This window comes from Oryx dammah, unplaced genomic scaffold (assembly GCF_014754425.2).
Source record: "Oryx dammah isolate SB20612 unplaced genomic scaffold, SCBI_Odam_1.1 HiC_scaffold_20, whole genome shotgun sequence".
Taxonomy (NCBI): Eukaryota; Metazoa; Chordata; class Mammalia; order Artiodactyla; family Bovidae; genus Oryx; species Oryx dammah.
In genome coordinates, this window is record NW_024070204.1 from 40,143,327 (window position 1) to 40,287,505 (window position 144,179).

The 144,179-nt window shown below is 39.7% G+C and overlaps 1 protein-coding gene, 1 long non-coding RNA gene and 1 other non-coding gene across 6 annotated transcripts; 1 reads left to right on the top strand and 2 right to left on the bottom strand.

Annotated features, from left to right (window-relative positions):
* Positions 1 to 11,825: 11,825 nt before the first annotated feature.
* On the bottom strand, positions 11,826 to 22,474 carry LOC120879446. The gene is made up of 3 exons (XR_005724792.1): positions 22,391 to 22,474; positions 22,066 to 22,306; positions 11,826 to 11,861 (listed from the first exon to the last, which is right to left on the bottom strand). It is a non-coding gene; the product is annotated as an uncharacterized LOC120879446 (long non-coding RNA).
* Positions 22,236 to 117,123, top strand: NNT (nicotinamide nucleotide transhydrogenase). Of its 4 annotated transcripts, none has more exons than XM_040262461.1 (22): positions 22,236 to 22,329; positions 27,482 to 27,686; positions 35,287 to 35,516; positions 38,326 to 38,543; positions 42,492 to 42,579; positions 47,717 to 47,805; positions 50,499 to 50,686; positions 69,943 to 70,076; positions 70,347 to 70,538; positions 71,561 to 71,714; positions 74,692 to 74,853; positions 75,974 to 76,084; positions 76,972 to 77,117; positions 78,333 to 78,528; positions 81,692 to 81,925; positions 83,032 to 83,192; positions 84,785 to 84,964; positions 91,872 to 92,031; positions 94,445 to 94,526; positions 111,770 to 111,888; positions 113,357 to 113,472; positions 115,897 to 117,123. In XM_040262461.1, the coding sequence occupies exons 2-22, from the start codon at positions 27,536 to 27,538 to the stop codon at positions 116,044 to 116,046; spliced, it is 3,261 nt and encodes a 1,086-aa protein (XP_040118395.1). In that variant the 5' UTR covers positions 22,236 to 22,329; positions 27,482 to 27,535; the 3' UTR covers positions 116,047 to 117,123. The 4 variants fall into 4 exon arrangements, with proteins under 4 accessions (XP_040118395.1, XP_040118396.1, XP_040118394.1 ...); XM_040262462.1 differs by lacking the exon at positions 22,236 to 22,329 and adding an exon at positions 22,482 to 22,563; XM_040262460.1 differs by lacking the exon at positions 22,236 to 22,329 and adding an exon at positions 22,490 to 22,579.
* Positions 108,582 to 108,654, bottom strand: TRNAG-UCC. The gene has a single exon. It is a non-coding gene; the product is annotated as a tRNA-Gly (tRNA).
* Positions 117,124 to 144,179: the final 27,056 nt, after the last annotated feature.

A 144,179-nucleotide genomic window follows, 5' to 3' on the forward strand; every position in this document is an offset into this window, starting at 1 on the left:
GTCCAGGTCTAACTGTTGCTTCTTGACCTGCATACAGATTCCTCAGCAGACAGGTCAGATAGTCTGGTATTCCCATCTCTTTAAGAATTTCCCACAGTTTGTTGTGATCCACACAGTCAAAGGGTTTGGTTTGGCATTGTCTTTTGCCTTCTGCCTATTTACTGTTATGTAACTTTAGCCCTGTTACGGTATAGGAAAAGGGGACCTGGGGACAAACATGAATGAATTTTCGACATAGCTGTTGCTCCGATTCTTAGTCTTTCAGACTTGGGCTGGAATTACACTACTAACTTTCCTTGGTTTCCAGGTTGTGGACAGTAAATCATGAGACTCCTTAGCCTCCATAATCACATAAGCCAATTCGCATTATAAATTGTAGCCATCTCTATATCTATCTTCTGTACTTATATTTCTCTGAAAAGTCCTGAGACAGAAATTGATGCTGAGAAGTGTGGAGCAGCTATAACAAATACCAAAAAAATGTGGTAGTGGCTTGTGAACTGGTTAATGGGTAGAGGCTGCTTTTGATTTTTTTTCTTTTCTTTTTTTTCGCTGCATGAAATGTGTGGGGTCTTAGTTCCCAGAACAAGGAACTTGCCCCCTGCAACGGTAGCAGTTCAGTTCAGTTGCTCAGTCATGTCCGACACTTTGCGACCCCATGAATTGCAGCATGCCAGGCCTCCCTGTCCATCACCATCTCCCGGAGTTCACTCAGACTCTCGTCCATCAAGTCCGTGATGCCATCCAGCCATCTCATCCTGGGTCGTCCCCTTCTCCTCCTGCACCCAATCTCTCCCAGCATCAGAGTCTTTTCCAATGAGTCAACTCTTCGCATGAGGTGGCCAAAGTACTGGAGCTTCAGCTTTAGCATCATTCCTTCCAAAGAAATCCCAGGGTTAATCTCCTTCAGAATGGCCTGGTTGGATCTCCTTGCAGTCCAAGGGACCCTCAAGAGTCTTCTCCAACACCACATTCAAAAGCATCAATTCTTCGGTGCTCAGCCTTCTTCAGAGTCCAACTCTCACATCCATTCATGACCACAGGAAAAACCATAACCTTGACTAGACGGAACTTAGTTGGCAAAGTAATGGCTCTGCTTTTGAATATACTATCTAGGTTGGTCATAACTTTTCTTCCAAGGAGTAAGTGTCTTTTAATTTCATGGCTGTAGTCACCATCTGCGGTGACTTTGGAGCCCCCAAAAATAAAGTTAGCCACTGTTTCCACTGTTTCCCCATCTATTTCCCATGAAGTGATGGGACAAGATGCCATGATCTTCGTTTTCTGAATGTTGAGCTTTAGGCCAACTTTTTCACTCTCCTCTTTCACTTTCATCAAGAGGCTTTTTAGTTCCTCTTCACGTTCTGCCATAAGGGTGGTGTCATCTGCATATCTGAGGTTATTGATATTTCTCCTGGCAATCTTGAGTCCAGCTTGTGTTTCTTCCAGTCCAATGTTTCTTATGATGTACTCTGCATAGAAGTTAAATAAGCAGGGTGACAATATACAGCCTTGACGTACTCCTTTTCCTATTTGGAACCAGTCTGTTGTTCCATGTCCAGTTCTAACTGTTGCTTCCTGACCTGCATACAGATTTCTCAAGAGACAGGTTAAGTGGTCTGGTATTCCCATCTCTCTCAGAATTTTCCACAGTTTATTGTGATCCACATAGTCAAAGGCTTTGGCATAGTCAATAAAGCAGAAATAGATGTTTTTCTGGAACTCTCTTGCTTTTTCCATGATCCAGCGGATGTTGGCAATTTGATCTCTTGTTCCTCTGCCTTTTCTAAAACCAGCTTGAACATCAGGAAGTTCACGGTTCACGTATTGCTGAAGCCGGGCTTGGAGAATTTTGAGCATTGCTTTACTAGCATGTGAGATGAGTCAATTGTGCGGTAGTTTGAGCATTCTTTGGTATTGCCTTTCTTTGGAATTGGAATGAACATTGACCTTTTCCAGTCCTGTGGCCACTGCTGAGTGTTCCAAATTTGCTGGCATATTGAGTGCAGCACTTTCACAGCATCATCTTTCAGGATTTGAAACAGCTCAACTGGAATTCCATCACCTCCACTAGCTTTGTTCGTAGTGATGCTTTCTAAGGCCCACTTGACTTCCCATTCCAGGATGTCTGGCTCTAGGTGAGTGATCACACCATCATGATTATCCGGGTTGTGAAGCTCTTTTTTGTACAGTTCTTCTGTGTATTCTTGCCACCTCTTCTTAATATCTTCTGCTTCTCTTAGGTCCAGACCATTTCTGTCCTTTATTGAGCCCATCTTTGCATGAAATGTTCCTTTGGTATCTCTGATTTTTTTGAAGAGATCTCTAGTCTTTCCCATTCTGTTGTTTTCCTCTATTTCTTTGCACTGATCTCTGAAGAAGGCTTTCTTATCTCTTCTTGCTACTCTTTGGAACTCTGCATTCAGATGCTTTTATCTTTCCTTTTCTCCTTTGCTTTTCTCCTCTCTTCTTTTCACAGCTATTTGTAAGGCCTCCCCAGACAGCCATTTTGCTTTTTTGCATTTCTTTTCCATGGGGATGGTCTTGATCCCTGTCTCCTGCACAATGTCACTAACCTCATTCCACAGTTCATCAGGCACTCTATCTATCAGATCTAGACCCTTAAATTTATTTCTCACTTCCACTGTATAATCATAAGGGATTTGATTTAGGTCATACCTGAACGGTCTAGTGGTTTTCCCTACTTTCTTCAATTTCAGTCTGAATTTGGCAATAAGGAGTTCATGATCTGAGCCACAGTCAGCTCCCGGTCTTGTTTTTGTTGACTGTATACAGCTTCTCCATCTTTGGCTGCAAAAAATATAATCAATTTGATTTCGGTGTTGACTGTCTGGTGATGTCCATGTGTAGAGTCTTCTCTTGTGTTTTTGGAAGAGGGTGTTTGCTATGACCAGTGCATTTTCTTGGCAAAACTCTATTAGTCTTTGCCCTGCTTCATTCCGCATTCCAAGGCCAAATTTGCCTGTTACTCCAGGAGTTTCTTGACTTCCTACTTTTGCATTCCAGTCCCCTGTAATGAAAAGGACATCTTTTTTGGGTGTTAGTTCTAAATGATCTTGTAGGTCTTCATAAAACTGTTCAACTTCAGTTTCTTCGGCATTACTGGTTGGGGCATAGACTTGGATAACTGTGATATTGAATGGTTTGCCTTGGAGACGAACAGAGATCATTCTGTCGTTTTTGAGATTGCATCCAAGTACTGCATTTTGGACTCTTTTGCTGACCATGATGGCTACTCCATTTCTTCTGAGGGATTCTTGCCCGCAGTAGTAGATGTAATGGTTATCTGAGTTAAATTCACCCATTCCAGTCCATTTTAGTTCGCTGATTCCTAGAATGTTGACGTTCACCCTTGCCATCTCTCGTTTGACCACTTCCAATTTGCCTTGATTCATGGACCTGACATTCCAAGTTCCTGTGTGATATTGCTCTTTACAGCATCGGATCTTGCTTCTATCACCAGTCACATCCACAACTGGGTATTGTTTTTGCTTTGGCTCCATCCCTTCATTCTTTCTGGAGTTATTTCTCCACTGATCTCCAGTAGCATACTGGGCACCTAATGACCTGGGGAGTTCCTCTTTTGGTATCCTACCATTTTGCCTTTTCCTACTGGAGTCTTAATCACTGGGCTGCCAGGGTAGTCCCTGGTAGTGATTTTATACAGGCAAGAAAAAGTTGATATTGCCATGAAGGGACTGTTAAAGGTAATTCTGATGACAGCTCAGAAAGGAAAGAGGAGCATTGTAGAGAAAGCTTCCATCTTCTTAGCAAATACAAATAATCACATACAGAGTGTTGGTAGAAATATGGATACTAAACATGATTCCAATGATGTCTCAGAGAGAAGTAAAGATGTCATCGGACAATAGCAAAAAGGCGTTCCGTATTACAAAGTGGCAAAGATCCTCTCCAGCTGTGAACCTGTGAAACCAGTTCAGTGATGTTTCCACCTAGTCTATGGTATTTTGTTAAAGCAGCCCAAATTAAGCCTTTACCCAGAGAAATGAAGATTTATGTCCACACAATAACTGGTACCCAAGCTTTTATAATAGCTCATAATAGTCCCACACTGGGAATAATATAAATCCTTAAACACATGAATGGCTGAACTGTGATATTCATACCATAAAATACGACTCAACAAGAAAAAGGAAAAACCCCTGATAAATAGAACTTTGATGGCTCTTGAGGGATTATGCTGAGTTTAAAAAAGAAAGTAATCTTCAGAGGTTATTGTATGATTCCATTTGTACAACTTCTCTCAGTGAGGCAGCAGTGAGCAGTGACTAGAAGTGAGACCTTAATTCTCTGCCCAGGAACTGAACGTGGGCAACCTGTGTGAAAGCCAGGAATTCTAGCCACCAGTTCAGCAAGGGCTAGAGGCTAGAAGCTAATTTTCCTGGGATCTTTGTGCCCCAGTGAAAAATGCATTTATCACGGAGGCAGAAAATGTAAATGCAGGTACGAAGCTTATTATTAGAAACATAGCACAGCAACAAGTGGGAGAGCACAGAGAGAAATGGTTTGTTTAGTTAAGACAGCAGCAAGGAGAGATACACACCCAGGGAGAAAGGCTGTGGGTGTCCCCTCTCGTGAGATGGAGCACAGTGAGGAGACAGTTAAGTCACTTATTTAGGGCAGTTCTTCTGGGTCTTTGTCTTGCCTCAGACCAATTATCTGGTCTCTTTTTTCATACCTGACCTATCCTAGGACATGCACCTGAGTGCACATGCACCCCTCAGCCAAGGTGGATCTTGAAACGAAGGCTTCTAGAAGGAGCAAGACTTATTATGGCCTGGCATTATTCCTTGACTTGTGACCCACAAGGAGACTTTCTGCCCATGTGTAGTATCTCCCTCTTCCCAAAAGAAGGGGGAGCTGAGATCCCTTAATCCCTTACTCAGAAAGCGTTTTGCCCCTCTTTGTCCTTACCATGACTATTACCTTGACTATTGCCATGACTATTACCCTATGGTGTTTATAAGGACAAACACTGACTATTTACCCTCTTTCTGGTGTTACTTCCATTTGGAGGGCAAACAGGAGCGTGAGTGTAAATGCCTTCACTGGAGGCCACCTGTCTCTTGTCTCAAGAAATGCTAACAGTTATTAAGTACCCAACCTGAAGGCCACTTCTTCATGACCCATGAAATAAAAACAGGAGGCCAGTTGTAAATGTCTAACCTGAAGGCCATCTATCTCTTACACCACCAGTATTATCAAATCTCTTACTATTATATAGTAGAAGTGAGAAATAGATTCAAGGGATTAGATCTGATAGAGTGCCTGAAGAACTATGGAAGGAGGTTCATAACATTACAGGAGGCAGTGACCAAAACCATCCCAGAGAAAAAGAAATGCAAGAAGGCAAACTGGTTGTCTGAGGAGGCCTGACAAATAGCTGAGAAAAGAAGAGAAGTGAAAGGCAAAAGAGAAAAGGAAAGATAGGCCTATCTGAATGCAGATTTACAAAGAAGAGCAAAGAGAGATAAGAAAGACTTCTCAAGTGACTAGTGCAAAGAAACAGAGGAAAACGATAGAATGGGAAAGATTATAGATCTCTTCAAGAAAATTAGAGATACCAAGGGAACTTTTCATGCAAAGGTGGGCACATTAAAGGACAGAAACAGCAAGGACCTAATAGAAGCATAAGAGATTAAGAGGTGACAAGAATACACAGAAGAACAGTACAAAAAAAGATATTAATGACCCAGATAACCATGATGGTGTGGTCACTCACCTAGAGTCAGACATCCTGGAGTGTGAAGTCAAGTGGCCCTGAGGAAGCATCACTATCAACAAAGCTAGTGGAGGTGATGGACTTCCAGCTGAACTATGTCAAATCCTAAAAGATGATGCTGTTAAAATGCTGCACTAAATATTCCAGAAATTTGGAAAATTCAGCAATGGCTACATGACTGGAAAAGATCAGTTTTCATTCCAATAAAGAAGGGTAGTGCCAAAGAATGCTCAAACTACCGCACAATTGCACTCATCTCACACACTAGCAAGGTAATGCTCAAAATTCTCCAAGTGAGGCTTCAAAAGTACGTGAACCAAGATCTTCCAGATGTATAAGTTACATTTGGAAAAGGCAGAGGAACTAGAGATCAAATTGCCAAAATCCGCTAGATCATAGAAAAAGCAAGAGAATTCCAGAAAAACATCTGCTTCACTGATTATGCTAAAACCTTTGACTGTGTGGATTACAACAAACTGGAAAATTCTTAAAGAGATGGGAATAACAGGCTACCTTACCTGCCTCCTGAGAAATCTGTATGCAGGTCAAGAAACAACAGTTAGAACCGGACATGGAACAACAGACTGGCTCCAAATTGGGAAAGGAGTACATCAAGGCTGTATACTCTCACCCTTCTTATTTAACTTATATACAAAGTACATCATGCGAAATGCCAGGCTGGATGAAGCACAAGCTGGAATTGAGATTGCCGGAAGAAATATCAACAACCTCAGATATGCAGTTGATACCACTCTAATGGCAGAACGTGAAGATAAAACCTCTTGATGAGGGTGAAAGAGGAGAGTGAAAAATCTGGCTTAAAATTCAACATTCAAAAAACTAAGAGCATGGCATCCGGGCCCATTACTTCATGGCAGATAGATGGGGAAACAATGAAAACAGTGACAGATTTTATTTTCTTGGACTTCAAAATCACTGCAGATCATGCCGCATGAAATTAAAAGACGCTTGCTCCTTGGAAGAAATGCTATGAACAACCTAGGCAGCATATTAAAAAGCAGAGACATCACTTTGCTGACAAAGTAAAAGCTTTGCCATATAGTCAAAGCTATGGTTTTTCCAGTAGTCAAGTATGGATGTGAGAGCTGGACCACAAAGAAAGCTGGGCACTGAAGAATTGATGCTTTTGAAGTGAGGTGTTAGAGAAGACTCTTGAGAGTCCCTTGGACTGCAAGGAGATCAAACCAGTCCATCCTAAAGGAGACCAACCCTGATTATCCATTGGAAAGACTGATGCTGCAGCTGAAGCTCCAACACTTTGGCCCCCTGATGCCAAGAAGAGACTCCTTGGAAAAGACCCTGACTCTGGGAAAGATTGAAGGCAGGAGGAGAGGGGGGCGACAGAGGACAAGATGGTTGGATGGCATCACCAACTCAAGGGACATGAGTCTGAGCAAGCTCCAGGAGTTGGTGATGGACAGGGAAGCTTGGTATGCTGCAGTCCATGGGATCGCAAAGAGTCAGATAGGACTGAGCAACTGAACAACAACAGCAACTATGTTCAGAGGATGACCAGAGTAGAAGTTTAGTGACTGAACAACAAAAACAATAAAGATGGAGAATGGCTCAGTGATTGCCAGGGGTTAAGTGGGGGATGGCATTTGGAGAGAAGTAGGTGTGGTTATTAAAAAGGTGACATATGTAATTAAATTGCATAAAACATGGACTGTAGCCCACCAGCTTCCTCTGTTCATGGGATTCTCCAGGCAAGAGTACTGAAGTGGTTAGCCATTCCCTTCTGCAGGGAATCTTCCCGAACCATGGAACAGATCCGGGTCTCTGGCATTGCAGGCAGATTCTTTATTGTCTGAGCCATCAAGGAAGCCCACTTAAGTGTGGCAATTAAAAAGGTGACATGTGATTAAATTGCATAGAATTAAATACATGTGCACACACACACACACACACACACACAAATGAATGCATGTAAAACTAAGGTAAGTGGATTATTACAGTTTCATGGATGTGATACTGTATTATTTGTTGTTGTTTTAGTCACCACATTGTCCGACTCCTCCTACAGTCCTTTGCAGCCTCAAGGACTGTAGCCCACCAGGTTCCTCTGTCCATGGGATTCTCCAGGATTCTACTGGAGTGGGTTGCCATTTCCGACCCAGGGATTGAACCTACCTCTCCTGCATTGACAGGTGAATTCTTTACCAACGAGCCACCTGGGAAACCCTTTAGTATTATAGTTCTGCATATTTATGCATGATATCACTATCAGGGGAAATTGAATAAAGGAGAAATAAAATCTCTTATTTCTCATAACTGTATGTATCTACAATTATGTCTAAGTAAAAAAGTTTAAAAAACTGAAGACATAAATAAATCTTGTTTCATTTTGTTCCATCACTCCCAACTCTTTCCTATCTAATTCTGTTCACTCTTTCCTGCCCAAATCATCATGACAAGTTATATATCATGGCAACATTATAAATTATTGGTGGTCTCGTCAACAGAGAGAAGAATTAGCTGATGTGTTGGTTCTCTTGGGTCTCATTTCTGTAAATTTTCTTCCTCTCCTAGTCTCTTGGGCCATCTAAGAGATGTAGCTCCAGCCAGGCAGCACTCGACTCCAATCCAGATCAGGGCTCCAATCCATCTTCAAGAGTCAGAATGCTGTCTGGAATCTCCCCCAACATTTAGCTAAGTCACTTGTTTAAGTGAAGTGAAGTCGCTCAGTCGTATCTGACTCTTTGCAACCCCATGGACTGTAGCCTACCAGGCTCCTCTGTCCATGAGATTTTCCAGGCAATAGTACTGGAGTGGATCACCATTTCCTTCTCCAGGGGATCTTCCCAACCCAGGGATCGAACCCAGGTCTCCTGCATTGTAGACAGACGCTTTACCGTCTGAGCCACCAGGGAAGTCACCAGTCACTTGTTTAATGATGATCTATTAGCTGGACTGTAAATTCCATGAGGATAGGAATTCATTCATTTATTTGTTCATTCATTCAGTAAATATTGCATGTCTACTAAGTGCCAGGCTGTTCTAGGTGCTGAGGGTACTCAGAGGTGTGAGATTAGTGGGTATGATGTGTATGAAACTAGTAGCAGGAAGAGCAGTTGGGTGGGAGCAGCAGAAACTCTGGTGAGAAATGATAGTGGCTACTGAGAAAGTGGCTGTGGGGTTGAAGAGAGGAGCCAAATGCAAGAGATGCTAGGAAGAAGCTGACAGGTGCACGTAAGGCATTAAGGAAAAACGAGAGATAAATATGACTCCAGGATTCCAACTTTGGTGCCTTAGTCCCTAAGAGTGAGAATACCAGCCGGAAGCAGACTTTCACTGAACAGTGGCCTCTCACTAATTCCATTTCGGAAATTTCATTTGGCACCTGGAGTGTCAAAGTAGAATTGTTAATTCAACAGTTAAGTCATGAACTTGGAGTTCAAAGGAATGTTGCCTAGAGTTATATATCTTATAGCTGAAGTCATAGGAAGAAATGAGATTACTTAAGTACCGTTGTGGTTCAGTCGCTAAGTTGTGTCTGACTTGTTGTGACTTCGTGGGCTGTAACACACCAGGCTCCTCTGTCCTCTACTCCCAGAGTTTGCTCAAATTCATGTCCTTTGAGTCAATGATGCTACCTGGTGATGGGTAGGTAGCATCACTTAAGGAAAGCATTGAATACATAGAGGCAGGAAAGACAAGCATTAAGTTGAATGGCGAGGTTGAGGAAGAGGAATCTCTTTACTCTATCTGCATGCATTCTCAAGTCACTTCAGTCGTGTTGGACTCTGTGACCCCATGGATTGTAGCCTGCCAATTTCCTCCGACCATGGGAATTTCCTGGCAAGGATACTGGAGTGGGTTTCCATGCCCTCCTTCAGGGGATCATCTGGACCCAGGGATTGAACCTGCCTCTCTTAAGTCTCCTGCAACTCAGGCAAATTCTTTTCTGTGGAGCCACAAGAGAAGCCTGTTTACTCTGCTTCAGTTCAGTTCAGTTCAGTCGCTCAGTCGTGTCCCACTCTTTGCGACCCCATGAATCAAAGCACGCCAGGCCTCCCTGTCCATCACCAACTCCCAGAGTTCACTCAGATTCATGTCCATCAAGTCAGTGATGACATCCAGCCATCTCATCCTCTGTCGTCCCCTTCTCCTCCTGCCCCCAATCCCTCCCAGCATCAGAGTCTTTTCCAATGAGTCAACTCTTCACATGAGGTGGCCATTGTACTGGAGTTTCAGCTTTAGCATCATCCTTCCAAAGAAATCCCAGCGCTCATCTCCTTGAGAATGGACTGGTTGGATCTCCTCGCAGTCCAAGGGACTCTCAAGAGTCTTCTCCAACACCACAGTTCAAACGCATCATTCTTCGACACTCAGCCTTCTTCACAGTCCAACTGTCACATCCATACATGACCACAGGAAAAACCATAGCCTTGACTAGACGGGTCTTAGTTGGCAAAGTAATGTCTCTGCTTTTGAATATGCTATCTAGGTTGGTCATAACTTTTCTTCCAAGGAGTAAGCATCTTTTAATTTCATGGCTGCAATCACCATCTGCAGTGATTTTGGAGCCCCAAAAAATAAAGTCTGACACTGTTTCCACTGTTTCCCCATCTATTTCCCATGAAGTGATGGGACAAGATGCCATGATCTTCGTTTTCTGAATGTTGAGCTTTAAGCCAACTTTTTCACTCTCCTCTTTCACTTTCATCAAGAGGTTTTTTAGTTCCTCTTCACTTTCTGCCATAAGGGTGGTGTCATCTGCATATCTGAGGTTATTGATATTTCTCCCGGCAATCTTGATTCCAGCTGGTTTACTCTGCTTACGTAGAACTAAAACTGAGAATGTCAAATTGTGCCAGAATGTCAAGTAAAAGTAGGATTCCTAAGAATCCAGGAAAGCACACCCATTCCCTGAACTTGCGCACCTCTTCACAGGTGGCTGTGTGCTTATCTGAGGTCATTTACACAGCTGAATGAGCAACCGCCTGTGGGAACCATGCCCTTCTTCCCCAAGAGATCTTCTGATTATAATTTGACTTTCTAGCTAAATTTGCATTTGAAGAACAATAGCAACAATAATAACTAATATTTAGCAACTGCTCTGTTCCAGGTAAACACTTTACATGTATTATTCATTTAAATTATTCATCTTCTAAATCCTATGAGGTAGATACTATTATTGATACTTACCCGACTTTATAGATAAAAACACTAAGATTCAGAGATGTTAATTTGCCTAAGATCACATAGTTAATGAGTAACTCAGTTTTATTAAGTCCAGAGTCCACATACTGAGCCAGTAGGCTATACTTTATCCCCAGAATAAGTGGATGACACTGATGCAAACATTCTGTTTTGCTTGGGTTATATTTCTCACTGTAAATGAACAAATAGACATTCCAATGATATTCTCCATGGGAATAACAAAGATTTGTGAGTATTTGGGTGCAAGCAGTTGTCAAGATTAGGAAGTACAGACAGATCTAAACCTGACTATAAACGAGAGAGATATGGGAAGTTTGCAAGGCAAGTGTATTAAAAACATTTTTGTTGCTTTTATTTTTCTTTTAAAGATGGGAGAAAGATTAGTTTGTTAGCTAAAAATAATGAGGTAAGGGAACACATTAGGGAAAGGGGGAAAATTGAGAGATTAAAGGACCAGAAGAGATAGTAGGTCACAAACTCAAAGTACAGTTCAGTTCAGTCGCTCAGCTGTGTCCAGCTCTTTGTGACCCCATGAATCGCATCACGCCAGGCCTCCCTGTCCATCACCAACTCCAGGAGTTCACTCAAACTCATGTCCATCGAGTCGGTGATGTCATCCAGCCATCTCATCCTGGGTCGTCCCCTTCTCCTCCTGCCCCCAATCCCTCCCAGCATCGGAGTGTTTTCCAATGAGTCAACTCTTTGCATCAGGTGGCCAAAGTACTGGAGCTTCAGCTTTAGCATCAGTACTTCCAATGAACACCCAGGACTGATCTCCTTTAGGATGTACTGGTTGGATCTCCTTGCAGTCCAAGGGACTCTCAAGAGTCTTCTCAACACCACAGTTCAAAAGCATCAATTCTTTGGCACTCAGCTTTCTTCACAGTCCAACTCTCACATCCATACTTGACCACTGGAAAAGCAAGGAGAGATAAGAAAGCCTTCCTCAGAGATTAATGCAAAGAAATAGAGGAAAACAACAGAATGGGAAAGACTAGAGATCTCTTCAAGAAAATTAGAGATACCAAGGGAACATTTCATGCAAAGATGGGCTCAAGAAAGGACAGAAATGGTATGGACCTAACAGAAGCAAAAGATATTAAGAAGAGGTGGCAAGAATACACAGAAGAACTGTACAAAAAAGAGCTTCACAACCCGGATAATCACGATGGTGTGATCACTCACCTAGAGCCAGACATCCTGGAATGGGAAGTCAAGTGGGCCTTAGAAAGCATCACTACGAACAAAGCTAGTGGAGGAGATGGAATTCTAGTAGAGCTATTTCAAATCCTGAAAGATGATGCTGTGAAAGTGCTGTACTCAATATGCCAGCAAATTTGGAAAACTCAGCAGTGGCCACAGGACTGGAAAAGGTCAGTGTTCATTCCAATTCCAAAGAAAGGCAATACCAAAGAATGCTCAAACTATCGCACAATTGCACTCATCTCACATGCTAGTAAAGTAATGCTCAAAATTCTCCAAGCCAGGCTTCAGCAGTACGTGAACCGTGAACTCCCTGATGTTCAAGCTGGTTTTAGAAAAGGCAGAGGAACCAGAGATCAAATTGCCAACATCCGCTGGATCATGGAAAAAGCAAGAGAGTTCCAGAAAAACATCTATTTCTGCTTTATTGACTATGCCAAAGCCTTTGACTGTGTGGATCACAATAAACTGTGGAAAATTCTGAGAGAGATGGGAATACCAGACCACCTAACCTGTCTCTTGAGAAATCTGTATGCAGGTCAGGAAGCAACAGTTAGAACTGGACATGGAACAACAGACTGGTTCCAAATAGGAAAAGGAGTGCGTCAAGGCTGTATATTGTCACCCTGCTTATTTAACTTCTATGCAGAGTACATCATGAGAAACGCTGAGCTGGAAGAAGCACAAGCTGGAATCAAGATTGCCAGGAGAAATATCAATAACCTCAGATATGCAGATGACACCACCCTTATGGCAGAAAGTGAAGAGGAACTAAAAAGCCTCTTGATGAAAGTGAAAGTAAAGAGTGAAAAAGTTGGCTTAAAGCTCAACATTCAGAAAACGAAGATCATGGCATCTTGTCCCATCACTTCATGGGAAATAGATGGGGAAACAGTGGAAACAGTGTCAGACTTTATTTTCTGGGGCTCCAAAATCACTGCAGATGGTGATTGCAGCCATGAAATTAAAAGACCCTTACTTCTTGGAAGGAAAGTTATGACCAAAGTACAGACAACAGGAATATTAATAACTTTGGATGGGAGAAAAGCTATGTCACTAAGAAATGGAACCACGTGCCGATGAATTACAGAAAAAGGGAGGGTCTGGAAACTTCGAATGATCTCTATGTTCTCAGTAAAAAAGGGGGAAATATCTTTACTGTGAGAATGGGAGACTTAAAAGTAGGGCTTAAGGAGGGTGGCGACAGTTGCAAAAGCTGCTGTGGGAGAAGAAGCTGAAGTTGAAGCGGTCATGCTCACAGGAGGACTGCCGGGTGGTTCAGAAAATCCAGCTGAGGCTGAAGACTAGGGACTTGTAAGGACAACACTGAAATATTTTGTAATTTTTCTCGAGCAACTCTTCCCAACCTGATCTGAGATCTGAGAAACCTGTTAGTGGGAGTCTAATTTCGTTAAGGCAGTTAAGGCAGTAGGGTAAAAGACAGAAGGGGCTGTTCATGGTTTAAGCTAGCTAGAGGAAGGATTGAAAATAAAAGACAGGTGATAGATGGAAAGGGAAAGGGGGATCAAAAGAAAGAAATGAGGGGAGTTGGAAAGAAAGAAAGTGGTTGTCCGAGCATGAGATGTGAGAGTTAAAAATTTTAGAGGAAGTTTTGGCAGACAGTTATAACATACAATATTGTACTAACTGCATGATTCAACTAATTGAACTGAAGTGCTTGCTGGCCAGCAGCAAGGTAATATAATAACTGGAGGTGCTATTTTCAGAATTGAAATTTGGCATTCCAAAGACCGTTTGGAACATCATTTTTTTTTTTTTTTTAAGGAACACCAATGTTTATAAATGTCACGTAAAAGGCATGTTCTGCTTCCCTGGTATTCACTGCCCTCTCTGTTGGCACGAGTTCAAAAGCCAGTGTGTTCTTTCTGTTTCAACTCCTAGAGGATGCTAACGCGATTTTCTTTTTACGTATGGCTGCGTCAAGTCTTAGTTGTAGCAGGTGGGATCTCTGTTGTGGGCAGTTGGGCTCCAGAGTGTGTGGGCTCTGTAGTTGGAACATGTGGACTCAGTAGTTGTGGCGTGCAAAATTAGTTGCCCCATGGCATATGGGATCTTAGTTCCCCAATCAGGGATCAAACCCGCATCCCCTGCATTGGGAGGGGGATTCTTAACCACTGGACCACCAGGAAAGTCCCAAGGTTTTCTTTCTTTTGACCAATATTTGTTGCCTGCCTAATAAAGCCAGACAGTCTGTTAGGTGTTGATGACTCATCAACAAGTAAGAAGAAATATCCATCCTCAAGAATTTTAAATGCAGCAATCAATAGGCAAAAATAATGCAGAATGATAAACACTATGATTATGTTAAAAGTTGGGTGTCAATGAGAGACCACCTAACTCAACCTTGAGTAGTCCAAAGAGGCTTCTGTGAGAAGGTGTCATCTAAAATGAAATAAAGGAGTAGTAGGTATAATCCCAGAGAAGGCCATGACACTCCACTCCAGTACTCTTGCCAGGAAAATCCCGTGGATGGAGGAGCCTGGTGGGCTGCAGTCCATGGGGTCTTGAAGAGTCGAACACGACTGAGTGACTTCACTTTCACTTTTCACTTTCATGCTTTGGAGAAGGAAATGGCAACCCACTCCAGTATTCTTGCCTGGACAATCCCAGGGATGGGGGAGCCTGGTGGGCTGCCGTCTATGGGGTCACACAGAGTCGGACATGACTGAAGCGACTTAGCAGCAGCAGCAGCAGGTATAATCCAGGCAGATGAATGGGGAGGGGGAAATAAGAGGGACTCAATGTTCACAGAGACATCTCTGTCTCTGAAGGAGCCTCTGGGTCCCTTGCATCTTTTTGGTATCTTCATTCTCACAGGCCAGTTATCTTAACATCCCCATACCCAGGGGATACTTCTACCAGGGATCATTGAACCAGGAGATTTATATTAAACTGTCAGTAATATTTCTTATTTATGTGTCTTTAGATATGTCAGCTGATCTCAAGTTAGTTTCTTCATCTTAAAACAGGAATAACGATACCTACTCCAAGAGTCGGGCACGACTGAGCGACTTCACTTTCACTTTCACTTCAGAGTTATTAAGATGATCAAATGAAGTGATACATGTGAAAGCACTATGTAAACTGTTAAATGTTACATAGATCTTAACTGTTCTTAGTGTCCTAAGATGTCATGCCCTGTGCTTTTATATTCATTATGGGGATTAAGAAACCAAAAGTCCTGTATCATTGCTACAGATTTACTGGTCCTTTTGAGGTCTGCCAAGTTTAAGCTCTGAAATAAATTGTTCTCTGAAGCTACTTAAAATGTTTGAGTTAATGCCATAAATTATTGTCATTGGTCCTCTACTCAAAAGCCACTGCAGAGAAGATATGGCAGCTAAAGTATCATCTAGCAGTAGAGTGAGCAAGGCCATCCTTAGAGTACATGGGCCGTTCTATGGTAAAAAAGATCAATAGAGAGGAAAATCTGAAAATTAACAGGCCTAATAAATATTGCAGAATAAAGGTGAGATGGTGTGGTGGGAGGATGAAAAAGATCTTTACCTCCAAATTTAGGATGGCCTCTTGAACCATCAACATCTGCTTCACTCTACTTCAGAAAAGCCCCTCTAATGAAAAATCGTTTCATAGAATTGGTTTCTTGTCTGGTGGGCAAATTCATTTGACAAACTCATGCCACAGGGGTGGAACAAGTGAATCTCTGCCACTTTTATATTAATTTTTCCCCTAATTTTACTAAGAAAAATTTAAAAAAATACATACAGCTAATTTGAGAAAATTTTACATACTCATCTATGTGTGCTGTGTGCTTAGTCACTCAGTTGTGTCTGACTCTTTGCACCCTCATGGGCTGTAGCCCACCAGGTTCCTCTGTTCATGGGATTTTCCAGGCAAGAATATTGGAGTGGGTTGCCATTTCTTACACCAGGGGAATCTTCCCAACCCAGGGAGCAAACCCACTTCCCTTGTGTCTCCTGCATTGGCGGGCAGATTCTTTATCATTTTGCCACCTGGGAAGCCCCCACCTGAGGACTTACCACCTATTAATCGATTCTGTCATTAACATTTTACTACACCTGCCAGGATAATTCTTTAGGTTGAATATTTTATTTTGAGATAATTGTTGATGCACATGCAATTGTAAAGAATAATACAAAGAGAATATTTGTTCTTTACCCAGTTTTTCTCAGTGTTAACATCTTGCAAAACTATAGTCCAATGGCACAACCAGGATATTGATGTTGATACAGTCAAGATACAGAACATTTTCATCATCTTAAGGATTCCTTCCTGTTGCCCTTGTATAGTCACATCCATTCTCACCTCTTCCTTAACTCTAGAAACTACTAATCTGTTCTCTATTTCCATAATTTTGTTATTTCAAGAATGTGTGGCATCATTCAGAATATAATCTTTTGGGACTGGCCTTTTTCTCTCAGCATAATTCTCTGTTGATTCATCCAAGCTGCTATGTGTATCAATACTTTATTCTTTTTCATTGCTGAAAAGCCTTCCACTGTAAGAATGTACAACAGTCTGTTCAACTGTTCACCTGTTGATGAACATCTGGGTTGTTTCCAGTCTTGGATTATTATGAATAAGGCTACTATAAACATTGGTGTACAGGTTTTTATTTTTTATTTTTGCCACACTATGTGGCTTATTGGATCTTAGGTCCTCAATCAGAGATTGAACATGGGCCCTTGGCAGTGAGAGTATCAAGTTTGAACCACTGGACCGCCAGGAGATTACCAGTGTACAGGTTTTTGCAGAAACATAAATTTTCATTTCTCTGGGATAGATGTCCAGGAGTGTAAACACGGTTTAGTCTTTTAAAATTTTTTTATTTATTTTTAATTGAAGGATAATTGCTTTATAATATTGCTTTGGTTTCTTTCTGGAGGTTTCTGTTGTCATTTAGAAGTTGCTCTGTAGGAGCTGTTCCATATTCTAATGAGTTTTTGATGTATTTGTAGGGAGGTAGGTGATCTCCTTGTCTTACTCCTCTGCCATCTTCTTTTGTTCACAAGTTTAGTTTTTAAAGAAATCACCAAACTCTTTCCACTGACGGGTACAATTTTACATCATTATTAGTAATGTTAGTGATCTAGCCTCTCCCCTTCATTGCCAGCATTGGGTATTGTCACTATTGTTTTATATTAGACATCCATAGAGATGTGTAGTGATGTCTCATTGTGGTTTTAATTTTCATATCCTTAATGGCTATTGACATTGATTATATTTTCATATGCTTATATTGCTCTTTGGTGAAATATCTTTTTATGCGTTTTGCCCATTTTCTATGTGGATTTTTTTTAATTGTTGAGTTTTGGAAGTTCTTATATTTTCTAGATACAAGTCCTTTGTAGAGCAGGAGGGAATTTTCTCAAGTCAAGTTTAAGACATCTGTGGATATCCCGGTGGAAATGGCCAGCTTGCAGTTGGCTGCATGTGTCTGGAGGAGAGGAGAGAGATTGAAGCAGAACATGAAGCTTTGAGAGTTGTGATAACACAATCGACATTACACTGGAAGGAAGACAATATTAGAGATGAAGGGAAAGAAGGTCAAGAGAACATTTGTACATTTAAATGGTGTAAGAACTGAGAACAAATGGTTAAAGAAATAGGAGGAGATAGGAGAGTGGTGAGATGAAAACCAGAACCTGGTTTTTGCTTTACTGTAATGGGTATCACCTAGAATTAAAAAAAAAAAAAAAAACTACAAAGAGATGATATCACAAAACTGCTTAAAAAGCAAGCAAACTAGAGTTTTCATCAACTGCAATATTTAAAAGTCAAGTAGAAACATGTTAACTGCTATTACGGAGTTTTGTAATAATGTAGTTGGATAAAAGTAGCTATGTAATATATAGTTATATATTTTTTTAATAAAGTGAAGGAAAAGATTCAATTAGGTTGAGTATTATAAAAGTAAACAAGTGTATAGGAAAATTCTTTTAATTATTAATACAAAACAACTTTTACCTGGATTTCCCCCAAATAGTTTGAACTTTCACCTTAAACTCAAGAACTGGCAAATCTACCCATGTTAAAACCAATAAGACTTTACTTTGTAGTAGCCTTAAACACACAGACTGCTCCTGTAGTGGGTTGAACAGTGTCTCCCCCAAATTTGTGATCACGCTTATTTGATACCGTCTTTGCAGATTTAATTTTAGTTAAGGATCCTGAGATGAATTCAGGATTTAGGGAGGACCTTAAATCCACTGGTTGATGTCTTCATAAGGGAAAGGAGAGGGAGATTTGGGCACAGAGAGATATATAGAAGGGGTAGAAATATGAAGAGGAAGCAGAGACTGGAGTCATGTGTCTACAAGCCAAAGAACACCAGCGACTGCTGACAACTAGAAGTGACTGCCGATAACCAGAAGCTTTCTCTACGTGCTAGGAGAGAGGTATGGGACATATTCTCCCTCAGAGCCCCCAGAGGAATCAACCCTGCTGACACTCTGATTTCAGACTTTTGGCCTCCAGAACTGTGCGCGAGTACATTTCTGTCATTTTAAGCTACCTAGGTTGCAGTAATTTGTTACAGCAGCCTTAGGATGCTAATGCAGCTCCTCAGTTCAATTCAGTCGCTCAGTCGTGTCCGACTCTTCACGACCCCATGGACTGCTGCACACCAGGCCTCCCTGTCCATCGCCAACTCCTGGAGCTTGCTAAAACTCATGTCCATCGAGTCAGTGATGGCACCTAACCATCTCACCCTCTGTCATCCCCTTCTCCTCCTGCCTTCAATTTTTCCCAGCATCAGTGAGTAAGTTTTCCAATGAGTCAATTCTTCGCATCAGGGGGCCAAAGTATTGGAGCTTCAGCTTCAGCATCAGTCCTTCCAATGAATATTCAGGACTGATTTCCTTTAGGATGGACTGGTTGGATCTCCTTGTAGTCCAACGGACTCTAGTCTTCTCCAACACCACAGTTCAAAAGTATCAATTCTTCAGCACTCAACTTTTTTTATGGTCCAGCTCTCACATCCATACATGACTGCTGGAAAAACCATAGCTTTGACTAGGCAGACCTTTGTTGGTAAAGTAATGTCTCTGCTTTTTAGTATGCTATCTAGGTTGGTCATAGCTTTTCTTCCAAGGAGCAAGCGTCTTTTAATTTTCTGGCTGCAGTCACCATCTGCAGTGATTTTGGAGCCCAGGAAAATAAAGTCTGCCACTGTTTCTATTGTTTCCCCGTCTATCTCCCATGAAGTGATGGGACCAGATGCTATGATTTTCATTTTTCGAATGTTGAGTTTTAAGCCAACTTCTTCACTCTCCTCTTTCACTCTTATCAGCTCCTATCCCTCACCATTTTCCCAGGCCCCCAAAGATACCACTACAGATTTTTTGTTATTCGTTAAAAAAAAGCATAGATTTTTATCACTGGCACTTACTGCATAGAGACAAAAAAAGTATGCTTAGAGCTGGTGTTTTATTTTATTTATTTTTGACTGTGCTGGGTCTTTGTTGATACGCACGGGCTCTCTCTAGTTGCGGTGAGCGTAAGCTACTCTCTGTTGTGGTGCATGGGCTTCTTATTTCGGTGGCCTCTCTTGTTGTGGTGCGCAGGTCTAGGCACATGGCTTCAGTAGCTGCAGCACGCGGACTCAGTAGTTGTGGCATGTGTGCTCAGTAGTTGCAACCCCTGGGGTCTAGAGCATGGACTTGGTAATAGTGGCTCCTTGGGTTGAGTTGCTCTGGGGTACTTGGGATCCTCCTGGACCAGTGATAGAACACATGTCCCCTGTGTTGGCAGACAGATTTTTATCCACTGTGAAGTGAAGTGAAAGTTGCTCAGTTGTGTCTGACTCTTTGCGACTCCGTGGACTGCAGAGTCCATAGAATTCTCCAGGCCAAAATACTGGAGTTGGTAGCCTTTCCCTTCTCCAAGGGATTCTCCCAACCCAGGGATTGAACCCAGTAATACGAGGGAAGTCCTAGTTGATGTTTTTGATGCTTATAAAACTAATGGCCAATTACTTAACTTTGTGCTCTCTGTTTAAAGTCAGTTTGCCTGTATCCTCTTCCAATTAATGTTGATTAGTATAAATTCATTTAGCTGGTTATTATTTGCTTCCTACAATCAAACACACTCTGTTTTTTTTTTTTTTTTGGCTGCCAACGTCTGTGATGTGCTAGTTAGTGATGGATGTTAGTTCCCAGAACAGGGATAAACCTGCTCTCCCTGCATTGGAAGCACAGAGTCTTAAACACTGGACTTCCAGGAAAGTCTGCAAACACACTCTTGCTTGGTCTACCTGAGAGAAGAGGGCTGAGACTGAGGTTATCTGGTGTCTGCATTATTAAAAATCCCCATAATTGAAGTATATGAGCTCATTGAAGTTATTTACTTTGCTAATAATTATTAACAATAAGGAAGTTTGAAAAAACAAACTACTGATAACTATTTGAGGTAATAACCACAACGAAAACATTAAATTGACCTGTTCTCTGTCCAACACTAGAGGTAGTGTTTTGGTGGCTTCCCAGTTAGCTCAGTGGTAAAGAATCTGCCTGCCAATTCAGGTAGATGCAGGAGACGTGGGTTTGATCCCTGGGTCAGGAAGATCCCCTGGAGTAGGAAATGGCAACCTACTCCAGTATTCTTACCTGGGAAATCCCATGGACAGAGAAGTCTCATGGGCTACAGCCCATGGGGTTGCAAAGAGTCAGATAGAACTGAGCAACTAACACTTTTCACTTTCAGACTTAGGACTATTGACATTTGGGGCCAGGCAATTCTTTGCTGTATGGGGCTACCTAGTGTAATACAGGATGTTTAGCAGCATCCCTGGTCTCTATCCATTAGATGCCTCCCTTTTCCAGTTGTGATGACCAAAGATCTCCAGACACTGTGGGAAAAATTTTCCCCAGCTGGGAACCAACCATTGTTCTAAGTCTTGGGAGAGAAAGAAGCAAACCTCCGCTCCACTCCCCCACCTACACATGTGTTTTAAGCCAACCTTAGGTTTTTCCCCAGTTTTATTGATATGATTGACATATGTGTGCTCAGTTGCTCAGTTGTGTCATATTGATATATAGTACTGCATATGTTTAAGGAGTATAGCATAATAATGTGACTTACATTTATTGGGAAAGGAGCTTAGTTTTTAATCCTTATCAAATACTCCTACCTCACTGTACTCGCAGTATCTTGAACCTGTTTCTGCTGCTGCTGCTGCTAAGTCGCTTCAGTTGTGTCCGACTCTGTGCGACCCCATATATGGCAGCCCACTAGGCTCCTCTGTTCCTGGAATTCTCCAGGCAAGAGTACTGGAGTGGGTTGCCATTTCCTTCTCCAATGCATGAAAGTGAAAAGTGAAAGTGAAGCCGCTCAGTTGTGCCCGACTTTAGCGACCCCATGGACTGCAGCCTACCAGGCTCCTCTGTCCATGGGATTTTCCAGGCAAGAGTACTGGAGTGGGTTGCCATTGCCTTCTCCGGAACTTGTTTCTAGGGTTGCACTTATCATGGTTCATTATTATTTTAAAGCATGGAGCTGTGTCCTTTCCCGTCTGTGAACTCCTCCACGACAAGAACAGTGCTTTTACTTTGTCTGGATGCAGTAGAAGTCCTCAAGTTGAATGACCTTCTGTATTGCTTAAACACAATAAATGTTCGCAAAGTAAGGGCTTCCCTGTAGTTTATTTCTTTTTAAGGATATGGAATATCTGTCTTGTCTCATGTCTTTGAGTTTCATAATTTTTAAACTCATCTTAAATATTTCAATTAAAGAAGCAGTGACCATCTTGACACTTCATGATGATTCAGCTTTGGATAAGTGGACCAATGTGTATCTTATTTCTCCCACTTTCAATCAGAAGACACCTGCAGACTAAGTAACAGGAGTCATCGCCTTGCAAAGCCGTTTGGCAGTTTTGCCGAAACCAGCCTAGGCCTGGTCAGGACACTTACCGTCCACCAAGGGCGCCCCGCCGCCCTGGCTATTAATACTCAAAGAAGCACACGGCTTTCCGTGGGCGGGCCGTTGGAAGACCAGTCCGCAGATGTGTGTTAATTTTCGGGCCTTGACATCGTTTCGGAAGCATTTAACTCCACCTCTCCATCCGGAATTAAAAACATTCCCGCCCGTCACCACCTCCTGGCCTCCTCTCACTTTCTTTTTGGTCTTCTGTTTCAGAAGTTCTGATTTTTCCTAGAGAGCGAGAGGAAAGTCAGGTATCAAAAGTGGAGTTCTATTAATTTATTTGCTCTGCTGGGACAATACAGGTAGTCTCACTTTGTTCCTGGCTCTCCAGGAGAGGACAAATGTGGCCGTTGGCAACTTCGGCGCCCGCGCTGGGCTCCAGGTTTGATTGACAAAGACGGGAGGAGGGATCGCACGGAGGCGGGGCCGAGGAGCAGCAGGTCGAGCCCGAGACAAAGAGGGTTTTGGCAGCCCCGGGAGAAGAGGCAAGGGTTCCTTGGGGTAACTGGTCTTTGCGTTCTAAGGGGCATTTCGTGGGGTCGCTTTTTCATTTGAAGAGAGGGCGGGCGGGCGGGCTCGGGGAGGGGGCCGGGCGGGAAGAAGGGCCTGGCGGGGAGGCGAAGAGGGGGGGACTGGGAACCGGGGTGGGGGCTGCGCCGCGGTCACGTGGTCTCCGCAGCCACGGGGTTGGGGCTGTTCTTCCGGGTTGCTGGAGCCGCGGGGCTGGAGCCCGGGTCTGCCAGCGCGGCGTCCGCTCGCGGCCCGCGGACGCCTGGCCTCCCCGCCAAGGTGAGCGTCCATGCAGCCCGGGCACGCGCCTGGGGCGGAGCGGGGGAAGGGGCGTGGGGCTTGTACGGAAGGTCGAGATCCCCCAGCTGGGAAGACCTGTCAAGGAGCTGCTGGGGGCGGGGTCGACAGTGACCGGGGCGCCGGGTGCACCCGGGAGCCTGGGGCCGTGCCTGGAGGGCCCTCTTTCTGGTCTCAAGCTGGGGCGACGTGGAAGCGAGTCGGGGGTGGTGGATTCGAGAACCGGGTTTCCGCCGCAGAAGGCAGGGAACGAGGTATCAGCTGTGCAGATGCAGATTTTGGAGCTTTGGGGGGATGGGGCTGGAGCTACGGGGTCCTTTCAGCTTCAAGGATGAGAGGACATAGGGGACTTTCGATAAGTGGTGCATCCAGAAAGGTGGCACCTGGACGCCCCGAAACTGTGCTAGAACCCGGAGAGATTTGGGGTGGGTGACCGGCTGGAAACACAGGTGGTGCTGTTGAAAGTTTTAAGTGTATGGGGGGGGGTGGGGCAGGCTGGTGTTGGTCTGGGCGAGCCTGTATTGGGCTGAGAGTAGGGTCTCGGCTGGCGATGGGGGAAAGATCGTGTAGTGGGGCTGAGCTGATTCGAACTCCGGAGGCGGAATGACTATTAATGCCGCCAGTCTCCACCAATCGGCTTCCGAGGAAGGTTATAAATAGCGGTCCCTGGCAGATGCTAGCCGGGTGGCAGTTTAGCTGCCGAGGGAGGAGCTTGAACCTGTGGGTTTGAGCGAGGTCACACTGCCTGCTAGTCTAAGCTTTGGTAGGGTATTGTGTCCTTGGTTGGCATGTCTCGCTTTTAAAAGCGTGACTTGTTTATTACAGTTGCAGGTGCCCTTTATTCGCCCTCTGGTGCAAGGAAGTCCTTAAGGAATCTGTAAGGAGTCTTGTAGGATAGGATGTATTCGGAACAGTGAGGGTTGTGTGCTTTTATTTAAAATGTTTTCCTCTTCTGCAAACTGTGGCCGTTTAAAAATTAAAAAAAAAATTGAATTGGCAGTTTAGGATTGCTTTCTTATCAGCAAGTGTGCTCAGGCTGCTTACCTCTGCTGATGGAGTCACTTTTCCACAAAGCTACATAGCCTTTAATTTTTAAAGGAAATTTCCTGAAACTCCCTGGAGAATATATTCATAGAACTCCAGGCTTCAGGTTATCTAACTCTAGTTATTCATTCACTCAATCAAACAATATTTGTTGATTTCCTCTATTTTGTGCAAGGCACTGGGCCAGAGGTAATACTAAAGTGAATACTGATAGCAGTAAAGATAACTGTCCTTTTAATCTTCACAGTGACCCTACAAGGTACTGTTGTTATTTCCCCCATTTTAAAGGTGATGAAATCCGATACAAAGAAGTTCAGTGACTTGCCAAGGTGACACAGCTAATGCGTTGCAGGTGGGGCTTCCAATTAAGAGTTCACACTCAGCCTCTGTGTTATCCTCTCTCAGGTTCTTGCCTCCAAAGATTTTAATCTATTAGGGGAGATACCAAAATGCCTTACATTAACTGGTGGTGTGAATGCCCCAATTTTCAGTTGTAAAGTTGCTGTCCATTTCTTAATAGCCATAGAAGCACATGGATAATAAAATAGCAGAGAGCTTTCAAGTGAAGTTAGGGGAAGATGTGACAATTAAGATAACGGCTCTTGAATAACGGCTCTCCGTGTCTGCAGTTCCTCCCCATCTGAGGATTTAGCTAACTGCACACTGTGTATATTGTACTATTGATATTTACTATTGAAAAGTAGCCGCCTAGGAGCAGACCCGTGAAGTTCAAACCCTGTTGTTCAAGGGTCACCTCTACTGTCTTTGCTGTAAACAAGTATTCGGCTGTGGTAACATGGTTCAGATATCTCTGAATATCTTTCAGGATCATTTTTATTTGATTTAGGCTTAGTGACAGTTTCTTGACACTAAACTACTTCCTTATCAACTGTCTTATATGCTCATAACTTGAATCAAGTAGAATTTGGAGGAGCACTTGGTCTCTGAAGGCCTTGGCTATGTTGATGTCTGATGCCAGGGCTCTGTTCAACATCAAATTATACTTTTTTAAGTAGTCTGCAAATTGTGCAGACTCCAGGCCATGAAACAGGACTTCAGCTTTAGAGCATTGCAAAATCTCCATCTAATGATAAAACTTCTAGAGCCTGATTGTGCCCTTCAAGGGAGCTTTCCTGTACTCCTTTTATGGAAGAGCAAACTGAGGTGCTGAGAAATTCAAGCCAAACAGCGAGTGAGTAGCAGGTTTAGACAATACCCCGGCTGCATTATAACTAGCTTTGTTATTTTGCTGATGAGGTCTGGGTAAGCCTGACTGGTGAGAATGGTGGTTGTTGGGGATATGGGATGATCCAGGAGGAGAAACTAGGGTAAATGAGGAGATTGCGCTAGGACTAGGTCCTTGGTAGTGGTAGGAAAAAATTTCCCTTTCGACCTGAATTGTCTTTTGTATATCTTTGGATATCCCTCAGTTCTTGGCGTAGATTCAGTGAATGTTTTCAGTGGGTGGCGGAATTTTGAACTTGTTTGTTCTCCATTCTCAGCCATGAATAACTCTAGAAGTGACCTCTGAATGAACGAGGAGAGTATTTATTGATTCAGGGATGCTTTAGAAAGACTGAGATGAAATGACATATATGGAAATACTCTGAAATTATAAAATCTTTTGTCAGCATGTAAAGAATTATTCACATTTTTGGTTGCATGCCTGGACACATCTTATATGCTCCCTTTTCCTTAGCTTTGTTCATAGTATTCTCTCCTTCTCAAGTGCCTTTTCCTTCCTTTTCTTAGCCCTGTAGGAGGATATGATCTTTTTTGATGCCTCAAAGAACTTTGGACTTGTGTTACTCTGCTTTCTCTGTTATTGCTTGTTGACTTTTCTTATCTCCAAGTCTGTAACTGATTCCAGTTTAATTCTACAGATGCTGCTAATGGCTGTGCCTCTGAGACTCAGCCCTCCATGTGTTTATTGAATTAAAGAACATCAAGAATAAGCACTACCTGGATTGAGCATTTCTGTTCCCAGTGTTGCTTTCTGGTATTTGCAGGAAGTGGCTTCAAGGGTTTGTGGCAGTAGTTATGACATGAAAAATGAGTTAGACCCTTCTTCCTCTGGAGGCTGGAAGTATGTTTTTGGAGGCTGCTGAGTTTGGGTGCGGGGTCCCAGAAGGGCCTGCATCATGGGGCAGAGCCTAAAGGCATAGTAAGTGGAGTTAGTTGTGGTTGACTGAGAAGAGTTCTAGGTCCTCCGCTTCTTCACATTTTTGAAGGAAAGAGAGCATTGGGAATCAGGGGGATGGTGGGAGAGCCTTTTGTGTACTCTCCGGGATCTGCCAGGGAGGTTGGAGAAAATAGCCACTGAAATCTCCAAAACAGCAAAGGTCAATGCCATTTCACCTAGCTCATTTAGAGCTGGCAAAAATGGGCCTTGAGTGGTGAGAACCACTCACGGAATTCCTAGTTATGTCCACATATGCAAGCACAAACCTATGTGGTAAAGTTAACTATCGAAGTTTTTTTTTTTTTTTTTTTTTTTTTAAATTGGAGTTGTATTTTGTGCATGTTAAATTTTCTTGAGATGTACACCTGGCAAACATGAATCTCACTCAGTCAAGCTGGGTTTGGGGTGGGGTGTGTATGTCTCTCAGGATGTATAGCCTGCTGCACTGAAAAGGATGGTGGTGTTTTCTGTATTGTATAGTGGCCAAACAAGTACTACTGTACTATTTAGACAGTCTCAAGCAACCAGTATGAAATCATCACTGAATGAAGAATTGGGAAGAAGTGTACAAACTTGGCTCTTTAAGTTGGCTCTATCACATTGTTAAATAAAATGTACTTGAAAGTTGACTAAAGAGACTTTTAAGTACTGATATTTCTTAATTTATCCTTTCTTATACTGTGGTTCAGAGAAGGCAGTGGCAACCCAGTCTATTACTCTTTCCTGGAAAATCCCATGGACAGAGGAGCCTGGTAAGCTGCAGTCCATGAGGTCTCTTAAGAGTCGGACACAACTGAGCGACTTCACTTTCACTTTTCACTTTCATGCACTGGAGAAGGAAGTGGCAACCCACTCCAGGGTTCTTGCCTGGAGAATCCCAGGGACAGGGGAGCCTGGTGATCTGCTGTCTATGGGGTCGTACAGAGTCGGACACGACTGAAGTGACTTAGCAGCAGCAAGGAAAGTTAAGGGGAATTTTGATTTTGTGCAGTTTTTGCTGGACAAACTGAGATGATAACTTTCATATATGATGTGACTGGACTTTATAGCAACTTTTCTTAACTTTTCAGCTACATTAAAGCTCACTTAAACTTAAGTGACCTAGCTTGGAATTGAGTAATGAGTTTATAACTACAATTTTAAGTGGGAAAACAGATTCCAAATTTTAAATACCTGAATTGGAAACAACCTTTTGAAGCATCTTCTTTAAGTAAAGGAGTTGGCAAATAAATTCTTTGTAGATGCCCACGTTTAACTGTTATTTTCCAACCTCTCTCAATTCGCTTTTTTTTTTTAAAAAAAGGTTTTTGATATCCAAAAGGCAAAGAAGGTTATTCTCAGCACATACATTTTTGCTTTCTTTCCTTTAGTGATTTACCTTGAAGGAAATTGGGGATCCAGAAAATCGGGAACTTCCTGTGATCATGGCGAACCTGCTGAAAACAGTGGTGACTGGCTGTTCATGCCCTTTCCTCAGCAATTTGGGGTCCTGTAAGGTTCTTCCAGGGAAGAAGAATTTTTCACGAACATTTCATACTCATCGGATTCTGTGGTGTAAAGCCCCTGTAAAACCAGGTAAAGTCTCTCTTTGAGTCGTAGAAACAATAGATCTGATGATGATAGATAAACCACACAGTTTTACAGCCTAGTGCTTGTGAGCGGTCATTTTGAGTAAAAAACTGAATGAGTGCTTTCTTATATTTTCCACGTACGGAAGTTCTTGGCTGTCAGTGCTAACAGAGAAGAAAATACAATAGAAAAAGAAAAATGTTAAATAAATTGAGTTTATACCCAGGAAACCATTGCTCATAGTAACCATTTCTCCTAGTAGCTCTTCCTCTTTCCTAGTTGGTATTGGGGAATCATACCATACATGGCTTAACGATGCCTAAGAATTAGGAACTAAGCAGATTGATTGATCTGCATTAATGTTTCTTGATTTAGTAAGTGGCAGCTTCATCTCAGTTGCTCAGGGCAGAAACCTCAGAGTCATTCCCGATGCTTATGATCGGTATAGATCAGCTCTACATTGTATCTCGAATCTGTTCTTTTCTCACCATCGCCACTTTTATCATCCTGGTCCAAGCCACCATCACCCATCACCTGGACTATTGCATTAGTCTTTTAAGTGGTCTCTGTGCTCTTTACCTCTGTCCCTGCCAACAGTCTGTTCTGTACAAGACAATGAGTATAATCTTTTAAAAATGAAAGATCATGTTACTCTTCGTTCAGAATTTGCCACCAGCTTCCTCGCTCACACAGAGTAATACTTGAAGTCTTACAGTGGCCTACAGGCTTTCTCTGCTAGGACTCCCACACACTTCTGTTCTGTGGTACGAGCCAGAAGGAGAGGCTAAAAGGGGAACCTTCTAAGCTGTGTCAGATCCCTTTAAGCATCTTGCCCAAAGACCCTTCTAGTGCTCTATCTATACCTCATTGGCCAGAACTCAGGTGGCAATACGTTGCTCTAAGGGAGACTTGAACATTTAGCTTTTTATTCTAGATGGCAACATACTTAAATAAAAATAGTATTCTGTTATTTTTAGGGGAGGAACAGCATGGATATTTGGGAAGAATCAGAAGTCTTTGCCATGTAGAATATTCTCTTTTTGTTTGTAGGACTGTTACGGGCATTCAGCATGCCTAAATTGCCAAGTGTTTTCAGTTCTTATGTCTGCCTTTAGTAGATTTCATAGCCTCTTTTCTTATTCTCACGTGACAAGTCACTATTGGCAGGGTACCTGCCTCTGAGAGCCCTCAGCCTTATCTTCAGATTAAGTGTTCTGGAAGGCCAGATTATCCAGTGTGATAAGAATGTGTATAAAGCAAAAGTCAGTAACTACACTGAGTACATGGGAATTGTCCTTGTAAGTGAAAGCCTGTATTTCAAGGTCTCTATTATCAGTTATGAGTAAGGCTTTTTTTGTTTGCTTAATTTCTGTTCTTGACTATTTCCTAGATAATTATTTTTTTAATCTCTAAAAGATGAGGATTCTGTTTATCCCTTAATATAGCCACAATTTCATTAACACATTGAAAAGCTTGAAAAGTAACTTCAGTCAGTTTTAATATTTTCTCAATTTTTTTTTAACAGATGCCTTGTTCAAATTAGGATCCAAACAGAGTCCATGTGTTGTATTTACTTGCTTGTCTCTTAGGTCTCTTCCAGTCTGTATGTTCCTCTTCTCTCTTTTCTTTTTATTTGTTGAAGAATTTAGTTGTCCTGTAGAATTTCCCACATGATTCCCTTGGTGTGATTTAACTAGGTTTCTTGTATTTTCTGTAATATTTAGCTGGATCTCAAGGCTTGATCAGAGTCCGGTTTGCCTTTTTCAGCTAGTGTACTTCATGGGTGATATTGTGCACTGTCTGTTGTATTCCATCAGGAAGATTGATCAGTGAGTTTAGATGTTGTCAGTGTGATCTATCTATTGTGAAGTTCCCATTGATTTTTCACTCAGAGGCGCTAGCAGCCGTTTAATTTATTGTTAACTAAATGTGTGATTTTATCAGTAGCTTTAATATCCTATCATTTTATCTTCATTTATTAGGTAGAATTTTTTTTTTTCCCTGATTTCTTTCTTTCTTTATTTTTTATTTTACTTTACAATTCTGTATTGGTTTTGCCATACATTGACATGAATCCACCACGGGTGTACATGCGTTCCCAAACATGAACCCCCCTCCCACCCCCCTCCCCACAACATCTCTCTGGGTCATCCCCGAGTACCAGCCCCAAGCGTGCCGTATCCTGCATCGGACATAGACTGGCAGTTTGATTCTTACATAATATTATACATGTTTCAATGCCATTCTCCCAAATCATCTCACCCTCTCCCTCTCCCTCTGAGTCCAAAAGTCTGCTATACACATCTGTGTCTTTTTTGCTGTCCTGCATACAGGGTCATCATTGCCATCTTTCTAAATTCCATATATATGTGTTAGTATACTGTATTGGTGTTTTTCTTTCTGGCTTACTTCACTCTGTATAATCGGCTCCAGTTTCATCCATCTCATCAGAACTGATTCAAATGTATTCTTTTTAACGGCTGAGTAATACTCCATTGTGTATATGTACCACAGCTTTCTTATCCATTCATCTGCTGATGGACGTCTAGGTTGTTTCCATGTCCTGGCTATTATAAACAGTGCTGCGATGAACATTGGGGTACATGTGTCTCTTTCTATTCTGGTTTCCTCAGTGTGTAAAAAACTTTCCTTCTGTTACAGTCATCCTGTGGTATCCATGGGGGATTGGTTCCAGACCTCCCGTGAATACCAGAATCTTCGGATGCTCAAGTTCCTCATATAAAATGGTGTAGTATTTGCATATAACCTACACAGATCCTCCTGTATACTTTAAAGCACCTTTAGGTTACTTGTCTTTAGGTTAAACCATCTTTAGGTTGACTTCCCTGGTGGCTCAGATGGTAAAGCATCTGCCTACAATGCGGGAGACCCAGGTTCCATCCCTGGGCTGGGAAGATTCTCTGGAGAAGGAAATGGCAACCCACTCCAGTACTCTTGCCTGGAAAGTCCCATGGATGGAGGAGCGTGGTAGGCTACAGTCCATGGGGTGGCAAACAGTTGGACACGACTGAACGACTTCACTTTCTTTCTTAGGTTACTCATGATGCCTGTGTGTGTTAAGTCACCTCAGTCGTGTCTGACTCTGTGTGACCCTATGGACTGTAGCCCGCCAGCCTCCTCTGTCCATGGGTTTCTCCAGGCAAGAATACTGGAGTGGGTTGCCATGCCTCCCTCCGGGGATCTTCCTGACCCAGGGATCGAACCTGCATCTCTTATGTCTCCTGCGTTGGCAGGCGGGTTCTTTACCGCTTGTGCCACAATACAATGTAAAAAATCCAAGGTTTGCTTTCAGAACTTTCAGAATTTATTTTTAATATTTTTGATCTGCATTTGGTTGAATCTGTGGATACAGAGTGCGTGCATGCTAAGTCACTTCAGCCGTGTCTGACCCTTCTGCATTGGCAGGTGGGTTCTTTACCACTAGCACCACCTGGGAAGTCCGTGGATAAAGGGGGCCAACTGTATTTAGTTACTCTGAGGTTGTATGGAAAAGGTGGGTAGATGTTTGATCATTGTTCAGTATTTACTAGTTTTGCTCATCAGTTGGTTCTCTTATGTATTCATTTTCTACTTTTGCTGTATTAGGTGATTGCAAAGTGGCTTCATATGACGCATTTATTTTATTATCTTTTACTTCTGGAGGCCAAAGCCTGAGATGGTTCTCACTGGTGTCAGCAGGATGCATTCCTTCCAGAGGCTCTAGGGGAGAATCTGTCTCCTTGCCTTTTCCAGTTTCTGGAGACTGTCTGCGTTCCTTGGCTCATGGCCTGTTTCTCTGTCTTCAAAGCCAGCAGGATAGCATCTCCAAATTTTTCTTTGACTCTGACTCTTCTGCTCCCTTCTTTCACATTTAAGGATCCATGTGATATATTGAGCCCACCCACATAATTTAGAATATTCTCCCTGTTTCAAGGTCAGCTGATTAATAACCTTAATTCCATCTGTTACCATAATTCTCCTTTGCCATGTACTGGAATGTATTCACTGATTCTGAGGATTAAGACATGGATATATTTGGGAGACTCTTATTCATCTTATCACACATTACTTTCTCCAAAGTTGAGAAGCTTTTAGCAAATATTTATTTTTTGAATATTTTTGAATTTTGAAATATTTATTATGAATTCTTGGATTTTAACATCTTTATATGTATTTTATGACATTTATAATTAATTATTTTTCTTTTTGATGCTCAAATTGTCTCATATCTGGCCAGTGGAAGCCCTTCTAGGTTGGTTCCTAAATCCTTTTGATGTGACTTCATCTGTCTTTGGTAACTTCCTTGGCATATGATATGTAGGACCTAGAGAATTTGAGGTTGTCCAATGAGTGAACTCTAGATAAGTTTATATAATTAATTTTTCACCTTAATCCAAAATATTTGCTATCTTTCAGTTATTTTCCTCTCTTTTAAGTAGAGAGGAAGATTCAGCATGTGTTTGCCTTTGGCTTACTATCAATTACTACTGCTTAAATAGTATGAGATCTAAGACTGCATGTCCAAATGCAGCTATTTTTAGGTTGATTTAGTCTCTGTAAAGTTTCACTTAATAAGTTACTCTGTAGAGATATTTTGATTTACCTTTTTATTATATAAGAGGAGAGTGAAAAAGTTGGCTTAAAGCTCAACATTCAGAAAACTAAGATCATGGCATCTGGTCCCATCACTTCATGGGAAATGGATGGGGAAACAGTGGAAACAGTGTCGGACTTTATTTTTTTGGGCTCCAAAATCACTGCAGATGGTGATTGCAGCCATGAAATTAAAAAATACTTACTCCTTGGAAGGAAAGTTATGACCAACCTAGAAGGCAATGGCACCCCACTCCAGTACTCTTGCCTGGAAAATCCCATGGACGGAGGACCCTGGTAGGCTGCAGTCCATGGGGTCGCTAAGTCTGACATGATTGAGCAACTTCACTTTCACTTTTCACTCTCATGCATTGGAGAAGGAAATGGCAACCCACTCCAGTGTTCTTGCCTGGAGAATCCCAGGGATGGGGGAGCCTGGTGGGCTGCCATCTATGGGGTCGCACAGAGTCGGACACGACTGAAGCGACTTAGCAGCAGCAGCAGCAGATAGCATATTGAAAAGCAGGGACATTACTTTGCCAACAAAGGTCCGTCTAGTCAAGGCTATGATTTTTCCAGTGGTCATGTGTGGATGTGAGAGTTGGACTGTGAAGAAAGCTGAGCACTGAAGAATTGATGCTTTTGAAAACTGTGGTGTTGGAGAAGACTCTTGAGAGTCCCTTGGACTGCAAGGAGATCCAACCAGTCCATTCTAAAGGAGATCAGTCCTGGGTGTTCTTTGGAAGGAATGATGCTGAAGCTGAAACTCCAATCTTTGGCTACCTCATGTGAAGAGTTGACTCATTGGAAAAGACTCTGATCCTGGGAGGGATTGGGGGCAGGAGGAGAAGGGGATGACCGAGGATGAGATGGCTGGATGGCATCACCGACTTGATGGACGTGAGTTTGAGTGAACTCCGGGGGAGTTGGTGATGGACAGGGAGGCCTGGCGTGCTGCAATTCATGGGGTCACAAAGAGTCGGACGCGACTGAGCGGCTGAACTGAACTGAAAGTTTAGATTGCTAGAGTAAGTTTTCTAAACTTTAATAAGACATATAGAAGCAGATGCTCTTCATTAAAAATAATGTTTATGCCCATATATTGAGTAAAACAACAGAAAAAGAAAAACTAGTGTATTTTAGCTAAGGCTGGTCTGAAATGTATATAAGTAATTTGTTGCTGTTCAGTTGCTGAGTTGTATCTGACTCCTTGCAACTACATGGACGCAGCATGCTAGTTTTCTCTGATTGTGAGATTTTCCAGAGAAGAATACTGGAGTGAGTTGCCATTTTCTTCTTCAGGGATAAATAATTTAACTGTGTTATATGGGTTCTTCTGTGTTGCAGGGAACAGAATCACAGCAGGTTATATTTTGTGATGAGGTTTTATTTTTATTGTATGGATTTTTGGGAAGTATGGAGCACAGGGAACTGTTCTCCTTCTTGGAGAAGTGGGGTGTCATTCTGGATTTCATTGCTGTCACTCCTCTTTTCCATCTGCATGCCCACTACCAACGTTTCTACTGCTGTGGCTGCTGACCACCTCCCTTCGATTACCTTGTGGCTCTGTTCACAAATAGTTGCTGCATCATTCTATTCTCCTGGTCCTTTTTGGTGGGTCTCATGTCCCAGTTCTCTGAGAGACCCTGATTGGGTTGAATAGTCATTGGCCAACATGGAGTATCCACAGGGCAGAGTTCTTCTATAAGTTGTCTCATGTGCTACTGGTTTTCCTTCTGTCTGGCCTGTAGACTGTCACCTTTAACCCAGCTGCTGACCCCCTGGTCTAATCAGTTGTGACCAAGAATAGATGATGCACAAACTGGAATCAAGATTGTGGGGAGAAATATTAATAACCTCAGACAGGCAGATGACACCACCCTTATGGCAGAAAGTGAAGAGGCATTAAAGAGCCTCTTAATGAAAATGAGAGAGGAAAGTGAAAAGCTGGCTTAAAACTCAACATTCAGAAAATGAAGATCATGGCATCCGGTCCCATCACTTCATGGCAAATAGATGGGGAAACAATGGAAACAGTGACAGACTTTATTTTCTTGGGCTCCAAAATCACTGTGGATGGTGACTGCAACCATGAAATTAAAAGACACCTGCTCTTTGGAAGAAAAGCAATGACAAACCTAGATAGTGTATTAAAAAGCAAAGGCATTACTTTGTTTGCAAAGATCCATGTAGTCAAAGCTATGGTTTTTCCAGTAGTCATATATAGATGTGAGAGCTGAACAATAAAAAAGGCTGAGCGCCGAAGAATTGTTGCCTTCAAACTGTGGTGCTGGAGAAGACTGTTGAGAGTCTCTTGGATAGCAGGGAGATCAAACCAGTCAATCCTGGAGGAAATCAACCCTGAATATTCATTGGAAGGACTGATACTGAAGCTGAAACTCCAGTACTTCGGCTACCTGATGCAAAGAGCCGACTCATTGGAAAAGACCCTGATTCTGAGAAAGATTGAAGGCAGGAGGAGAAGGGGATGACAGAGGATGAGATGGTTGGATGGCATCACTGACTCAATGGATATGAGTTTTAGCAAGCTCCGGGAGATGTTGAGGGATAGGGATGCATTGTGTGCTGCATTCCATGGGGTCGCAAAGAGTCAAAACACGACTAAGCGACTGAGCAACAATTACTTCTGTCTTTCTTAAAGATAAGGATCAGGGGACCATAAACCACAGTGGGTTAGTTTGATGAGTGGAGTTAGTGTGTTGAGTGGCCTTTCAACCCATTTCTTCCCTAAGAATAAGCTAAACTAGTCATATGCCTTGAAGAAAGCTATTTGGTTAAATATTTAGGATTTTCAGGAGAGTGGGTATAAGAATTTCCCATCATCTATCAAAAAAAGTTAAAAAATTATGAATCAGGAACATCACTTTGAACAGCAGCCTGTACATGTAGTGTATTTTGAACAAATTTCCCGTTTCCATTTTCTGAACTACATTATTAAAACATTGACTGTTGGTGTTGTTTCTTACCAATTTTTTTTTTGTCTTTGTTGTAGGAATTCCATATAAGCAACTAACTGTTGGGGTCCCCAAAGAGATTTTCCAAAATGAGAAGCGAGTGGCGTTGTCTCCTGCTGGCGTTCAGGCCTTGGTCAAGCAGGGGTTTAATGTTGTTGTGGAATCTGGCGCAGGTGAAGCTTCCAAGTTCTCAGATGATCACTACAGAGCAGCAGGTGCCCAGATCCAAGGGGCGAAGGAAGTGCTGGCTTCTGATTTGGTGGTCAAAGTAATTATTCCTTTCCCCCTTCCATTTATGGCTTGCTGACTTTTCTAAATCTTCTTGTAGAAAGATTACTTCTTGTACAAAGATTAAAGTACCTTCTCTTTTGTTATAGTTTTCATACTTTCAAATGATGCTTTTTTCCTCAAAGAAACGATTGCGTATTGTGACTATTCTTCATGTTTCAGTAGAACATTTATGAAAGTGCAAGAGTTGGGCACTCAGTCATGTCTGACTCTTTGTGACCCGTGGACTGTAGCCTATCAGGCTCCTCTGTCCCTGGAATTCTGTAGGCAAGAATACTAGAGTGGGTTGTCATGCCCTCCTCCAGAGGATCTTCCCAACCCAGGCATCAAACCTGGGTCTCCCACATTGCAGGTAGATTCTTTACTGTCTGAGCCATCAGGGAACTCAGAACTTTTATGAGGCAGTGTGAACAATATTACTATATTTAAGCATGAGGAAAGAAATGATCTTCTTTCTTACATTTGCTGTGTGGAATTTCCTTCTTATTGGCTAGGGAACATTTGTACCATATGGTTCATATATGTCCATAGTACCGCTGGGTGAGTATTTAACTCCTACTAGAATGGTAAAGAGGCAAATAACTCCTTGGACTGAATGCACAGTGATATTCTGATATTTTGAAGGATCTTAGGTCAGTGATTTAACTGATGTAAGTGTTATTTCTAGAGGGCAGGACTATTCTGGAAAAAGTAACGGGCTTAGAATAGACTTACCTACTTTAATAAAAGGTCTTAAGGTCATGTGTAATAGAGAGCTGTAAGCTAAAGAACTTTACAAATAAAATCTGAAGTAAAAAATTGTGTAGAGAAAGGGAAACTGTATCAAGAGTATAACATAGATGAGCTGAATAGTAACTTAAATCTTAAGTCTTCTGTAACCAAGGCAGGTGGGGCTTCCCAGGTGGCTCAGTGATGCACGTTCAGTCCCTACATCAGGAAGATCCCTTGGAGGAGGGCATGGCAACCCATTCCAGTATTCTTGCCTGGAGAATCCTGTGGACAGAGGAGCCTGCTGGGCTATAGTCTATATGGTTGCAAAGAGTCAGACATGACTGAAATGTCTTACCACGCAACCAAGGCAAGTAGTGAGGTATGGATTAAATAAGCATGTTTATCAGGTTAAAATAGTCTCACTTTTCTAGGATAGACCAGCTTTTTTCCTACATTAATTTCTAAAGGGGAATCAATACATAGGATTTTTTTACATATAGTCAACTGAATAACTTGATAGGGTCTTACATAGTATTTTTTGCAGGAGACACAAAACTTTTTCTATAGAAAATTAATAACAAATTTATGATATGGAAATAGTAATTTAAGTGTTTAGGTATACTGATACTTGAGATAACAGTATAATAAAGGCTTAGGGGAAAATTGGAAAGTAAGTATAATCCATTTTAATGTATGTTTTAGGGATCGAAAACCTTTTGAGATACCCCACGAAAAGGGGTTCCTAGGGTGCACGTAAGCTTTAGAAATGTTACATATAGATTCACAGTGTGTATGAGCCATGTTAGAGACACTGAGGACTCCTATAATAGGAAAACTTAATAATTTTATATTTGTAGTAATAACTACTTGACCTTGGGTCTCTCTTTTGAGTCAAGCCTGTTAATATTCTGAGGAATTCGGGACCCCAAAAAGCATCTTCAGGAAGACATTCTGTTGGCTTCACTCACTCAGATGTCAACAGTTTCAGCTAAGCATTTGATAGGGGCCAGGAGAATTCAGTTGTCCTCTAATGTTTATTAAATCTATATTATAGATTCTCACTGAGGAAAAAAATAGACCTTGTCAGAGAGTCTTAATTAAAGTCCAGAGCCTAAAATCACACGCATCACCACAGCAACAACTGAAATGGGAATGACAGATAAAGGTGTTTCATAGGTAAATTGAGATGAAATGCTGTTAAATGAAAGTATTGACCAAGTGTTTGTGTTTCTGTTTCTTTTTAAAACAGAAGTCCCAGAGCTGTTATTGTTCTGTGCTTTCTAGCCTAAGAGCACTGCTGCTGCAGATTGGGAGCTAATGAAATGATACACTTTAATTGTAGGTTGACTTTGAACAAGGATGTAAAACAAAAACACCTTTTTAAATGGAAGTTTTAAAAATTTAGCTTGAAGAAGTAGACAGTTGAAACTTTCAGGCATGGACAGTGTGTGTTCATTGATTTGATTCAACATAACAGAGTACATTGTAGCTTTTTGCTTAAACCCAACTCAGCAAGGCTACTCCTTTGAGTTGTGTTCATCTATAGATTTTTCTGGAACTTTAAGGTGACGTAAATCTATACACATGACATGGAGATTTTAGTTTATGATGTTCTTAACTTCTAACCACTCCAAATGTTTATGCTTACAAATTAACACGAATTGAATCTTTGAACATTCAACAAAAGCTTACTGTCTGTTTATTTTAACGTTTCTTAATTTTACCAGAGTAGTAGATTTTGGGACAACAGATTTGTTGTAGAACCTGTTTCCCCCAAAAAACAGGTTGTTGTTTTTTTTAATTCCTCTACCTGTCATTGTCAAACCTGTCCTGACACTATTTCCAGGTATGTGTGCTTGTTACTCAAGACTAGGTCATAAGTTCAGTCAGATAATCAGTGGCATAAATTTATATGTGCTTTATTTTGTTTAGGAATTGAGTAAGAAATTTTTTTGTGAGAGATTATTTCTGGAGTGTTATTTCAATAATGGCATATTATTTTAGTTGTCATGTTTACTTAAAAATAAGATAAAGTTGTTTACATTTTTAATCAGTGACTTGACTTTTTTTTTTTCCAGGTGCGAGCCCCTATGCTTAACCCAACATTAGGTATTCATGAAGCTGATCTTTTAAAGACATCGGGTACACTGATCAGTTTTATTTACCCGGCCCAAAATCCAGACTTGCTAAATAAACTGTCCAAAAGGAATACGACAGTTCTGGCAATGGACCAGGTTCCAAGAGTCACAATTGCTCAGGGATACGATGCGCTAAGCTCCATGGCCAACATTGCTGGGTAGGTTGATTGTTTTCCAGTTGAACAAAAGCACAGTGGTGCTACAAAAACATGCTCACTATAGCTCTTCTCTCTTAGAATGATTTTGCTTGTAGTGGCTAGGAGATTGCAGCCTTCCAAGAGTGTACTTCAGTTAGTTTTAAGATTCGTATTGTTTCACAGTCATCAGTAGGAAATGGCTATTCACTTTGCATGCTATTGTACATTACTTTTTAATCTTCATGGGCAGAAGCGAAGTAGTGTTTCTTTCTACCAAAGGAAATGACTTTTTTTTGAAATGTGTGGTTATTTTTCTTAATATCTGTTTTCATGAAAAACTGCATGGTAAGTAAACCATAGTCTTAGCAATTAATAATTATCCAAGAGCTTTAATGTAGTAAACTCATATTTTACTAAAGTCAATAGCAGGGGTAGTGATAACAATTTAGAACAAATGGTTTAAAATTTACATAAGTCTAGTACTGTTTTTAAAACTATTATTTATATAGAATGAGAAAGGGTGCAATGTAGAAAGTCTTATTTTAGTTTACTAATTATGAGGCTTCTGAATCTATGCTTAAAAGTACTTCTGGTTTCTGAATACATAATGTTCCAATTTTTTCCCTTTGGAACTTATTTGTACTTTAATGATGATATACTGTATTTCATATGTGTGTATGTGTGTGTTTATTTATGTATGTATTAGTTGAAATTACAGTTTTATTGCAGTATAATTGACATAGAACATTGTTTCCACCTTAAAATTTATACAATGATTTGATATATGTATATATTGTGAAATTATTACCAGACTAAGTTTAGTTGACATAAATTACTGTTGTTATAGGGTCAAAACTGGTAGAACATTAGCAGTTTCATATGGTCCCATCTAATATATACATATTGATAGATTGATCACTTTAATTAGATTTTGCCTAGGGAAATTTATAAATTATTTAATTAATAGGGAAAATGTCTGCACTTGAGGAAGTTTCATCTTAGGTCAAAACCCATGATAACTGAAGGCTAACTATGGCCAAGATGGCAATAAACTTCATTTGCCTGCTGGCCTGAATGCATGCCCCATCTAGTGCCTGGACTGCTGCGTTGAGAATTCTAGGACCCATTCAGCTCAGAGGAATGTGTCTCTGACTAACAGTCATGTGTGCCTATGCCTGCCACAGAGCAGGGACAGGCATAACTATGTAAGTGCAGTATATTGCTGACTCTGCCTGGAGAGTGGGAAAAATCTGGAAATCAGATGATGTTTATGAAATCAGCTTATCTAAGGAACGAATTGAATTAGATTTTAAGCAGAAAACTATTAATAGTGACAACTTGTTAATATGAGTGAGGCACCAACAAATGAAAAAATTTTTAAATAAAATGGTGCAGAAAGAAAGATAACCTGAATAAAGACTTTTACAGCTGACCCAGGAGCCAAAAGTTTTCTTAGGTTTCATATTTTAGATATAGCATATCACATGTGCTACAGATTCTACTCTGGATTCCAGCTGTTCATTTTTGATGCAAAAGAGAAGCACTAAATAAATGATAAATAGAACACAGTTTGTTTCCTTATGTAATATGACAAATGTTTTGAAGATTTTTTTGTGATGTGAATTAATGCAGAGAGACAAAGTAAACTTTTGTCCCATTTATTTAGTTTCTGAAAGAGTTAGGTTATGCAGTGTGGGACTTAAAATTTTATGTAGGAAAGAGTCACTCAGTTGTGTCTGAATGGCCTGTAGTCTGCCAGGTTCCTCTGTCCATGGAATTTTCCGGGCAAGAATACTGGAGTGGGTAGATATTCTCTTCTCCAGGGTATCTTCCTGACCCAGGGATTGAACCCCAGTTTCCTGCATTGTAGTCAGATTCTTTACCATCTGAGCCTTCAGGGAAACCTTTATGTAGGAAATGAACAATGTGAAGTTTTAAGGATGGTGTTCCTTTGCACATGTGAGAAAGGTTATCCTAGTCAGTGGTTTTCAGCTGCAGAATCTTTTGAGCAAATGAAACAGGAGGGAATGTAGACAAATCCAATAATTCAAGTGGCCTTAGTTGAATTAGTGCTTTCTTGGTGGCTCAGACAGTAAAAGAATCTGCCTGCAATGTAGGAGACCTGGGGTTGATCCCTGGGTCAGGAAGATTCCCCTGGAGAGGGAAATGGCAACCCACTCCAGTATTCTTGACTGGTGAATCCCATGGACAGAGGAGCCTGGAGGGCTATAGTCTATGGGGTCGCAAAGAGTCGGACATGACTGAGCGACTAACACTTCACTTCAGTTGAATTAAGGGACAGTAGGGTGTCCAGAAATACTGTCTCTGTTTTCCTTCCCATCCACAATGCTCTAAGAGTTGGCTGAAGTGTGAGCTTTTGGAGATCCAGGGACACAGTTTTAAAGAATCACTGTCTTATGTCCTGAGCTGATATATGCTAAAGGCGTAGTTAGAGATGAATCATCTAGTATATTTACCCGTACAATATGTGATAAATCATTATCTAACTCACACACACAGGCGTGTTGCTGTGATGACATGCTCCTTCTAGTTCACTGTGTTCATCTGAGTCTTTCTGCTCTCCTCCAAAAAAGGCCCACTTTTATCACTTTTTCCCCACTACCAACGTTTTCTTATACATTTCCTGTGTAATCTATCTCATTTTTGTTTTTTTTCCAATACAGCAACTGAATCTTTTAATCAAAGTTAATTTCTTCCAGTGGCCTTTGAGTCTTTATCATCTTTGCTCTCTGAAACTTTTTATCACTTGGATTCAGAACTAACAAGTAATATAATCATTAAAATATTTTTTTCTTGCTATAAGTAATAGTAGTAACTATTATATGCTTTTGCATTAATCATTATATAATTTTTTTACAAAAATATGACCAGGTAAAGGTTTTTTTGTCAGCTAGTAGGTGGTTACTTGCATTATGATTATGATCTTTGTATTATATAATGTTAAGATAGAGTGTTTGTTACTGAGTGTGCAAAAGCACCTTTTAAGTATAAAATAATGTGAAAATGAAATTAATGTAATAGGTAATTTAGTGTGATAAAAATACTCTATGAAGGAAAACTTGGTATAAATTGCTAGTTTTTGATGTACAGAATGTTTCTTTAGCTAAAAACATTCTTGCCAAGCACTTATTGTGACAGGTTTTATGGTAAGGGCTTTACTGAATTATCTTATTCAATCCTTACAACAACTCTGAGAGACCCTTATTGTCCCCAGTTTAGAGATGAGGAAACCAAGGATTAGAGAATTAAAGAAATTTGCCCGGGGTCGCAAAACTAGTTAGTGATAGAACTCAGATTTGAATTCAGATCATGCTGTCTCAAAATAGGACACTTCCAACCATTAGAGATCAGGGGAAGTGTTTTTGGTTATGAGGTTGGAATTTTGTTATGTATGAACAGATAGCCAACCTCATTTTTTAATTTTAAAGATGTTTTCCCCATATTATATAAATACTACACAATCATCAAAGAAAATTTGGATGATAAAGTAAAACAAAGTTTAAAGTACCTAGAGTCCTAGCTGCCAAAGCAAACTGTTATTAGCATTTTCTCTCTTCCTTTTACTTCTCCTTTTATCTGAGCTAATTTTCTGTAGTGCTCATCATGAAGTCAGAGAGCATCATGGGTAAGAGTGTGTCTCTGCAGGCAGGATGGTAGGGTCAGACGTCTGGCTCTGCCATTTAATAGCTGAGGGAGCTCGGTCAAGTCTCTCTGTCTCTCCATGCCTCAATTTCGTCACCTATAAAATGAAGATTGTAGTTATATTTACCCATAGGGTTGCTGTGAAGATTAAAGGAGTAAGTATATATGCAGTACCTAGAGCTGTTTTTGACAGATAGTACTTACTATATAAATTTTAGTTGTTATTCTCTAATAATTTTGACACATAAGCTTAAGTTCTTTAATTTTATAGAATTATTTATCCACTTATTTGTCTGTTTTCCTAAGTTACAAGGCGGTTGTACTAGCAGCAAATCATTTTGGACGGTTTTTTACTGGTCAGATCACAGCTGCTGGAAAAGTTCCTCCAGCTAAGGTAGGTTAAACTTTTAATGTTTCTTCATACTATGAATTAATTAAAGGCAAGGATATATACAGTTATTTAAAAATTTTTGTTCTCTGTTAATGTCACAGGGATGACTTTTGTGTCACGTATAATATATGGTGGCGCCTCAAAGTTGCTTAAGATTACTTGGGAAAAAAAGGATTTTTGACATTTCTGGAAGTTCTAAGGTTTTTTTTTTCCCTTTCTGTTTTTTACTTTCTAACTTGAATTCTTAAAGGGATTTGGGTGACTTATTACTAGTTTTTTTTAAAACTTTGTGATACCATTTAGCAAACTCTCAACTTCCTAGTGATTGTGACATTTTGGCTTGGGAAAGACTTGGTTTTCTCACTTTTTGCCAAATTTTAGGTCAAGAGGACAGGAAATAGTAGGTAGTGTAGTCAGGGTATTTGGCAGGGGGAGAGGCTGCAGTTTCTTTAATCTATATTTAGAGCAGAGAGGAGCAGGAGATAAGAGGTCAGGGTGGCTAAGTGAAAGAATCGATTATGCTGTGACCTTCAAGGCCATATATCCTAAACGTATAAGCACTTTGGCAAAGTATAGGAAACATTGTCATCTATCTGCAGAGTACACTTTGTGGGGTATAGGTCTACTTGGTGCTTCCTGCTCTTAAGTACTTTGTAATATCAATCCAGAGCTCTCACGCAGAAGAAATCTGAAAAAAATGAAAAAAAGACAATAGCAGCTTTGAGAACTCTAGTATATATGCTCGGAGAAGGCAATGGCAACCCACTCTAGTACTCTTGCCTGGAAAATCCCATGGGGGAAGGAGCCTGGTAGGCTGCAGTCTATGGGGTCTCTAAGAGTCAGACACGACTGAGCAACTTCACTTTCACTTTTCACTTTTATGCATTGGAGAAGGAAATGGCAACCCACTCCAGTGTTCTTGCCTGGAGAATCCCAGGGACGGCGGAGCCTGGCGGGCTGCCGTCTATGGGGTCGCACAGAGTCGGACACGACTGCAGCGACTTAGCAGCAGCAGCAGCAGCAGTATATATGCTAGTGTGTATATAGTCTCTCTCTATATCTATCTAGTATATTATATAAATTATATACTGGATTATATACTATATAGTATATATACACACTGTATAGTTACATACTAGATTTCTAGTATATATACTAGTAGATATATATATCTAATATATAGCATAGTATACCTAGTATATAGCTTCCCAGGTGGTGGAAGTGGTAAAGAACCCACCTGCCAATGCAGGTTGACTTAAGAGATGCCAGTTCAACCCCTGGGTTGAGAAGATCCTCTGGAGGAGGGCATGGCAAGCCACTCTAGTGTTCTTGCCTGAAGAATCCCATGGACAGAGGACCCTGGCAGGCTGCAGTCCATAGGGTCACACAGAGTCAGACATGACTGAAGTGACTTAGCACGCACACATGTTTAGTATGTAGGATGTATATCTAGTAGATATATGTATATATCTACTAGGATATATACTAGAAATCTAGTATATAACTATGTAGTATATGTATTATATAGTATATAATCTAGTATATAGTATATTACTTTAAAAACAGACCAGGTGGGACTTCCCTGGAGGTCCTGTGGTTAAAGCATCATGCTTCCACTGTAGGGTTTGATGATTGGTCAGGAACTAAGATCCCTCATGCCTTGTGGTGCGGCCACAGAAATCAACCCCCCTTGCCAAAAAAAATCCCCCAAAACAGACCAGGTGAAGCAGGTGAAGATGATGGCAAGTGGTCCAAGTGGAGGCCAGAATACTTAACAAGAAGGTACAAAGAGACAACACAGAGGTCTAATATGTAAAGTGATTACATCCGGACTTCTTTCTTAGGATCATAAGTAAAGATCTAGCCCTCATGGTGGTCAGAAGTTGGCTGCTCTTCTTAAACTGGCTGAATGCTTTGATGCACAATCCACTACTCAGTTTTGGTTAGAACCTTTCTAGAATTATATGAAAGTTGAGAGGAAAGCTGTGGTTATAAAAGATTAAAAAGTGAAACAGAAGATGAGGAGTAAAGGAAGGAGAATCAGTCAGCTTTTAAAAGGTGGAAAAGTGACTGTCTTTACTGAGAATTTAAACTGCAGCATAAGAGATTTTAGTTACATGTCACAAACACTTTCCTGATATCAAAGAATTAGATAATAGATGGCCTTTTCAGGGTAGAATGAATATTTTGAGTTTCCTTTAAACATGGAGTGTTCTTACTTGTCTAGAATGAGCTAAAATCAATTGGTTGATGGCTATGACATGCTGGGCACTGTTGAAGGAGCTGGGAATATGGCATGAACAAGACAAACAAAATTCCTCCCATATGTAACTTACATTCTAGTAGGGCCCACAGAGAGGAAGTAAATAAACCATCAAACAAATATAGGAGTTTTTTTTATATAGAGAGGAAATGAACAGGATGGTATGGTGGGTGGGTAATGGGAGCAGGCTACTTTAGTTAGGGTGATGGGGAAAGTGCCTGTAGCATTTAAGTTGGGACCTCAAGGGTGGGAAGAAAGAGGGGTTCAGGCTTCTGGGTTAAGGGAGCAGTGTGCTCGAGGAGACTGAAGGAGGCCTCTGGTCTTGGGGTGTGGTGAGTGAGGTGCAGTGTGATCTGAGATGATGTTGGAAAGGTGGGTCAGGGCTGGATGACGTGGGTCCTCTCTTCTTGGTCTTGTTTCAGAATTCACATTGTCTTGCAGTTGAGGGAAAATCTCATTTAGGACTGTTTTGGAAGAACTCCACTCTTGCTCATGTTTCTGATACTTCCTGTTACCAAATTTGTGGGGATTTTCCCCACTCTAGGCAATCCTCCGGCACCAACTGGGCACCCTATGGTTTCACTGAATTCTCACAGTCTACTTGGAGGTAGCGTCACATCTCACAGGTTAAGGGCTCAGGCCCATAGGACTGCCCTCACCTCTCAGATGCCAGTCACAAGTCTAAGTTGCTACCTATGCTTCTGACAGATGGGCTGTGAACCAGAGGTTCCCAACCCCCTCCTTGGGTTTGATTAATTTCTAGAGCTGCTCACAGAACTCAGGAAAACAGTTTACTTCCTGTTAACCAGTTTATTATGAAAGAATATGATAAAGGATGAGATGAAAATCCTGTTGGGAGAGGTGAGCAGGGCGGGTATGGGGCCTCAGTGCCTTCTTTGGGCCCTACTCTTGGAAGCTCCCAGAACCCTGTAATTTGGGGATTTTTATGAGGCTTCATAAGTAGGTATTTACTCCATTTCCAGCCCCTGTTCCCTCTCTGGAGAACGGATTCTGTCTTTTAAATTATGGGATCGTTTGTTATTTCTTGATTCAGGATAACTTGGCCTAGTCTTCTTTTTTTCTTTTTCTTTCTCTCTCTCTCCCTTCCTTCCTCCTTCCTTCTTTGTTTCTCCTTCCCTTCCTTTCCAGTGATTGGGCTTTGGTGTGTGGAGTGGGATGGTGCCTTGGGGCCCAGTAGCATCTTATTCCCTCTGGTCCCTCTTTGTCTCCCTTCCTGTAAATCCCCTCTGCTCCTTAAACAAAGCATTCCCATTAAGATTGATAAATGAGATCTCTAAAACACTGCCCAGAGGTCACTGGAGCACAGTTCCACTAGCCTAGTCTTCTTGAAGAGGCACAAGAAGTGGGCATGATGGGTGGGTGGGAATTTATAAACTTTTCTCTATCTGTGGGTCTCTCTCTCTCTCTCTCTTTCTTTTTTTTAGCAGGAACAAGGAGTTGCTTTCAGTTGACTGAGAAGTATAATAGGGACTTTTCTCTGGAAGGCCCATTCTAGTCTAGAGACAACATTGTTCTTAGCTTGTTTCTTAGAACGAGGAGACTCTTTCTGAGGAATTCTTTGATTTACTTGGCTCCAGTTCTGCCTTGGTTAGAGGGATTAGTTACATTGGTTTGGATTTCAGGTACAGATCATTCACAATGGATCAAAGTTAGGCACCTGGTTCCCTCTCTTCCTTGTAGAAGCATTTGAGCTCAAAATAGGATTAGATGCTTCACAAAGTTGTACCCATCTCTGAAACTTATTTTGATGTTTTATGAGCATAAAGAAATAGTACACTGGGGATTCTATTAGAAGTAGCTTTGATATTGTGGGGAAGAACCTGCCAGTCTTTAACATTCCCAACACTGCTGACACTGTATATAGCTTTTACAGTGAGATGCTGGGTATCACACTATTTTAGTGAAGTTGTTTTAAACTTTACTTTTTCAAGATTTATTTAATTTTTTTAATTTTTTATTTAAAAATTTTTAAAAATTTTTATTTTTACTTCATTTTGCTTTACAATACTGTATTGGTTTTGCCATACATTGACATGAATCAGCCATGGGTGTACATGAGTTCCCAATCCTGAACCCCCCTCCCACCTTCCACCCTATATCATCTCTCTGGATCATCCCCGTGCACCAGTCCCAAGCATCCTGTATCCTGTATCGAACATAGACTGGCGATTCGTTTCTTACATGATAGTATACATGTTTCAATGCCATTCTCCCAAATCATCCCACCCTCTCCCTCTCCCACAGAGTCCAAAAGTCTGTTCTAAACATCTGTGTCTCTTTTGCTGTCTTGCATACAGGGTTATCGTTACCATCTTTCTAAATTCCATATGTATGTGTTAGTATACTGTATTGGTGTTTTTTAAGATTTATTTAATTTTGACTGTATTGAGTCTTCATTACTCTGCATGGGCTTTCTTTAGTTGTGAGCTGGAGCTGTTTCTCTTTGCGGTGTGTGGGCTTCTCATTGCAGTGGCTTCTCTTGCTGCAGAGCACGGGCTATGGGGCTCGTGGCCTTCAGTAGTTGGGGCTCAAGGGCTTGGTTGTTCCTTGGCACGTGGACTCTTCCTGGACTAGGGATCAAACCCATGTCTCCTGCATTGGCAGGTGGATTCTTAACCACTAGACCACCAGGGAAACCCTATTTTAAACTTTTTAAAAACAGTGGTGGTCCAGTTAAAGGATAGTCTATCCACTCAGTACATTTTTTGAGGACTGAATATCATCACCAGCACCACTGGGTGTAATAGTGGATGCCAAGTGTGATACCTGGCCCTGAGAGTTACTGGCTGATGATTCTAGATAATCAGTTGATCATGAACTTTATTTAAAACATGCGGGTTCTATTTTCTCTCCTAGATTCTGATAGTTGGTGGTGGTGTTGCTGGGCTGGCTTCTGCAGGTGCAGCCAAGTCCATGGGTGCCATTGTTAGGGGATTTGATACAAGGTGAGTGCTATACTAGTGATTGCTTTAAGGTAAAAACATTTTGCTTCAGGTGAATATTATGTTTTCCTTAGAATTTATAAACTGAAGTAGTACACTGAAACTGTTGTATGACTTCTTTCCATTTAAAAATATTTCCACTTTTTCACAGTTTACTCAAAGTGAAAATGTATTACTTAGTGGGGGAAAAATTTAAGGACCCAGACCCAGTACAGCACAGATTATTTAAAAAAAAAAACAACAACAAAAAAACAACTCACACTCAGACTTGTATTTTCACATAGATTAGCAATGGGACCAGATTAGCAGGGTTTGCTAATCTCTCTCCTGACTTTTCTAACGTGTTTCTCCACTGTGTTTTATTTCTGCTTGAAATGTGTTTAGGCACTAGGTAGGGTTTGCAAAAAGGTGTTGTGAGTTTGAAGAAGGGGAGTAGTATGGGCAACATCTTGGAGAGCAATAGGGGGAGTGAAGGGCGGGGGGTTGAGAGGCATGCTCTGCATTGAAGGATGGAAGCAGGTGAAGTTGATTGGGCAGCAGTAGAGCCCCCAGATGAAAGTACTTGATTATGTCCATTGCATATTTCTTTAAAGTAGACACATCACCATTTTCCTAGGATTTCTTTAAAAGAGAAGTTTGATTAAAATTGTTCTTCATTTCAGGCTGCTATATAGCACAGGGAGCTCGGCTTGGAGCTCTGTGATGACCTAGAGGGCTGGGATGTGGTGGGAGTAGGGAGGGAGGTCCAACAGGGAAGGAATACATGTATATATATAGCTGGTTCACTTCAGTGTAGAGCAGAAACTGACACAACATTGTAAAGCAATTATACTCCAATAAAAAAATAAACGAAAAAAAATGTTCATTTCAGAACACACTTTTTTGTTGTTGTTTAGTCACTAAGTCATGTTTGACTCTATTGCAATCCTATGGACTATAGCCTGCCAGGCTCCTTCTGTCCATGGAATTTTCCAGGTAAGAATACTGGAGTGGGTTGCCCTTGCCTCCTCCAGGGGATCTTCTTGAACCAGGGACTGAACCCTCGTTTCCTGCTTGGCAGGTGGATTCTTTACCACTGAGCCACCTGGGAAGCTCTGTCACTTTCTTAAAGTGTAAGAAAATGGATTATTGGGACTTCCCTGTGGTCCAGTGGTTAAGACTCCACACTTCCACTGCAGGGGGCTTGGGTTTGATCCCTATTGGGGAATTAAGATCCTGCATGCTGCTTGGCCAAAAGTAATTCAAAAGATATTGTATTTTATCTCCGAAGTGAAAATTTGGGGTAAGGACTCCCTTTTCACACTAGAGGCAGCAGCTTATCACCCATCAGGGCCATCCAGGACCAGGGTCTTTCTGTCTCTCCTCTCTGCCGTCCTCAGCTTTGGCTGAGGTATGAGCATCTTTGTTCAAGCTGGCAGAAATGGAGAGAAGCTCACGTCCACCCATGCCGTACCTTTTCTGCCCTGCCTTCTACATCCTACTTTTGTGTCCTCTTCCTGACCATGGTGGTTATCATGGGGCTGAAGGGCTTAGACCGCTACTGTTTCCCAAATTTCCCTGATGATAAGAATGACCTGCAGCTCTTGCTAAAAAATAGAGATTCTGGTACCTCTGCTGGAGATTGTAATTTCAGTGGGTCTGGAGAGGAGCTTGGCAATTTGAATTTTTAACAAGTACTTGGAGTGATTGTTGTCATTAGGGAGATTGGGATTCACTGTAGTGGACTGGATGTGGTGAGTTAAACACACTAGAGCTGAGAGCTTTATTGGCTTTGGTTTTCCAGCTAGTACATAGACCTTGACTAGTGTTTATTTATTTTTAACCTGAATATATTTTTACATAAGTTAATTGTGTTGGTTCTTCACATTACCATTTATGCCATTTATAGATTGCTTTTCTCAAACACAGTTTAGTGAGGACTAGGGGCAAAAATCACTTTGTAACAATATTTCTAAGTAAAAGAGTCCTTTATGTGGTCAAAGTCCCCATAAGTTGGAATGTTTACAAGTGATTTGACTGATGTCAAATCTGAATGTTGGTCAGATCTCACTTTATCATTGACAGTGGGACCTCTGTTAAGAAACAAAATTGATGACTAGAGTTGGCAATAGTGAAATTCCTTTTGTGACTTAACTAAGTGATTTAGTTAACTAAGTTAGTAGAATTTCCTATAGTTTTTTTTTCCCTAGGAAAAAATATCATAAAAGTGTTACCTGTCTTTAGAAAAAAATGGAAACAGGTCAGAGATCTCAAAAGAAGGGGTGTCCACTTTTGAATTTATAGTTGTCTTAACAATGCTTATATAAATGATCTTTTTTTCTTAACAGTTTATTTTGTATTGGAGTATAGTCTGTTAACAATGTGTTAGTATCAGGTGGACAGCAAAGGGACTCAGCCATAGGTATACATGTATTCGTTCTCCCCAAACTCCCCTCCCATCCAGGTTGCCACATAACATTGAGCAGAGTCCCCTGTGTTATACAGTAGGACCTTGTTGGTTATCCATCTTAAATATAGCGGTGTATACATGTCCATCCCAAACTCCCTAACTACCCCTTCCCTGCTGGCAATCATAAGTTTGTTCTCTTGAGTCTGTGAGTCTGTTTCTGTTTTGTAAATAAGTTCTGTAAATGATGATCTTAATTTCTGTATTAAGGACCTGAAGTAACTGCTGCTTCCCCTTCAATAATCACCAGGGCCGCAGCTTTGGAGCAGTTTAAGTCTTTGGGTGCTGAGCCCTTGGAGGTGGATTTGAAGGAATCTGGTGAGGGACAAGGAGGATACGCAAAGGAGATGTCCAAAGAGTTCATTGAGGCCGAAATGAAGCTCTTTGCTCAACAGTGTAAGGAGGTGGACATCCTTATCAGCACAGCTCTTATTCCAGGTGTGTCATTACATCAGGAGTTATTGGTAAAGCACCTTTATGAACGGTATTTTAAAATGAGAATGAGTTTAACATCAGGATTCAAGTAAAGACTGATTTACTTCTAGAAAATAAGAAAGCACATGAAAGGCAGAAAAGGCAAAATCACTGTGGCCCCTGGAGAAAAATGGTCATTCATGATGTGATGTATTTTATATTTTTATCTGTGTTTACAGATTATGTACAATATTAGATTTATAAGCAGTTTCCTCTGTTTATATCCTTGAAATATTGGTTTTTAATTTACTTCTGTTCTCTTTGTTAAGATACTATATTCCTATTATAGGAAATCCGAACAGTACTAAAAAATATGAAGGAAAAAAGCATAGATTGAAAGTTCTTCCAGAGATGACCATTATTAATATCTTGATGATTGTTTTTCTATACATGAGAGAAAAAGAAAGAGAGGGGGCTTTGTGTGTATTATTTATGGAATTTCCAGTATATATTTTTTTTACTGAAGGATATGATACTTTGTCATGTTCTAATTACTTCCTTTGAAGTGTTTGGTCTTTGCACCCAAATTGTGAGCTCTTAAGGAATCACTTAAGTCCTTTACAGTATCTTCTTCTAAAGAATGTTTTTCACTCAATAGATGATTGATATCAAAGCAGCCAGCGTTTATCAGTAGTAAATAGTACACAGTAGCTTGATCTAGCAAGATTTGGGTATGAAGAGACTCCCTCTTTTTTATTGCTACTTCCTCTCCTGTCCTTTCCTTCTGTTATTGAATAATGAATACCAAGCTGACTCTAATTTTTTTCTCTTTCCAAAAGAAAGTGGGCCAGATAATGAGAGCTCACAGGTTCAGGTTACTTGTGTTTGAACCTACTAAAGCTTGCTCTAGGGGACTGTGGAGGATTAGGGGAAGCTGCTTTGTCATGAGGTTATAGGAAATGGGAAGTTCTTTTCTGGCACTCCTCCCCGTGCCCCTGCCAAATCTGGCTAGTATACACCTAACCGCAGGAGATTGATTGGCGTCATATCTATGAGCTTGTGGGGGAAATTGTGCCTCCCAGGCTCTCCGTTATGTCCTCTGTTTACCCACGTGGTACCTGATAGGTGAGCCTCTCTCTCCAGGTACCTCCATCTCCCTGGAGCTGGCTAGATGAAGCAGATAGCGGGAAGGTGATCTGGGCTCAGACCCTGGAGGAATCTGTGTGTGGAAATGAGACTCGGGTTGGTTAGTGGAGATAGGAACAGACCAAACAAGACAGGAGCTCCGGCTGCTATTTGTGAAATCTGCTAGCAACAGTAGGACTCATGGACAGGCCATGTCAGGAGAGCACTTTAGGATTTGCCCTTTCCTTTGGTGGCGGTGGCCGCCGGCTCAGCTCTTACACAGTTGGTTTTGAAGGAGGTGAGGTAGCCTTTGCTGTAGCCACCATGTGACCTTTGAAAGGTTAGCAGCCTACTGGCCAGAGGAGTTAGGAGCTGATTAGATATAACAAGTGGCCAGTAGAGGGTGCTAAAGCATTTACTCATGCAGTAAAATGGGGAGGCTTTGAAGCTGGTAGTTTAGTGAAGCCATATTCTTTATAAAGAACTGAGGATAATTTGGGCATAGTGTATAGAATTATCATTATTATTTTTAAAAACTTTTGTTGGAGTATGGTTGCTTTACAATGTTATGTTAGTTTCTACTGCACAACATAGAATTATTATTGATTGTAAAGCTTTAAGTAAGTGATAGATCTCAAGACTTCACACATTTGGACTTTCCGGGCCTACCCTACATAGGGTATTTTTTTTTTAACCTAAAAAAGGGCGATATGAAGAGGTGACTTGACTTTAACCTCTCATTTAAAAAAAAATCAATAGTTAGTAGTAAGTGTACTTTAGCAACAGGTCAAATTATATGATAGTGTAATATAATATAACTATACTATACAAAAAGAAGTTGTTGAGGAAGTTTTATGAGTCTGTTTTGCTGAGCCTTCCCTGTTTTCAGTCTTTTCTGAAGCAACCTGCTCAGAGCACTTTAAACCTGTACAGTGTCCTTGACCAGTGCCACTGACCTGAGCTTGCACTCATAAGACTGATCTGAAAAGGACTTTTCTGTTACTTTTTTTGGTAAGCCCTCCAAAAGAGAAAAGCTATTCAACTATTATAAGGAAGATAGTCTTTTACAGATCTTTCACATCCCTAGGGGACTGAAACTTGAAAGTATGAGCATTAAAAAAAAAAAAAAAAAGATTGAAGAGGTTATATAAAGGTCCACGTGCCCTTTGAAAAACAGTGTCCTTGGCATTATACCCTTATTGATGTTTGTCCCAAGCCTTTGCATGGGTCACCTGACGGTGTGTGTCTCGCTCCTGAAAGACTGCTGGAGCATAAGTTGTTCTGAAGTTTTCCTTGAGTGGATCCAAAGGGGATTAAGTCAAATGTCAGAAGTTCCCCAAGTAGCAGTTCCTTAGACAGAGATCCTCGCGGCTGTGCTGAAGACCTGGCCAGGATAAGAACATTAAGAAAGGAGCATGGGCAGTTAGCTTGCTTCAGGCAGCAATCATGCCGAGTGGGTAAATTTTCATTCTTCCTAGGCACACATCAGTCAGTGGGCTTGGACACACAATTACATTGTAGTTAGGAGGATCGTAGGTAGAATGAGATGTTTCTATAGCTAGCTGCTTATTATGCTGCCTGCTAGCTTTTATTTGTTTAGTTTATTTTTAATTGAAGGATAATTGCTTTACAATATAGGTTTCATTTCTGGCATACATCAACATGAATTAGCCACAGGTACACATATGTCCCCTCCCTCTTGAATCTTCCTCTCACCCCCGACTCTTTCCCACCTCTCTAGGTTGTTAGAGAGCTTCGGTTTGAATTCCCTGATTCATACTGCAAGTTTTCATTGGCTATTTTACATATGATAGTGTATATACTTCCACGCTACTTTCTCCATTCATCTCATCCTCTCCTTCCTCCCCTCCACCCATGTCCATAGTCTTTTCTCTGTGTCTGCATCTCCACTACTGCCCTACGAATAGATTATCAGTCTTTCTAGATTCCATGCTGTGTTGTGCTTAGTTGCTCAGTCGTGTCCGACTCTTTGCGACCCCATGGACTGACTGTATCCTGCCAGGCTCCTCTGTCCATGAGGATTCTCCAGGCAAGAATACTGGAGAGGGTTTGATGCCCTCCTCTAGGGGATCTTCGCAACCCAGGGATTGAACCCAGGTCTCTTGCATTGCAGGTGGATTCTTTACTATCTGAGCCACCAGGGAAGCCAAGGAATACTGGAGTGGGTAGCCTATCCCTTCTCCAGGGGAACTTCCCAACTCAGGAATCAGCCTCAGTCTCCTGCATGGCAGGCAGATTCTTTATCAGCTGAGCTTCCAGGGAAGCCTCTAGGTTCTCTATATATGTGTTAATATACGATATTTGTTTTTCTATTTCTGACTTCACTTTGAAGTTCATCCATCTCATTAGAACTGACTCAAATGCATTCCTTTTTATGGCTAAGTAGCATGCCATTGTATTTATGTGCACAGCTTCTTTATCTATTCATCTGTCAATGGACATCTGGTTTATGCTGTCTGGTATCTTATACCATCCTCTAGATCCTCTCAGTTGGGTTGGGCGATGGATGAGGGCCAGCATTTAACTTAATGGCAGGTAACTTCAAGAGAGGGCCTAGTGGAGAGTGCCAGGTTGTGGTTCTGTACCCACCAGGGAGTGCTCCCAACCTTCTTGTGACCTTTAGGGTCATCATTAAAAAGTACCTAGAGAGACTCTTCATAGACTTGGAATGTTTAATCAGGAAGAGACTGAATCAGATTGAAAATCTGATTGGTAAGTTAGGACTTATGGGGCCAGGTGAGGAGGAATCGCAGTGGTTTAGCACTGACTGTTTAAGCAGATTTTGCCTAAATTCCTGAGACACTTAGGAGTGCCATGGGGCACCCAGTAAATCCACCCTGATGGAAATAGCCGTCTCCACTTAGGACCTTTCCTGATGGGCACCCGCTTACAAAGCGTGAGCATCGTAGGGTCGCTTGACATGCCCGTTCTCCCTTTCCCCACCTCAGGCCCTGTCCTCATTTTGTAGCGGCACCGGAAAGCCTGGATTTTGTTTTATAAGGACAGTGACTTGGACTGCTCATGTTAGATAAAGGCATCTGAAGTTGCCAGGACTGGAGTGCATCCCCTCCCGCCCCACCCCCACCCTTAACTGTGCTCTAAATTTTGCCCCCCTTGGTAAAGTGTGTGTTGCCTTTCAGTTTCTAGTCCCGGTTTAGCTTTGGGGCCTCATGTTAGACTAATTTCGCACTCCCTGGGCCTGATTTCAGTCATGCTGGCTGTTGTGATCTGCACCAAGAGGCCAAGGCCTTAAACATATTGTTCCTTCTCTTGAGAATGCTGTCCCTGCCCTTCTCTGCCTTTTGAAGTCCTACTGAGCTCAGTAGTTAAACTCCATAGTTTCTGCTGTACCCTACTCTGGAGTAAACGCTTTTTTTTTTTTACCCCTGCGTTTGTAGCATTTGCCTGTGGCTTGAATGCCAGCAGTGCTCAGCTCACTGCCCTGTCGTTGTCCCATCTAGCTGTGCTGCCAGAGTGCCTAGCTTATCTCTGCCATGGACGGTGCTTACCACGGAGCCTTGTATACAACAGTAGCTCAGCAGATGTTCCTGAGCTAATGTGAGTTTCTTCTTTATTCTCAGTTGGTACTGCTGCTGCTGCTAAGTCGCTGCAGTCGTGTCCAACTCTGTGCGACCCCATAGACGGCAGCCCACCAGGCTCCCCCGTCCCTGGGATTCTCCAGGCAAGAATACTGGAGTGGGTTGCCATTTCCTTCTGCAATGCATGAAAGTGAAAATTGAAAGTGAAGTCGCTCAGTCGTGTCGGACTCTTAGCGACCCCATGGACTGCAGCCCACCAGGCTCCTCCGTCCATGGGATTTTCCAGGCAAGAGTACTGGAGTGGGGTGCCATTGCCTTCTCCATCAGTTGGTACAACCCCTTTCATTTTACCAGTGCTATCCAAGGAAAGATAGAATACTCTTGGGTAGGAATACTGCAGAGGCTAGTCTTAAACTAAGAAAGGAAGCTAGCTTTCTTAAATTTTCGAAACTATTACTCTTGCCATATTTGCAGTTTGAGGTGATTAGCTAGGCCTCTCAGAAGAAAGACTTAAGAAGTAGTGGGATGGTCTGTTCAGGAGTTAGAAGTATCCTGTCAGCCAGGAAGGAGGCTATTCATTAGTTGATTATAAATTATAATGGCTTAGGCCGTATACGCTTGGACCTTTTTAAGGCACAATGAAGATTAGGGTAACGGTACTTTTTATTTTTGGGCTTCCCCAGGGGCTCAGTAGTAAAGAATCCGCCTGCAAAGGACTTCTGTGGTAGTTTTTCATGACTCTGGGGAATTGGGAGGGGATGTTGTCCCTGGATATGCAAGGGCCTTACACATAGGAGACCTAACCTGAGGGCTGTCACAGTCTCCTGGAAAATCAACACTGGTTCTCCATCAGATCTCCATCTGTCTCTTGGAATCCGTCTTTCATATAGAGTAGAAATATAGTACAAAAGAGTAACTTTCCACAGTAATTTTCAAACTTGTTCTTTTAGGCAGGAGCATAATTGATTCAGCAATATACGTATCTTCATTTATGAAATATCACAAAGATATTATTGTTTCGATAACTACTCAAGGTTATTCTCTAAAGTGAAGCTTTATTTTTCAGATTTATTCTTTTCATTCTGTAAGCATTGTGGTCCAATAGGACAGAACTGTACAGATCAGTGATTTCCAACTTTTTTTGAAGAATGGTTTAACTTTCTTTTACTGACTAATCTGACTCATATACTAGCCTCCTCTCCAATAAATGCATTGTATGATTGTATGGAATTTTTAAAATATTACTTGTATGAAGTTTCATTTGTTTTGAGAATTTTGAAGGACAGAGAGAAATACTTAAATGTTGCAACATCAAGGGTTGGTAACCATAGGCTGTCGACACGCCTCTTTGTAACTTTCAGCAGAGCAGGACAACTTGTCATCAAGAAGAAGGTGCCAAAGTTGTGAAGTTTTCTTGACTGTTTAGAATATGTTTGAGTGCATTTAGTGAGAGACTGGGCCTAATTTAACAGATATCCATTAGGAAGATTTATGGCATGGAATCTTCTTTGGTCTGTTGTTTCTCCCAAAGTGTGTTGCAAGATTGGGAAGCATTGTGTTCCCCTCCCTGGCAGTCCTTGAGATGAAAAGAATTGGGAGACTGATGCTGCTGTGGTGAGGAGCACCCAACAGAGTCACAGCTACAACCTGCACCTTCCGTGTGCATTTCTGTTCTTCCTTCTTTCCTCTGTCTCAGTATTAGTTAGGGTGGTCTAGCTGCCTAACAAATTAACCCCAGAGCTCAGACATTATAGACATTTATTTCCTGCTCAGTTAACAGTAATAGGGTGATTGACACATTGGAGGGCAGCTCTCCTTGCAGTGTTCTGGGATTCAAGTACAACAGTATCACCGTAATGGTGATAAGGCTCTGAAAGTCACTCAGGATACTGTGTCTGTTCCACTGACTAGTAGCAAAAGGCCATGGAGGAGTGTGCATGGGATGCCCAGAAGTGGCAAATACCACCTCTGCTAACAGTTGTCTTGCTAAAGACCTAGTCACGTGGTCAGACCTAACTGTGACGGAAGCTGGGAATTGTAGTCTAACAGTGCCTGCAGGAATAAGGGAACACTGTGGTAGTTTGCTAAGGCTGCCATAACAAAATCTCACAGACTGAGGGGAGAGTGTGTGGTGGTGTTGCTTAAATGATTGAAATTTATTTTGTTACTGTCTGGAGCCTAGAAGTCCAAGATCAAGGTGTTGGCAGGTTTGGTTTCTTCTGAGGCTTCTTTCCTGGGCTCTCAGAGAGCCTCTTCTGGTGCGTCCTCATATAGCCTGGCTGTCTTTTTTTGTGTGTGCGTGTCCTCATATTCTCTTGTTTTAAGGATACCAGTCATACTGGACTGGAGCCCACCCTGATGGCCTCATTTAATATAATCATCTCTTTAAAGGTTCTGCCTCTAAATATAGTCATATTCTGAGTTATTGTGGGTTAGGGCTTCAACATATGAATTTTTCTGGGGACACAATTCAGCCCATAGCAAATGTGGACTTTGGTGAGGAGCTGAAAGCTGCTTTCCTCTTCCCTTGTACTGTGTGTGTGCTCAGTCACTTCAGTTGTGTCTGACTCTTGGCGACCCTACGGACTGTAGCCCGCCTGACTCCTCTGCCCATGGAATTTTCCAGGCAAGAGTACTGAAGTGGGGTGCCATTTCCTTCTCCAGAGGATCTTCCTGACCCAGGGATTGAACCTGCATCTCCTGTATTATAGGCGGATTCTTTACCACTGAGCCACTGGGGACGTCCCTTATAACTGCTTATGTTTAATCCATTCATTGGTGATCAGATCATGGATTTAGAACCAGACAGAGTACATTCAAATTCTAGTTCCACTACTTAACAGCTGATGTGTCTCTCTTAACTTCAGATTTCTCATCTCTGAAAAGGAGGTAAACATTTTCATCTTACAGAGCTGTTCTGAGGACTTGTTAAGGGAAAAAGCCCAGCGTAGGGCCTGACACGTAGAGTATTAGCATAATCTCCTTTCTTCCATTGGTGATGCTTGTCTTGCAGATGGTACCCAGACTGAACAGCTCATTGAATTTTGCAGTAGAAGGTCTGGACATTCTTGAGCATTTTGTGGTATGTCAGAGATAGTCTCTGAAATCTTTAAGCTTATGGGCATAACTCATGAAGTTACAAAACCATTGCCATTAGATGGCAATCTAGCATGGATTTCACTGTGGAAAACCATGACTTAACTTGCTTTTCATCTGACTTTTCTGAAGATACCTGTTTCATTAAGACTTTTTCGTCCATCTCATTCTAAGTTTTCTGACATGGAAAAGAAAATAAACAGTATTATTTCTATTAAAAAATAACTTCCTAATTGTTTTATAAATTAGTGTATAATAAATATTCATTAATCTTTTTAGGGATTTTGGTAGCTGAGGTACACCTAAATGGGCTTCCCAGGTGGTGCTAGTGGTAAAGAACCTGCCTGCCAGTGCAGAAGACATCCATCCCTGGGTGGGGAAGATCCTGTGGAGAAGGGAATGGCAACCCACTCCAGTACTCTTGTCTGGAGAATTCCATGGACAGAGGAGCTGGGCAGGTTACAGTTCATGGGATTGCAAAGAGTCAGACACAACTGTGCAACTAACTATTGCCTAATGTAATATATATTTACATATATGTTATATAATATACATTTCCTTTTCATGTTACCATTTAAGTTTGGTAGGTTGTTTTCCTTTTTTTGAGAATTCCCATAGATTATGATTCCATGGTAAAGCCTTGACTAATTTTAATTTTTATCTATACAGACTTTTATAGCTATAACAGGTAAATTATTAAGATAATCCTGGGAAAATTTTTATAAATGTGTTCTCTAGTTATTGGGTAAAGGCTTGTTTTTAGGTTTCTTCTTTAAATAAATCTTTAGGGATTTCTCTAATCTGCTAAAACATGCTGTTGACGTACCCTTTTTGCTAAGTATTACATTTAGAAATATCTTGAGGCATCCAATTTGTAAAAGTCAAATTTTTGCCAGCCTGACTTTCTCTCTGGTTCCTTATACAAATAATTAATTAGGCAGAGAAAATTTTTGTCTAGTTCCAAGAACAGCATTCACATGTGACATACTCTGCTTGACTATTTAAGCTTAGGTCAGGATCGTTCCATACTCCCTGGTGGCTCAGATGATGAAGACTCTGCCTGCAATGTGGGAGACTCTGATGGGTCAGGAAGATCCCCTGGAGGAGGGCATGGCAACCCACTCCAGTGTTCTTGCCTGAAGAATCCCATGGTAGAGGAGCCTGGAGGGCTACAGTCCATGGGGTTGCAAAGAGCTGGACATGACTGAGCGAACAGCACTTTCACTCTCAGAATCTCTTTCTGTTCACAAACACAGCTATCTGTAGCCTCTCCAGTGATAACAGAGCTGGAGGGGGTTGGATCTATCTGTTGCTCTGTCTACCACACTTGGCAGAATCAGAGACTCATTAAATCAGTGGTTCAAAACGTTCAGCAGTTTTTTGCCACATCCAATCTATTACATAACCAATGATCTCTTTTTTCCTTATGTATACATATATTTGTATAAAATGCCTTTTGTCCTGATCTGTAACATTTTTATATTTTAAGATTCAATATTTGAACCCTATATGTGATTTTGAAATTCTAAAAGAGCCTTTGGTGTGTATAAGTTAGAATGCCTTTGGCTGCCAGAAGCAGACGTTCCAGCACAATCTGCCTTAAACCAGAAAGGAGATTTGTTGGGTCTTGCAACTGAAAAAACCGGGCTTCCTTTGTGGCTCAGCTGGTAAAGAATCTGCCTGCAATGTGAGAGATCTCAGTTTGATTCCTGGGTTGGGAAGATCCCCTGGAGAAGGGAAAGGCTACACACTCCAGTATTCTGGCATGGAGAATTCCATTGACTATAGCCCGTGGGGTCACAAAGAGTCAGACATGACTGGGTGACTTTCACTTGTCACTTGTAATGGAAAAAAGTCCAGTTATAACTGGAGACGTGTGCTCTGGGGAACCCTGCTGGGCTCCTTTGTCCTCTCAGCTCGGTCCTCTCTGATTGGTTTCATCCTCAGGGGTAGAGGCAGAAGTAGCTTCAGGCCTCAGTGTGCACAGCACATTACACCACCAGAGGACAAGGCAAGCCGAGTCTGATGACTCCCTCTTGAAGAGAAAGGAAACTTCTTTTTCAGAAGCCCTTAGCACACTTTCCCTCATTCTTATTTACTTTGATTGGGTAATGTCTTCACTTTTTAAAAAATTTATTTTTACTTATTTATCTGGGTCTTAGTTGGAGCATGTTGGATCTAGTTCTCTGACCAGGGATTGAACCTGTGGCCCCTGCATTGGGAGCTGAGAGTCTTAGCCACCAAAGAAGTCCCAACATCACCACTTTTGAGCCAATCAGTGTAGGCTGGGCCCCTCAGCTTACACCTGGATTTCTGAACAGGTCATCAATAAGTTATCTTTGGGCCAGCCAGGCCTGCCTTTAGAGTAGTTTCAGGTCATTTCTCCTTAAAGCTCATGGACTATGTTGAGAAAACGAAAGTCAGAGTAGTGACAAGAGGATGCTGGATAAACACGAGTGCTCAATGTAAAATTGTGTTCTTGAATAATATTCCTTAATGCATAAATACTACAGTTCAGAACATCTTTACATGCTCTGTTTTGCATGTAGTCAATATAGTAGTGTGTTATATTAAAATTATCCTTGTGTTTATAGTACTTGTTCACAAGAAATCTATTTTGGTTTGTATAAATATATTTAATAAGTTATATTATTAATCTCTTTGTTACTGTATTGTTAAATATACTATGATCTTGTTAAAGCAGAAAATTTTTCTTGAGCCTGCTTAATTTGATGCCTTACAGGCCAGGAAGTTAGGAATTTCCCCATCTGATTAAATGCCATTGAATAATTCCAGTAAGTAATGCTAAATGTTCTTTGGAATTATTATAAAACTTTGTGGTAAACCTTTTTCATCTTGGTGTCTTGTTGTTCTTAATATTTTTAGTGGTTTCCTCTGAATTTTCCTCTTTTTTTTTTTTTTTTTGTGTCATTAAAGTTGTCTGTGAGGGCTTGATTCTTTTTCTGCTAAGACAGAGTCTGAAAATTATTTCAGATGATCATGTTAGACCTGATTTACTCAGAGAGGTATAAATAACATTTTGTAGAACTTTCCAGTAAAGCTTTAGCTGTTGGTGTTTAGTTTAAGCTAAATCTTTCTATTTGAATTTAGTGTTGTAGAGGCCAGTGGTATATTCTTTTGCCACATAGCAGTAAGTTGTTAAAGCTATTTTTAGAAACCCAGGTGGTGCCAGTGCAGGACACTTAAGAGACACGGGTTTGATCCCTGGGTTAGGAAAATTCCCTAGAGGAGGGCACAGCTACCCATGCCAGTATTTTTGTCTGGAGAATCTATGGACAGAGGAGCCTGGAGGGCTACAATCCGTAAGGTTGCAAAGAGTCGGACACAAGCGACTTAGCATGCAATCTTTTCTAGAAGTTTTTGTATTTGCCATTTTAACAACTAGATCTTAGTATTCATTTAATAAGAAAACACAAGAGTATGAAAGCTACTATTAATTCAGTCACATTTCAGAATAAATATGTGTGACGCACTGCCATGTAGGCACACATCAAGAAACAGTGCACGTGTGTGAGGCATTTTTTCAGCCTGCACTCAGTTCTGCGTGTACACAAAGATTCAAGAATACCTTGTATTAATCTATGGCACCTCTTGTCTGTTGTTACTGTTTAGTCACTAAGTCGTTCTGACTCTTTTGTGACCCCATGGACTGTAGCCCACCAGGCTTCTCTGTCCATGGAATTACCCAGGCAAGAATACTGGAGTGGGTTGTCATTTCCTTCAGGGGATCTTCCTGTTCCAGGGATTGAACTCCTGTCTCCTGCATTGGCAGGCAGGTTCTTTACCACTGAGCTACCAGGGAAGCCCATGGCACCTCTACTTACCCCAAGTAATGGCCATCCAATTGGGAAACTCTATAATTAAAATTTTTAGATGAGTGTTATAAATATCTCAGTTATTCTCCTAATTAAAATGTTCCCTGATCTTTGAATGCAACCTCCTTCAGTCCTAAACTGTTAGACCTCAGAGCTATAAGTACAGCTTTCCTTCCCCATTTAGCCTGTACATGGTAGGCACTGAATGGGTATCAGTTGAGTCAGTGCATAGATGCATACTTGAATGATGACTATGAGTGCATGATGTTCTACGATTGTTTTGGCAAAAGTACGAAAGTAAACTCCCAACTGGGAAGGAGGAATCTTACCAGGAACTTAATGTTCATGAACCAAAAGAAACCAAGAAATAGTTCATGAAGTTGGACATCTTCCCAAACCTTTAACCCACAGTTAGTTTTGTGCCAGGAAATATATTAATATTTTTTTCTCCTTGTTGAGTTTTTTCAATCATAGTGATTCTTTTTTTGAGGGGGGTGGTTTGAAGAGATGTACGTTTTGATCTTTTTGTGTTTCTCATCTTCTGCAAATAAATGATAAAATCAACAGAAATGAGGAGTCAAAAGGGGAAAGCCCAAGCATGCCTCTAAAAAAACCCTTGTATCTGCCTCCTTTTATTAATCTTTCTGCCTCCTTATACAGTCCTGTCCTGAAACACCTGATATGCTTATTTGATCTTTTATCCATGTGTCTAGGATCTGTACTGGGCTGTCACTGGGGTATTAGTTCAGTTCAGTCGCTCAGTTGTGTCCAACTCTTTGTGACCCCATGAATCACAGCATGCCAGGCCTCCCTGTCCATCACCATCTCCTGGAGTTCACTCAAACTCACGTCCATCGAGTTGGTGATGCCATCCAGCCATCTCAACCTCTGTCGTCCCTTTCTCCTCCTGCTCCCAATCCCTCCCAGCATCAGTCTTTTCCAGTGAGTCAACTCTTTGTATGAGGTGGCCAATGTACTGGAGTTTTAGCTTTAGCATCAGTCCTTCCAAAGAACATCCAGGGCTGATCTCCTTTAGAATGGACTGGTTGGATCTCATTGCAGTCCAAGGGACTCTCAAGAGTCTTCTCCAACACCACAGTTCAAAAGCAATTCTTCCGCACTCAGCTTTCTTCACAGTCCAACTCTCACATCCATACATGACCACTGGAAAAACCATAGTAACAGGCAAATTTGGCCTTGGAATACAGAATGAAGCAGGGCAGAGGCTAATAGAATTTTGCCAAAAGAACGCACTGGTCATAGCAAACACCCTCTTCCAACAACACAAGAGAAGACTCTACACATGGACATCACCACATGGTCAACACCGAAACCAGATTGATTATATTCTTTGCAGCCAAAGATGGAGAAGCTCTATACAGTCAGCAAAAACAAGACTGGAGCTGACTGTGGCTCAGATCATGAGCTCCTTATTGCCAAATTCAGACTTAAATTGAAGAAAGTAGGGAAAACCACTAGACCATTCAGGTATGACCTAAATCAAATTCCTTATGATTATACGGTGGAAGTGAAAAATAGATTTAAGGGCCTAGATCTGATAGATCTAGAGTCTGGATGAACTGATGTTCATCTAGAGTGCCTGATGAACTATGGAATGAGGTTCGTGACATTGTACAGGAGACAGGGATCAAGACCATCCCCATGGAAAAGAAATGCAAAAATGAAAGCAAAATGGCTGTCTGGGGAGGCCTTACAAATAGCTGTGAAAAGAAGAGAAGCGGAAAGCAAAAGAGAAAAGGAAAGATAAAAGCATCTGAATGCAGAGTTCCAAAGAATAGCAAGAAGAGATAAGAAAGCCTTCAGCGATCAATGCAAAGAAATAGAGGAAAACAACAGAATGGGAAAGACTAGGGATCTCTTCAAGAAAATTAGAGATACCAAGGGAACATTTCATGCAAAGATGGGCTCAATAAAGGACAGAAATGGTATAGGGTATTATGGGACATCTCCAAAAGTTGGATTTATTCTTTTCTATGTTATATAAAAAAAACTCTGTGTGCATCTTCCTGTTTGCTATCCATCCTTAGTTATGATTCTGTCTCCCTGTGTAAGTATTTGGGTTCACTCTTTGAAAGGCTTTCCTAACTGTATAGCTTCCTTTGCTGTAGCAGGGAGGGCAGAGGATTTTGAGTGAAGTGTTTTCTGTTGGTAAGTAAACAGACTGGGTAAGGGTTATTTCTTAATTATTTTAATTCTTCTAGTACAACTCTTTAATCTGTCCTCTACTTAAAGGGGAAACTGGTTGTGATTATGCTTTGTTTATTTATTTTTATAAAAATAGTGTGTGACTTTTGTTGGAAATACAGTAGAGTACAAAGTAGAAAATGAAGATCATTTGTGATCCTTCTACTCAGTGAAAAATACTATTAACATTTTACCATTTCCTCTCAGCCTTTTTCCCATGCATTTTTATCACATTGCTGCTGCTGCTGCTAAGTCACTTCAGTCGTGTCCGACTCTGTGCGACTCCATAGACGGCAGCCCATCAGGCTCCCCCGTCCCTGGGATTCTCCAGGCGAGAGCACTGGAGTGGGTTGCCATTCCCTTCTCCAGTGCATGAAAGTGAAAAGTGAAAGGAAAGTCGCTCAGTTGTGTCTGACTCTTAGCGACCCCATGGACTGCAGCCTACTAGGCTCCTCCAGCCATGGGATTTTCCAGGCAAGAGTGCTGGAGTGGGGTGCCATTGCCTTCTCCACACATTAGATAAAGATAAAATAGCTTTCTTACTTACCCCACTAATACTCTTTTAAGTTTCCCCCTTAATATAATAAGTCATTAAGAACTCCCTATTAATATATTTTAACAGTTTTGTTAGAATTTTCTTGTTTGAATGTTCTGTATTTTATTTAACTGTTCTCCCAAAGTTAAGCTTTTTATGTATTTCCAGTTTTTGTCAATTAAAAATGATATACTAATAATTTTTTCTGCTTTATTCCTGTATCTGTATTTTCAGTTATTTCCCCAGGATTAATCAAATCTGGGAAGTAGAATTAGTAGATGAATATTAGTATTTTTGGCAGTTTGGTAAACACTTGATAAACCATGCTTTCCTGGAAGATTATGTAGTTTATAATCTCATCAATAGATCATCCAATTAATTGTTTCATTTCATCAGTATTCAAGATTTTGTTGACTCTTTCAGTTTGAGGGCAAAAATATATCTCATTCTTTGTACTCACATTTCTTTTTCTTTCTTTTTTTAATATATTATTTTTTAAAATTGGATTATAATTGCTTTACAATGTTGTGTTAGTTTCTGCTATGCAACAGCATAAATCAGTTATATGTGTACATTTATGCCTTCCCTCTTGAGCCTCACTTCCACCCCAACTCCCATCCTTCCCCTTTAGGTCATCACAGAACACCCAGCTGAGCTCTCTGTGCAATATAGGAGCTTCCAACTAGCTATCTGTTTTACACGTGGTAGTATATATATATATGTGTGTTCTCACATTTCTTTGGTTCTTACTGAGGGTGAACTGTTTTCATTGGGTTGTTACCTTTCTCTTTGAATTAGCCATTTGCATTTGCTGTTCATTTATCCGTTAGGATCTTAGTGTAGTGTTTTGTTTCTATTTGAATTTCCGTGAACTTTTTATTGCATTAATTTTTTGTCATGTTTATGTTCTTCTGAGGATAGTAATATATACCTTTTCATATTTAAATTTCTTGATGTTTTCCTTTGTAATTTTTCCCATTGCTGAAATTGAAGAAGTACTTTTCAGTCTAAAGACAAGAGAGAGATTTACCAAGGATATCTTTTCTTCTATTTGTGGGGTGGTTTTTTTTATAATTAATTCTAACCTATAGAGTTCAGAGTTTAATTTGAAATAAATGTTAGGTTTGGGTAGATTTCCCCCTGAAAAGCTAACTAATCATCTTATTATTACTTTTTTCTTTCTTGCCACACTTGGCATTTATAACATTTTTGTCACAGTAGGCCATCAGGGTAAGATAGTATTTTGAAATTTCCTTCTCAGTCTTTCCCTCTCTTGACCTAATCTTTGGAGGATTTGCTCATTTGGAATTTTTATGTACTATTCTGCTCCTCTTTTGGCTCTGTTTTTTCCCTTCTGTTTTTAATATGCATTTCTGCACTTTTCAGAATTTTCAAAAAATTAGTCCACATGTGAGTTCTTAAAGACAGCTGCACTGTTACATTCATCATTGTATTCCCTGTAGCCCTTATTGAATTTTTAAAGCAATAACATTAAAGCAAGTTCTTTTAGAAAACTTGGGAGATAAGAAAAAGCATAAAGAAGAAAATAAATTAGTCTTACCACTCAAAGATATCCTGATGCTGTTAAACATACTCTATAAAATTTGCTAGGAACTATATGCATGTGTACTTAGTTACTCAGTCGTGTCTGACTGTTTATGACCCCATGGACTACAGCCCGCCAGGCTATTCTGTCCACAGAATTCTCCAGGCAATACTAGAGTGGGTTGCCATGCCCTCCTCCAGGGGATCTTCCCAACCAAGGATCGAACCCAGGTCTCCCACATTGCAGCCCACATCTGAGCCACTAGGGAAGCCCAAGAATACTGGAGTGGGTAGTCTATCCCTTCTCCAGGGGATCATCCTAACCCAGGAATTAAACTGGGGTCTCCTGCATTGCAGGTGAATTCTTTGCCAGCTGAGTTAGCAGGGAACCCAGGAACTATATAGTATTTGTAGTATTTTTTTTTTTGTGTGTGGGTGTATGCTTGAAACATTCATATATATGTGTATAATTTTATTTTTTACTAAATGGGAGCATCCTATACATACTGTTTTGTTGTGTACTTTTTACTTGTAATAATTCCATGTTTTTTAAACATTCCTCTATGACTTTAAATATATTTTTTTGACTTAACATTCCCATTATTTGGCTATATACTAAATAAAATATTTTATGTGAAAGAAAATGCTATTCTTTCAAAGAGATTGAATTTCAGAGTGCTAATATGGCCAGAACACCTGTTATCTCTGTTGCAGCGAAAATATATGTGTGTGTGAGCCATTGTAGAATTGCTTTGTGTAGGTTGAATAAGTAAAATCAAAGAAGAGAAATAGGTGGTACATTAGATGTATTCTAGGGAGCCTAAATGGTTTTGGCCACTTGACATCTTATAAAGTGGGCAGCATTACAGATCCAGGGTCTGAGCTGTAGCTATAGTTATCTCAGAAGAAAGAAGGAATTCAGAATTTTGGGGGCAGAAGATGTTAGTCAGATGCCAAATCAAATTTGTGAGGTCAATGGTTGTAAAGTTGGTGCAGTTAGAAGTCAAAGGGGGTAGACCTGTATCTAAATTGGTTATAGTCAAAAGAGTAGTTTAAGGCATGTCAACCTCAGACCAGAGAGCACAAGACAGGTGGGAGGAAAAACTGTGAGTCTGGTTAATAGAGATGAGATTCTATTAGATGAGGCTTAGTAGAGATGAGGCACCAGAGGTGGGTAGTGATGACAATCAAATTTACCCCTTTAAATTTGCTCCCTTATATGGAAGCAACTCTATCACCCATAGCTTTAAATAACTGCAGAACAGAGCAGCATGACCTTTATTTTGAAGAGTCCTCAGATGTGTGTGGTTTGCATCCCCAAATTCCCATGCTCGAGTAAAGGTTAAAATATTGAAGGTGCCTTTATTGGACTGTAGCGTGGGAGCCTAGAGGAAAGGAATGCAAAATTCCAGAGAATTTTGAGAAGTAGTGAAGCTACCAGGACTTCTGGGAGTTGTCTTTGGGAAAATGAAGTGAAATTCACTCAGTCAAGCCCGACTCTTTGCGACCCCCATGGACTTCTCCAGGCCAGAATACTGGAATGGGTAGCCTTTCTCTTCTCCAGGGGATCTTCCCAACCCAGGAATCGAACCCAGGTCTCCTGCATTGCAGGCAGATTCTTTACCATCTATCTGAGCCACCAAGGAAGCCCAAGAATACTGGAGTGGGTAGCCTATCCCTTCTCTAGGGGATCATCCCAACCCAGGAACCGAACAGGGGTCTCCAGCATTGCAGGTCGATTCTTTACCAACTGAGGTATCAGGGAAGCAAAGACCTCCTCATTCTTGCTCCTTTCCATGGGGACTCAGAAGAGAGCCTCAGATCTTCCCTAACAAACCAGTATGGTTGGAGCAGACAGTCCACTGGAGCAGTAATGAGAAGGAATCAGAGTGCTTCAGCTGGGGGAGAAAGGCCTTCAGTCATAGGAGTCTTAGGAGTTGGGCTTGATCTTGGAAGTGTTAAGTTTGCATTGAGAAAGGAGGTTCACCCACTTGTATCTTTATAACTTTTTTTATCACATGTGCTACAAAGAAAGGTTATTTTTCTTTTTCAAATCACATGTATTCCAGTCAAATAGTCTGAAAAACAGATTATTATAATGAAAATTTTACTTTTAGTTGATTTCCATTTATAAAATTGACAGTGTTTTTACTAAAATTCACTCAGAGTTGAAAACTTTCAGAAGAAGAAATAATTAGCCTTTTAGCTCTCTGCTTTCCGATAGTCAGTGTCACAAGTTCATGCCCTTTTTCTTTTGGCTTAGATATTTACATTGTTTTGTGAAACTTGAACAAGATATTATACCCACCATATGAGCCCCTGTTGAACATACTGATTGATGTATGTTAGCTTGAAAAATCCTTGTGTTCGGTGCTTTATCCTCTATGTAAGAATTAGTGTATGATTTAAAATGTGAAATATCTCGTGAAGAGTATGCTCCATGAGAACAGGGATCTTTTTTGTTTATCTACCAGTAAATTCCCAGCACCAGTCATGGAACTCAACTCAACAGAGGTACAGAATAAATGCTTGTTGAGTGGGAATAAAAATATATGGGTGATTTCTAAGATTTTTTCGAGTTCTGGTATTCTGTCATTTCCATATCATGGTACTCCTCTGTTTCTCCTCAAAGTTATCCTGTATTAAATTAAGGTTCCCAAGTGGTGCTAGTAGTAAAGAACCTGTCTGCCAACGCAGGAGACATAAGAGATGTGGGGTTTGATCCTTGGGTTGGGAAGATCACCTGGAGGAGGGCAACCCACTCCAATATACTTGCCTGGAGAAACCCCTTGGACAGAGGAGCCTGGCGGGCTACAGTCCATGGCGTCACAAAGAGTTGGACACGACTGAGGCAACTTGGCATGCACAGCACAATATAGTATGTGGGAAAATCTGGCGACATTGGTTCAGATGACTGGAAATACTAACTATGTTGGAATTCATAGATTACTACTGAATATTCCCTTGACATTTGTGATGTTTATGAATTGTCCAATTCTCATGCACACAGTTTTCTTACTAGCTTATTTATTATGCATTTACAAAAAACAGGCAAAATGTTGATTTTTTTTTTTTTCACAAGTGGAGCTGGGTGTAAACCAGCTGGAAAGAGCAGTGCTAATTGAGGTTTCTGTGGTTAGCAGATGGCAAGAGTTGTTTGCTAGTTCAGTGGCTCCTTCCTGCCCACTGGCTTTGCGGTTCATGCTCATCCCATTTCTTCCTTAGGTGACCAGCCTTACCTTTGTTATGGGCTTTAAGGGGTTTCTTGAAAAGGTTCAATTTGTGAGTACTCAGAGACTACCATAATAATTAGAATATAGAGTTTTAAAAACTGACCATGTGCTTTATACTGTTTTCTGTTTTCTTTGGTTTTACTAGGTAAAAAAGCTCCCATTTTGTTTAATAAAGAAATGATCGAGTCCATGAAGGAAGGTTCAGTTGTTGTGGATTTAGCTGCTGAGGCTGGCGGAAACTTTGAAACCACCAAGCCAGGAGAACTTTATGTTCATAAGGTATAGCTCAGAGCTTCCTCTTGCTATGATCCTGATCTTTCATCTTCAGTGATTTGTGAGAGGGTGTTTGTTGCTTTAAATATTTAGAGAAACTGAGGCCGGTAATTTTCTAAAATTAAAAATAATCACATTTAAAGCTCTTTCTGAAATTTGTATTCGTGTGTATATAGAGATGTATAATTTCAAAACTTAGCCTTGGCTGAGAATTATCCTGGAAAGAATGTGAGCATTTAGTAATAGACTTTTCTGACTGTATTTTTATTCATTTAGGGAATTACTCACATAGGCTACACAGACCTTCCCAGCCGAATGGCCACTCAGGCCAGCACCCTGTATTCCAACAACATCACCAAGCTTCTGAAGGCCATCAGCCCGGACAAAGATAATTTTCACTTTGAAGTGAAAGATGACTTTGACTTTGGTACAATGGGTCACGTCATTAGAGGAACTGTGGTGATGAAGGTGAGTAAAGAGATCTATTCCTTCCTGTGTTTTCATTTTGCATTTGTTCTAGGATTTTTGTTTATGGAAGAATCCTATCTTGGAATTCAGGTATATTCTAATAAAGTATCAATGTGTTGGGTTTATGCCAATAAAAATTATTTAAAAATCCAGAACAACTTAAAGAAAAATATTGCAGATATACATGTGACTCACCTAAAAAAATAGAAGAAGGCGATGGCAACCCACTCCAGTACTCTTGCCTGGAAAATCCCATGGGCGGAGGAGCCTGGTAGGCTGCAGTCCATGGAATCGCTAAGAGTCGGACACGACTGAACGACTTCACTTTCACTTTTCACTTTCATGCACTGGAGAAGGAAATGGCAACTCACTCCAGTGTTCTTGCCTGGAGAATCCCAGGGATGGGGGAGCCTGGTGGGCTGCCATCTATGGGGTCGCACAGAGTCGGACACAAACGACTTAGCAGCAGCAGCACCTAAAATATGTATTGCTTTTGAAAAACAGAAAACAAACAAAACCCCCAGAACTGAATAAAGTAAAAATTAAACATTCCCCCACCTATCTTCTTTTAAGTTCTATTTTCTTCCTTATATGTTCTATACACAGACTAATTGTACATCTATGTGTGTTTTCGTGACACAGCCATTATATATTTATGTACATGTATGTGGTGCTGATGGTAAAGAACCTACCTGCCAATACAGGAGACATAAGAGAAGTGGGTTCAGTCCCTGGGTCAGGAAGATCCTCTGGAGGAGGGCATGGCAACTCACTTTGCCTGGAGAATCCCACGGACAGGGGATCCTGATGGGCTATAGTCTGTAGGGTCACAGAGAGTTGGACACGACTGATGGAAGTGACTTAACATGCATGTACATGTTATATATTTATATAAAGTGATGTTATAAATTATATGAACTTCTATATTTATTTAAAATTGTTTTTCAATGAGTTTTTCTGCAACACTGAATTGACTGAATGCTGGATGGTTTAAAAAGTGCTGTTCTTCTAATTTCTGTTAGGATGGCCAAGTGATTTTCCCTGCTCCCACACCGAAAAATATTCCTCAAGGTGCCCCAGTAAAACAGAAGACAGTGGCAGAGCTGGAGGCTGAAAAAGCAGCTACTATCACGCCCTTCAGGAAGACAATGACATCGGCTTCTGTCTATACAGCAGGTAAGGGTTCCTTCTATGAAGATTTAGACTTCTTTGAATTATGACTGTATTATGTGAGTAATATATTAACTGTCAAAGTTAGTAAATGAAATGCAGTTGTCATTCACTGGATTCTCAGGACTTAACCTTGTTAGAAGCAGTTTTCACATGTGACATGTCACCTGTCCCACCTCTGTGGACTTGCAGACTGCATTGTCCACTCTCAGAGATGTAGGCACTGGGGTAAATGCTGGAATGAACAAGTGAGAAATAATACATAGGCGGTTAATGCTTTTCTTTTATAAAAAACATTTAAAATATAATTGTTAATGTTTTTATATATACACCAAATAGTAATGATGTATGTCAGATTGTGTTATAAAGTTCATCTAAATGTGATTATTGATTTATTTTTTGTGGTTTATAAAACATCACTTGTGATTATCTGCATCTCTGGGTAAGATGGGGGGCCAAATATTTGCTTTTAAGAATAAACAGTAAGTTATTCATCTAGTAAAAAAAATTCAGTTTTTAAGTTTTCAATCTCTTTCTATACAGTTTAACATAGATTCTTCATTTTCCAGTTAATCTTCATGAAGACACTAAAGAATTGTCATAAAATAGTGATAAATATTCATTCTGGCTATGAATTGTTAGATTTTGAAATATGGAGATTTGATTTTAAGTCGGTTTCTGTCTCATAGAATGAATTAAAAATGTTTAGATTTGTGAGAGCCAAAATACAAACAAAAGCAAACTATAAAGAATTAAGGACCGGTACGAAGCACACAGAATTCTTGTAGCCTCAGCATTCTTCAAATTCCCATGTGAGGCCAGATGTTTTAAGCTAAATATGTAACTCTCCTTGAATAAAGAGCAAGTCTCAGCAAAATGACTGAAAAAGCCTTTAGTTGTGAACATTGTGAATAGATGGAGCAGTGTCCCTATTTGCACCTACTTATTAAAAAGAAGGAACCATATTATTGTGTTGTACAAGGAGAATATGGTCAGTAGGTTGTAAATTTCCATTTCTCTTTGGGATTCATAAGGAAATGTAGTGAGATATAACAATGATTTATTTTTCTAGGTTTCTCTTATTATTATTGAGTCAAAGTTTATTGCGTTTTAATAGATGTGACGGTGGCATATCCCAGTGAATAAAGGGATGGCCTTCTGTTTGTTTTTCTGTACCCTAAAATTTCCTCCTTTATAATAAAGCCAAGTGTTTTTCTGGAACACTTCTACCATATGTTAGAATCTATTTAACTAGCTTTCTTCAAAAAAAGTGATTTGCTTTTTTTCCTTTTTTTCCCCTGTTTTTCTTTTCTTTTTCCTTTATCATAGAAACTAAATGTAGCATATTTGACATAAATGAATGTCAAATGAAAAGACTTTAGTTTATTAAATAGTTAATAAGAAACCTTCAGCTGAGGAGTTTCTGTCTTAGATGGCCAACACAGTTGATTGCAGAGGATGATAACTTACTGCTTCATAACTAATGTGGGCATTTAGTGAGTGCTAGGCATCATGTTAAACACGTCACATGCCTTAGCTCATTTAGTCCTTATAAGAACTCAATGAGTTGGGCATATTATTATTTTCTTTTTCCAAATGAAGACAGAAAGGATTAATAATGTTACAGAGAATACTGGAGCACAGAGAAGTTAAGTAAGTTGCCTAAGATCACACAGTTAGCAAGCAGTAGAGCCAGAATTTGAACCAGGCAGCCTGGCTTAAGAAAACATATCCTTAAATATAACCCTGCACAGATTCTCTGATGTTTAACTGAAGCTCAAAACAATATTCTGTCTAACTCTCCTTCCAGATGGTTAACAGGCCATTCATGGGAGTCCTGGAAGTCTTATATGTGGGTAGGGAAATAAAACTGCATAAACTTCGCTAGTGGTCCAGTGGTTAAGACTCCACACTTCTACTGAAGGGAACACTGGTTCAGTCCCTGGTTGGGGAGCTAAAATCATGGGGAACTGTGCCATGTGGGGTGTCCAATAAACAAAATAAAAAAATTTAAAACTACAGTCTTACTGAATAGTTTAAAGTAACTTGTCAGTTGCTGATGTTTCAGCTATGCCACTTGTAAAGAAATAATCCATATCAAGGGGAAAAAGTACCTTATTCAAGGAAGTTAAATTCCAGCATCCTGGTCATCCATTATGATTTGGTTTTCACTGACCGCTAGGTAACCCTTTCTTCTGTTGCAGAACAGCCATCCACATGTTTGCTGTTAGGAAAGGTGATAATTAAAGATGTATGTTGAGAGCTGAGTGTTTGTATTCTGCACATTCTTAATTTAATTTGTATTTTTTTTCCCTTTTTCTTTGTAAAATCCTGTTTGCTGACTTGGTATTGAGGCTGGAGCTGACTGCCCTGGCCAGCAGTCCAGTCCAGATTCAGGAGCAATTGCAAAACTTCTGTCCCGGGTGGGTGGAAGCCATATGTTTTGGGGAGGTGCTGGAGTGAATGAAACCCTTCCTACTCTTTTAAAATCCCTCTTCCCAGCTAAAATCTGAGAGTGATATGAAATAGGCCTCCCTAAAGTCTGTCTTATAAAGGTTGTGTCTTGCCCAAGTAGAAAATGTTTTGGTAGATCCTTTATAGGCCTATAATTCTGGAATAAAAACACTTGTATAAACACATGTGGCATCGTCAATGAAAGTTAAAGCAGAGAAGAGGACAAGTTATGCAGAGGAAAATGTGCAAATTATTATTAAGGTGACTCATAAATTTTACTAGATGTTTACAGTTTATTTTAGGGGATGGTGGTCAGGAAGTTAAGTTTTGCTCACAATACCTTTAACTCACTTTCACCTCCCTTCCCAATAATGAAATGTCTTAAGAAAAAAACAACTCATTATTTGCAAGGGTGTGAAGTTTTAAAGCCTTAACCATGCCACATGTTTGTGTGTGTGGGGGTGTGCGTGTGCTTTTAATTCTCCTGAGATAATTGGATGTGAGCTCACATTCTTTCCTGTTTCTCCAGGTCTCACTGGGATACTAGGTTTGGGCATTGTGGCTCCCAATTTAGCCTTTTCCCAGATGGTGACCACTTTCGGCTTGGCTGGCATCGTGGGCTATCATACTGTCTGGGGAGTGACTCCTGCTCTCCACTCACCACTGATGTCTGTGACTAATGCAATCTCAGGTTTGTTCCCCTCTTGTTTTCCCTCATCTTAGGTTTTCAAGGGCTTGTTCAACTCACAGAGTGCTTTCCATGAGGTTGATAAAGTCTGTGTTTCCGAATTTTAGGGCTTGGCATCGTGGTGTTGGTTGTGGTGACTTGGGCTCCCAGAGGTGGAGGGGTGGGGTTGGAAGTAAGAAGCCAGGGCAGTGTGTCAAGCCTTTGGGCTGCCCCCATTTCAAGCAGGGCAGAGCCACTGTTTCTTCTTTCAGTTATGATTTCCTTTGAAGAAACGATTCCTCCAAAGAAATTTGGAAGCAATGTTTCCCAGGAGCATGATGGTTCACGCAGTAGTGCACACGGCTCTTCCCAAGACTGTTCTCTGTTGTCCCTAGCGATGGCTCAGATCTGAGGGATGAGACCCACATTGGACAGCTATGGGAGCCGCTGGCTCGGAAACCTCATGGCCCTGGTGAGCACCTCTTGCCACAGGCATAGCTTTCAGGATCTCCACCAGTGAGGTGAAAGTTGCTCAGATGTGTCCGACTCTTTGCAACCCCATGGACTGCAGCCCGCCAGGCTCCTCTGTCCATGGAATTCTCCAGGCAAGAGTACTGGAGTGGGTTGTCATTCCCTTCTCCAGCGGATCTTCCCAACCTAGGGATCGAACCCAGGTCTCCTACACTGCAGGAGGATTCTTTACTGTCTGAGCCACCAGGAAATCTCCACCAGGAACAAATCCAATCCCAAGAAGTACTCTGCTCAGGAAAGCTCAAAGCTGTGGCTCTCTCCATCATATATTTTTAGTTCATGTGTAGCATTTTCCAGTTCGGATGCTTCGTATCCAGCAGAGGTCCCTTTTCACCACAAGCGGTGTCATCTAATAACAGTATTGCTTTATATCTTTGTCAGGGGAACAGAGCTAGAAAGTTCAGGGTTAAAATTCTTCCGCAGTTCAAGGTTAAAATTCTTATGCAAAAAGAGAAAATGTTTTGTTAACTCTTTGCCCATGAAAGTACTTCATTGAGAATGTGTGTGAGAGCTTTCTCCTTTATGGTGCGTGTGCTTGTGAGGTTTTTCACCAGTGACGTTTGCTTCAGCTGCGTGATTGTTTCTGTTTACCACATCCGTGCTTTCTTCCCAGGGTTGACTGCAGTCGGTGGGTTGGTGCTGATGGGAGGACACTTGTATCCTTCCACAACTTCTCAGGGCCTTGCTGCTCTTGCTACGTTCATATCCTCAGTCAACATTGCAGGTACGAGGACGGGGAAAGAACCCAGAGTGCTGTTTTTGGTGGAGACACGAGAAGCAAATATAAAATGATATACATTTGTTAAAATATATATATTAAATATATAAAATAAGCATTCTGATTTTAAGAATTTAATCATGCCTTTTAAAAAATGTTTCACTCAGATTATAAATGCTCTGTGTGAATGGGAATTGGTTATTTTTGCCCATTGGTAATTTTTAGAAACTGTTTGATAAAAGAGCACCCCTACCCTTGAGTGCCCCAAAACAAATAAAATGATGTCTTGCTTCAGGTTAACTGGAAGGTCATTGCATGCATAGTTTTGAATTAAGCTGACTTAGATCTATCACCATAGCATCTTTAACTAAGTATAATTTTAGGTAAAACTTTAGCCTTTTGCCTTATCCTGTCCCATGTTTCTGAAAACTGAAAGCCTAGCACATGACTTGTGTATGAAACCCATTTGATGCTATTTTGTACCTAAAAATTCTTTAATGTGTCCAGCAGACCTAGTACCTGCTGATATGGTATTTTTAAAAATCACTTATTCTAGGGTTTATCAAATAGAATAACCTATAAGAAAAAAATACTGGCCTTTTGATCTTTTACTTTCCCGAGCTGTTTGAATAGCTTGTTTATTTTTAGTCATGCAGAAATAGCTGGTTCTGTGCTCTGATAGCAGATTTTCTTCTGAATGTCTCTAGGGTTCCCCCTTCAATGTAACTGGCTTGAATGATAGAATAACTTCTAATTTTGAGGTTTTAAAATATTAACTTAAAATGGTAGTTATTCCTAGATGATGAAGGTATGCTTAACATAGAAAAATTTTAGCACTTTAAAAATTATGTTGCTTAAGATACCTCTTTTTGTTTTATGTTTACTTTGATAAGGTGGCTTTCTGGTGACTCAGAGAATGCTGGACATGTTCAAGCGTCCCACTGACCCTCCGGAGTATAATTACCTGTATCTGCTCCCTGCTGGTACCTTTGTTGGAGGATATTTAGCCTCCCTGTACAGTGGTTATAACATTGAACAGGTGAGAATCTCTTTTGAAAGCTTTATTTTGGTACTGTGTCTTCGTCCCATTGAGATTACCATTACCAAAATTTTAATTCCACTAATCAAATACAACAGTAACTCTTGAAGCATCTTGATCAAATAGAACATTCTCATCCTCTTAAGAGTCAGGACCCTGGTTTCTAGAGGCAGCTTTGCCCGCTAACTCTGCAAGTACGGCTTTACCTGTTTGTCCTTACATTTTTCCACATGTAAAAAGAGTCAAGAAGGTTATAAGTGTCCTTTTTATGTACCTAGCTGGATTGTTGTGGGGATACAATGAAATAATCAGTTAAGAATTTGAAAATTTTTTATTAATACTGTCAGTGCTTTTCCTATTTATTTATTTCCTCTATGGATCTGGCAGATGTTATGCCAGTGCATTTAAAAAAGAAAAATTTAAAATGAATGCTGAGTAGGAAAACAGAAATAATCAAGTTGAACTTTGGAAAGTTCCGTATCTAAATATAATTTATAATAGAGATTCAGCTTTGTTCTGAACTCAGTCATACCTTTCTTTTCAATGACGATTGTAGAGTGCAGCCTCTCTGACAGGTGAAAAATCATGTCTCCCTTAGTTTCTGCTGTTTCTAACACGTATTTGTTGAATGAACACAGTCTTTGAGAAGAGTTAGAGTAGTGAGTCAGGGAGATTTATGTCAGCATCCCAGATTTGCTATTTAATGATCATTTGCCCTTAGAAAAATTATGCAGCCTCTTTATGCATTGATTTTCTTTTATAAAATGAGGATGATGATGATTCTCTCCTCCTGTGAATCTCATGATACGGGTTATAACTTATGCAACGTATATAGCATGGTCTGTGGCACTTACAACCTCACGGGGTTGGCTCCCTTATAACATCGGGTCAGGTCTAGATCCCATAACTCCATTTAAATTTAGGTACTTTTATATGCATTTGTATGCTGTCAAGTCCAGAAGAAATCAGTGTATGTAAATGGTTTAATTGCAAGTACAATTTAAAGTATTTAGTATGTTAATATCCCCAATGGATAGGAATATATATTGAAATATTAAAAGAAGAGATCATATTGACTCTTTTAACTTTAAAATTGTCTGACTTTAAAATTGTCCTTAGAAATGTCTTGTTTCCTCAAAGGAAGTTCTCTTTAAGCTGATGGACTAAAAGCTTTCGATAACTTCTCTCTCTGTTTCTTCCTTTTCTTTTGAAAAGATTATGTACCTGGGCTCTGGCCTTTGCTGTGTTGGTGCCCTGGCCGGGCTTTCCACCCAGGGGACTGCACGTCTTGGCAATGCCCTGGGCATGATTGGGGTGGCTGGAGGCCTGGCAGCCACCCTCGGAGGCCTAAAACCGTGTCCAGAATTGTTAGCTCAGATGTCTGGAGCAATGGCTTTGGGCGGTACCATTGGTAAGCACTTGTGGGTTCTACCTTTATATAAACTCATGCCCTTTGAACACCTGAAGGCAGTTAGGCTCAGAGATTTAGGAATACATTGTTAGGAGTAAGAACTTTTACTTGCACTTCAGTTTCTGAATATATATGTATCTGTTTGAAGCCCATATTGATAAAGGAATTAAGTTGCCTATTATGGAAGTTGCTTCAGTAAATATTTTGGCAAAAGTCATCATAGTTGGTATTATAATTGTCATTCAGAAATAAACATTTTAAAACACTGAGTAATATGAACTGTGTCACAAAAGTGGGCTAAGAAGTGCCTTTACTCAGTTCTTGTTTTCCTTTACTGACTGTTCCTTTAGCTGATAATAGAACAGGAGATTAGAATACTTGTATGTATGTACTGTCTGGAGGCTCGTGTTTTATTCTGCTGGGTTTAAATAACAGCAGACAATCCGGCCTCAGACTTGTTAAAAACACGAAAACATGTGCCAGCAGAAAAACCACTGTTTTAATTTTATTCAGTAGTGTGTTGGGGTTGATTGTTAAGTTTTCAGGAATCTTTTGAACTGGTTGTTAACACAGCCATTATAAAAAGTTAAATTATATAAACTTAAAACTAAATGAATTAGAAACAAAGGTAATAATTCTGAACACTCATGACTTTCTAATGAATTAACTAGCTTTTATTATCTCCACTTTTGAGATTATCCATGTGTCTTATGTCTGTGTGGTAGAAATACTGTGTAATTATGGGCTTCTGTGCATCTCTTCCTGAATCCATATTTAATGCCATCACATTGTAGCTTCACGTCAGCCATGGCAGTTGTATTTATACCATATAAGTCAACAAATGTACAAATCTGGGATTCATTTACTGTTTTGTTGGTTGTCCAGCCCTAAAAAAGTGATGGAGAAAATGTTAATGCAGTTTAAACTTAAATGTGTATTTTGTCTGTAGCCATTATTTTGTGAATTGCACAAAAAAATTGAATATTCTGCTAGTATTTGGAAACTATTTTCAGATTCAGCAGAATTCCCATTCATATGGTTGACAATGAGTGAAGTTCTTATATATGCCTTGTTGTTTCACTGTCATTTTATTTGTTAAAGTAAACAACAATCTCAACCAGCATTCATGTGGGAACTATACTCATTTATCAGTTGCAAACACTAGGTTGGCTGCAGGTACCAGAGTTTAGCAAAAAATCAACAAAAGCATTCTGTGAAAGTCAATTGGCTAGATGAAGCTTACAATAAAGAATATTGTATATAGTTTTATTTTTTGAAATTTGTGTACTACATACCTTTTTATAAGTAAAAACTCCTGTATTTACACACAGACACTTAAAAAAAAAAAGTTGGTTTATTTAAGTATAAAATCAACAATATTCTAAGATTTGGAAGAGTATTACAAATATATGTATAATTATACATATATAATTGTATATATCATTTCAGTGGATAAGAAAGTAATGACTTAGACCTACAGCTATTAAAAAGGTAATAAAAAGATAATAAACTATATTAAAGGTAGTAAAATAGTGTTATGCATAATTTTATAACTATATATTCCCAAGAATGATATAGGCTGAGATTTAAAAATTTATAGTAAAGATTTACATCTATTGAAATTGAAACAAAACATTCTTTCAGAAAAGTTAAGTTCATACAGTTTTACTAGTGAATTTTTCTAAATAGTTAAGGGAAAAATGAAACACCACTTTTACATGAATCTTTTTTAAGAATAGGAAAAAGGAGCATTCTCTAATCTATTCATTTTTTTACCTTTTTGTATTGTAGTGTAGCCGATTAACAATGTTGTGATAGTTTTAGGTGAACAGTGAAGGGACTTGGCCATACATACACATGTTTCTATTTTCCTCCAAACTCCCCTCCCATCCAGGCACACACACCTGTTTTTATCCTGGGAGACTGGTGGTTAAATACTTACCAGCATAGCTTTAGCTTACGTCTCGTATTTTATTTATCTGGGAAAGCGGTGCATACTTTCTTACAGTCCCTGGAAAGGCATGTGAAGGAAAATGCTTGTGCTGTAGTATCATGGCAGGAAAACCTTTAGATGTGGTCTTTACAAATATTATGAGCCCCAGTCCTCTGTATCATCTACCTGTAGCCAGGTAACTCCTTCAGAGTCTCCTGGTTTGGTGGTTTTCGATTCAGATATTTGCATTTCATTACCTGTGGACTTGGCTTCCTTCTGCCCACCTGAAAACCTAGGCTGCCTTCATTCCAGCTGTTTCTTGTGTGCTAAGGGGCAAGTGATGCCTAATAGGGAAGGGAGCCTAGGCTGTTCATGCAGTGGAGAGAATTTAGGGGTTTAGTTGGAACTTTAATCTGAAGATGCATTAGTCCAGGGGAATGTTCAGAGTTTGTAAGGAAAAGTTGATGCTATGTGTTTGGGTTCTTTGGAGTTGGCATTGATTGATGAGGTGGTTGAAAGAACCTGCTATATGAAAGGGTATTTAAGCCAGTATTCTTGCCTGGATAGTCCTGTAAGAGAGTATTTTGCTAGGAAGTGGATAAATAGTTATTAATGACAGTGATGGATAACCTTAGGATTTTTTTTTTAAATTGAGGAATAATTGACATATTATACTAGTTTCAGATATGCAACATAATGAGTTGATATATACATATATATATATACTGCAAAATGATCGCTACAAAAAGTCTGTTTAACATTTGTCACCATACATAAATGTTTTTTTCTTTTATGAAGACTTTTAAGATCTACTCTTTTAGCACCTTTCAAATCTGCAATATAGCTTTATTATTAACTATGGTCACCATGCTATACATTCCATCCGCAAGACTTACTCATTTTATAATGGGAAGTTTGTACCTTTTGACCCACTCACCCATTCTACCCACCCCTTACCTCCTGCCTCTGGCAGTCACCAATTTGTTCTCTGTATCTATGAGTTTCTTTGTTTGTTTAGATTCCGCATATAAGTGAGATCATATGGTATTTGTCTTTCTCTGTCTGGCTTATTTCACTTAGCATAATGCCCTAAAGGTCCATTCATGTTGTTCCAGTGACAAGATTTCCTTCTTTCATGTAGCCAAGTAATATTTAATTGTGGACTTTATTGGATTATTTCTCAAAGGTCTGTTATGCTTTAATTTTTCTTTGACTTTCATTTCCTGACAGGATTGACAATTGCGAAACGCATCCAGATTTCTGATTTACCTCAGTTAGTTGCTGCTTTCCACAGTTTAGTGGGACTGGCAGCTGTGCTTACGTGCATAGCTGAGTACATCATAGAATATCCACATTTCGCTACGGATGCGGCAGCCAATCTTACCAAGATCGTGGCCTACCTCGGTACTTATATCGGTGGGGTCACCTTCAGTGGGTCTTTGGTTGCCTATGGAAAATTGCAGGGTAAGTGATTCAGTGTAACATGGAGGTGAATATCTATTGTTTAGGGTGTTCAGGGGTCCATTTCAATTTCAGAAAATGGCTTAGTAGTAGAATCTATTAGGCGAAGAGTATTTGTATGACTCTGGGAAACACTATGAAAGTTTTTTTCTCAAAAAAGATGGCTTCTCTTCATTGGTCTTTACAAATCTCACAAAACTTTCAAGCCAAGGCTTCTGCAGACAGCTCATGGAGGAAACTAGTGCGCAAAAATTTGCCTACAGGGACTAGCTGACATTTGATGATACATATGAACAAAATGACATCTTCATAATTTTTGGTTAGAGATGCCTGTATAGCATTCACAGAAATGAACTTTTATACATTTCCCAGAATAGAGAGAGGCTTATTGAATAAATTTGTGTGATTAGTATACAGTACTTACTTTGAAAATAAATACACATTTTAGAGGTCTAGTGTGGCAGCTTTGGCAACCATTAAAGCCAATCATGAAAATAGAAGTGGAGGGAAAAAAAAAAAAACTCTCGTAGCTGCTTTCAGTGTTTTCATGAAAACACGAGTCTCTGGAAAAACAAGTTTGTGATTTAAAAACCTGGTCTTGCTTCTCAGTAATCAGTCATTAGAATTAAGTGGGGAACATCGTGAAACTTAAAAAATCACAGAAGAGCTTAATGCCTATGATATGTTCTGTCTTTAAAAGCAGCAAACAAGGACCCTTCTCCCTTGGGCTCAGTTGGTAGAATCAGAAAAACAAATGGTCTAAGACTCAGTTGAAGTTTTAAATAAATAAGACCACACTTAACTTCTGTATTGGTCATATGGGGAAGAAAAATCACTTTTCATGATTCTGTGACAAACAGTAATGAACTTGTGTGATCAAAGGACAGTTAAACTGAGCCATCCTTTTCCCACTTCCATTAATGTGTATGTGTAAGAACTCTAATGTACGCTTTCATGTTTCAGTAGCTGGTGATAAAAAGTGCTATTTTAAGTAGCATGTTTTTTTTCCTAATATTACATTTGGTAACTTATGATTAAATGACTTAGAGTGTTTGAGGGGATTTCTTGGGACACGTCTTGGGTTCTGATGGTCCCATCCTCCACCCTAGGAATCCTGAAGTCCGCCCCTCTCCTGCTCCCTGGGAGGCACCTCCTCAACGCAGGCCTGCTGGCTGCTAGCGTGGGTGGGATCATCCCCTTCATGATGGACCCCAGCTTCACCACTGGCATCACCTGTCTGGGCTCTGTGTCAGCCCTCTCTGCTGTCATGGTAAGAGGTCAGAGATGGAAAGCACGTTCTTAGTGAGGAGCTAAGTATTTTATTAGGTTATAGTCTAACCTTATTTCTGTCTCATCAAGACCCCTGATGGAATAAAAATGTTTTAATATGCTGTTATGTGTTCATCTTCGTAGAGTCTGAACAGTATAGAAAAGTGTAAGAATAAAATCCCCCTTCTCTTCACTTACTCACTCCTGTCCAGACTGTCACATGTGACACCTTTATTGCTCTGGGGTCTTTTTATTGGATTAGTGTGTTGGTCAATAGGAATTTAAAGAGCCAAGAGTTTCAGTTCTGTTCATCAGGTGCCCTCAAACAAGTGTCAGAGAGACCCTGCCCATTGGTTGCTCTCACATTTGCCGGAAGCTCTGATATCAAGCCAAATAGTCATATAAAATGAAATGCATTTGTTAAACCCCATGTGTTCAGTAGGGGAGTTCAGAGAAACCTCCTAGGATGGGTTGGCCTTCCTCTTCCTCTCTGTTTATTGCACTTAGTATGTGGGTCCATAACAGTATTCTGTGTGTCTGTGTGTCATACTTCAGCATCCTGTTAGAGTGATGTATGGCACTGCTGTATTAGCTCTGTGTTGCTCACGGATTACTTCATGTTTGTCTAGTATACTCTTAGTGTATACTTCATTGTCGAAATGAAGTTAAAAATTTAAAAAATCATCTATGGTGCTTAGCACAAAGTTAGACGTATAGTAATTGCTTCAGTTTAGTTCAGTCACTCAGTTGTGTCTGACTCTTGGCAACCCCATGAACTGCAGCATGCCAGGCTTCCCTGTCCATCATCAACTCCCAGAGCTTGCTTAAACTCATGTCCATCGAGTTGGTGATGCCATCTAACCGTCTCATCTTTTGTCGTCCCTTCATTTCATATGATTATTTGGCTTGATATCAGGGCTTCCATCAAATGTGAGAGCAACTAATGGGCAAGGTCTCTTTGACACTTGTTTCATTTTATTTTATTTTTATTTTTTCACTTGTTTTATTTTAGAGGGCTTATCACACAGTAGGCACCAGTGAACAGAACTGAAACCCTTGTCTCTTTAGATTCCTATTGACCGAAACATTGATCCAATGAGAAGACCCCAGAGTAATAAAGGTGTCACGTGACAGTTTGGACAGGAGTGAGTAATTGCTTAGTCACCCAAAGCTCTACCCTCAGATTTTCAAACCAATAAGACTGGGCTTGTATTTGAGCTTTAGCTGCTTCACTTGGCACTGACAGGACCCTCCCTGCTCATCAGCTAAAGTCATAAAAATTGTAACATCAACTCAGTGCTATTACTTTTTCCCAAGGGTAGACCCCTCTCCAATTTCTGCCTGCTCATGGTTAGTGCCTCTTAGGGGTTTGGGGATTTTTTTTTTTTTTTTTTGCAGGTGGAAAATGTGATTCAGTGTTTTCACTTGTTATATCTGTAGGAGAGTTGGTCTGATAGGGGTCATTCCCAGGCATAGAATTTACATGTAAATATATTAATTGGAAAACTGGAATGATTATGAACCATAGTGCTCAGTGTCAGAGGTTCCTTTCTAATGCGTGAATTTTGAATTCCACTCTGGTTTTCATCCTAGGGTGTGACTTTGACGGCTGCCATTGGGGGTGCTGACATGCCCGTGGTCATCACTGTGCTGAACAGCTACTCAGGCTGGGCCCTGTGTGCAGAGGGTTTCCTGCTCAACAACAATCTGCTGACCATTGTGGGTGCGCTTATTGGCTCCTCGGGTGCGATCCTGTCCTACATCATGTGTGTGGTAAGGAAGCAGCCAGTGAAGGAGAAGGAAATACTGTTCTGAAAATCAGGACCTGTCTGTTATTTCTTTTATTTGTAGTAGAAATGACCGTGTCAGTTCTTTTTCTCTCTCGCAGAAATATTGGAGTGTTTCGTTTGAATGAATTTGCCAGACTGCTTGTAAAGTACCTGAGTGTAGATAATTTATAAAATTAAATATCAAGACAGAAATCTTCTAACTTCATCTGGTGATTAAAACACTTAAGGTTTTCTTTTTTATTTTTTTCTTCGTATATTACAGATCTCTGTGTTTACTTGTCTGATCATATTGTATATTGTATGTTAGTTGCTCAGTTGTGTCTGACTCTTTGCGACCCCATGGGCTGTAGCCCCCCAGGCTCCTCTGTCCATAGGATTTATATTTAATTTTTTTAATCTTCCAAGTGGTGGTCTTGATGCTTATATTAAAAATGCTGTTTAAATACTGTTTTTAGGGTTCCATACTAATCTGTCATATGGATATTCAAGATTTAATTCTTCCCCAGTGCTTTACCTTTAATGTTGTTTGATATTTCTTTCTTGTACATAAGTACATGTTTGGCATTTCTGATTTTTGTCTTAGGATGATTCCTAGAAGTAAAGGGTGTGCTCATTTTTTGGGCTTTGTCTTCTTTTTGTCATGTGGTTTCCAGAAAGCTTGCGGCAATTTACAGTCTTATCTTGAAGTTTTGTGGTCAGCATGGTTTGAAAAAAAAGTTAACAAGACAAATACTTCCTAGCTTCTTTTTTGTTTCTAATTCTCTTTTTAATGGCAAGAAGATAACCTGCAAATAGTTTTGACTAAAGCACTTTTTTCAAATGATAGATATTAGTCTCTAAATAATGGTTTTGAATGGCTGTGAAAGGACAAGCATGAAACTGGGTAAAGTCAGAATTGCCTTTATACTGATTGATCACTCAGGCAGAAAAATGACTCCACCTTCATTCTTTTATTAGAAGTTTAAAAGCTCTTATTTTATAACTCAGAATTTCTCTTACGTTTTAATTTAAAATTGAATGCTAAAATTATCTTTTCATAATGAAAAATTAGTTTTCTTTGGACATACTGTAAGTACAAAAAATTGAAAGCCTCAGTTCAAAACCAGCTGAGAGGTTTCACATAAAATCCTTCAAGTTGTTCAGGGAGTTTGGAAAGGTGTTTCTTATTGGAAGAATGTCAGGCTTTGGAGTATTTTTTTTAAAGCAAATGTTTATAAAGAAGAAAAATTTATTCAGTTGTATTAGAAATAGTTTTCTTGCTTCATTTGTTTGAATGACCAGTGGGGGGCAGCAGATTGTCACTAATGCTTAAAACTTACTGTGTGTGTGCTCCGTTGAATCCTCTGTGCAGCCCCATAGACTCTAGCACGCCAGGCTTCTCCGTCTATGGATTTTTCCAGGCAAGAATACTGAAGTGATTGCCACTTCCTACTACAGGGGACCTTCCTGACTCAGGGGTTGAACCCGCATTTCTTGCGTCTCCTGCATTGGCAGGGAAGCACCTAGCACCACCTGGGAAGTCCCACTTAAACTTATGGTTGATGGCAAATCCTAATTTTAAAATTAAATGGAAGGATCTGAATTTTTACAAGGCCAGTGGGGAGAGGAGCGGGGGACTTGTATATAGTTCTTGAAAAGTCAACATGGGTACCTTCCAATCTTTATTCTTTTTTTCTCTCTCTCTCTCTTTTTTTAAAATTCTTTTTCTCTTAAATGGTTTTCCTTGTTGTTGTTCACTTGCCCAGTTGTGTCCAACTCTTTGTGACTCCATGGACAGCAGCACACCAGGCCTCTCTTTCCCTCACCATGTCTTGAAGTTTGCCCAAGTTCATGTCCATTGCATCAGTGATGCCATCCAGCCATCTCATCCTTTGACACCCCTTTCTCCTATCCTCAATCTTTCCCAGCATCAGGGACTTTTCCAGTGAGTCGGCTGTTCGCATCAGATGACCAAAATACTGGAGCTTCAGCTTCAGCATCAGTCCTTCCAATGACTATTCAGGGTTAATTTCCCTTAAGATTGACTGGTTTAATCTCCTTGCTGTCCAAGGGACTTTCAGTCTTCTCCAGCACCACAGTTGGGTTCTTAAATTTATCCGCAGTGTTCCCCAACCTTCTGTGTCTTTTATTTCCTCTCTTTCCCCCTGTTCACTTAGTTTCTTGTGTTGTTATAGTAACTATAATAACTTTTGATATAGCATTTCTACAGCTTTAACTAGAATAAGGTATAAAAGGCACTTGTTGAAAGTACTCTTTTCTACATGTGTTTCTGCAATCATATCGTCTTTCTCTCTGTTTTCAGTCGCGTCAGGTGGCCAAAGTATTGGAGCTTCAGATTCAGCGTCAGTCCTTCCAATGTACTTTTGCAATTATGTCATCTTTCTCTAAATTTTTTGCTGTTCTTTTCTATTTTCACTGCCTCAGGCATGTCATTTACTGTCAGCATACCTCAGATATTTCTTAATACCTGTATTATATATAAGGCTAACAAGGTCTCATAGCTGTCTGTGACTGTAGAAATCACACTCGGTCAGATTGCTACTCTATAATAGCAAATTGTCGTAATTTGGAATCAAGAACAGTTGAAGCTTTAATTTTTAAAAAATATTATTTGATTACAAAAAGAAATGATATTTAATGAAACATCTTTCATTAAGAAAATAGAAAAGGATAAATAAGTATATATAAAATAATCTACAATCCCATTACCACTTAACTGTTAACATTAGTCTTAATTCTTACCTTTTTTCATATGTATATGTTTAAATACATTCTATGTTAACATTTAGTTTTCTTACCAATAAAGTTTAGTGTCTACATATTATTATATCACAAATATATATCATAATTTATTTATCCAAGTCCATGATAGTAGTTGTTTTTAACTTTTTTTTTTTTGCTGCAGTGTTCCTCCTTAGGCATCATGGATTATTTTCTTAGATCAAATTTCTGTGAGTACAATTACTTGACCAAAGGGATTAAGATTGTTTTCTTCGCTGTAGATATTGATAAGTGGATCTTCAAAGGACAGTCCAGTCAAAGCTCCCACCAGTGATGTGTGGGGTGCTTGTGTTTCTGCTCACTGTCCATTCCTGTGACTTCTTGCAAAACAAACAAGACAACAAAAACACATCTGCCATGTTTTATATTTCAAAAGTACAAATTTCCTTTCCTTCTCAATCTTCCTGCTCTCTGACTTTTCACATTAATCTTCATTGGTTCTTAGCTTTATTATAAGAAATTGCTTATTTCTTATAATAAGCAATTAATTATAAGCAATTGTTTCTCCATGGCTTGTGCTTAGCAGCTTAGAGTGGTTCATAATAACAATAAAAGTGAAATAGCTGCTTGTAATTGGATGTAGTATACTATGCTGGGTGCTTTACAAATATTGACCCCTAATTCTCAAACTAATTCTGGAGGTAGGAAATATTCTCGTTTTACAGGGAAGCTATTTTAAGACACCATTTATTATTTGCCTTTGTGTTTGTGGAGCCTGCCCTCGCACCTGGCACATTCAAGTGAATATAGCAATTCTAAAATGAATGTTTTATTAGCTCATTTCCCAGTTTGGAATCCTCTACGGGAAGTTATGGTAGCAGAAATACTACTTCTTATCAAGAGCTGTTAATATTACTAGTACGTTTACCTTCATAATTTTATCATTTATTGAAGGAAAAATCCAAACCAGAGCAGAGTGGTGGAGTGGTTTTATTATGTGAGAGGGGATGGAATGGACCCTAAGTGTAACCATCATCCTGAAAATTGAATATTTGTTCTGACAAAGAAGTCTTTAGGGTATCCTCTGAGTGTAATGCTTGGTTACATGACACCCAATATTATAAAAACTAGAAAATGTCAAAAGTGTTCAAATAGCCAGCTCAAATGAATGATTTGCTTTATATCCAGAGGTCATAGAGACATTAACCTCTCTATGATTTTATAGTTCATTTACTTGAGATAGTGTCCAAATTAGGGTTTGGGATATAGAAGGCTTTCAAAAATGCAACAGCATCCTCAGACTAAATTCTCTGATTTGTGTACTTTGCTGCTTGTTTCCAAATGAAAATAAAGCAGAATGAAGTAAATGAAAGCCAAACCAAAAATAACTTTTTTTTGCCTTGTGATCAACTAATTAGCACCTACAAAGCATTGAAACGAGGGGACGCTAGTCAATGGTATACATGTTATTTTTGCTTTGGTTTTGCTTATTTTATGATCTTCCTTTGTTTTCATATTTATTTCTTAATTTGCTTGGAATTATGTGAATTAAGGATCTCTTTAATGTAGCATACAGTTTTCATTACGGGGCTTAATAACTTAAAAGGAGCAGTCCTGGACAGTGTTGCAAATGCTTTGTCTTGGAACTTGGGAACTCTTCAGGCTGTGGATCACTGGTCACAGGGTAGTCTCATCAAGTCTTAAGCAAGCAAAAAAAAAAAAAAAAAAATAAATAAAAATAAAAAAGGAAACAAAACAAAGCCCTAAACCCTAAACGTTTATTGGAAATATGATGTTGCAATGGTAAATTCAGAGATGGAAGTTTGATTTCGTTTTTTTAAGAGACCATGTGGAATTAGTGAATGGTGATATAATTGAGGATATGTGTTTAACAAGTTGACTTTGATTGTTAAATTACTATGTGGTTCCCTTTTTTTTCTTGTAAGATACCATCAGAAGTGGGTACACACTAACTCTCAGAAATTCTTTCCTTCTCCTCCGTTCAGCTTTATGGGAAGAAAAGAAGGGTTCCTTTTAAGCCAAGTGAGAGTAAATTGGTCATATTCTTCTACATCCTGTTTCTCTGTCATCTGTCTGTTTATAGGGCTATGTGATACAGGCGATGGAGCCTTTTTGTACGTTTCACTAAAAGAAAATTATAGCAGAAATATTTTAGTGTTTGAAATTGTTCTTTGAAACCATTTTTAAGGGCAAAAATTGATAGAACATATTTCTACTAATTTAGTTTCAAAATCCTGTGATTCAAAACTGGAAAGGATTTATAAGAATCAGCAGATGTTGAATGTTTGGGAAGTCTCAGATACGGCTGTTTGGATTTTCATTCAACCTTGGATTTAAGTAGAGGAGGTTGTGTTAAGAATTTGAAACTTCATGTTGGATTAGGATGAAGAACTTAAAAGCATCACTTTAATTTTTCTCTGATCCTCTTATCTGTTAGTAATATGCATAAGGATATTCTGAGCTTTATTTTATATGTAATAATCTTAGACAAATTTACCAGACTCTGGGCTCTGTAAATGTGAATGTCTGATAAATGAGGTTAGGTCAAAGGAACAACTTAAAAATTCTGACTTTTTGATCCACATCTTTGAAACATAAGTGAGGCTCTCCTCTTCTCTTTTCCTGCCTTCGCTCTGTCCTACTTCAGCAGTTTATGTAAATCTCTCTCCTAAGGTGGTAGCAGGCTGGCCTATCTTTGGATGAGTTTTTTTTTTTTTTCCCCTCTGATGTATTACTTGTCACTGAAAGTCTCCAAATGCTTTTTGCTCTTTAATAATAAAGGGTTGTCTTTTTTAAAAAAGTATAGTTTGACACTTGTATAGCTTTAAAATAGTATAAATGACAGATCAATGATATGTTTATTCAGACCCTTAAAATAAGGTTTAATTGTTTGGAATTTTTTTTATGAAATGATATCCGTTATGATCATTTAGGATGACTACTTTGATCATGTATAGTGTTCTGAAAATGCTTTTGGTTACGAAAAACATCCAGCTTCTGGCCTTTTATTTCTGTCATTTTATTTATTAATTTTTTTACCACCACACCTCTCGAGATCTGCAGACAGTTTTCAAATCCGTTACTGTCACATGGCGCAGGTGTGTTTGTATGGCCCATTCTTTAGTTCACTTGCTCAGTTGTGTCCGACTCTTTGCGATCCCATGAACCGCAGCACTCCAGGTTGGATGATTGTAAATGAGCATCCAATAAATGCCTCCCACTTACTTTTTCATTAGATGGTTTTACTAGTTAAAAGGTGGGTGTAAATTTTAGTGAAGCAGGGTATAAACTTACTCATTTACCTTTTTGAAGTGAACTATTTAAAAAGGCTAATGATGAATCCAGCCACTTCTGTTCTTGCTTCTTGGAGCTGTAGGTGCTTTGAAAAGTGTCAACTCCTTTACTTTTTTTTCTTGACGGCAGAGGGCAGCAGACTTCTAAATGATAGGGGTCTCTATCCTTTGATTCTTCCCTGTTGCCTCTTGACAGCTTGAACTTGTAGCAGAGTTCACGTGAGCTATCGGTAGGTAGAGTCACCTTGTAAAATTTCTATAGCCTTCATTCTCTTTTACTCAGGTGAAATACATGCCAATATGGAGATAGAACTTGCTTAGTCAGTAGACAGATAAGAATGACTAGATCAGAGTTTTCAGGCCTCCTCTGGTGGCTCAGATGGTAAAGAATCTGCCTACAGTGATGGAGACCCAGGTTTGATACTTGGGTCAGGAAGATGCCATGGAGAAGGGAATGGCTACCCACTCCAGTATTCTTGCCTGGAGAATTCCATGGGCAGAGGAGCTTGATGGGCTACAGTTAATGTGGTTGCTAAGAGTTGGACATGACTGAACAACTAGTACTTTTTAAATATATATGTTAAAGTCACTGGTAATTTTCCATTAAATGCCTTTCTAAAGTTTATTTTGATGGAAAATATATCAGTGTGAAGTTGATTTTGTAGAAAACGATGTGATTTCCCAGATATATTTCTATCACTTAAATTTTTGAAATAATTTTCAGACACTCGATCAAATTTATTTGGTTAAAATGTTTTAGGTGATCAAGTAAACGTCTTTAATTGACTCTGACTATCATATTCACAGAAAATTTATGTGGATTAACTTTTCACAGATGGTAATTTTGCTTTCCAGGCAATGAATCGCTCCCTGGCTAATGTGATTCTTGGAGGCTATGGTACCACTTCAACAGCTGGTGGAAAACCCATGGAAATTTCTGGCACACATACAGAAATCAACCTTGACAATGCAATTGACATGATTCGAGAAGCTAACAGCATTATTATTACTCCAGGTAAAAAACCAAAACCCAAAAGCAAACAACCTATAATCACTTAAAGTAGTTTCTTGTAATAGGAAAAATCAAATTGGAATTTACTCATTTTTGAAAATATAATGGAAGTTTAGAAACAACTCTGTGATTCTAAGTGAATAGTTCTGGAATTCTTGGCTTAGGTTAATAGTTTGGGAATCATATAGAGATTTTATAAATTGAGGTAGTAGATTCTACCTGTGTTTTTCTGTGATTCAGTACAAAATGTTTAAATCATCTTTGAGTCTTGGTTAATTTTTTTTTCTCATTGATAAATTTTGGGCCTATGTCAGAATTAGATAGTATATGAAAGTGTTCAACTCGTTAGACTTACTCAGTAAAGGTTGGTAAATGTTAATGTCTTTCTTTCTAAAAGTAAATATTTAAAAAAAAACATTGAAAATCATGTGATTTCCAACAAGATGAGGTAACAAGTCCAGTAGAAAGGACTTGGTCCAGAAGTCATAACACCTTACTTCTGTTTTTCCTTTTGCCTCTAATAATTGACATGTGGCCCAAGTCAATTCGTCTCCCCAAGTTTCAATTTCTCAATTTCCTGAGGCTTAGCCTAGTACTTCTTTACTCATCAAAGAATGTCGTTGCATTTATTACAGGCAATACATTGATTTCAGACTAGAATTTTAACTCTATCATGTTATCATAGAAGTTTTCTGTAAAGAAAATCAATTGATTTTGTCATGTGGGTAGTTTGTTGGTTGACTATGTGAAAGTGAAAGTAAGTGAAGGCGCTCAGTCCTGTCTTACTCTTTGCGACCCCGTAGACTGTAGCCTACCAGACTTCTCCGTCTGTGGGATTCTCCAGGCAAGAATACTGGAGTGGATTACCATTTCCTTCTCCAGGGGATCTTCCCGACCCAGGGATCGAACCCGGGTCTCCCGCACTGGAGGCAGATGCTGTAAACAACAAACATTAGCAGAATTGAAACTTCAGGTGACAGTCTTCTCAAGTAGGGGCAGCATTATTTTTCTCAGGGTATTTGAAACACATGGATTTGGGGATTTGGCTTCTCACAGATGGAGCTGCTACTGTCAGCTAGCATGTGTCCGAGCAGGTAAACCACATATGCTATAAGCCTCGGACCTTCCTGCAGCATGGGTTGTCCCAGCCAGAGTGCATTGGTGTTACCTGTTGAGAAACACTGTCCTGGGGTGTGAAAGTGGAGAGTAAAGGACATACTGTCTTCCCTTTAGGCATTTTCCATGTAGTGGAGAAGTCAGATCAGTAAATAATGCAAGATGGGTTATGATAAGAGCTGCATTGGACAATGTAGGCACGTTTTCTATCACGGGGAATCTAAGGATTATTGGAAAGTCTGAATTTGTGTTGGACCCCAGAGGGTGGATGGTATTAGGGTGGGGGAGGTAGGGGGAATACCTTGAGCAGAGATCCATCTTTGAAAAAATGAGGGTAGGAAAAGGGGAATAGATATGAGATTCACTGGAAAGGGTGGACGGACAGAACACAGGGGTTGAAGGAGAAGGGAAATGATTGATGTTTTTGGTCATACTTGAAAGAACATCAGAACTATGGAGCACTGTTTTTTTTGGCAGAGGGGGAAAATCTTAAGTTCTTATTTGGAAACATTAAGTTTGCAGTGGAGCTGGGACAGTGGACAGGCTGAACTGGAGCTCAGTGTTAGGTGGAGCCTGGAGGCAGATTGGGAGCTGTCAGGCAGTTGTTGGGGCTTCCCTGGTGTCTCAGACAGTAAAGAATCTGCCTGTAATGCAGGAGACCTGGGTTCGATCCCTGGGTCTAGAAGATCCCCTAGAGAAGGGCATGGCTACCTGCTCCAGTATTCTTGTCTGGAGAATTCCATGGTCAGAGGAACCTGGCGGGCTACAGTCCATGGCGTTGCAAACAGTTGGACGTGACTGAGTGACTAATACTTTTTTACTTTCAGGAGGTTGTTGAAGCTGTGGGATGGGCTGAGGTTTTTTCCAGGGAGAGAGTGAGGCGCAAAGTTAAAGCCCTGGGGAGACTCAGGATTTAAGAGCAAGAGTACAGGAGGAAAAGATCTGTTCAAGGAAATCGAGGAAGAATAGTGGTGAAGTTAGGAGGGTTACTAAGGGACGCAGTGATCTCAAAGCCAAGTAGGGTGACAGTTTGAAAACATTTATGTGAGAGTGTATCCACCGGGCGTGTGTGTGTGATGTGGGAGGGAGAGCCCAGTATAGTTAGACACTGTAGGGGACTGAGGAGGGACCATGAAATTTTAATTTGAAATTTAGGCCAATATTTTTAAAGTCCATATTGTCAGTTTTTTGTTTTCACTTCTAGTCCTGTTAACTGACTGCCCTTTTTGGCATAAAGAAATTGTAGTTCATACAATTTGAAATAAAACCGCATTCTTCTGTGTTCTCAATGCTCCTGTAGGCTACGGCCTCTGTGCAGCCAAAGCTCAGTACCCCATTGCTGATTTGGTGAAGATGCTCTCTGAACAAGGCAAAAAAGTCAGGTAAGTGCTTGCCATGCATATGCGAAAGGAAAGGAAGAGAGATGACTTCTTTGAGGTGACTGTTTCTTCAAGTGGGGTTTTACCTGTGATACTAGGTAGAGAAAGTTGTGAAAGACCCTGTTCTAGCCTTAGTCTTACCTCCTAGTTTTCATGCTGTCTCTAATAGCATCCAACTTCAATATAGTCTTATTTTAGAAAAGGAAATTCTTATGGTACTACATTCCAGGATATTTATCAATAGGGAAAAATGGAAACCTGGTTTCTCTGTGGTTTGAGTTGGGGGAGGAGGTCATCAAGGCATCTGAGTCCCATCAAGCTGTGTCTTTTGGGTTTCTGTTGTTCACACAGAAGGAAAACATCTCAAATGGGGGGTTTCCGAAGGGTGTGAGCCTGAGTGGTGAACCTGTGACTGGTTGATGGATTTAGCTCTTACCCTCGGGCTAGAAAAGACTGCAGAAAACTTTCTTTTTCTGTGTATAAGATAGATAATAAAGCCATACACTTTTTGGACTGTGAATTAGAACAGCTCCTGTTGCTGCTATGTGCTCCTTGGGCCCTGGATTCTGCTCTTGGGTGGATGGTTATTAAGCAGAATGTGAAGTCAAGGACTCTGCATTTCTAGATTATTCCCCCTGACTTTGGATAAAGGGTTTGTGGTATGTGAAAATGGGGTCAGGGTGATGAGCCCTTGCAGTACTTTATGTCTGTCCTGTGTACCTTTGGGTCCGCCTTCTGGAACTCTGCTGTTGGGAGGCAGTGAAGGGGCCGGCTGGAGTTGTCCATGGGAGCATAGTTGCTGCGTGTTGTGTGGGGAGACTGGTTCACTAGCAGTTTCACTGACATGGACGTCAGAGCAACAGGATAACTCTATTGTTAAGTAAGATTGGTTCATTTACCAAGATGTCATTGCATATTGACAAAACTATTTATGTCTGTTAATACAATTCCTTTGAGGTGTCAATCTTACACTTTTGCCTGGAGGAAGATGATAAGAAAATTAGCCAAACAGACGGCCTAGAATTAATCAGACTATCTGTGCAGACTAGATGCAGAGTCCGAATCTTTAGCTCGAATGTCGCCGCTTTTAACAGCAGTAGAAGAGTCTTAGGTGATTAAATCAAAGTTTTAACGTCAGCTGCATTTTCTTTCTTTGTTCCCACCCTTTTTTCCTTTTGTCAATCTTTTTCTCACTCTCCACCTTCCTGTGATCTATAGTGAGCCTGTGCTTTTTAAATACACAGAATCAAAATGCTATTTTATGATAGGTCCAGCATTTCTGTCATGTAGATGGCTTCCATGTTTAGTAAAGTCCAAGATGAACTGATAGAAGATGAGAAAAGGCATCGTCTTTGTTTTCTAATTTTCACATGAGAGGTCTCATTTTGGTAGCTTATTCTTTTTATAGAGGGTATAAATGGGGCTTCCCTTTTAGTTGTAGTCTTTGCCACTTAAAGCATTTGGAGACCTACAAGTGGAAAGGATGTGTTACAGAATCTTTTATGATTTTCCTAAAAAGAAATATTTTTCTCTTTATATGATCCACATGTAAAAGAGTATAATGTATTAACGATGCCTTCTGTCACCACATGTTTAGGAGATGAGTGGCAATCATAATAAAGAAAGATGGCTTTCATGTCTTAATTATTCTTAGGGAAAGGAATGATTAATTCGATATAACCTCTCTTGTTACCCACTGGTCAGCCCAGGTTGTGGGTGCAAGGATGGGAAGCTTGACAGAAGGCAGGATGTGAAAGGGAAGGAGTTAAGAGAGTTAGGAAAGAAAATCAGGGATAAAGAAAAGGGATAAGACAATGGAAATTTTAGCTTCTAACCTCATTTAAAATTTGAATTTCATCATAAAGTGCTGTTTTAGGAGGATTTCTGTCACACTGTATTGAAAAGGTAACTATTTGACTTAAGATTTCTGGCAGGTATTCAATTAAACATGTATGAATAGTTTCTCAGTCATAAATTTTTTTTTATTGAAATAATTTTGGGACTTGCCTGGCAGTCCAGTGGTTAGGAATCTGCACTTCCGCTACAGGGAACCCGAGTTTGATCCCTGGTTGGGGAGCTAATCCTGCCAGTCACATGGCACAGCCCCCGACCCTCCCACTAAGAAAAAGTAATTTTGTGACCAGAACATCAGGCTCTCCATGAGAGCTTTTAATCGTTTTGTATAATCATCAGTTTTTAAAATAATTTGTTAATAGTAAATGCTAATAATTTATTATGTGAATGATATTACTTGTCAGCCTAATTTCTACTTGTGAGTTAGGAAGAGTTAGCCACTTACATAGATTACTCTGTTTCATATTAAAGATGAAAAAATATATTAATATGTTCAAATTTTTTCTTTTTTTACTATAATGAATTTTCATCATGGGCTTTGTAGTAAGTTATGTAAGTCTCATATTTGTATTAAATGAAAGAGAGCTAGTCTTGCTAACATGACAGTAGATTATGATATTTTTCCTTTCTAGCTTCCATGAGAGTGTTGTTTTTTTTTTTTTAATTTTAAAGGGAATCATAGCAACTTTATTGATTCTGCTTTATGTGCATCATCATCTTTCTGTAGCAGAAATGCAGATTTTCTTTACGAAGTTAGGTGTTGGCTTTTTCTTAAGAGGCACACGTCTGTTTGAGCAAGAGATGGCTGCAGCAGTTACCTCGTATTTTAATGAAATAAATCTGTATTTACAGTTTGCGGTAATTTAGTCCTTTCATCACTCTGTGGAGCTCCCACGGTGTTCATTGAGCACAGCTGCTGGGCCTCTGCTGCGAGTAGATCTTTGTGCCTCAGGACCCCGGCATGCCTCACATCCAGATGTGGTGACGTGTTCTCACACATTCCCCGTGGAAATGTGCCAGTGTGGACATACGATTGTCATCAATCAGTTATGCCCAAGTGGTGCCAAGAAAAATTGCCTCTGTCATATAGTCTGTCTGGCTTCATGGCCCATGATTGATTTAGAGACATTCCTGTTTCCCTTTACTTTGGCCATAGTCATAACATGCTCACAGAGACCTGAGGTTATATAATGAAGCACATGACATTTCATGAAAAGAGCTCATTTCAGAATGTCCTGGAAGTTTACTGACTTAGCCATCTTTACTGGCCAGGAAGGATATTGTTGCTTCCTGGGCACCCAGAATACCTAACTTACGCTTGATCTCTGAAAGCATTTTATTATAAAAGTCTTATGATACAAGAGCACAGACATTTTTTTCTCTTTGTTTCCCAGTCTTTGGGTCAATACAAGCTTTTCATTATAAAGCTGAGGTAGTGTTTCCAACAAATAATCCTTAGAAAGACATATTTTTTTTTTCTTTTTGCAACTAATCACTGCTTGATTTTCTTTGTATAAAGCATTATTGCTTTAAAATTTGTCAACTTCTTTGACTGGCTAACGGATGTTATATATGGCTTTCCTATTAATGTCCAACTCTGTCTTTCTATTAATAATTTGCTGATAGAAACTTATTTCTAGGTGCTGAGAATACAAGGATGCAGAAGCTCATTTCCCACTCTCAAAAGTCTATAGATAGAGAACAAATCGATTAACAAATGAACGAGTGAATGAATTCCATTTAATGTACCAATATGCTAAGAAGAGTGGAGTAGAAGGAGGGTAGGAAGGCAAAGGACAAGAGTAGATAGCTGTCAGGGGAATATTTTAAACTTTTTATTCTACTCATAACATGAAACTTTTTTGCAGGTTTTAAAAAATAAATATTTAATTATTTTTTTCATCTTCTATCTAAACATATCTAGCTGCCAGTGGTATTTGCAGTTTAATAGTGTTTTATGGTCTTGTGTGACATGACTATAAATTTAAATGTATATTATTTTTTGCTAGGAAATCTATTCTCTGAAGATACTGGAAGATGAAACATTTTGTTGATCTAACTGGATTTTCCCGTTTTTCATGGATTAAATGCAGTCCAAATAAACAGAGTTCAGCTATCTTGGATTTGTTATATTTTGGGGTGCAGGAAAATCTAGCACATGCAGATTTGTTGAGTAATAAAGATATGTGCTTCTGAAGAGAATAGAGGGTTAGGCCAGATAAAAAGATCCAGTGTAGCCATTGAGAAAGGAAATAGATATTTTTTATGAGTTTCTTGCCAACTTTGCATTACTTTCTTATTAGCCATGACTATTCATGTCGGTGACCATTTCACTGTGTGAATAATTACATAGTACTTGGTGCCAGGCACTGTTGTAAGTTCTGAGAATACATCAGTGAATACAAAGATCAAAATTCCTGACCCATGTGGAGCTGACATTTAAGGAGAACTTAGTTAATAGGTGTTAAGATAGTCTGAATTGACACTTATAACCCTATTGTGTTTTCAGTTCAGTCACTAGTTGAAATGATGAAGAACAGCAGGGGCATTGATCACTGTATCAGAGTTTCCACTGGCACTCTTTGGTGATGAATTAGCTAGGCTTCTGGTGTTCTGAAAGAACATGCTGTGTTTCTTTGCACTGAGCCTGCCTTCTTATAAAACATGGTGAGAGGAGGATGGGTGATGGGAATTATTTGTGTAATTAGTCAAATGAGTGAAACTTTTGGTAGAAGAGAGGAAAACCAGCGTGTGTATTCACTTATATCTCTGGTCAACCTGTTGTATAAAATTTCCAGGAATCCCTCAGATCAAAGGTGTCTGTTTTACTAGAAAAGGGCCATCATCCTTCCAGACTCTTGACTGTTGATCAGATTGCCTCTGACTGCGTGCTGCCCACAGCATATTGATATAGTGGAAAGAACAGAAGACTATGTTGAAGGCTGTGATTTAGGTGCTTTATAAAGCCTCTCCCAGCCATGCTGTTCTAGGACTCATTCCTTGGAAATGATGATCACAGGCATTCCAATGGTCAAGAGGAGAAACTCTCACCATTGATGGAAACCAGTGCCTCTGACCATCAGAGTGATGTTTGGCTTCTAGGTCTATTAATTATTATAGACTCTTTGAGCTGATTTTTGTCAATGAGGTTCATGTAAACATGGCAGAGGAGAAGTAAATAGAAGCCCTCTTGTCATTTCATGTTCAAATTCTTCAGTATCTTGTTAATAATTTCCATTTCATGCTATTTACTAGCCATTGCATTTCAAGAGTCATTCAGCATCATTAAAATTATTCAATCAGAAATAAGAAATTATGTATAACTTTCACTACATCTCTCCAATGTGCAAGCATATATATTCTAGAACTTTATCTGCAAATAGAATTTCAGTTTTCCCCCGATATCATTCTTCATAGTCTTAGTAGTTATTTTGAAATAAAAACCATGTCAGTAGTCGTACAGCTGCTGTTCTTGACTGCACTGGATTTGGTTCAGTGAAGGAAAAGGCAGATTTGGGCATGATTTATAATAATCTCCTTGGAGTGGAAAAGGAAGTGTTGGGACAGGGTTCTGCACTGACGTTCGCACCAGTCATCTGACCTGGTCCTGTTTAGATGACTTCTTGTTTTTTGGGGGTGGCCCCAGTGTCACGGAACATGTGACTGTAGTGTCCTGTCAAACATTTCTTCACTCATACTCATAGAACAGGTTCTGTTGTTCTGTATTAGAAAAATTGCCCCTGAGACATTCTTGTAAGCCCTTTAACATTCATTATTTTTTCCTGAAGAAGGGGAGGCTGTGGATGAATACCAGATTCAGATCAGAGTTCAGTCTTTATTCACCTTCAAAAAAAAGAGAAAAGTACTTAGTGTTCTCCAATTCTGGCAGTTGGAAAGTTCGAGGAAATTAGAATTTTCTTTTTCATTCAGAATTGTATGAGTAGGTTTATCTGAACCATTGCTTCTGAAAAGGACTCACAGTTTTCAAAAGTTGGGTTTCTATCCTTTTGCCTAAGAAGACTTGCGAAAACATTGACTCCACAACCTTTCTCATTAATCAGTTTTTGTGGATGACAGCTGCATTGCCGGGCAGATTTTTGTTTTCCACTTTGTTTCCATGCTTCTCTTCTGATGGATAGACTAACCCCACGCAGCTGGTCCCAGCCTTTTCACCGGGAAGGATACGGTGTGTGACATTTAGTCTGCTTCCTATTTTATAAGATTTTACTTCAAAATGCATTTACTAAAATTATTTCTCTTAAATAAGTTTTCCTTGTGCTTTTAATAGGTGACCTGTAGCTGTCAATCAGAAGTTCTGGTCAGAATGTGATAAACCAAAGAACCCTGTCTTTCTAGATGCTGTCATATTTTTCAAAGGTTAAAATTAAAATATTTAATTAAATAAAATAAATAAACATTTAATTAAAAAATATTGAAAATAGTAACAAATATTTTTATTACCTCCATGAACCTTCCTCAGAATGGAGCATTGCTACATGCAAACATCAAATACAAAGGTTCTTCGGGCTTACCTCCTAGCAGGGATTCTATTACATCTGTAGTGAAATTCCCAGGACAGAACGCAGTGTACATGTTATTGTTGTTAGTCTAAATAAAAGTGTCCTGCCTTAGGAAGCATTGTATTAGAGAGACCTTAAAGTCTGTTTTAACTTTTAAAGTTTTATTGATTTATAGATATTTATGGTTAAAAACAGGAAGAATAAGTAAGTTTTTTATTTTCCCTTTGTTATATCTTTTCCTGAGTTAATTTGTCAGCCACCTAGGAGCTGAGAATGATATATTTAGGAAAATTGTGCAATGATGTTATTGGGAAGGCAGAATTTCAAAATGCTAGCAGCATACATTGTTCTGTGTAAAGTTCAATTTTAAAATATGAAACAGTAAAAGAAAGGATATTAACCCTTTGAACATCTTGGGTATGAGAATAAATTTTGCATCAATCAGTTCAGTTCAGTCGCTCAGTTGTGTCCGACTCTTTACAACCCCATGAATTGCAGCACGCCAGGCCTCCCTGTCCATTGCCAGCTCCTGGAGTTTACTCAAACTCATGTCCATCAAGTGGGTGATGCCATCCAGCCATCTCATCCTCTGTCGTCCCCCTCTCCTCCTGCCCCCAGTCCCTCCCAGCTTCAGGGTTTTTTCCAGTGAGTCAACTCTTCGCATGAGGTGGCCAAAGTATTGGGAGTTTCAGCTTCAGCATCAGTCCTTCCAGTGAACACTCAGGACTGATCTCCTTTAGGATGGACTGGTTGGATCTCCTTGTAGTCCAAGGGATTCTCAAGAGTCTTCTCCACCACCACAGTTCAAAAGCAGCAATTCTTCGGTGCTCAGCTTTCTTCACAGTCCAACTCTCACATCCATACATGACCCCAGGAAAAACCATAGCTTTGACTAGACGGACCTTTGTTGGCAAGGTAATAGCAATAGCTTTTGAATATGCTATCTAGGTTGATCATAACTTTCCTTTCAAGGAGTAAGCATCTTTTAATTTTATAGTGTCTCATAAAACATATAACCAAATAGTTGAAGGTTGTAAAATGATTTTTTTAAAATCTGGAGATCCCTTTCACTATTTGTAATAAGAGGCTTCAAAATGGAGAAAACACACTAAATACTTTAGAATGGGGCCCAGTTGTCCCTGTAGTTTCTTTGTCTTAGTACTGAGTTGGGATACTTGGCTCTTCATCATGTTTTGTTGCTAAACTAAATCTGGATATTTCCATAATGCAAGCAGGGAAATGTAGTTTATTTGAACGTTGTGGTAGGATCCATGTAGTGAATGGTTTATACTCTGTAAAAGTCAACAACTGCTGTGATACTCTGTGGTCAGGACATATTGTCCCCATGGCCCTTGTTCAAGGGAACTCATGTTGTTCCTTTCAGCACATGTGATGTCTGAAATCTAATTTGAAGTTGCAGAAAAACTCTAAGAATGGGACTTACGTCATCGTGTGTTACTTTGGCCACCTGATGCAGAGAGCTTACTCTTTGGAAAAGACTCTGATGCTGGGAAAGATTGAAGATGAAAGGAGAAGGGGCCTGCAAAGGATGAAATGGTTAGATAGCATCATTGACTCAGTGGACAAGAATTTGAGCAAACTCTGGGAGATAGTGAAGGACAGGAAAGCCTGGTGACTGAACAATAGCAACAATTATAAAAGAGGCTTAAAATTCATAGTTTTTTAAAATTGCTCTTTTACTAAATTTACCCATTTTACATGGACTTTATGAATAGCTTCTATATGCACTTTTATTTTTTTTCATTCTTTCTTGGTTGATTAAAAGGCCCTGAAGATCATTGTTTCATATGAGTGTATTGTTCCACCTTTTTGGAACTGTGCCTGGGTCTGTTTTTAACTGGTGATGGAGGCCTTAGTTTTTATTATATAATGTTACACAAAAGACTTTATTGTTTTTATGCTTGAGAGAGGAAAATAGAAAAACGTGTTTAACTTTTTCTTAAATTATCTTCAAGATAATTGAGAAGATTACCTTGACTTGTCAGTGACATTTGTTGTATCTTTCAGTTCAGGAAACAGTACTTTTTTGCCTTAATAGTACCTATAGAAGAGCTAAATGGGGCCTTTTGAAATTTGACACTATTACAATAATTTGAATATTAGCTACGACCAATTGATCAACAAGTCCAGTGGTCACAATTATTGACCTCAGTCTATATTGACTATATAATTTCTCTAGCTTTTGCATGTAGTTGCAAGTACAAAGAATTTCTGGCTTTTATTGGACCATATTGATATTTATTGGGATTTCAAGGTAAAAATTAGAAAACCAGTTTAGAACATGCTGATAAATCAACATTTGTTTTAATGTGAAAATTTGCCTTTCTTTTAATATAAATGATCATTAAAAATGTGCATTTATTTGAATAATACAGATAAGCATTTATATCACAAAATATGTTTCAATGGGATATTATAATTGCAGTTTACATTCATTAAGGACTCGTGTATACCAGGCATTGGTCTAAAATACTTTGTATAAAATGCTCTTTATGTGAATTATCTTCCTTAAATGTCATAGTAGTCCTCTGAAAAGGCTTTATTATCACTCCTATTGTACACAGGAGGAAAGGGAGGCACACAGAGGTAAATTGTCTGAATGTTTTGAACCCAGGCAGTGGCACCCTAGAGCTTTTAGCTGCTACTCTTTACTACTTCTCTGAAATCTTTTTTCCAAAAGAGATATAGCGAGTTTGCACTTTATTGAATCAGTGCACTTTATTGGGCACACTATGTTCCTTAAAACCCTTTCCCCCTCTCCCTACATCCCTCCTGTCCTTACTTCCCTCTCTTTATTTGAGTTGCTCTACTAGAGTGCCAGGTACTTTGGGAACTGATAAATAGGACACAGTCCCTGTTCTCAAGTTGCTCCCAGTTTGGAAGGCACAGTCATCAGCCAGTTCCTATAATGCAGAAGGAGCGTGAAGAGTGAGTTCTGGGAGCCTGGACGATTTTCCTGTGATCTCGTTTTAGTAGTTATTTGCTCTTCTGTAAAGTTAGGTTGTGGACAGGGACAGCTGATCCTGTTCTGTTAATAAGCAAGTATACAATCAAGATAATTTTTGTGGTTTAAAGGGGAGAACCAAAAGGCTGGTAGGCTTTGCATTTCTGAATTCTGGATGTTCTTCATGTGATGATGGAACATTGATGAACTTTAGCCATCAGTTCCTGGAAATTGCTGGTCATGGGCAACCAATGTCTGATATAATTAGCTTTAATCCATACTTTGAAGATTAGCCAGTTGCATGGGCCAGAATTATTATAAATTCACATTGACTCATCAATGTGCTCATATATATTCCTACAAATTTAGTGTGTTCTGTCATTTCTCTCAAAACATTGGCATTCTCTCATAATAGCCTTCGTGTGTTTCTCTCCAACTTTAGAGTCTTAAAATTTAGTATAATAAATTGTTATACAAACAGATATAAAGTGAGCTGTCCTTTGGGATATTCAGCATAACATGCTGGTTAGCTATTTACCCCTCACAACTAGCTCAGCAGAAACATTGTCTTTATGCAGTCTGCAGATAATCAAATATTACAATAATAACAAATACATTTGGAGGTCTTTAACTTCTAATTTGGTCCAAGACACCTCAGTTAAAACATGAAGATGATAGCCAGATGGATTAAAGATAAGCAAAGGCAGTAAAGTTTTACAGAATCACTGGAATCAGGGAGGGATGCAGAAGTAAATTACAAAATACAAAAGTAAATCACAAAGTGTATATTGACTTATTCAGCTAAACGGAATCCCTGGTTCATGGAATTTTCGGACTGGAAAGGGAGTTTGGGGTTAGCTGGTTAATGACCCCCAAAGAAACCCACCTCTGAATACCCTACACTTGTGAATATGTTACCTTATATGGCAAAAGGAACTTTGTAGATTCAGTGATGAATTTGAGATGGAGAGATGATTCTGAGTTATTTGTTTGTGTCCATGTAATCACTAGGGTCCTTATGAAAGAGAGGAAGAGGGTCAGGGTCGGAAGAGGGCATGTGAAAATGGCAGTAGAAGTCAGTGATGCAGCCTCAAGCCGGGGAAAGGGGGCAGCCTCCAGAAGCCAGGAAAAAGGCAGGGGCGGGTGGACTTTCTCCTCAAGGTTCTAAGAGAAATACAGTCCTGCCGATACCTTGGTTTTAGCACATGGGTGCTGATTTTGGATGTCAGGCCTCTGTAATCGATGCACGTTGTTTTAAGCTACTAAATTTGTGGTAATTTGTTATATCACTAATAGGACACTGATACAGACTTTATATGTCCTATAGGGACTCAGTCTTTCTTGAGCCTCACCTGGGCTTCCCTGCTAGCTCAGTTGGTAAAGAGTCTGCCTGCAGTGCAGGAGACCTCAGTTTGATTCCTGAGTTGGGAAGATTCCCTGGAGGAGGGCATGTCTACCCATTCCAGTATTCTTACCTGGAGAATCTCTATGGACAGAGGAGCCTGGCAGGCTGCAGTCCATGGGGTCACAAAGAGTTGGACGTGACTAAGTACAAGCCTCACCAATCAGGTTTTGGGGAGAGGAATGGACTGGGGTGCAACAGGAAGCAGTTGTTGATGCTCAGAAGGATTGTGAAATTAGGAGAAATTTTTGGTGCCCAAAATTTGCCATGAGGATCTCAAAAGAGCACAAATTTGTTGCAGTTAGTGGCATAGGACAGAGGTAGAGCAGGGTCTTATGGTTGTTCTGGGAATCCTAAGTTTTACCAAAGCTGTTGTTCTCTCTTCCTAGTGGTTTTGACAACCGCCCCCGCCCCCCGCCATTAAATAAAGAGCTGTCTCAGCTGCCATAACTGCCTTGACTGTTTCCACTGCTGGCCAACCATCCTTAGCATTTATTTGTGAAATCCTTTTGAATCCATTTTGTACTAAATTGGTGGTTTGAACATCAGCCCAGATGAATGAAACCGTCTCTTCCTGATCCACAGAAAAGAGGCCTGAAACTTCCCCTAACGAAGGAGTTTGTTCTCTTGTGGCTTAGCTGGTAAAGAATCCACCTGCAATGCGGGAGACCTGGGTTTGATCCCTGAGTTGGGAAGATCCCCTGGAGAAGGGAAAGGCTACCCACTCCAGTATTCTGGCCTAGAGAATTTCATGGACAGTCCATGGAGTCACAAAGAGTCAGATACAACTGAGTGACTTTCACTTCCTAAGTTTTTGACAGAAAGGTATTTAAAAAAAAATTTAATTCCAGTTCTTTCTTTTGCATTTGAAGACCATTTTCTTTCTTTCTGTTAAATGAAAATGGGGAATATTTGGTCAACTTCTGTTTTATTTGGTCTGCTTGAAAATCAGTTTTGCCTTTTTTTCTAGCCAGTTGATCTTTTTTCACTTAGCGTGGGTTATTTTCTAAGTTGTTAGGTATTTTATGTTTCTCTTGAACCTTATCCAAGTGCCCTGTGATCCTTTTAAGCTGCAACTCCCTAACTAAATCTAGTTATTTAGTTATATTATGGGATCTAGTCAGTGGTGGGAGATAGAGTGCCTTTTACTGATATTTGAAAACAACCCTGCATTAATTTTGAATGTTGACTTGAAATCACCACAGTTGAAATACAAATTGGCATTGACTTTGAATAAAAGCTTATTAACAATATAATTTAATATGTCAGCTGTATTATTAAGAACCTCTGTGAAGTGAAATGACCTTTCCAAACTAAAATTTTTGAGTTTAGGATATGTTCTTTTGGAAATTATTTTGTTCTATCATTATTCAAAAATAATTACATTTTAGGGTCCCCAAATTTAATTACAGAATTTCTGCCTTGGTGGGCACATTTTTTGTGCTTTTAGTTCTTCTACATGCTGTTTGGGCTTCCCTGGTAGTTCAGCTGGTAAAGAATCCGCCTGCAATTCAGGAGACCCCAGTTCAATTCCTGGGTCAGGAAGATTCCCTAGGGAAGGGATAGGCTACCCACTCCAGTATTCTTGGCCTTCCCTGGTGGCTCAGTTGGTAAAGAATCCATCTGCTATGCAGGAGACCTTGGTTCAATCCCTGGGTTGGGAAGATTCCCTGGAGAAGGAAGTGGCTCCTCACTCCAGTATTCCAGCTTGGAGAATTCCGTGGATTATATAGTCCATGGGGTCATAAAGAGTCAGACACGACTGAGTGACTTTCACTTTTATATGATATTTAGAAGAACATCAAGTTGCAATATTCTATCAATGTCTGTGCATATCAAACAGTACATTAAAATCATAATAAGTTATAATTTCAATTTAAGTTCTTCTTGGCTGAGATTTGGTTTTATAATCTTGGTAATATATATATTTTAGTTATATGCATAAGGAACTGTTAGCTGGGGAGAAAAGAAAATATGGACTGTGCCCACTTAACCAGATGCCCATTCAGCAGAGAATCCGGGTGTTCTGTGTCTAAGAACTAGTTATTACTGATCAATTTCAATGAAGTAGCTCTCAGAGAACATGCTGAAAGTCTTTACTGATTTTTTGTTGTTGTTGAGCTCTCTTTAAGACGTAGCAAAATCCTGTTTCTCATTCATTCTTTACTCCTTAGATTGAGTGTGTGCTGATGATTTTTTATCTGAACCAATCTTGATGCAAAATGGTGGTTTTATAACCCACTACATTTATCAGTTGGTATTCTACCATTATCAGTTCAGGTCAGTCGCTCAGTCATGTCCAACTCTTTGTGACCTCATGAATCGTAGCACGCCAGGCCTCCCTGTCCATCACCAACTCCCGGAGTTTACTCAACTCATGTCCATCAAGTCGGTGATGCCATCCAACCATCTCATCCTCTGTCATCCCCTTCTCCTCCTGCCCCCAATCCCTTCCAGCATCAGGGTCTTTTCCAGTGAGTAACTCTTTGCATGAGGTGGCCAAAGTATTGGTGTTTCAGCTTCAACATCAGTCCTTCCAGTGAACACCCAGGACTGATCTCCTTTAGGATGGACTACAAAGTCCAAGGGATTCTCAAGAGTCTTCACCACCACAGTTCAAAAGCTTCAATTCTTCGACACTCAGCTTTCTTCACAGTCCAACTCTCACATCCATACATGACCACTGGAAAAACCATAGCCTTGACTAGACGTACCTTTGTTGGCAAAGGTCTGCTTTTGAATATGCTATCTAGGTTGATCATAACTTTCCTTCCAAGGAGTAAGCATCTTTTAATTTCATGGCTGCAGTCACCATCTGCAGTGATTTTGGAGCCCTCAAAAATAAAGTCTGACACTGTTTCCCCTGTTTCCCCATCTATTTCCTGTGAATTGATGGGACCAGATACCATGATCTTAGTTTTCTGAATGTTGAGCTTTAAGCCATTATGAAGCTCACTCAGTTGTGTCCGACTCTTTGCGACCCCATGGACTGTAGCCTACCATGCTCCTCCATCCGTGGAATTCTCCAGGCAAGAATACTGGAGTGGATTGCCATTTCCTTCTCCAGGAGATCTTCCCAACCCAGGGATGGAACCCAGGTCTCCCACATTGCAGGCAGACGCTTTACCATCTGAGCCAGGGAAGCTCATTATAGGGGAGAGTAAGCCATTTAAGCCATTATAGGGGAGAGTATTCCCTCCTTCCATTTCTTTCTTTCATTATTGACCTAATCTGTTATCAGTCTTTTTTTAAAAATAAGTTTCTAATAGCTTTATTTTATGATTTTTTAGCTGTGCTGAGAGGCATATGTGATCTTGGTTCCCAACCAGGGATTGAACCTGTGCCCTCTGCAGTGGAAGTGCAGAGTCTTGACCACTGGACCACCAGGGAGATCCTGGTTATCAGTCTTGACTCCTGAATTGCCTTTTCCCCTAGAGGGTTATAGTCCATTACTAACCTTATTTATTTTGATGTTCAAATTACTTTCTTATTTTTATACACCTTAATGTCATGCATGACACATCCATGTTCCTCTCTTATGTGCATTTATTTTGCTTTGTGCTCTGCCTTCTTTCTCAGTTTTTGTAAGGATTAAACAAATTGAATCTTTCCTCTTTTATGAAATTTAAATTATTTATTCCATATAAGTGAGCTTTACCTTTTCTGAGTCTGTTATTATCTTTTTTTCTTTCTGCTTCTGTATTATTACTTGTGAACCTAAGGGATTATTCATCCCTTTCCATCATTAAAGAAAGGTTTAGACGTCCTGAATTGAAGACTGTGATGCTTGTTTACAAAATCAGTCATCTCTGAAACTTCATTCATATGTCTTTTCTTTTTCTACGTTCATGCAATCAGAAGGCATAGGAATATACTTTGGTTGTTTCATTTATACTACATTTTCTCCCATTTTTTATATTAATGCTTAGAATATTATTGTTAGAGTATTAAAGCGACATTTATCTTCAGATTTGAGGGTTTGTAATATAACTCCTATTTAATGAACATATACTATGGTGCCTGGAGACATTTTTTTCAAATGTCTTATCCTACTGCCGTTGGGAAAACGTTAAAATTGTAGAGTAGACATCTCAATCCAAGAGTCTGTGTGATATTTTGGAAGTGCCGAATATAGTTTGTATTATTACATGAAGAATGTGAACATGAATTGTCAGTATTTTGCCTCATTTCTTTTGTTTTCAGGGTGATTAAAAACTCTCATTTGAAAGAGACAGTGATACTAGGATAGCAGTATCTAGCCAAAAAAAAAAAAAAAAAAAAAACAGTCTTAACAATCTTGTTTTTAGAGAACATTTAAAATTTTTACTCAAGTATTGAACATTTACGTTTCTAAAAATGATAGAATTTGTGGTTAAAGAATTTAAGCTTTATGAGATGGTGAGGTTGGGTGACCACAGTCTGGAGTAAACTAATGACTGCCTTAATTTTATTCTCACTAAAATAAAACTCACTGAGGAAAGAAATGATAAATGCCTTTTAATAGAGTCTTCAATATACACACTATTGTATATAAAATATTATCATATAAAATAGATAATAAGGACTTACTTTATAGTATAGAGAACTCTACTGAATACTCTGTAATGGTCAATATGGGAAAAGAATCTGAAAAAGATGAATATATATATAACTGATTCACTTTGCTAACACAGATAGTAAATCAACTATACACCAGTAAAAATTTTAAAAAACCAAGTCTTGGAATATTTTTTCTATATATTTAGATTTAATTTATAAGCACTTATCTTTAAGTCAATTAAATATAGTTCAGCCAGTCAAATTAAGTACCATCACACATACATACAAATAATAAAACATTGTCCCACAAACAGAAGGTCAAAAGTATAGCCCAAAGATTCCACTTCTACTCCCAGAGAGAGGCTTCCATGTAGATTGAGAACAGATGCAGGGCTGGCACTCAGGGAACCCAGAGTGGCTCAGTTCCCCCAAGGGAGAAAGCCCAGAGTAGAGTGGAGAGAACTTCCAATCTTTTCATTCCTGTGACAAAAACAATTATTTATAGCTGAAGAGTTGTGTATGCCACCATACAAAGTTCCAAAGTCCCAAAACGGCCTCAACACAGTTTGGTCGTTCCTAAAGTTACCGGCTGCTGACCTTCTTTCTCGAGTCTTAGATTATTAATAGTCCATTCTATGCAGTTCATTCTACCTCCCACCCCTAGTAGTTTTTCAGAACCTACTTCCCAGCTGTACAGGTGCTGGTAAATGTTTTGCACTATTGCAGGTACTTTCTGTACGAAAACATTTTTTTTCCTATGTCCATGCGAACATTAAAAAATTAAAAAAAATATTATTTGAAACTTCCTGTGTTCTCAATTTTTCTTAGAGAATACTGTAATTTGGATTCTTAGAATTCCTTATTTCACCCATTTAAGCAGAGATAAATAGGTATTTCTCAAACCTTTTTTGCAGGGTTTTATATAACCCTCAGCATGGGGTGGGCTTGTAATAACAGCTAGTTAGTACTCTATGGGAAAATTGAGAGAGCTGATTAGTAACTTACCAAACATCATATAACTGGTTATCTTGAGCTAATAACAAAAATACCTCTTAAATTGCCTGACCATACTGACTATGTTGTATAGTAGTGAAAAGTACAGACTTTTGAAGGAGACCTGAGTTTGAATCTCTGGTTACCCATTTACTAAAAAAGTTGTCAGGTTGCATGGCACATCTTGAAGAGTCTGCATTAGCCATTATGCCAAAATATATGCAAGGAACTCCTGTTATTTACATTCTTGCTCTTTCGCTCTTTTTTAAGATATAAGAATGTAGCTCTCTAGCTCAGTTTATTTAACTAAGTCCTAAATTTGAATCAGGTGCTCTGAATTCTGATTTTTGATGGAGATTATTAAAGATGATTTAGGGATAGAATGAAATAATAAGAAATTTATAAATTGTATCACAATATAAAAACATGAAGTGTTAATTCATCTTAAATGAAGTTAATTTTTTTCCACTGTAAAGCTGTTTATTCTCATAGAAAATGTGGATAAAGTAGTTGGATAACTTTCTCTTTGAAAGTAGGCCTTTAACTTATGTGCACGACAGTGTTTTTCATGGCAAATGTTTAATTCCAGGCTGACTTCAGAAAGATTAAAAAAATATCAGAAAATATCATGAGAGAACATAATACTTATTGAATGTAAGGTGGTATTATTTATTAATGTTGTTGGGAGTTCATTGGACTTAAAACATATATGGAAGAGTCAGGTTCTAAAGCTACACTTATTTTCTTGAGAGCAGTTATAGTTTGTATATATGGAGATCCTTAATCTCCAACCTTACTATTTGTAGACTAATGGTATATCTGGACTGATTCTGTTCCTTCTTGCAGAGATCAGATAGTACCAGGAGAAGCAGAGGTGCCAAGAACAGAGTGTGCAGGTCTGGAGGTGATCCTGGGGTCCCTGTACATTTTGGCCCATCAAATAAGGCCAGCTGTTCATTTGTTTCCTGTCTAGGTTTGGAATTCACCCAGTTGCAGGCCGGATGCCTGGTCAGCTTAATGTGCTGCTGGCTGAGGCTGGGGTGCCATATGATATTGTGTTGGAAATGGACGAGATCAATCATGATTTCCCAGGTAAGTGAAGGGGTACTGGTGAAATTCAAGTGTTCTTAATATGAATAGAGCAATGCCAGTCTGAGGATATGAATTGTGGGATTACTGCAGACCTGCTCCCAGAGGAAGAGTAACCTGCTCCTAGTAAGGAAGCAGTTGAAATTAAATCAACGAAAGATGATACTGAAAAATAGTGAGACAGGATCTGGGAGCACCATGAGTAGTCATTTCGCTGCGAGGAGATCTGAAGGACCGTGGAAATCTTGGGGGACAGTGCAGTGGAGTGGAGTGCCTTGCAGAGGCTTTAGGAACAGACCTGGTTTTGGAATCCAGATCCTGACTCTGGTTTGCTCGTGCCCTTGAACTTGGTGCTCAACTTCAGGCTTCTCATTTATAAAATTGTTTCCATTGATGACTTAGTATCTGATTCTTGCCAGCGTCTTGAGATTTTACTGGTTTTCAGTTGCACCAATTCATGGTCAGTCAGTACTTTCCTGTTTTCTTTGAAGTAGTGGGACTTCACAAATAAGGGGCTGGACTTGGTGGCTTTCACTGGCTAGATGTGGCATGCTAATGACATTTGACCCAAAATCATGTTTGTTAAAATTAAACCGGTTCCCTCTGGCAAGTATCCACTGTAAACTTAAAAAAATACTGTTTATTAGAGAAAAATAATGAAATTATGTGTATGTCTAGATTCACATGGCATTTTTGGCAAAGTTCTAAGGTAATTTAAATTACAGTTCTTAAAGAGGGAATTTAGGCCATTTTAATTTTATGTCCCCTTTTTAGATTTCACTGTTGCTAAATTATGTGTGAAACTTGGCAGTTCCAGGAATTATGGACACAGCTTTAATATAGTACAGACTCTCAGACCATGTTCTTTTAGATGTCAGATTGCATATTAAGTGGTCATTTTGAAAGTTGAAAATGGAATGCATATCTTTAATGTTACTGGCAAGATCATTTTGAGATAATAGCTGTAAAGTCAGATTGGGCTTTCCTGGTGGCTCAGTGGTAAAGAGTCCAACTGCAGTGCATGAGATGCAAGTTCGATTCCTGTGTTAGGAAGATGGCCTGGAGAAGGAAGTGGCATCTCGCTCCAGTATTCTTGCCTGGAAAACCCATGGACAGAGGAGCCTGGCGGGCTACAGTCTGTGGGGTCGCAGAGTCAGGCACAACTTAGCAACTGAACAAAAGCAACAACAAAAGTCAGATTGGGTAGATCCATGGAGGGGAGGGAAAGCATAATAATACAAGCTGCAGTCAGGGTGCTCAGGTTCAGATTCAGGACCTATTGCTTTTAAGCTGTGTGATGCTGACTAAGTTACTGAACCTCTCTGATAAAGCTCTTTGTACAGTGCCTGGCACAAGTGTTCATCCTATAGCTATTAGCTTTATTATAACAACTATTATATTGTTTTTAAAAAGTCAGATCACCATTATTTGCCTGAAGTGACCACTGTGATATTTTTATTTTCTTTTGTAGACACTGATTTGGTCCTTGTAATTGGAGCTAATGACACTGTTAATTCAGCGGCTCAAGAAGACCCCAACTCCATCATTGCAGGCATGCCAGTCCTTGAAGTCTGGAAATCAAAGCAGGTAAAGTTTCAGACTTGCATTTCATTCTAAGGATTAAAGGTCTCTTAAGATATGCACACAGAACTTTTCGTGGGTCACTTGGTGAGAAATGATGGTGCCTTTTAGGAGGCTCAGGAGTTAAGAGGAGATTTAGGGCCAACTCTCTAGATCCAGCTTCTGTCTGTTCTGTGGTCACTAGAGAAACTGAGTGAATGCCCTGAAGTCCTCCTCAATTAGAACTGCTGCTGCTGCTGCTAAGTCGCTTCGGTCATGTCCGACTCTGTGCAACCCCATAGACGGCAGCCCACCAGGGTCCCCCGTCCCTGGGATTCTCCAGGCAAGAACACTGGAGTGGGTTGTCATTTCCTTCTCCAATGCATGAAAGTGAAAAGTGAAAGTGAAGTCGCTCAGTCGTGTCCGACTCCTAGCGACCCCATGGACTGCAGCCCACCAGGCTCCTCCATCCATGGGATTTTCCAGGCGAGAGTACTGGAGTGGGGTGCCATTGCCTTCTCCGCAATTAGAACTAGAGGAGATTATATGGGTGGATTAACGCAATCTGTAACCACAACTGAAAAAGGATCTGTGAGCTTTGGGGGTGAGGCTGGCTGAATTCCAGGCCGACTCCAGTGAAGCAGATGGCTTCCCTCTGGGACAGTGAGTTAATAATCACCTTCACATATGAAGATGAGCACATATTTTCATTTAATTCTTTTGAAAGGGTTGGGCTTCCCTTGTCATTCAGCTGGTAAAGAATCTGCCTGTAATATGGGAGACCTGCGTTCGATCCCTGGGTTGGGAATATCCCCAGGAGAAGGGAAAGGCTACCCACTCCAGAATTCTGGCCTGGAGAATTCCATAGACTGTATAGTCCATGGGGTTACAAAGAGTCAGACACGACTGAGTGACTTTCACTTCACTTGTACATTATGGAGTGTCCAGAAGAAAGGTGATTTAGAAATCCAAACAGTAACATGGCATACGGAAGCAAGCCCTGCTCACAGCACATTACTTCTGAAAAGGCTAACTGCTAGATTGTAGGGAAATCTAGCCCTTATAATTTTGCTCTGTCCCAACTGTGGGCAACTCTTTTCACCACTCTCAACTCATATCTGGATTTTAAGAATCATTCTAACAGATATATTTCCCTTTAATTTGTCTCTCTTTATTATAAAAATGTAGAGTTGTAAACATAGTATCTGTGGTGGGTGAGTAGATGGGACATGCACTTGTTCATATGTATTTAAACAATTACTGCATCAATCATCAGTACTTTGAGAGCTTGCACAGTACCTTACTGTATTAATGGTATAGGGGACATGAATACATTTGCTCTGCTTCCATTTTTGAGTAGCCTCTGTGTCCTAGAAGAACGTAGAAAGGCTTTTTATTTCTTGAAGAATTAACTTGGTATTCAACAGGATAGTGACATCTATAATCTATGTAATTGTAAATGTTTAGAACGCATCTTTGGCACCCCACTCCAGTACTCTTGCCTGAAAAATCCCATGGATGGAGGAGCCTGGTGGGCTGTAGTCCATGGGGTTGCTAAGGGTTGGACACGACTGAGTGACTTCACTTTCACTTTTCACTTTCATGCATTGGAGAAGGAAATGGCAACCCACTCCAGTGTTCTTGCCTGGAGAACCCCAGGGATGGGAGAGCCTGGTGGGCTGCCGTCTATGGGGTCGCACAGAGTCGGACACGACTGAAGTGACTTGGCAGTAGCAGCAGCAGAGCACATCAGTGTTAGAGAAAGACTTACCTCTTCATTTTTCTTTGTGGAAGCATTCTGTTAGTCATTAGCTCTGTTCTGGGGCACACTGGATTACTCTTTGGGCTCTTGTCTTACATCTTTCTTGTCCAATATTCTTTACTTTAAATCAGTGGGCTAAGAATCATATCATTTTCCCACTCAACTACTTTTATCTTAGGATTGGTAGTAGAAATGTATGCACTAAATTTGTTGTCTTTAGCCCATTCAGAGAAAGATGGTTATTATTATTATTATTCTTATTGGAAAATGTTATACATTGTCTTTATAGACAAAAACACTGGGGGGAAAATCACTTATCACTCCAGAGATACACTGTTGTTAACAGGACCTTTTCTCTAGTGGATGTAAGAGTATGGGCATATTTGAAGAATTCAAGTTAATACAAAGGAAACATTAAGGTTCAAGATGGGGAACACGTGTATACCTGTGGCGGATTCATGTTGATGTATGGCAAAACCAATACAATATTGTAAAGTAATTAACCTCCAATTAAATAAATTTATGTTTAAAAAAATAAATATACTCCTTGTGTATTTTAAAAGTCTTTGTAGTAAAGAATCAGTAGTGGTACATGCTTTGTTCAAAGTTAGAGCAGGACAAAGTTTGTGTGTCTGACACGTCCTGGCCAGGTCTGTTAAATATACTCTTACCTAATCTTTGGTTCTCAGGTCATTGTTATGAAGAGGTCCCTAGGTGTTGGCTATGCTGCAGTGGACAATCCAATCTTCTACAAACCTAACACAGCCATGCTTCTAGGCGATGCCAAGAAGACGTGTGATGCTCTGCAGGCGAAAGTTAGAGAATCCTACCAGAAGTAAAATATAAAGATCAAACCACCTCTTCACTTGTGGGAACAGGCAAATAAATTATTAACACATACAGCTGATACACATCTGGAAAACAAAATTCTTGGAAGAAAAGGAAGACTCTGAAGAAAAAAGCAAATAAACGGAAAATTTTCAAGAGCTGTGATCCATCAATTTTAAAAAAGGATTGATAATTCTAAATGTCTTTCTGTGCATATTTTTTGTTATGAATTCCAAAAGTATTTTACAAAAGGAGAAAAAACACTCTCATTTCAGGTATAATCCATTCGGATTTTCCTCAATAGTCAGCAATATTTTAAGAAATTAAGTCTATGATTTTTGGGACTTATACATGGATTTGAAAAAATCTGACACAGTGTAAACATTACAGCCACTTGCATTTATGTTTTTTTCACCAAATGTGACTAATTTGAAACTTTTATCAACTCTTGAGCTGTCTTCTTAACCATTTAACCATAATCTGAATTAAGCATATCAAATTGGTTTCAATTTTTCAAACTGTACTTTAAAGTCTGTATTCAAGGGTATATTTTCTCACTTCTATTTTAATACATTAAAGGACTAGATAATCTTTCAGAGATGCTGGAAGCAAATCATTTGCTTTGTATGTTTCATTAGAACACCAATGAAACATGTAACTTGAAATCAGTATTAGCTGTATTTTTTAAACCCCATTTCCAATTGGAGATCTCTTTTAATTTCAGTTTATATGTGTAGTACTGTATTAAGTGCACTTGAATGAAATTCTACTATTTGCCTAATAAAATGAGTTCATCATGTTTGCATAGTGATGTAGCAGTTGTCTCTGGTGACAAAAGGCTAAAATCAAATAATTCTGCCTGTTGTTAACATCTGAGGAAGGAATTGCTATCATGAAACAGATGAGATTAACTTGTCTTACCTGTTTGGAAGAATGACTTTTTTCCTAAATCATTGTGTATTTGAAGGTGTTATGTAAATGATAATGTTTGAGAGAACTGGTGGCATTTTTCTAGCTACCTCTTTGTTTAAGCACCAGTAAAGATTCTGCCTTTTTAGCACCAGTAAAGATTGTCCTTTTGCAGTAAACGTGTAATTTTCTTGGTGTCTTTGCTAGTGTGCCAAAAGTTCTATATAGGTTGAATGTGTGGTGGGTATTTGGAATACCTATTTCTCTGTATAATTAATTTGGCATCAAGTTTCTTTCTTTTTACTTGTTTTTGGCTGTGCTGGGTCTTCATGGCTGCGTGGGCTTTACTCTAGTTGTGGAGGGTGGTGGCCGCTCTCCAGTTACGGTGTGCAGCCTTCCCATTGTGGTGGCTTCTCTTGTTGCATTGACCATGGGCTCTAGGAGACCCAGGCTTCAGCAGGCTTCTATATCATGTGGGCCCAGTAGTTTCAGCTCCTGGGCTCTAGAGCACAGGCTCAACAGTTGTACCACATGGGCTTAGTTACTCCACAGCATGTGGGATCTTCCCGGACCAGGGATCAAACCTGTGTCTCCTTGTTTTACCACTGAGCCACTAGAGAAGTCCCAGCATTGTTTCTTGAGACAGTTATTAACATGTAAACACTATCTGTAAATCATAAAAAGAAATAACTGGTATGAAATTTTTTACTATAATGCTCTTGTTTATTGAATTTACAACTCGTAGTATTTGTTGGATTGGTCATCAGTTTCTGTTTTGCTGTGCCTGAGATTAAGATCTGCATGTGTGTGCATGTGTTTAAATCAGGAAAGACCCCTTTTTAATTTTTAAGAGGTAAATGCAGTTTGTTAATGGATCTCAGATCATTTGTAACTTCATGAGTGATTTATACCAAGAAAGTTCTATTTGAAGAAAGTAAACAGTATCTTGATTCATTCCATTTCCTTTTCTCAAAGTAGTTGTAGGTATATCTGGGTTTTTTTTGGGGGGTGGGAGATAATTCATTCTATTTAAACTAAAATAATTATACTTGGATTTATTATTTCCATCATTTATAGCAAATATTTTTCTATATTTTTAAGATTTAGGATGATCTCATTTCTTTGATACTTGCTAATCATTCAGTTGTGTTAATTGAAAATTCATGTTCTGGTTGATTTTATTTTACTTTATTGTTTAAGGGATTTTTGAATACATATGTATATATATAATTCCTTAAAGTAATGCTCTAAAAGATTATTGATCTTGGATCATTATTACAGTGAGGTCTAAGATCAACAAAATAATTTTCATTCCTCTTATTTTACTATTCCTCCCTTTCTGATAAGTTATACAACTGGTAAATATGACTTTTTTTTTTTCTGTATTGATCTATTGTTCAGTATGTCTTTTTGATATTCAACTAGAAATAATTTTTAAAAATCCATTATATCCTACAATCTGTTACCAAAGGAAAAAAGAAGCAGTGAAGTGGTAATGTTGACTTGTGTTTTTAGTCTTATTAACCATCCTTTAGTTTTCTTAGGTTTGTCTCAATTTGGGAGTTTGTGTTAAAGTTACTAATCTAGCTAAAGCATGTTATATAAGTAAATGTATACATCTTTAAATATATTCTATCTGTATATCTATTTATCTAACTTTGAACAGTTTTCTAGTACATAAATCTTTTTATCATCTTACCTACTCTTCTTTCTATGGTTGGAATACAGAGATTAAGAGAGGGGACTGATCTCTTCAGTAGACTCAGTTTTTCTGAGCCAGTGGATATCAGTTAAGTATTTGGTAATGGATCTGGAAGGTGGGCCTTGGTCCTTCTGAGTCCATTTAAGTCATGACCCTGATTTTTAGATTTTAGTCTTTTCTTATCCAACACAAATATGGGATATATTATGTTATTATGTATCAGTCAGCTTTAGGGTTTAGTTCAATTTATCTGGTCCCAAAGCCTTATTTTGTATAATAACTTATAACCCATATGTTTATATGACTTAGAGGCAAATTTTCTAGTCCCCAAAGGCATAAGTCTTGTGAATTAAAGCATTTTAGCACTGGAAAGTTGGACAGCTCTTTTGCGTAGAGAGGGAATAGTTCAGATAGCTAATTTATAGCTCTTGCCAGTTTTTGAAAGTCTTTGCCAACAAATAGTACTGGGGTAGAATGGTTAAAAAGGAAAAAACCCAAACTCCAAACTTCACTCCAGTGGCAGTAACTTACCTAACTGGGTTGCTCTTTAGCTTCTCAAGGGAAAGAAGAATTAGGTTAATTAACAAAGAGAAAAAAGGAAAAAACTTTTCTAAGTGAAACTTTTAAAGTGTTGATTTACTAAGGCAGCAAAAATAGTAACATTTGAATTTCAAAACACTCAGGATTGCTGTTCTTAAACTCTTATCTCTTAGACATTTATGTAGTGGGCTGAGGAATTGAAGTGTGTACTATAGTACTCAAGTAATTACAGATATTTAACATGGTATATACTGTAATTGTGGATGGAAATCTTTTGGATGCTGGTAAAATAGTGATATAGATGATACAGTAATTAGAATGACCAATATTTGAAGCTGTTACATATAATAAGATAGTGGTAGAAAAAAAAAAGTTAGATCATAGTAGATAATTCATTTGGGGAAAAAGTGGAAAACCATATTGGGTAGATAGAGAAAGATCAGTTTATGAAGAACTTTAAAAGTGAGGTATATTACATCTCAGTCATGTTGATTGTTAAAGCATAAGACTGCCTTATTCAATATGAATTATTTGTACTTCATATTTTTGCCAAAGATTATAACCTTGAACTCTGCTTTTCAGTTCTTTCCAAAAGCCTATTTGTGAAAATTAATACCAATGGAAAGATTGCTTAAAGGATATGGAGTCCAGTTTGTCCTTTGATATTTCAAATTTCAAAGACCAACCAGACCTTCTGAGAACTGGGTGCTTGGGCTGCATTGTCTGGGTTATTGTGAGTAACAAAATCATGAAGATGCTGGAATGGAGAGGGTGCCCATGAGATGGGGTAATGTGTGTGGGAGAATTCATGTGGCAGCAATGGAATGGCAGGGGCTAGAAGTGGTTGTCATGGATTTTGAGAAGGATTGAGAAAGGGATGTGGATTTGGGGTATGCAGGTAACACCTGGAGTGATGGTGGCTAGTTCCTTCCCACCACAATGGAGAGAAGGAAAAAGGGAAGTGAGAACTCAGCCAAGGGATCAAGTTCAGTTCAGTTCAGTTGCTCAGTCATGTCCGACTCTTTGCAACCCCATGGACTGCAGCACTCCAGGCCTCCCTGTCCATCACCAACTCCTGGAGTTTACTCAAACTCCTATCTATCGAGTTGGTGATGCCATCCAACCATCTCATCCTCTGTCATCCCCTTCTCCTCCTGCCTTCAATCTTTCCCAGCACCAGGGTCTTTTCAAATGAGTCAGTTCTTCGCATCAGGTGGCCAAAGTATTGGAGTTTCAGCTTCAACATCAGTCCTGCCAATGAATATTCAGGACTGACCTCCTTTAGGATGGACTGGTTGGATCTCCTTGCAGTCCAAGGGACTCTCAAGAGTCTTCTCCAACACCATAGTTCAAAAGCCTCAATTCTTTGGTGCTCAGCTTTCTTTATAGTCCACTCACATCCATACATGACTGTTTGAAAAACCATAGCCTTAACTAGACAGACATTTGTTGGCAAAGTAATGTCTCTGCTTTTTAATATGCTATCTAGGTTGCTCATAACTTTCCTTCCAAGGAGTAAGTGTCTTTTAATTTCATGGCTGCAGTCACCATCTGCAGTGATTTTGAAGCCCCCCAAAATAAAGTCTGCCACTATTTCCACTGTTTCCCCATCTATTTGCTTGAAGTGATGGGGCTGGATGCCATGATCCGTGGCATCTGAATGTTGAGCTTTAAGCCAACTTTTTCACTCTCCTCTTTCACTTTCATCAAGAGGCTCTTTAGTTTTTCTTCACTTTCTGCCATAAGGGTGGTGTCATCTGCATATCTGAGGTTATTGATATATCTCCCGGCAATCTTGATTCCAGCTTGTGTTTCTTCCAGTCCAGCGTTTCTCATGATGTACTCTGCATAGAAGTTAAATAAGCAGGGTGACAATATGACATACTCCTTTTCCTACTTGGAATCAGTCTGTTGTTCCATGTCTAGCTCTAACTGTTGCTTCCTGATCTGCATACAGATTTCTCAAGAGGCAGGTCAGGTGGTCTGGTATTCCCATCTCTTTCAGAATTTTCCACAGTTTTTGTGATCCACACAGTCAAAGACTTTGGCATAGTCAATAAAACAGAAACAGATGTTTTTCTGGAACTCTCTCGCTTTTTTGATGATCCAGCGGATGTTGGCAATTTGATCTCTGGATCCTCTGCCTTTTCTAAAACCAGCTTGAACATCTGGAAGTTCATGGTTCATGTACTGCTGAAGCCTGACTTGGAGAATTTTGAGTATTACTTTACTAGCATGTGAGATGAGTGCAATTGTGTGGTAGTTTGAGCATTCTTTGGCATTGCCTTTCTTTGGGATTGGAATGGAAACTGACCTTTTCCAGTCCTGTGGCCACTGCTGAGTTTTCCAAATTTGCTGGCATATTGAGTGCAGCACTTTCACAGCATCATCTTTCAGGATTTGAAATAGCTCTACTGGAATTCCATCACCTCCACTAGCTTTGTTTGTTGTGATGCTTCCTAAGGCCCACTTGATTTCCCATTCCAGGATGTCTGGCTCTAGGTGAGTGATCACACCATCATGATTATCTGGGTCGTGAAGATCTTTTTTGTGCAGTTCTTCTGTGTATTCTTGCCACCTCTTCTTAATATCTTCTGCTTCTGATAGGTCCATACCATTTCTGTCCTTTATTGAGCCCATCTTTGTATGAAATGTTCCCTTGGTATCTCTGATTTTCTTGAAGAGCTCTCTAGTCTTTCCCATTCTATTGTTTTCCTCTTATTTCTTTGCACTGACCACTGAGGAAGACTTTCTTATCTCTCCTTGCTATTCTTCGGAACTCTGCATTCAAGTGGATTTATCTTTCCTTTTCTCATTTGCCTTTCGCTTCTCTTCTTTTCACAGCTATCTGTAAGGCCTCCTCAGACAGCCATTTTGCTTTGCATTTCTTTTTCTTGGGGATGGTCTTGATCCCTGTCTCCTGTACAATGTCACGAACCTCTGTCCCTAGTTCATAAGGCATTTGGTCTATCAAATCTAGTCCCTTGAATCTATTTTCTCACTTCCACTGTATAATCATAAGGGATTTGATTTAGGTCATACCTGAATGGTCTAGTGGTTTTCCCTACTTTCTCAATTTAAGTCTGAACTTGGTTATAAGGAGTTCATGATCTGAGCCACAGTCAGCTCCTGGTCTTGTTTTTGCTGACTGTATAGAGCTTCTTCATCTTTGGCTGCAAAGAATGTTATCAATCTGATTTTGGTGTTGACCATTGTTGACCAAGGGATCAAGAGTGCTCCTATTTCCTCTGGTGTAAAGATGGAATAGGAGGATCTCATAACTTTTTCTCATTCTCCTTCCTGTGGCATTTGGGAAAATGAAAAACAGCAGCCATGTGATCTGATGTAGGGGATGGTAAAAACCCATGGAATGAATCATTTATGAATTGAAATAAGGCCAATTTTCCCCACCCTACTACTTTGTTTTTGGTTTACAATAGAAAAAGCAGCACTGGGAAACTTCTACAACAAGGTGCAGGACTAGATTTAGCCTGTGGATTTTGATTTAAACCAGTCCTTTCCTGAAACTGATTTTCCAAATGCCAGTGGGTTGCTATCAGTCAGCCTTGGTTTTTTTCTTCCTTCTTTCCCCCAGTTAGGGAGTGCACTTTCTGAAGAAGTACAATACAGTGGCTAAAGCAGTGTCTTGTACTGGTTAATTCTGTTCAGACCATGCGATTCCAGTCCTCGCCGCACACACACGGTTAGAACTGAAAGGTTACATCAAAATCTCTCCAGAGAAATGCAAGAAAGTGTGACTAAATAAATAACTCCTTTGTATTATGTCTGCCGGAGAGATGGTTTTTTCCCCAGAGGGATGAGACAGTGTCATGACTTTAGAATGTTTTGTCAGCACTCTCCCAAGTTTACTGGAACATTATGCTTCAGAAGTCACGCCTTCTAGAAGGCCTTTTAAAACTTTCAGGGCTTTACTGATTCATGGAAAATTTTGTTCTTGAAAATTATAGTTAGCTCTGTGGTTTTGTCCCACTGGGATATATATGGGCATGACGACTTAGGCATACTTCAGGTCCACACCCTTGTGTCCGACTGAGGCTAACTGCTTCATTAGTGTTGGGTGTAATTCTAGTAACTTGGAAACATGGTCTCATAAAGATCGGAATCATTATTGTAAATGAGAGCATAGCAAAAATCTTATGAGCTTACTGTATGCATAAGAATTTGAGTACCTCTACTGGCTCTGGTCTTTGCTGTTGTGCCGCTCGGGCTTCCCAGGTGGGGCTAGTGGTAAAGAAACCTCTTGCTAACGCAGGAAATGCAAGAGCCGTGGGTTCAGTCCCTGGATTGGCAAGATTCCCTGGAGCTGGAAATGGCAACCCGCTCCAGTACTCTCGCCTGGAAAATTCTGTTGACATAGGAACCTGGAGTGCTCTAGTCCATGGGGTCGCAAAGAGGTGGGCACGACCGCACACATGCACACCCGCACACCCTCACTCATGCACATGGACACACAGTGTGTCTCACCCCAAATACTGTGTGTTAAGTGGCACCAAAGGTGGATTTTAACGATGAACCCGGTTAAACAGTTTTCAGTGTTTTCTACATAATGAATCACTTTGGTCATGCCTCATTTTTGGAGGGTATCACTTTTCAGTACATTAAGCACAAAGCCATTTTAATAAATATTTTACCGGGCAGGACAGAAGGAGGGCAGTTTATCTTATACACTATTTAATTATTAAAGATACAGTTAAAATCTCAGCCAGAAGAAGCCAACTTCTTACAGGAAGAAATGTGAAATAACTGCCTGCTGTCTTTATATTGCATTGCAAAAGTTGTTGGTTATCCAGTCAGGGTTTGTCCTGCCGCTCATTCTCTCTCTTTGCCTCATACACAAGCACCTAAGTCCCAAGGATGCTTCCTACTCAGGAGCAGGATAAAGGAACTTTTGGAGCCGGTGCTTTAGTTTTCCTGGCTTTGCTTTCTAGGATCACACAGGCTGAAACTCCTTGCCTGCTTTGGCCTCTGACACCTTTCCACCTGACAACCAGTTAGGCCAAAGCTTTTTGCTGTGAATTTTTGTCTCCTAGGTCAAAAACTTGAGATGTGCCAAAATATGATTATTTTCCATGAATGAACTGAATTCCTCAGACCTCCCATTTTTGCTGGAATTGAAAACTTGACCCTTAATTCAGGGCATTTCCTCCTCCTACCCCTGGGGGCACTCCTTCCTTCTGAAGCAAGGTGGGTTGGAGGCAAGGTGAATTATGTAACCTCAAAGATTGAGAGGGATGAGTCAGATCCTTGGTGTCCATCTGTCCAGTCTGGAATGCTTTGAAATACACATTGTTCTACCTAGTCCTGGTTTCTAACATCTTTGCTGATTGGCATCATCTACTAAATGAAATAAAAGAAGTTACAAGATCATTTAAAGCAATATGGAATGGGGAGGAAGAAACGCACAAGTGAAAGATAAGATAATCTCAATATATCTTGGCAAATTTCTCCTATTCCTACAATTTATATTTGGGGTGAACCTCTGAAAACAAAATTCAATTTATATTTGGGGATAAACTTTTTTCTCGTTTGTGTGAAAATGGAATATTAGTGTTATTCCTACAAAGAATGTAGTAGGTGCCCTATTGTTTAATTTGAAATGGAATTCATCCAAATGCTTCCAGCAAAAGAGTTTTAAGGAGTCATTTAATTCTTCTCCTGTGAATACCTGAATTGCTTCAGAAATCTGTATTATTAAAAATTTAAAGACATGGAGTTATTTTGGGGAAGGTTTTTTTCCTCCCTTCCTTATGTGGAATGTAAAGTGCACTATCTCTAATTTCTGTTAGTTTATTAACAGTGCTTTGGTGGTAAATCTATAGTCAAAAGTTTAATAGAAAGATACATTGATAGTTGGAGCACCTCTGAAACAAAGCAAGGTCAAATCACACCTCCTTTGATAATTATTATCTTGTTTAAAGACACAAATTAGTGTTTCTAGCCCAACTAACTTTTTTGTACCAATGAAATTTTTTTTAAAATAGTAATTTCTGTGTATGTTGTTAACTGTAATTTTCAGCTGGAGAAATTGGAGAATAGGGCATCACAATCTTCCCATAATTACCCTGTGGCAGATGGAACAGCAAGAACTTTATCTTCTGCCATTTAGCTGTATTTTTTCTTAAATCATGAGTACTTGGTTGGTTGAATATGTCATGGTTCCTATTTTATGCATAAGCTTTTTGCTCCTCTGGAATAATATTCCCCCCCCCCCCATGGAATTGTAGGAAATTGAGCAAAACAAAGAAGGCATTAAATCATAAGATATTAAATCATGGCTATTTAAAACTGCCTTGATTTAGTATTTTCATGCTACCACTTGCAATAGACTATAAGATGGAACATGGGGCAATAGGGAAGTGCTTAGCATAAAAGATGTTCCTGAAGTACCTGGGATGAGAGGAGCTTGCCAAAGTGGAACAGAGGCTGAGAAGAGTACAGTGGCCACTGCTGAGCATAGGAGACCACTCACTCACACGATAGGGGGAGGAAACCCCCCTGCAAAGAGAGAGATCCAAAGAGCATTTCATGAGATGAGAGAAAGTCAACTAACAGTGGTTCTTGTTGATTCTAAATACGGAGGCAGGGGATGTCAAAGGAGAGAAGAATCAGACCTCATTGGCATGAGGTTTTTGGAAGAGATGGTGGAGAAAGAAGTGGCAATTCAAAGTAAAAGAAACCATAAAATGGGCTAATGGTAGGAGTAATGACATTTTCTAGATTATAAGATGATGTGAGAAATTGCTTATATTTGAAATGTCCTGAATTCTGTTTCCTCTAGCATTGACTTAGTTTGGTCTCTGTCGTCTGTAAAATAGGTACTCATGTGGCAATGGAAAGCCTAACCATTTATCATTTATTGTGCACTTTGTGCTGTGCCAGATAACAGATACACATGACATGATCCTTTGCCGTGAAGTATGAGATGCATAGAGGAACATAGTTTGGTCTAAATGTAAAATTGAAAGGATTTGCAAGTTATGGAGGGAGGTTAGAGAAGAGAATGACTATTGTTGCCTGAGGAAGAGTGGGAAGTTCTGGGGAGCATTTGCAGAGAAGTATTCTGGAAGATAAATCAGAGATGACTAGGCACACAGGAAGGAGCAGGTATTTAAAATGGAGGAGAAAGTATATGAAAATTAACTGGATCAAGAGAATTCAAAGGAAGTAATTCTCTTCAAATGTGGAACACAATATAGCTTTTTAATTAATAGCTATCAATGTTTTATATAAAACTTGTGCTAGAGGACTGTTATCTTTCAGGTTACCATGAGGAAGAGACTTCAGGTCATGATTTGAAACAGTCACTGTTTTTTTTTTTTTTTTTTTTTACTCCTTTTCAGTAGTCATTTGTCAATTTTGATACTGACTTGTCTCCCTTTCCTTATGCTGCTATCAAGCAAAAGTAAAATAAAAATAATTTTCCTAAGATTTTTCACAATATGTTCCTTACATAAATCATTGAAGGTATGATGATCAAAACATCTCATTTAATGACTGCAACCATTTCTCCTAACATATTAAAATTAGGTGATACATTTCACCACCTTTTACAAACAGATTGAGTGATAGATTCAATGATTCTTCTAATAAATGATTCCTTTTTCTAGAGGACATGATACACCACCAAGGGAGATTTAAAACACTTGTAACATCTAATCTTCTTTGTGTCAGAGTGCAGATGTGTGGGGATGATGTTTGAACATTTGAAGAAAGGTATTTTTAGTGATGCTTTGGTGATAGTATATGCTCATATCCAGAGAAAGACTGACTCCACTTTTAGAAATTCAAAGAGCACTCATTTTTGCATGTGGAGATCAATCTTTTGGCTCTTTGACTCCACTTTGGGCAGTGGGCATTAACAAGTGACCTGCAGACAGAGTCTTGATAAATGCCTGTGCACTAGGGTTTCATCTTTTGGAAAGTTCCTACTTGGGAGCCTGTTGCCATGTTATAAAGAAGCTGGGCTGAGTCATGAGGGGCAGCTTGAGAGATGGACCTTGCCAGCGTGCCTAACAAACAGATTTCTGTGAAATAACAGATTGTTGTTTGGGGTGGTTGTTAACAGCAATGGATGACTGAAACAAGCTATGAGAAAGCATTAATAGCAAACTTGACTCCTTTTCCCCACCTTAAACTATGGATTAACTTAGTTCTATTATTTTTTTATCCCTTCCTTAGATTCCTTCTTTTTTTCTTTCATGTCTTTTTTATATGAATATGCTTTGTTGCATGAAACACCAATGCCTTCTAAGGCACCAATGCCTTCTAAGTTTGCTTGGGCTGCCATAACAAAGTATCACAGAGCAGATGACTTAAATCATAGAAATCTATTTACTCAAAGTTCTGAAGACTAGAAGTCCAAGATCAAGCAAGGTGTCAGAAATGTTGTTTCCTTCACAGGCCTGTCTCCTTGGCATGTATATGATTGTCTTTCCCTATTTCTTCACATAGTTTTCCGTCTGTCCATTTTTAGATTCCTTCTTATTTCTTCCTGCTATCTCCACTTCCCCTTTTCCTGTGGAAGCACAGATGGTCATTTTTCTAGGCAGTGAGAGCTGGGAGACACTTGGAACTCCTGCTCACCGCAGAATATCTTCCTTAGTCTGTCCTGGTACTTGAATCTTTAACATTATTTAAATAATGATTTTTTTCCCTTAAGCTAAGAATTTCCATCTCCAATGATGAACATGCAGCTATCCCTGGACACACAGCATTTATTCTCTGTCATTCACCATTGAGTCAGAATTAGTTTGTTAGTTTGTTCTCCAAGGAAACGGCTTAGAGGGACTGCTTACTGGCCCTGGCTTGCCAGAGGACCTTGCCCACAGGCTTACTTTTGCTTACTCTCGTTTTGCTCCTCCCCTGTTTTGCCATCTAGTTAACTATGACTCTTCTGCCGGCTCTTGAATCCATTAATACTTTCTTTCTTTTTTTTTTTGAAAGCTCTTTTATTTTTTTTAATATTAATTTATTTATTTTCATTGGAGGCTAATTACTTTACAGTACTGTATTGGTTTTGCCATAAATCGACATGAATCCGCCATGAGTGTACACGTGTTCCCCGTCCTGAACCCCCCTCCCACCTCCCTCCCCATACTTAGGGAAGTGTCCCTGAACCCCTAATTGTAGGAACGGCCAAGAGAAGCTACCCTACATCCAAGGTAAAGAGCGGTGGCTGGGCTTTGCTGGAGCAGCCGTGAAGAGATACCCCACGTCCAGGTAAGAGAAACCCAAGTAAGATGGTAGGTGCTGAGAGAGGGCATCAGAGGGCAGACAGACTGAAACAACAATCACAGACAACTAGCCAACCTGATCACATGGACCCCAGCCTTGTCCAACTCATGAAACTAAGCCAGGCCATGTGGGGCCATCCAAGATGGGCGGGTCATGGTGGAGAGGTCTGCCAGAATGTGGTCCACTGGAGAAGGGAATGGCAAACCACTTCAGGATTCTTGCCTTGAGAACTCCATGAACAGAATGAAAAGGCAAAAGGATAGGACACTGAAAGATGAACTCCCCAGGTCGGTAAGTGCCCAATATGCTACTGGAGATCAGTAGAGAAATAACTCCAGAGAGAATGAAGGGATAGAGTCAAAGCAAAAACAACATCTAGGTGTGGATGTGACTGGTGATAGAAGCAGGGTCCGATGCTGTAAAGAGCAATATTGCATAGGAACCTGGAATGTTAGGTCCATGAATCAAGGCAAATTGGAAGTGGCCAAACAGGAGAGGGCAAAAGTGAACATTGACATTTTAGGAATCAGTGAACTAAAATGGATGGAATGGGTGAATTTAACTCAGATGACCATTATATCTACTACTGTGGGCAAAAATCCCTTAGAAGAAATGGAGTAGCCATCATGGTCAACAAAAGATTCCAAAATGCAGTACTTGGATGCAATCTCAAAAACAATAGAATGATCTCTGTTTGTTTCCAAGGCAAACCATTCAATATCACAGTAATCCAAGTCTATGCCCTGACCAGTAATGCTGAAGAAGCTGAAGTTGAAAGATTCTATGAAGACCTATCTACAAGACCTTTTAGAACTAACACCCAAAAAAGATATCCTTTTCGTTATAGAGGACTGGAATGCAAAAGTAGGAAGTCAAGAAACACGTGGAGTAACAGGCAAATTTGGCCTTGGAGTACAGAATGAAGCAGGGCAAAAGCTAATAGAGTTTTGCCAAGAGAACGCACTGGTCATAGCAAACACCCTCTTCCAACAACAAAAGAGAAGACTCTAAACATGGACATCACCAGCTGGTCAACACTGAAATTAGATTCATTATATTCTTTGGAGTCAAAGGTGGAGAAGCTCTATACAGTCAGCAAAACCAAGACCAGGATCTGACTGTGGCTCAGAAAATGAACTCCTTATTGCCAAGTTCAGACTTAAATTGAAGAAAGTAGGGAAAACCACTAGACCATTCAGGTATGACCTCAATCAAATCCCTTATGATTATACAGTGGAAGTGAGAAATACATTTAAGGAACTAGATTTGATAGACCAAGTGCCTGATGAACTGCGGACAGAGGTTCATGACATTGTACAGGAGACAGGGATCAAGACCATCCCCATGGAAAAGAAATGCAAAAAAGCAAAATCGTTGTCTGAGGAGGCCTTACAATAGCTATGAAAAGAAGAGAAATGAAAAGCAAAGGAGAAAAGGAAAGACATAAGCATCTGAATGCAGAGTTCCAAAGAATAGCAAGAAGAGATAAGAAAGCCTTTCTCAGAGATCAGTGCAAAGAAATAGAGGAAAACAATAGTATGAGAAAGACTACAGACCTCTTTAAGAAAATTAGAGATACCAAGGGAACATTTCATGCAAAGATGGGCTCGATAAAGGACAGAAATTGTATGGACCTAACAGAAACAGAAGATATTAAGAAGAGGTGGCAAAAATACACAGAAGAACTGTATAAAAATGATCTTCATGACCTGGATAATCATGATGGTGTGATCATTCACCTAGAGCCAGATATCCTGGAATGGGAAATCAAGTGGATCTTAGGAAGCATCACTACGAACAAAGCTAGTGGAGGTGATGGAATTCCAGTTGAGCTGTTTCAATCCTAAAAGATGATGCTGTGAAAGTGCTGCAGTCAACATGCCAGCAAATTTGGAAAACTCAGCAGTGGCCACAGGACTAGAAAAGGTCAGTTTTCATTCCAATTCCAAAGAAAGGCAATGCCAAAGAATGCTCAAACTACCACACAATTGCACTCATCTCACATGCTAGTAAAGTAATGCTCAAAATTCTCCAAGCCAGGCTTCAGCAATACGTGAACCACGAACTTCCAGATGTTCAAGCTGGTTTTAGAAAAGGCAGAGGATCCAGAGATCAAATTGCCAACATCCTCTGGATCATGGAAAAAGCAAGAGAGTTCCAGAAAAACATCTATTTCTGCTTTATTGACTATGCCAAAGCCTTCGACTGTGTGGATCACAATAAACTGGAAAATTATGAAAGAGATGGGAATACCAGACCACCTGACCTGCCTCTTGAGAAATCTGTATGCAGGTCAGGAAGCAACAGTTGTAACTGGACATGGAACAACAGACTGCTTCCAAATAGGAAAAGGAGTATGTTAAGGCTGTATATTGTCACCCTGGTTATTTAAGTTATATGCAGGCACCCTACTCCAGTATTCTTGCCTGGAAAATCCCATGGGCAGAGGAGTCTGGTGGGCTGCAGTCCATGGCGTCATATAGAGTTGGACACGACTGAGCGACTTCACTTTCACTTTTCACTTTCATGCATTGGAGAAGGAAACGGCAACCCACTCCAGTGTTCTTGCCTGGAGAATCCCAGGAACGGGGGAGCCTGGTAGGCTGCCGTCTCTGCAGTCGCACAGAGTCGGACACGACTGAAGCGACGCAGCAGCAGGGTACATCATGAGAAATGCTGGGCTGGATGAAGCACAAGCTTGAATCAAGATTGCAGGGAGAAATATCAATAACCCCAGATATGCAGATGACACCACCCTTATGGCAGAAAGTGAAGAGGAATTAAAAAGCCTCTTGATGAAAGTGAAATAGGAGAGTGAAAAAATTGGCTTCAAGCTCAACATTCAGAAACTAAGATGATGGCACCTGGTCCCGTCACTTCATGCAAATAGATGGGGAAACAGTGGAAATAGTGGCAGACTTTATTTTTTTGGAGGGGGCTCCAAAATCACTGCAGATGGTGACTGCAGCCATGAAATTAAAAGATGCTTACTGCTTGGAAGGAAAGTTATGACCAACCTAGACAACATATTAAATAGCAGAGACATTACTTTGCCAACAAAGTTCTGTCTAGTCAAGACTATGGTTTTTCCAGTAGTCATGTATGGATATGAGAGTTGGACTATAAAGAAAGCTAAGTGCTCCAGTATTGATGCTTTTGAACTGTGGTGTTGGAGAAGAGTTTTGAGAGTCCCTTGGACTGCAAGGAGATCCAAGTAGTACATCCTAAAGCATATCAGTCCTGGGTGTTCATTGGAAGGACTGATGTTGAAGCTGAAACTCCGATAGTTTGGCCAACTGATGCAAAGAGCTGATTCATTTGAAAAGACCCTGATGCAGGGAAAGATTGAAGGCAGGAGGAGAAGGGGACGACAGAGGATGAGATGGCTGGATGGCATCACTGACTCAATGGACATGAGTTTGAGTAAACTCCAGGAGTTGGTGATGGACAGGGAGGCCTGGTGTGCTATGGTTCTTGGGGTTGCAAAGAGTTGGAGACGACAGCAACTGAACTAAACTAAACTGAATAGAACCAAACATCTCATCTCCAGAAAAATTTCAATTCAACTTTCTTATATGTAATTATGTTTATATTGCCTAGAATTGTAAGCTCCAAAAGAAGAAATTTTGTCTCTTTTTGCCCACAATATGTAGCATATATTCTGACTTCTGGAACATACTCAAAACATATTTCTTAAAATGAATGAATGAATGAACTGAGAGATTCTGAACAATGCAATTTTCTCTTACTTTTGTACTTTTTAAACTTTTGTGCCTGGACTGGGTGTTTTATTACTGTTGTACATAAGGGGACAGCGCAGGCACATGGCATTCTCAAAGTTCTATGAGATGTTTCAAGAAGGGAAATAAAACCTAAGAGTGCAGTGTGGAAACTAAGACCCAGAGCAATGTGGGCTTTACTCAAATTCTAATTCATGGATAAAAACATTCTCAGAAGCAAGAAAACTAATAGCATGAGTAGTAGCATGCATTGTAAAAACATCACTAGGCTGCCTTAAAAATTACTCCTATTTTCCCATGCAATAATAGTTAAAAGCTTTCTTAGCTTTTATAATTAAATGATTTTGGATTTATGAAGGAAGAACCCTAAAGCTTTTTTAAAATTGAGGTATAATTTCCATATAACATTGTATTATTTTCAGGTGCATCACTTAATGGTTCTATATTTGTGTGCACTGTGAAATGACCATGACAGTGTCAGAACTATAATGCTTTAATACACTTTGCAGTTCTCAGATTTATCTTCCTTAAGATCTGTAAGAATTAAGCAGAAAGAATGCTTAATGTGGGTTTACTAATATGAGCAGAAAAAGGAAGTGTTGGAGCGCTACATTTTATTTTAACATGGCTTTTGTGACTTTGAATGGGTTGAGCAAGAATCACAATCATGATTTAGCCAATATTCCACTTATGAATAGCATTTTTATAATTTTCTGAGAGTTGTGAATCAAAAGCCTCCAGTTTTATTTCCTTAAGAGTAACTGTTCTTTGTTCTTCAGTTTAGGTTATTTGGGAAGTAATTGACCTGGAGAAACATTTCCCAAAATGTGATGGTAATGACAGGTAAAAGAAAAACAGATTCTGTGGTTATAAAAGTTTAGGAAATGCTGGATTAAACAAAATTCAATAATATTTTTCTCTTTTTAGTCACAGGGCTACTATTAGTAACATGCACTGTAAGTCTCCAAGAAGGAGATATATAATATATAGTATTTCCTATTATCATCTGATCACTGAATTTTTAAATTTAATTAAGCACTTTATTTTTTGTGTTGCATGGAATTTGGAATTTAAATGTGTTCTGCTAAACACTTTGGGCTTCCCTGGTTGCTCAGATGTAAAGAATCTGCCTGCAATGCGGGAGACCTGGATTCGATCCCTGGATTGGGAAGATTCCCTGGAGAAGGGCATGGCAACTCACTCTAGTATTCTTGCCTGGAGAATCCCATGGACAGAGGAGCCTGGCGGGCTACAGTCCATGGGGTCGCAAAGAGTCAGACATGACTGAGCGACCAAGCACACCAACACTTTGGGAGATGTAGCCCAGAGAGAAGTATCCTCTTACGCAAAGGTATAGGAGAGGTATTGGCGTTTACCAAATCCCTGGTGATGTATTTCTCTCCTGTCCTTTCCCTTAACCACAGCCCTATGAGCCTCCTGTTCTAGGAACTAAATAACTCTGTTCCTGTTCCTAAAACTGTGCTAATTATAATAATAGCTTGCCGCTGCTGCTGCCAGTAAGTCGCTTCAGTCGTGTCCAACCCTGTGTGACGCCATAGACGGCAGCCCACCAGTCTCCTCTGTCCCTGAGATTCTCCAGGCAAGAATACTTATATTTATTGAATACTGACTATGTGCCAGACATAATTCTAAAGCTTTTCAATGTAATAATTCATTAATCACAACAGAGCAATCCTTTCAGTAGGCATCCCATTGTACAGATATGGGAGCTCAGAGTCCAATTAATTAAATGGAGTCAGGATTTGAACGTGAGCCATCTGGCTTCACTCTGAACCGCAGTACTATGCTGTCATAGCACTGACTTGCCAACTAACTTTTAGAAAACAACTTCTTGGTAAGTTGGGAACTACTTGTAATTTGTGAACTCCTTGGGATGCTAAACAAAGAAGCAAGAAGTACAGTTTAATGTACCAGTTTGACATTTGCTTAACTTCATGCATGTGTTTGGCAGAGTCAATTTTTCCAAAAGATTTCTTCACCTTTTAGAAATACAGAATCTGTCATTTTGATGTGGTGCCATGAGAAGGATCATGTGCTTCACTCCTACAGTATGAACTTGCTTGTTTTTAAGTGCAGGCTGCTCTTGGGTTTTCCCTTCTTTCTTTTTATATAGTGTAGCTGTAGATCTTACTGTGTACTTAAGCATACATATCCATACAACACAAATAATTTGATTACCAAAGCACATCATGATTCCAGTGTTAACTACCATATCTTCTTTACTGGAAAGTTATGAAGCCTGTAATCCAGTTTGGTTGGGGGCAGATTCTCTGTCCTTTCTTTCTGGTCCTCCTTTTGTTATTATCTTGGTTCTCCATCATCTTTTGACTTTCTTTATCCCATTCTGGGGCTTTCCTGGTGGCTCAGTTGGTAAAGAATCTGCCTGCAGTGCAGGAGACATGGGTTCAACCCCTGTGTCAGAAAGATCTCCTGGAGAAGGGAATGGCAACCCACTCCAGTGTTCTTACCTGGAGAATAGTCCAGATTCCCTGCAGGGGTGATTCTTTATAGTAAAGCTGATCAAATTTTTCAAAAAACTGTCTTTCCATCCATAGTTTAAACTTCTTTCTTTATACTAGCCCATAAATCTGCTAAACTATATACTAGCTCTTTTATATTACTTCAGAGCTAGGCTTTTGGATATGCTTGTTCATATAATAGTTGTCAGAGCATAACTGAAGTTATATAATACTCTAAGGACACTAATCATATTGCTTCTTAGTTTTAATTATAGTTTTGGCTTTCGCTTGAAATTGCATAAAATTAACAAAGTTCTCTAAAGCAAGAGAAATTAACCCGATACTAGTTTATCTCCTGATTTAAATGCTATTTTCTTTCCTTTACTGATCAGGCTCTCCAGTGGATAGTTTACTTTAGCTCATACTCTCTTCAGGCCTCAAAAAGTTTTGCTGTTGGTTCCTATCCTAACTGATGGAAGAGCCTGGTGGGCTCCTGTCTATGGGGCTGCAAAAGAGTCAGACACGACTTAGCGACTAGACAACAATGACAGTCTTATCGTGAAAGTCAACGAGTCCTTATCATCAAACATAAATCTGAGAATTCATTTTCTTGGACATCTTTAACATTTGACACCATTGATCAACCACTCATTTTTAGAGAGCTTGCATGCTAAGTCACTTCAGTCATGTGGTGGCTCAGTAGTAAAGAATCTGCCTGCAATGTAGGAGATGCAAGAGACGTGAGTTCAATCCCTGGGTGGGGAAGATCTCCTGGAGAAGAAAATGGTAACCTACTCCAGCGTTCTTGCCTGGAAAATCCCATGGATAGAGGAGCCTGGTGAGCTATGGTCGATGGGGTGGCAAGAGTCAGACAACACTTAGTGACTAAACCACAACCACCATGAGCATATTACCTCTTTGACACTTATTTTTATTGTATTGAACTTAACTAAAATTCTTAGCTCTTTTCTCGTAAGGGCAGTTGATGATTAATTTCTCTTCCACTTATACTCTATAGTTTCTTTTTTTAAAACTTGACTTTTTTGGGCCTACTTTCTATCCTTGGGAATCAGGAATTTGAGTCTGCCATTCAAAGGGTTGACACTGTTCCTTCTGTCTTTGTGTCACCTGAAAGTGTGGCATCAATGTTCGTATGAGGTCATTGAGAAAAAAAACATTTTCCTCATGTTGTAGGGCTTAGGATGAAACTGGACAACACATGCTACACACTCTTCTCCAATGCTGACTTTATTCTGTTAATCAGGACATTTTAGATACAAACAGCAATAAATCAATTGAACTCACATTTCTTCACTTTTTGTCCAGAAGCGTATCTTTAATGGCTTTGTCAAAAGTTTTCCCAAAATATACAGAAATAGGAAACTGACTAACGTAATAAACATATAAAAACAGTAATGGGTTAGTTCTGGTAGGGTTTGTTTCCTATGAACTAATCATGATTCACATGCAACACTGCTCCTGTTTTAGATGCTCATAGTTTGAGATTTTAATTGTTCTAGATTGTTGGTGAGGATGATTAGTGTATTCCCAGTCTATTTTCAATATTGACTTCTTGCCATTTTTGGAAGGTCAGGGATACATTTGCCCATTATCTGTCCTGTAGCATGATTCCTGCTTGTCTTAATTCTTCAAAGATGGTTGAAAACAGAGTCAGAAATCTCAAGGCATGTTCTACGTTTATACTTGGAAATAGTATGAACAAATCTCATCTGGGCACATTTTAGAGAAGTTAGGAGGTTCTTTAAAAAGTCCTCTCTTTTACCTTTTCCAGCTAAATCTCAATATACTTTACACAGAAGAAAGGAGAATAGTATTCGAGGAGATTGGTTTGTTCCTGCTCCTTGTTGGCATCAGCTCCCATGATTCAAAGACTTTCGCCTCTCATGCTTCATTTTCCTCTAAATATAAAGAACCTAGTTCATTGGTTTATTCTTTCACAGTCTTAAGCTCATGTCATATTTTGCCTTGACACCATTCTTATACCTCTGTGCCACTTTTGAAATACTGTTCTTTTTTTAAAAAAATATAAATTTATTTATTTTAATTGGAGGTTAATTACTTTACAATATTGTAATGGTTTTGCCATACATCAACATGAATCCACCACAGGTATACCCGTGTTCCCCATCCTGAACCCTCCTCCCTCCTCCCTCCCTGTACCATCCCTCTGGGTCTTGATTATGAATCCTTATCTCCTTTTAGAGTTTGAGATTCTAGGAATGCTGTGAATTGTCTTTCTTGTTTAAAACAGCAATTGATTAAGTTTACCAGTATTTTAAAAAAAAAATAGGGCAAGAATCTACAAACATCTTCAAATCAGTTTGAATGCAGAATTCTAGATTGTTAGGTTTCTCTTCAATCTTCTATACTTGTTTCACTCCTACCTAATTTGATACCAATTTTTGAACTTACACTTGATTGATGTAGTAATTATTTAAGTTGTGTAATTAATATTGTGTAACTACAACTAAAACTGGCATAAACATATTTGGGAACAAAATCCAGCTGCCTCTTGTTAGGCATCCAGCTCAGCTGGTAGGAACAGATGTTCATGAGTGTTTAGATAGCCTTCTAGCCCTAAGCATTCACTGTGCAGTGGGTGTGAGTCAATATATTTTATAGATGTAATGGAGAGCTTTGGTTAATGTGATGAGTTGGTTAAATGGAGGTTGATTAAAAGAACTTCTGCTGTAGAATAACATGTGTTTCTTGCCCTCTGAGGCAACTGCAAAATGGTAGCCAGTTTTTTTCTGACCCTTCTGATTAGAATTGATTAATTATAGTGTTGTGATTCTACATTACATTATATTCCATCATAACACCTGTAATACTTTGTCTCCCTGAAGTCTGCACCTACTGGTCTGTGAACTCGTGAAGACAGAGATGTCTTTGATAAATTTTTGGGTGAATGTATTAAAAAAACTCCAGTGTGAGATATGAAACGAAGGAGTAAAAAGCAGAACATGGGCTGATATGGGAAAAATACATTCCAAAAACCAACCTGGGTTATTGATACAGTAAAATGTGTCACTTAAAATGCAGTCTGAGGACTTATAGTCAATAGTAGTAGAAAGGCCAATGGAGCTGGAAATACAAAGCAAGCTAATTCTTATTTCGAAAAATTTAAAACAGTAACAAAGCTTGGAATACATATTTTAAACCTTAGCCATAATGTTTGCATTTAACCAATCTCCTTCTACTTGAGAACAATGATATAAAATTGTGCTGGTTTAAACTTTATTAGTACAGATTAAATCTTTTTTCCCCCAAAACTTTTTATTTTGTATTGGGGTATGGCAGATTAACAATGTTGTGGTAGTTTCAGGTGAACAGAGAAGGGCCTCAGCCATACATACACATGTATGCATTCTCCCTTAAACTCCCCTCCCATCCAGGCTGCATAACATTGCACAGAGTTCCCTGTGCTATACAGTAGGTCCTTGTTGGTTATCCATAATACAGATTAAATCTTGATCACCAAGAATCATTCTGTAGTTATTTCGTTTCTTCACTAGATGGTGCTTATGAGCTAACAAGAAAAAGATTGAATTCCTCCTCTATTCATTTAAGGGAAAACAGGGACATTTGTGAATTAAATAGAATAAGGAAATTCAAAAATTAGAAAAAAATTTAAGACCGCTCTTTATATTTGTTAGACTGCTTGGAGAAAATCTCATCTTCATTTCTGGTAAAAATGTTAAGTTCTTAGGAGAAAAAAAATACCCATTAAGATCATTGCAATCACCAAATTTTGAACATTTTGTGAGCTAATTGTCCAAGTCTAGGAAGCTAAAAAAATTCTCCTACTGTCTTTAAAATACAACTTTAATCTTTGGCAGGAAGCAACATGAATGTGAAATTGCTCAGTCGTGTCCGACTCTTTGCTACCCCATGGACTATAGCCTACCAGGCTCCTCTGTCCATGGGATTTTCCAGGCAATAGTACTGGAGTGGATTGCCATTTACTTCTCCAGGGGATCTTCCCAACCCAGGGATCGAACCCAGGTCTCCTGCATCGTAGACAGACGCTTTACCGTCTGAGCCACCAGGGAAAGCCACATAAATTGCTATATTATGAAAGCATCATTTGATTTCATAATGTTATTTTATGAAATGAATTGTTGACTAGATTTTAAATGGTGTCTGATAGGTAATATTCCTTTACTTTTGTTTAGAGGTATTAGAAGATAAAAGTGTAGAAGTTAAAAGGGAAGGGTCTGGATTCATTCTGCTTGAGTTTAAACCCCAGATCTGCCACTTACTATCTGTATAATCTTGGCATTTTACCTCTCTTAACTTTCCTTTCTTTCATCCTGCAAAACTAGGCTGCCCCGGTTTCCATTTCATAAGATTTCTATGCCTTGATATATGTAAAAATCTTAGAACAGCACCTGGGACACAGTCAAAAAAATGTTAACTTTCATGACATTTCTTATCATTTTTTCACCTACTAATGAAGACTGATAAATTCCCAGTCACAAAACAATCCAAGGAAATACCAATTTAATTAACACTCTTTCCTTCCTTTCATTCCAGTGTTATAACCTATTTCTACTCTGCCTGTATCCTTGAAACTGGCACATATGTGTGTATATATATATGTGTATATATATAAACTTTTTATTTTGTATTGGAGTATAGCCAATTAGTAATGTTGTGATGGTTTCAGGTTAAGAGCAAAGGGACTCAGCCATACCTATTCATGTATCCATTCTCCCCTAAACTTCCCTCCCATCCAGGATGCCATGTAACATTGAGCAGAGTTCCCTGTGCTATACAGTAGGTCCTTGTTGGTTATCTATTTTAAACATAGCAGTGTGTACATGACCATCCCAAACTTCCTATCTCTTTCCCAGTTCCTCCTCCCAGGCAACCATAAGTTCATTCTCTAAGCCTGTGTTTCTGAAACTGACTTATATTTTATCAAATTACTTATTTAGGGAGCAAACTGTTGCTTAAAGTTCAATAGAGGCATTTATATACTAATATGTGGTGTGCGGGATAGCTTAACTTCTGAATTTTAGGAAAAGATGGTTTTACTTCCTTATTATACTTTCCGAGACTGGTTGCTTGCTGTGACTAATAACTTTCCCCAGTGGAGGCTCTGATGCCGACACGTATCTAAAGTTTGCCACAATGGTCGGCCAGTATCACAGAAAAGACAGAAAAATACACAAGGAAAAATTATTCAAAAGAAATATATATATGTGTGTGTGTGTATATATATATGTATTCAAAGTAATGGCAATACAGATGTGAGAAAAACCATGGAAAGACGAAGATTCAAATAGATAACCGAAGAAAGGCTGTGTCCACTTTTGGGAGGAATCATGAACAAATTCAAGGGTCAGAATTTTTGTTTATAGTTCTATTTTCAGTCTGTGTGGACCTCTATGCCCCAATTCACAGTTATTAACATGATATAATTTTTAGGATCTGTGTCCTTTGCTCTCAAATGTAGGAGATTATATATGAACTTAATATAATAGCCACAGGCATCCACTATTTACCAAAGAGTTATTCTATACTGGGTGTGGTGGTAAGAATTCTACTTGAAGTATCAATATTACATTGATCTCTCTGCAATTTCACAAAGTAGTTGTTATTATCATCTCTATTCTGGAGCTGACGAAACTGGTGTTTGGAGATGTTGAATAGCTCTTCCTAGATTACACAGTCAGTGAACAGTGGTGCTAGTATTCAAACCCAATTCCGTCTGACTCCAGAGCCTCAGGATTTAGCTGAGATGTCAGTTCAGACAAAGACATTGTTTGAGTTGATTCTGGAAGTATAGGAAGCGCCCTAAATGACACATTTCCTAATTGGTTGTCCCTGATGAGACATTAACTTGTCAACACTGGGCCTTATCCTTCATTAGTTCCCCACATGCCTGGGCAGTTAAAGAATCAAACTGTCCTTCATCATTTGAAGATGATACCACTGCATGAGAGGCTGTGGCTGAGAAAAACCAACATCTGACAAGCAGCTCTTTCCACATCATGTATACATGCAGATCACTTTTTGGTTTGTGGCTCAGGCTCTCTTGGCAGAGTCTCACTTCTGTATTTTGTTCTGCCAAAGTGTGGTTAGCTGAAGCTTAGTTTGAAAAACGCTACACTATCACTGATGCTGTATATTCCTCAAGGCATCCTCTTTTCTTTTGTCCTCAACCATTTTTACCTTTGCCACAGCATACTTTGGATCGCAGGTGGCTCAGTGCTAAAGAATCTGCCTGCAGTGCAGGAGGTGCAGAAGTGGGTTCTTTTCCTGGGTTGGAAAGATTCCCTGGAGGAGGAAATGGCCACCCACTCCAGTATTCTTGCTGGGAAAATCCCCTGGACAGAAGAAAATGTCAGGCTACCGTCCATGGGGTTGCAGAGAGTTGGACACGATTGAGAAAATGAGCATGCATACACAGAAGTCTTTAGGCCCACCAGATTTTATATGCAAGACTTATTTAAATAGTGCCCTATGGTCTCTTTTCTAAACATGTCTGGTACACTAGGTCTGAGTTGTAATGATTCACTATTTCAAGGCTAGTGGGCCAAATGAACTGCCAACCTTGGTTATTGGGTCTTGCCACTTATTGTTCTCAGGCCGGAGACACTTGTTCTCAAGACAGGAGATGCTAGCCGTGTTACAGTTTAAAGGGAGGTTTGATTACTCTCTCTGTTTTTATAAAACTTCATTGTGGTCAGAGCTTAACTGCTCTTCCAGGGCCCACCAGGTCTGTACTTCCTATCTTGTCACCTATGACCAGTTGTCCATGTAGATAGGCAGCTGGTGGCTGGGATTAGGGAGTACACTTGATGACACCAGGTCCTAATGGCTTGGCCTCTGTCACAGAGAGCAGCTGCAGTAAACTCATCTCCTTTGCACAGCATCACCCCTCTTCTTGCTCTTCCTTCTCTTCTTTTGGAAAACATTAGTTGAATGCATACTGTAAGCCAGACATTAGGATAAGTCAGAGTTTGTCAACTTCTACATCTTTCACATTTTGGTCCAAATAAGCTTTTGTGGTGGTGGTGGGTCCTGTGCATTGTATGATATTAATATTAAGCAGCATCTCTGATCTTTACCTACTAGATGCCAATAGCAGCCACCCATAGTCATGACAATTAAAAATATCTCCAGACATTATTAAATGTCCCTGAAGTGAAAGTCGCTCAACCCTGTCTGATTCTTTGTGATGCTGTGGACTACAGCCCGCCAGGCTCCTGTGTCCATGGGATTTTCCAGGCAAGAGTAGTGGAGCAGGTAGTCATTCTTTTCTCCAGAGGATCTTCCCGACCCAGGAATTGAACCCAGATCTCTAGCACTATGGGCAGATTCTTTATTATCTGAGCCTCCAGGGAAACCTCTAAGGTTTCTAAGGGGCAAAATTATGAATTGGGAAACTCTGGTCTAAGGATATGATCTAATTTAATCATCATAAAAACTCTATGAAATAGGTAGAATTACTTATTTCCCATGTCCTTCCTCCAGCTTAGATTAACTTTGCTTCCACTCTCCATCTAGAGAAAGTATCTTCATCTTGATAGCATAAACTCTAATGTCCTTTCTTCTGTGACAGTAGGACTGGCCACTGCTCATATATCTGCCACTCCCCCTGGGGAAGGAAATGGCAACCCATTCCAGTATTTCTTGTCTGGAAAATTCCATGGACAGAGGAGCCTGGTGGGATATAATTTATGGGGTCGCAAAGAGTCAGGCATGACTGTGCACACACATGTGTGTATACCCCCTCCAATAAGGTGCCTAAGTATTTTGTAATTATAGGTAAATATAACACCTAAATATATATAACATGAATATAATAGCATGTGATGTTTTAAAAATGTGAAAAGGAAAGAAATAAGATTATATTGAAAGAGTTAAAACATGCGATAAACACATACTGTAATAGAGATTTACAAAGTTATTGTTCTGATGTTTAAAGGATTTGACTATTTCCTGTAAAAAGATTACTGTACTTAAAGAAAAAACTTTGTCCATTACAATAGGTCTTGGAATCATAGAAATAAAGTCAGAACCAACTGCTGATGGGTAAAATGGGCCCTGTCAGGCCAATGTAGCATCCAGTTAGTCTGCTGATTATATCTACCATGAAGATTGGGATGTCAGAATAGTAGAGCCCGATTCTGTTAGCTACTTTTTTTTTTTTTTTGGCTTGTCGCTTGGCATGTGGAAACTTGGTTCCTGACCAGTATCAAACCCTTACCCGCTACATTCGAGGCACAGAGTCTTTTAACTGCTAGACCACCTGGAAGTCCTGATTTTATTAAGCTTCTGACTGTCCTTTAAGCTACTGTCTCCCAAGGATGGAGCACATACTATCAGGCACAATCAAGATGGTGTAGGTAATACATTCACATTCATAAACAACATAGACTTCTGTAGTGAGAATGTTATCCACTTAAAATTCCTACCAGATGTTCTGATACAGCCAGCAGAAAGTTTAATTTGGGGGCTAGCACTGGAGAAGGAAATGGCAACCCACTCCAGTGTTCTTGCCTAGAGAATCCCAGAGACGGCGGAGCCTGGTGGGCTGCCGTCTATGGGGTCGCACAGAGTCGGACACGACTGAAGCGACTTAGCAGCAGCAGCAGCAGCAGCAGTATGTCTTTAATGCCTGATACTCACTAATCTTCCTTTTAAGTCTAGACAGAGCAGGCCTCAGGCTCAGATCCCTTCACAAGTAGTAATAGTTTCTAGTTAAATTTAATATTACTGCCTAGTTTCCATTTACTTTTATTTCTATATTTTCTTAAATTAATCAAAGGCAAATGATGTTAGTTTTCTATTTGGGGCAGTAATTGAAAGTTTAAAAGTAACAAGAAAACAAAATGAACCTGTTTCAAGAGAACATTAAATAAATCATTAAGCAGAAATGGTGAAGTCAGGTAGGATTAGGGTCTCTCACCCTGACCAGAAAACAGAAAGTTCTGAATCCCACCTCAGTTCTGCTTAAATTGAGGTAACAGGCCACCCCAAGTAGAATATGAAAATGCTTAGTGTTTCTGAAACACTATTCCATCTGAAATAATCATTCCAATGACAGGAAGTGCAATTAAGCCCAGATAATTCTGATGAAGACACTTACAGAGGTGTGGGAAGTTTGCAAGAACAGACCTTGGATACTGAGGTGGCCCACAGAGACTAGAACAAATGGAAATTATTATCTTCCTGGAGGAGGTGGTGTTTTCAGGTCAGAGCCTGGTGAGAGTAGAGCTGGACCACAGATGATGAGATTCCCAGTGGTAGCTGTGGTCTCGAGGGATGAGGCTCCTGCCAGAGAAATGGAATCAGGCAAGGAGGGAACAAGAAAAAAACATCCCAACCATCTCTTTTCCCTCTCTTGAATCTCCTGCTGGTGCTTTAATCAGTTCAGTTCAGTCACTCAGTTGTGTGTGACTCTTTGCAACCCCATGGAGTGCAGCATGCCAGGCTTCCCTGTCTATCACCAACTCCCGGAGCTTGCTCAAACTCATGTCCAT

What these genes read in the sequence shown, in the direction of transcription:
- NNT (XM_040262461.1), top strand. Translation starts at nt 27,536, where the DNA reads ATGGCGAACCTGCTGAAAACAGTGGTGACTGGCTGTTCATGCCCTTTC. An exon ending in CAGCCCTCTCTGCTGTCATG is followed by an intron (nt 83,193 to 84,784) that starts GTAAGAGGTCAG and finishes TTTTCATCCTAG; the next exon opens with GGTGTGACTTTGACGGCTGC. An exon ending in TGTCCTACATCATGTGTGTG is followed by an intron (nt 84,965 to 91,871) that starts GTAAGGAAGCAG and finishes TTTGCTTTCCAG; the next exon opens with GCAATGAATCGCTCCCTGGC.